This window comes from Orbicella franksi, chromosome 7, assembly GCF_964199315.1.
Source record: "Orbicella franksi chromosome 7, jaOrbFran1.1, whole genome shotgun sequence".
Taxonomy (NCBI): Eukaryota; Metazoa; Cnidaria; class Anthozoa; order Scleractinia; family Merulinidae; genus Orbicella; species Orbicella franksi.
This window is the reverse complement of record NC_138151.1, coordinates 13,517,985-13,662,163: the sequence shown is the minus strand read 5'-3', so window position 1 is coordinate 13,662,163 and position 144,179 is coordinate 13,517,985. Positions and strand designations below refer to the sequence as shown.

General features: G+C 38.9%; 7 protein-coding genes and 2 long non-coding RNA genes across 11 annotated transcripts; 5 read left to right on the top strand and 4 right to left on the bottom strand.

Annotated features, from left to right (window-relative positions):
* Positions 1 to 182: 182 nt before the first annotated feature.
* LOC145493787 (fragile X messenger ribonucleoprotein 1 homolog A-like) lies at positions 183 to 20,274 on the bottom strand. The gene is made up of 15 exons (XM_081473251.1): positions 19,083 to 20,274; positions 18,962 to 19,014; positions 18,760 to 18,853; positions 16,822 to 16,893; positions 13,197 to 13,279; positions 9,857 to 9,922; positions 8,679 to 8,772; positions 7,890 to 8,006; positions 6,700 to 6,867; positions 5,998 to 6,076; positions 5,012 to 5,130; positions 4,582 to 4,668; positions 3,002 to 3,322; positions 2,009 to 2,141; positions 183 to 1,448 (listed from the first exon to the last, which is right to left on the bottom strand). Exons 1-15 carry the CDS (start codon positions 19,131 to 19,133, stop codon positions 862 to 864), a joined length of 2,124 nt encoding a protein of 707 aa, XP_081329377.1. The 5' UTR covers positions 19,134 to 20,274; the 3' UTR covers positions 183 to 861.
* A 5,046-nt stretch (positions 20,275 to 25,320) lies between these two features.
* Positions 25,321 to 27,881, top strand: LOC145493089 (vascular endothelial growth factor A-A-like). The gene is made up of 3 exons (XM_081472495.1): positions 25,321 to 25,454; positions 26,665 to 26,749; positions 27,227 to 27,881. The coding sequence occupies exons 1-3, from the start codon at positions 25,374 to 25,376 to the stop codon at positions 27,637 to 27,639; spliced, it is 579 nt and encodes a 192-aa protein (XP_081328621.1). The 5' UTR covers positions 25,321 to 25,373; the 3' UTR covers positions 27,640 to 27,881.
* A 3,462-nt stretch (positions 27,882 to 31,343) lies between these two features.
* On the bottom strand, positions 31,344 to 35,874 carry LOC145492228 (uncharacterized). The gene is made up of 4 exons (XM_081471581.1): positions 35,795 to 35,874; positions 34,212 to 34,317; positions 33,634 to 33,786; positions 31,344 to 32,682 (listed from the first exon to the last, which is right to left on the bottom strand). Exons 1-4 carry the CDS (start codon positions 35,846 to 35,848, stop codon positions 32,348 to 32,350), a joined length of 648 nt encoding a protein of 215 aa, XP_081327707.1. The 5' UTR covers positions 35,849 to 35,874; the 3' UTR covers positions 31,344 to 32,347.
* A 5,521-nt stretch (positions 35,875 to 41,395) lies between these two features.
* On the top strand, positions 41,396 to 48,493 carry LOC145493235 (uncharacterized). Its single transcript, XM_081472654.1, has 4 exons — positions 41,396 to 41,735; positions 43,731 to 43,811; positions 45,582 to 45,687; positions 47,558 to 48,493. The coding sequence occupies exons 1-4, from the start codon at positions 41,673 to 41,675 to the stop codon at positions 48,214 to 48,216; spliced, it is 909 nt and encodes a 302-aa protein (XP_081328780.1). The 5' UTR covers positions 41,396 to 41,672; the 3' UTR covers positions 48,217 to 48,493.
* A 2,110-nt stretch (positions 48,494 to 50,603) lies between these two features.
* On the bottom strand, positions 50,604 to 56,197 carry LOC145491976 (transmembrane protein 256 homolog). Its single transcript, XM_081471281.1, has 5 exons — positions 56,057 to 56,197; positions 55,072 to 55,112; positions 53,744 to 53,824; positions 52,158 to 52,201; positions 50,604 to 51,218 (listed from the first exon to the last, which is right to left on the bottom strand). Exons 1-5 carry the CDS (start codon positions 56,130 to 56,132, stop codon positions 51,119 to 51,121), a joined length of 342 nt encoding a protein of 113 aa, XP_081327407.1. The 5' UTR covers positions 56,133 to 56,197; the 3' UTR covers positions 50,604 to 51,118.
* A 27-nt stretch (positions 56,198 to 56,224) lies between these two features.
* On the top strand, positions 56,225 to 79,997 carry LOC145491975 (uncharacterized). Of its 2 annotated transcripts, none has more exons than XM_081471279.1 (19): positions 56,225 to 56,313; positions 56,393 to 56,448; positions 56,985 to 57,087; positions 57,578 to 57,617; positions 58,175 to 58,242; positions 59,070 to 59,134; positions 64,303 to 64,454; positions 64,536 to 64,570; positions 64,886 to 65,020; positions 70,555 to 70,633; positions 71,435 to 71,555; positions 72,208 to 72,235; positions 73,877 to 73,925; positions 75,189 to 75,220; positions 75,421 to 75,461; positions 76,770 to 76,810; positions 77,511 to 77,588; positions 78,351 to 78,530; positions 79,382 to 79,997. In XM_081471279.1, the coding sequence occupies exons 1-19, from the start codon at positions 56,248 to 56,250 to the stop codon at positions 79,567 to 79,569; spliced, it is 1,557 nt and encodes a 518-aa protein (XP_081327405.1). In that variant the 5' UTR covers positions 56,225 to 56,247; the 3' UTR covers positions 79,570 to 79,997. The 2 variants fall into 2 exon arrangements, with proteins under 2 accessions (XP_081327405.1, XP_081327406.1); XM_081471280.1 differs by having other exon boundaries at positions 76,773 to 76,810; positions 79,382 to 79,996.
* A 6,363-nt stretch (positions 79,998 to 86,360) lies between these two features.
* On the top strand, positions 86,361 to 113,971 carry LOC145492009 (uncharacterized). Of its 2 annotated transcripts, XM_081471323.1 has the most exons (4): positions 86,361 to 86,925; positions 87,025 to 87,091; positions 110,992 to 111,111; positions 111,532 to 113,971. In XM_081471323.1, the coding sequence occupies exons 1-4, from the start codon at positions 86,914 to 86,916 to the stop codon at positions 111,564 to 111,566; spliced, it is 234 nt and encodes a 77-aa protein (XP_081327449.1). In that variant the 5' UTR covers positions 86,361 to 86,913; the 3' UTR covers positions 111,567 to 113,971. The 2 variants fall into 2 exon arrangements, with proteins under 2 accessions (XP_081327449.1, XP_081327448.1); XM_081471322.1 differs by having other exon boundaries at positions 86,361 to 87,091.
* LOC145493391 (uncharacterized) lies at positions 101,678 to 107,311 on the bottom strand. Its single transcript, XR_014050127.1, has 2 exons — positions 105,222 to 107,311; positions 101,678 to 102,358 (listed from the first exon to the last, which is right to left on the bottom strand). It is a non-coding gene; the product is annotated as an uncharacterized LOC145493391 (long non-coding RNA).
* A 20,426-nt stretch (positions 113,972 to 134,397) lies between the features above and the next one.
* Positions 134,398 to 136,188, top strand: LOC145492950 (uncharacterized). Its single transcript, XR_014050073.1, has 2 exons — positions 134,398 to 134,713; positions 135,533 to 136,188. It is a non-coding gene; the product is annotated as an uncharacterized LOC145492950 (long non-coding RNA).
* Positions 136,189 to 144,179: the final 7,991 nt, after the last annotated feature.

The following is a 144,179-nucleotide window of genomic DNA, read 5'->3' as shown; positions in this document are numbered from 1 at the left end:
ATAGGGTGATAATAGGGTAACAGCTTTAAATGTAATGGTATGTTAGGTTTAATTCGTTTCTCAGATACGTTTCATCTCGCCGAGTATAAGCTCCCCGTTTATAAGCCCACCCAAAACCCCTTATGAAGTTATACAAGCCCAGGACTTTAACTTGGTATTTTACGGTATTTCACGAGGAAATGTTTTCAAAACCTTTAAACTTGAATGTCAATATTTTTAATCCTCTGGAGCATAGACTTAACTTGCTTCAACTTATAAAAATATTAGATCTAAAATCACTTTACAGATCTTACAATTTCAACTTTGCGTCCTTTCCGGCCGCCATTTTCCTTTTCAATTGTACGCGACAGAAGAAACACATGAACTTCAAGCAAAAGAAAGAAAAGTAAAGTATTAACAGCCTTGTGAAGCCCTTAACCAAGACGTTTAAATGACAACCTGTTCGGTTGCCACCGGAAACGGTCATCAATGGAGTGCTTACGTGCCTATTCCTTAGCCAATCGAGAAGCAGAGTTAGTCTGTGAGGCTGAGATGTCAAAGAAACGATACACGTGCAATGGTTTGTGCTTTGATTGGCTGAAAGGTTTGGAAAACCAACAAAAAGTTGTCAATAAATTAATCAATGTAGACGTTAAGGTGCAAAGTGGTTCACTGGAAGATTTCAGAAATGAGATAAAAGACGAGCTTTCTGACAATAACAAAAACACAAGCAGGACACGGCGGTCGGCTTTAGTAGCGCGTAACATTGAATAAACAAGATCTGTTTTCACTTATAAATTAGTTGTTATCATTTAGTAGATAGAATTTCTATCTGTCTGTACAATTTTCTACATCAGCAGAGCTCAATACTTCCGTATGCGTTCAGTTCTCTTGCGCAGATTCCCCTTTTGCCTCCGTACTCTTAGTATGCCCCGCGTTTGTATCAACTGGCTTCTCCTCAGTCACAGGCCTGCTCGGTTTCTCATCCGGGCTCTTCGCATCGCCATTTTCTTTCCCCTTCTCTTCTCCCTTCGTCTCCTTTTGTTCTTCTACTACAGAAACGTTAACCTTCTGTTCCGCATTCCTTTCACTGTCTCTTTTACTCTCGGCCTCCTTGGCTTTGTCTTTGGTCGACGCCTCAGGTTGGGCTTGGGACCGCTCTCTCCAGTTCGCCGATAGACTTCCGCTACTCGGTCGGAATTGGTTGCCGCTGTTTCCGCGGGGCCTGTAACCTGATTGTGATTGTTGTCTTTGTTGTTGATTTTTACTTCCGGTTCGTTGTCTGTGGTCCTGTCGGCCATGTTGTCTATTACCGTTGTTTTGGTTTGTCCTGGCGTCGTTGTGGTCGCTGTTTTTCCGTTGTCCTTCGTTTCTTCTGTCATCTTTTCCTTCGCTGTCCGTTCGTCGATTGCCTCCCGTGAACCAAGGCAAAGGTTTCTTTGTCTTTCCTTCTCTTGGTGGAGAAGAGGCTGGAAAAAACCAAACCACAGTAATGTCATTTACAAAACTTCCTCAAACGAAAATATCAAAACTTCTTACCAAATCTAACTACTGTTAGATGTTACTGAATAAAAGAATTCTTTCTTTTTTTTTGGGGGGGGGGGGGGAGAGGTTCGTTTGCTAAGTTCTGTAATTAATACGAAGTCGTGGAAACTGCTTTTTATCAACGAAAGCTGCCAAGCTATAGAAAACCAGTCACAACTCGTTTTCACGCGTTCTCTTTTCACTGGTCGCTTGTTTTCCCGCGCTTTCTACTGGTTATACGTTTTCCCGCTCTTTTCACCAGCCGCTTGTCTTCCCGCGCTTTGCACCGGTCATACGTTTTCCCGTTCTTTTCACTGGTTGCTGTTTTCCCGCGCTTTAAACCAACAACTTCTTCCCACCGCTTTAAACCGGTTGCACATATGTTCCCGTGCTTGGCACCGTTTACCTGTTTTGCTCCGAGTTCCAATAGGTTCTTTGCGCTAGTTTAATTTGTTACGGTTGAAAGTCTGAAATGTAAACATTAAGGTTGCGTTTTAACCCTTACATGTTACAATCTCCTCTTTCTCATTTACTGTCTCCCCAGGCTTACTCCTGCCTTGCTCACTCTCCTCAGTCTCCTCCTCCACGATCCCTTTCAGCTCTGACGTCGGTGTAGACGCTCGCCGGTTTCCAGAATTCTGATACAAAACACGGCATTCAAAACATTGCAAAACATTGCAAAAAAGATGTTTTACCATCTGCTAGCCCTGACCACCTTGAGAGAACTGGATCTGGTTTAAATCACACGCTCGCACATTTTTCTATTCTTTTCATTCTGTAGGACGAAGAATTGCACTGGTGTTGTCGGTTCACCACTGACCGCTTCCTAGAAGACACGTGCGACAAATGCTTCTCAACGCATCGGAGAAAATGAAAATCAGAAGCTCGTGATGGTAGCAAGAAGCAGATTGAGCCGTTTAATGGGCTAGGTCATTGTATTTGAGATAATTCTGTTTATTTTCGTTAAGTATGAGTTCTAAACGTCAAATTTACAAGGTACCAATCTTTTTTTTGGTAAAATCAAGACAAAGACAGATGATTTCGTAGCGCGATAAATGAATTTTTCAAACAAATTGAGATACACTTGCAGACGTTTTCAAGTTGACTCCATTGCCATTTGTGTTAATCTTCTCTAATATGGTTTTTCAGTGTTTCTTTCAAATTCTTCTACAGTTTTCAGCCGTTACCGAGAGATGTGACCATTCTTGAAATTGGCCAAAAATTGTACCCCTCCTCTTCAGCATCAAGAAATTATGGGAGAATCTTTGTTCACATTAGCATAAGCGATACAGTTTTCGATGGAGCTACAAAAACATTAGTTCTGAATATTGAAAGGGCACAGCACAATTAACAGTCTTCTCTGCGCAAAGTCGTATGAGGAAATTACGTAACCAATGACGTCAGCAACGATTCTACTCTATGCACCAATCACGTTTTCTCCAGTCCATGCTATCGACCATGCTTACTCCACAAGTAAACTTCACTTCAATAAACTCACCTTAGAGGACTGCTGTGAGTTAGATTTGTTTTCGGGGGGTTCGGATTCACTGCTCGATCTTATTCGTATAGTCGGCTTGGTTTTCGGGCCGTCCTTCGTGCTAACGAACATCCCTTCGCTCAAGTCCCCGGCGAAACTCTCCGAAGTCAGCGACCTGTCACGCAGGCTCAACATGTTGTCCTGACCAATAAATGAGAGACTCGGCCCAGGTCGCATCTCGGCCGGTGTGGGTATGTACGCGGGGCCTTGGGGCGGGTTGATGCCCATACTTCGAAGCTGTTGATCAAGGCTTTCTTTCTCTTTTTTCATCAGTTCCACGTCCTGCAACATAATTAGATTATTGTTTAACTAGCGCCTTACATCAGGCTGGCGCGCCTGAAATTTAAATTGACCAATCAAGATTCAGCAGGCGGGAAAAACTGTACTGTCCTGGCGTCAACGTATGCTAAGAAGAAAAGCATGGCATTTAGGCCACTTTTCCCACAGGAGACGGCATTAGATATTCACGAAATGGGATTTGCAATTCCAAAAACCATACCAGGTTGTGCCTCCAAGCTTCTCATTTGGCGCCAAAAATGGGTTGCCGGCGTCCAGCAACTCAGTCGTAAAAGGCGCTTTGCACGATCCGGTCACATGGTACGAAATTAATTAAGCTGGGACGCAAGTTACACCGTGGGATTTCCAAAACAAACGAACTCACATCAGTCCAGCGCGACTTTCCTTTGTTTTGAAAGTCCTACTGTGTAACTTGCGTCCCAGCATAATTAATTCTGTACCATGTGACAGGATCGTGCAAAGGGCCTATTCCTGGCGTGTCGCCAGGTAGGAAAATAGTTATGTTATTCTGAACAAAAGATCTTGTCTCGCGTCGAATTAAACCAAGAATTCCCAAGTTAAGTATTAGAGGAGGCCAAAGAAACTTTAGGATTGTCTCCGAAGAAAAAGACTTTTAACGCGTGGTTTCGGTAGAACAGCACGGTTTTGACTGCCGCCTTACTGCGGACGCAGTCACCGTATGCAAGGCGCGCATTTTACATCACAGTCTTTGCCAATTTTCAGCCGCCATCTACCTGTAGCAGACAGGGCTGTTCGACTCTCGCAAAAGCGTTTGATGACATCACCTTTGAGGCTGCAAAACACAGCGAAGAGACACTCATATAATCTTCACTTTACAAATTTTCATCTGGAAATGACGGAAACATCGGAGTAATAACGAGGTGATAAACGCCACCTCAGAGTGTGGCTACTTGATCGGCCGAGAGGTCTGGAAAACCACTAGAACGGGAGGCACCGGTATAAAGCGGTTTTCATTTGCATGACGAGAGTTACTTGGTTTTGCGTTACCACGCTACACCATTGGCTAAAAAAAATTGCGCCACTTTGCCATCCAATCAGAAGTAAAAGTAAAACCAATCTTGATTCTCTCGTACACGTCCCCCCCCCCCCCCCCCCCTCTTTGCGTCAGCTAAATGTATTTTACTTCGAGTTTTGATTGGTTCATTGGATTGTCTGTGTCCTTGTGATTGGCCTAATGCCCTCCATAAACACATCCAATAGCTCAATCAAAAAGATATATGTACCTTAAGATGTGACAAATGGTAGTCCAACATCATTCGTGCATTAGCGATGCATTCTTTTGTTCCAACGAACAGGAATGAAACTTCTTTCTAAAAACAGAAAAAAATAATAAAAAAGTTTAAATCATGATGATTTTCGCGCTCGTCATCGCACTTCGGTACCAGTTTAGAAGTTTTCCCGCGCTTATCACCCATTGCATGTTTTCTCTCACTTGTCACACACTTCACGTTTGCCCGCGCTTGTCACCCACGCTCAATATCGCAATTTTTGCTTCTTGATTGGTTTGTTCGAATCCATCAGTTTCTTGTGATTGGCTGGATTTGGTTGAAACACGCTCATTGACGAGAGCTGCCACAAGATCTGGATAAGCTCCAGTTTTCGGCCAACATCGCACAAGAAAACAAACAAAACCAAACCAGGGGTTAAAAATACCTTAGAAGCTTTTTCTTCCATGGACGATCTTTCCTCTGGTGGTTCTATCTTGACACGGGTAACGCCTGAGCGATCCACAATATCCTGTATAATACGACCACTCTTTCCTATAACTTTGCCTGTAACATGAAATAATAATCCATGCAAGTCTTTCAAAGTTATTCATGACCGTGACGGTGTTGGGATATCTCTTCTTAATTAGTATAGATTCTTTAAGTTTATCTCTCCGTTTTAGTTTCACTCTAAGTTTCACCCCAGAAGATATATCAAAGATTCCACACAGTGTTAAACCACATTTCCTAACACCTTGAAGTTTGACCAAAGTACTTCCCTACACGTCTTTTTTTCAAATCTCTCCTCATTGTTTGGAAATCTGGAACTGGGTTGCGTTACGTTTCGTATCGTTTGGGTTGTCCTAATGGCCAGAATGCCGGAAACCTAGGAACCTGGTAATCCAAAATCCCAAAAACTGAGAACCGGAATTATCCTAAACCTTGGTTTCTGGCAATCTGAATTTCTGGCATCTAGGACCACAACCCCGTTGCATTGCGTTGCGTTGTGTTGCGTTGTTCCAACTGTTCCAGTGATCATTGATTAATCAAAGACAACAAACCATAAATTGCACATAAATTTCAAGATATTACTATGGTAGTTATAGGCTTTTGATAGTTTTTGTAATGTGCTTTCTTATATTTTTGTTTTTATTTTTGTATATATCTTATTATTGTGTAATCTATGTTAGGTAAAAGCTTCATGGCTCCTATTGACAGCAGAGATGCTTTGTAAGCTCCCTGAAGGGACAACCCTGAAAATTTTAACTTTAGATATTTACTTTTAAGTGAAGGTGTCTATCTATCTAAAGACAATGTAGAAACATTGGCCCTTTTTTATCTGAGGGAAAGATATCTAGATAAAGACTCTCTTGTAAAACACTCAATTTTACTGAACGTTAACGCAAGTCAGGGTTTCGACATTCCCAACCTTACCTACAAGCGGTCTGGGCACATAAACAGTTTCTTCCGCAAACTCCAATAACCTTCTGGCTTCCTTAACAGTTGCTTCACTCTAAACATAAACACAACCAGGTTAACACGAGCTATCAACCTGCCCACTCTACTAGCCCCCCCCCCAACCATTCCCCACCACCTCCTCCCCCCCCAAGAAAAAGAAAGATGGACCTCTTGTAGGGTAGTCATTTCTTTGTTAACAACTGCACAGCTAAATCGAGCTTGGCTGTGTGAAATGTCCAGGAGCGTCCACTACTGTCAGCCATCTCCTAGAGGAAGAATTCTCTTGCGGCCGGCAAATCCTGGCAACCCAGTCCCCACGCAGACAGGGACAACAACAACTTATCACACTGATAAAACAGTGGAACGAGTGAGAGGGAAGTGGAGGACCAGCCTATGAGAAGAGATCCCACGCCCAATAAAATGCTCACTCTGATACAACGCACTTTCGTGAAGAGCACTTGGAATCCTGGTGCATACATGTGCATATCTAAACCCCACTGACTGAAAGATAAGACTGGTGCTCTTTGTTGAAGACTCCTTAAAATCACATTTAAATCCCTATAAACCTTGACTAGAAAGCTTTTCTTTCCAAGATCTTTCACTTATATGTACAAAAAATAAATAACAAAAAAATAATTCGTGAACCTCCACATTCTTCTATGGCATACATGTACTCACATCTCCGCAAATATGGAACGTACAGTTTTCCTCATCAACTTCAATAGAGATAATTCCAGCCAGTCTTCTGGCCTGTTGTATATTGGCACCCTGAGCACCAATGGCAAGACCCATCAGATGATCTGGCAAAGTCAGCATGTCCACCACACCCATCTGTTTCTTTGCCGTCTGGGAAGTGATGAGAAAAAAACAGGCACCACAAAAAATAAGGAACTTCATTCAATACAAAGGCTTCTATCATCTGTCTGATAAATATGGTACAGTACCTGCCTTTGTTAAAAGGATTATCCATTAGTGCAGGAATGATTCAATGGCTAAAGGGTAATTATAGTATGTTCCAGCCAAAACTGGGGAGCTCTGTATCAAACGCCCAAGCTCCCCCCCAATTTTCAGCGTATGTTTAACATTAAGCCAGTTTCCACAAAGAACGATATCAAACTGTTAATCACATAGTAAATGGTTTGAACCCAGGAGTATCAGTAGTTCGTATAGTGTGATCGTCCGGGTGAGTGTAGTTCTGAAAAGAACTGTTGTTGGTGACTGACGTTTCGACAACCTGACCGGAAGTCATCTTCAGAGTCAAGTGAATAGTGTTTGTCAGTCGATGACGTTATAAGTCTGGTCCGTTGAACGTGATTGGTCAGTATAGCCATGATGGTATTGGCTGAAAGACTCGTGTAAAGTTTTTCATCAGTCATTGGTGGGTTTCGATCCGTCTGTTGTTGGTCAAATAGGTCGGTTTTTGGTCCGTGTATTGTTAAGTCGGTCTGTTAGAAGTCCGTTTGTCGGTTTCGTTTCCGTCGTGGATAAGTCGTTTGTAAGGCGCCGGTAGTTGTTGACATCTGTTAAGAGGCGTTTGTTCTAGGTTAGTGTACCAGCTTTCCAGAGTCAGTCGTTGAAAATAGTTTGTACTGTAGGTTAACTTTACACGAGTCTTTCAGCCAATACCGTCATGGCTATACTGACCAATCACGTTCAACGGACCAGACTTAAACATCATCGACTGACAAACGCTATTCACTTGACTCTGAAGATGACTTCCACTCAGGTTGTCGAAACGTCAGTCACTAACAACAGTTCTTTTCAGAACTACACTCACCCGGACGATCACACTATACGAACTGTTGTTAATCACATTTTGCACAGTATTTCTCGACAAAACTGCTCAATTTATGACAGTAAAAGCATACCTCTAGCTGTCTTGCTGTCTCATCTGTCCAGGACTGCAACAACATCTTTGTTCTGAGACTTCTGAAATGGATCTCACTAAGCATGGCTGCACACTTCACTGGACGTTCAGAACGAGACTAAAGAAAACATAGGATGTAAGGATGTGTTCCTATGGGATGATCTGGATCAGGATAAGTGATCCAAGATCACTCAGTTCATGGTGCATCAAAGGAACCAATGAATCCACTCTGGTCACAGAATCATCACTTCCTTTGATGCACTATGATCCGAGTGATCTTGAATTACTGATCCCGACCCAGATCATCCCAAAGGTTTGCACCCTCTGACTTACAGGGCATGCTCTAGCTTTAAAAAAAACACTGGTCGGAAAATTTTTCAACCGCAGAAAAACTTCCAATTTGTGGTCATTAAACCCCGGAAGAACAAACTCATATATACCAAAAATATCATTTCAACCTTATGGAGGCTTCGACAAAGATTTACTGAAGTGGTACTTGTCTGTCTTGTCTCCTTGACTGTTATGACTGGAATTGACTAGCAAGAGTTACAAAGGTTACAACAAAGAGGGTGTGCATGTGAGGGAGAAGGCAACTGTGTCCTTGCAACCATGTGTGCATCTTATACCCCAACATGTTACTCCTGTGATGCAAGGGCTGTACTGTGAGTTGTTTTCAATTTATTACAATCACAAATGAACATCCAGTGACAAGCAGTGAGCCTGATAAGTTCTAGTTTGCAAGGCTGTGCCATCCCTAATTTAAGTCAAATATTGTCAGGAAGTCACTCACCAACACAACAAGAACAGCTAATTCATCATTATAATAAACACAGGATGCACCACATTGTTTCTTGAATTCTCGATGCGTCCCTTCATCTTTACAGCTATGAATAAAAATTACAAGTAATGATGTCATAATCTTCTCCAACCCACATTTAATATTTAGAAAATAGCCAAATGAAAATATACATGCTGATTGGTTTAAAATCATGTTTCGATAAATTGATAGAAACACAGAACTAGCACAAGCTGTTGACGTAGTGATGGCACGAGCAAAGAGAATTTACATTTTGATGATCAAAGTACACAAGTTGTTTTCTTTTTCCGTCACCCAATTTTCTAAAAGAAATAGAAAATATGTTCTCCATGTTTCTACCAAGTTATAAGAACATGCGTGGAAGTTTGGGAGAACTCAAAAAAAAACAGTGGAAATACTTGCTTGTTGGCCCATGTTCCTTCAGCATTTCTCGTTCTCCCAAACTTCCACTAGTGTTTCTATAACTTGATAGAAACATGGTACATGTTTTCCATTTCTTAAACAACTGTTAAGAAACTGTATCTGGCAACAGCCAGAAATCTTACACAGTTCTGAGCCTTCATTTTCCAACCTATGTCTAGAATTCTGCCCAAAATTCCTAAGGACACTTGATAAAATACCAGCCATAATGGCATGTTACATTGTGAGGTGTTAAGTCATTAGTCCAATTTACAATCCCCTCCCCCTCAAGGTTGAATAGATCAGCATTAACATGTTGTTGGGGGTAGGGGATAGTGTGGGGTGGGGGGGGGGGGGGAGTAAAGGCAAAGACCGTTTGTTCCCTTTGGCCTCAGCAAGTATCACCTTTTGGCTAGAATTATACTAGTTCACAAATGCAAATGCTGCGATCTCAATGGCTGAGCAATGGTTCACTATCAACCACTAGTGTACAGATTCTGGAGGTGGTCCACATAATGGCAATGTTAACTCGTTTCTCTTAAGTTTTGGAGAAAGATTTGGAAACATTACTTGATAATTCAATTTTCAAGAGGAGTTAGGAAAGGAAATTGGCAGTAATGCCACTTTAAAACCCCAAAATTGTTGTGATATTACAGTATGTACAGTATCCTAAAGTCCTTGTTGGGTTATGCAACAGTTATTAATTATTACACATATTGATGTAAACTGAATAGAACCAGTATCCTACATACAGTTGTCTCAAATCTTGTGGCACATCAATCATGACCTTGTGGTACATATTCCTGGAAATTGGCCCACTGAAAAAAAAACAACAAATAATTTTATTATCAACAATAATTTATCAATGAATAAAATAACATTACTATTAATAACAGGACATTCCACCTAAATTGGCCATTTTGCAGATGAGTACTCAGTAACCTGGCCTATGAATGAAAGCAAGACTGAAGGTGACCTTGCTTTGACACAGACCTCTCTGCTTTTCTCATTTAAATGCCAACTAGTTAGTATAAGAACAACTTGATTTACGCAACAAATGCAGTGAGGTCTGTATCAAAACAAGGTCACCTGCATCTTCGCTGCCATTTAAAGGTATGGTCACTGAGCAGACAACTATAAAATTGTCTACCGGACACACTGCATTTGCAAAACAAAATAGTATAATCATATAATTGAAGGGGTGAGTGCAAAACCATGCTAAGTGACGATTTGGGTGAAAAAATAAATTTTCGCGAAAGGGCTTGAACTTTTGCATGTGGTCTTCAATGTAATAGAAAAACGTGGCTCTGTATTTTTGTCACTGGTTTTTGCTTTGTTTTCGAGTTATAACGTATGCAAAAATACTTGGCTTTTCCTAGCCGTGTCTTTAGGAGTTTATTTGTTGAACAGCAAACAGGCAGACTGTTTATAGTGTATGAAGTCAAAATCAAATATCACAGCATATATAGAGCGGAAATCTGGGAACAGATTGTTTACATCGGTTATTGTGACGTAAACACAACATGTGAATCGATCAAGCGTCAAACGAAATACATTGAACAAAAAAGAGATGTGCCACATTAGAGCTCTGTCAACTAATATCTTAAGCGTTGTTTTAAAGTACCTTGTATGCCTGCCTGGTGGTGAGAGACATCATAAAGCCTCGATAAACCCGTAAGTCATCAGCACGTTTTAAAGAATCAAAATGTGTTCTGAAACTTCGAAGGCAGCTGATATACTGTAATTGTGTTATCGGTGTTCAAAGTCAGATCGAGCCAGGCAACAAAGTCCAAGAGCAGTTCTTGCCCAAGAAAAATACCCTCTGGTGAGTCGTGGCCCAATTGCCAAGCGTTGCCAGCGTCAAAGTTTGGAAAGCGAGAACTCGTTTTAGACTTATAAAATTTGTCTTGTATCGACCGCCATGTTTTCCCACACATGAGGTGTAAAGACCCTTCCCGCCATGCATTGCGATCACGTTCTGCGGACGTTTCTTGAACTGGTAACTAGATTGTTCAAACATAATAATGGCCAACAAGTAGCGATTGATTGTAACATAGATCTGTGATGCAGGTTGCGTTGATTTTATTTCAAATTGGCATGGTTTGTAGTGTTTTGAGCTTCTGGGATCAGCGGACATGCAGACGTATGAAGACCCGTACGTTGCGCAGAAGGGTTAATCTGTCAATCTGTCAGCCCTATTTATAGAGCGTTTTCACGTGAAGTCATCAAATTCTTAAATCCAAAACTAAACAGCCACCAAAGTTGTTATCCTCATCAGGCATAACAGGTACCAGCCCATTTTGAACTTGGAAGTTATGGCGGTGCATGACATAAAGCTACGATCGCATTTGTCGAAAACTATGTATTTATCTCATGATTTTTTAGCCATTTAAGACGTTGCCGTATTTGGAAAAGTGCTTATTGAAATGTTTATTTGTTTTATTTTATTTTTATTTACACCTTTTTTGGCCTGAAATCAACATTTTTGAGCTTATACATTGCGTGAAATTACCATTTTCAGGAGCCCATCATAGGCTCCTGCCATTTTGCTGTTTTCTAAGTGAAATCAACATCCTTACCGTCACGGGTTAACGTCAAATCAACATTTTAACCTATTTAGACTTGAAATCAACATCATTGAGCTTATAAATTGCGAGAAATTACCATTTTGCTGTTCTCTCAGTGAAATTAACATCCTTGCCGTCAAGCGTTAACGTGAATCAACATTTTAACTTATTTAGACCTGAAATCAACATCATTGGGCTTATGCGCTGCGTGAAATTGACATTTTGCTGGTTTCTAAGTGAAACCAACATCCTTGCCGTCATGCGTTCACCTGAAATCAATATTTTTAACCTATTTAGACCTGAAATCAACATCATTGAGCTTATGCGCTGCGTGAAATTGACATTTTGCTGGTTTCTAAGTGAAACCAACATCCTTGCCGTCACGCATTAACCTGAAATCAACATTTTAACCTATTTAGACCTGAAATCAACATCACTGAGCTTATAAGTTGCGTGAAATTACCATTTTGCTGTTTTCTAAGTGAAATTAACATCCTTGCCGTCAAGCGTTAACGTGAAATCAACATATAAACCTATTTAGACCTAAAATCAACATCATTGACCTTATACGTTGCGTGAAATTGACATTTTGCTGGTTTTTAAGAGAAATCAACCTCCTTGCCGTCATGCGTTAACGTGAAATCAACATTTAAACCTTTTTTGACCTAAAATCAACATTTTTGAGATTATACGTTGCGTGAAATTGACATTTTGCTGCTTTCTAAGTGAAATCAAAGTCCTTGCAGTTGCAGCAGGCCGATCCTTAGTTATGATAAACTGAGGCAAGACTTCGACTTATAACAAAGGCTTGGCTTGGCTATTATAACAAAGGATCGGCTCTGTTTATCATAACAAAGGCCTAGCTTCGTTTATTTGAAGGCCTCGGCGGGAAAAGGGGGTTAGGTATTTTAATCAAAAGTGAACTTTGTTGAAAATGCTCCAAAATTTGCATGCAGTTTTGTTTAGGTATGTTTAGCAATGTCCTGTAGTTTTTCCACTAAGCTTCGCTTCGTTTTCGAGATATTGCATATGAAAAAAAACCACTTGGTTTTCCTAGCGGTGTCTTCATAAACAAAGCAAAAACCAACGGGAAAAATACAGGACCACGTTTTCCTATTACATTGAAGACCACATGCAAAAATTCAAGCCCTTTCGCAAAATTTTTTTTTCACCCAAATCATGGCATGGTTTTGCACTCAACCCTTCAATTATATGAACAAAAAGTTATGAATCACGCACAATAATACATGAAGCACTTACTAAATTTAAGGCCTAATATACAGTCGAACCCCTATTGAACGGCCACCTATTAAACGGCCACCCCTATTAGGCAACCAGTAACCAAAGTCCCGATGAGGGCTTTTCTATTGTTTTTACCTCTGTTAAATGGCCAGCCCCCATTAAGCAGCCAATATCCATTTCTCCAAGGGTGGCCGTTTAATAGCGGTTGAACTGTAGTAACAATAACTTAGAGTGCTAGTTGTTGTTGTTGTTGTTGTTGTTGTTGTTGTTTTGCTTTACTTACTTGCGACTAGCTGGACGAATTCTTTCTCTTGGGACAATCTCATTAAAAGTAGCATCCCATCCAGCATATTGAATAACATAGTACTAAAAGAAACAGAATTTACAGTTCAGGAAATTGTTCAGCTGTTATATAACTAATACATTCCATATTTTCCCAATTAAACACTGGGTGTCCCAGGTAGATTTGTAAATTAGACCCTCAAGGATTTCATCTTTGAGGTATGATAAACTTAGGTATAATTATCAGATATTTAGCTTTCACAAAAATGAATAATAATTCTAATTAACTCCAGCCTAAAAAAAAAAACAACAAAAGTAAAAAAATAAATGCTGGAACAAAGAGGCCAAATTTGAAATAAATGACTGGGGCACTTAAGGTGAATGCTCAGTATCCCTAATGCCCATGATTTTCGCATCATTAGCGCGTGCACATGAGCGCATATGCATAGAAAACGTTAGAGATTTCCCTCAAGCTAAGCTCAACAGCAAAATAAAATAATGCTCGTTTTCTCTTAAACAAGCACGGTAACAACCACTTTTTAATGTATGAATTTAAATTACACAAGGATATCTACATTGTATCTTGATTTGAAGAAAAGTTTAAAATTCTACTTAAAATTATTTTGATTTTAATGCTGTAAAGAACACGCCGTTAGGTAGTGCTGGCTATGTGTAGCATGCAGAAAATTCTTAACTTTGTAGTATAATCATAACTCCTGTATAACTAACATGGTTTAAAATGTGAGTTCAGGGTCTATTTTGTTTAACTTCTCTAATAAATTAATTCAATGAGTGCTTTTCTTAGAATTTCTACTGTCCCTTTCTGCTGACTTAGGTTAAGTAATTAATGACAACCTCATCGGTTGCAAAGTTGCTATAAAGGCCATCCATGTTGTGCAAAAATGAGCATGGTAACCCCTATTGTTAATTGCATTTTTCTGATAAACATAAACATGATTACCAACTGGATGAAGTTTGAGAAATTTTTTATTATAACTCTAGAGACATTATGTTCATTCCTGGACAAGAACTCTGTTAATGAAAGGGCACTCTTCCCAAGGGTTTATGCATCACTGGTTTCCTCCCCAAGGGGCAACAAACAATGATGTCTTGGCTACATATTTGCATTCCGTGACTCTTACAGAGTACATTTCTCTGAAGAAGACTGCAGAAGGCGCTCAAAAATTCAGTTTTAACTTGTTTTAGATCTGTTTCAAACTCCCTTTTTAGAACTTTAATCATGGGGGTAGATTGCTCCAACAATTTTATTGTAGTGTACGGTGGTCTTCAATTGATTATCACAAAACCAAAAACAAATTTTAATCACTATGACTAATTACAAAAGACACAAATAATCCATTAAACCACTCAAAACACCAAGCAAATACATGAAGCTCACTCAAAGTGCAGGAAAACATGTGCAAGCAAGTTACAATTGGTTTTGGTTTTACTTCTGATCAAATGACATTTGGAGTAGCAGAGTCCTTTTTTAAGTTAATCAGAAGGCATAGCAAAGCAAAGCCAAAGCAATTACTTTAGACACTCAAGTGGAAACTGCTCTAAAATGTATTTTAGGTCAAAATGATTTCAAATTAGTTTGATTTCCAACTCTATAAAAGGAATCCTAATTTAACAATAATATGAAAATTTAAGAGAGCGGTTTTCAATAGAGCGTCAAAAAGTAATTTTAGTTTTATATCTCTATGCTACATGATTGGCTTAAAAAACTCGCGCCACTTTTTCATCCAATCAGAAGTAAATCCAAAACCAAAACCAATCATGACTCATTTGAACATGCCTTCCTGTGCTTTGCGTCAGCCACATTTAATTACTTTGAGTTTGGATTGGTTCACTGTATTGTCTGTGCCCTTTGAAATTGGCTAGAGTGTTGACTTTGATTTTGGTTTTATGACACTCAATTGAAAACTGCTCTAATATCACAATTTAATAACAATATAATTATATAATTATATCATGACTATTTTTTTAAATTTATTTGTTGTATGGCCAACTAAATTGTAATTTAGGTGAGGGCCATAGATTTGTCAGTACACGACATTAATGTGTTTTCCCTCAAAATAAGGTTATTACAATGTGTAGTTCCAGAAAATATCCATACCCCCACCACGGAGGGAATTTCATGAAAGCCCCCCCGCCCTCCTCCCCGGAATTTCCATTTTTAAACACAAAAGTAACCCCCCACCCCACCCCTCCGGAATTTCCACAAATATTATGTACACCCCCCATACCCTCTGGAGAAAATAGTTTTGGCAAGAAAGTGTGTTAAAGTTGAAGTAAATACTCCAAGCACTTAGCTGTCTTTGTTAGGGGATTAGACACCAGTCTGGAGTTTTATGGGATGCAGAGAGGGAGCACATGAGATGGAGATTAAACGTTGAGTTAGCTTATGTGTCGTCATCTCTTTCACGCAATAACAGTCTGCATTGCACATCCCTGCTGTTTATTCTCAATCGATCGTAACATCTGAAGATACACACAAAGAAAACTTGCAGAAATTTATTGCTTTAACAGAAAATAGATAAAAAAGGTAACTTGTCAAATTACCTTCCTACACGACTGAGTCCCTTTGTAAATGTGGTACAATTTCCGTTGAAGGACTGATAAGATGAGTGTGGATGAAATGGACACCATACTTTTGTTGTCAACATGATCGCTAACACACCCACCACAAAACCCAATTTTACAGCAAAATTATGTACAAACGGACAGAAATAACCAAGAATAAGAGATTTTTAAGTTTGTGAAATGGTAGCATTATTTTTACCTTTATAAAGAAACTAATTTTTATGATAGAAATTTGCTGCCACTCTACAGCTTTGAAGTCTGATGCGAAAACAAACCAGGCTAGTCACCAATGCTTTACGGTCCACAAGGTGACCTCATTTAGACTGGTAACAAGTAACAGCAGCCATTTCCACGCAACGGCACGTTCTTTGCATTTGTTAGCTTCCAAAGTGCTTTTTGAAGAAGGAAAATATATTTCAAATATAATGCAATTCAAATACAAGTACTCAAGCTACTATTTTTTTCATGTGAAAGATCGGGCTAGATCTACTTCGCAGGTAAGAAAGGATTTTTAAACAGGTAGATCAATACTTGAATCTGTATCGAATCGCAGAGCATCTGGAAACTAAATCAACCATCCAACCCCCGTACCCCCACCATGGAGGGAATTGGAAATACCGGAGGGGTGGGGGTATGGATATTTTCTGGAACCACACAATTGTTATTATTATTAGTAGTAATAATAGAAACTTTAATTTGTTATTTAAAGTGGGATATGGTTCTCTGTGACCTTGCAGGTGTATTCTGACCCCAAACAGAATAAAAGAATAACCAAACACTGATAAATAAATTTGAAAGGCTAAAATTTTAGTTCAAAGCTACAACCTCAGACACAGGGCGAAGCCTTCCACCAGGACAAAGGAATATGGTAAACCTCTGCCCAAAGTTTAATTTGAGGATGGGGGGGGGGGGGGGGGTGGCAATGTGTCATTATCCTTGCTTGATTACATGAACATGTCCCAGGACTTATATTAATTTATAGCCTTGCCAAAATTGTGTTGATTACGTCTACAAATTCAACACAAAATGTTTTCAAATACCTCTCCCTTTTTGTGTACAATTCTTGCCAGCCACCATCCACACGGTTCGCCATCACTGTCTCTTGTGAACACCTTCAGTTGATGAACATACACAACAAATTAACTTTGTGGATGCTGACAAGGGCTAATGAAAAGGCAACAACAGAGTCCATTGTTGTCATAGGTGTCAGAATATCATATGATTCATCAGTACCAGAATTGTATCATGGTGTGACAAGAAGTGTTTCTACTCTCCCGTGATGGGATGCTAGTCCAGTACATTTTTAAGGTTACCTTATTCCAGACCTCAATTTTATTATTAACTACACAATAAAGTTAGTTCAGGGGGGCAGCAACTAAGATCAACCAATCAGATCGATCCAAAGTCAGTGTCTCCAAAGTATTGGACCAGGCACTGTCCCGAATGATCCCACACGTTCGCTCTTAAAGATTTGCGAGGGAAAAGTTCCGGCATAGGTGTTTCACTTAGCAAAACACATCCTGGGACTGGAACTAGGAAATGTTTGAAACACCTTCTGGACATCCTCTAAGATCTCAAAACAGCTTTGTATATGATCAGGTCATCTTCAAATATCCTACATGTGGTACTACCACAATAAACTTTCACACCTTTGACTCAAAGAAAGTTGAAAGGTATATAATCTTGAGTAGATTATTAACTCCCACTACAACAAAGTGGTACCAATCATGCTCAAGAATGAGTACAGATCACTGCTATCACCCTCCACCTCACACAAGGCAAGTATAAGTATCTCTACTCCCCCCTGGATGGGATGCTAAATCAACTCCAAACTAGTAGAGATACTCTTCCCCAAATTGAATTTTTCTTGTACAACATACTGGCATTAGAGGAATAAACAAAGAATTCTCGTTCTGACCCCAACCCATCCCCCTTAGAGCTTTGAAGTTAATCCTGAAATGCAGATCACATTGAAGCAGGGTCCCAAGAGGGGGGACATGTCTAATGTGGCCAGCCTGTCCAAGAGTTGCACATGGTTGCAGTCTAACCCAGGTTATTACTCAGCAATTTCTCAAGTTCCAGTACACCAATACTTATTTATACTACTGGGTGACCAGGCCAAGGGGTGTGTCAATGGTCACCTTCACTAGAACAGGTAATTGTTTTAAATTGCATCAGTATTGTTATTAACGACAGAATTGTAGCCAACCTGTGTTTGACAGTCATTGTACTCATCACAACTGCAGTCAAGCTAATTTCGGTATCATGAAAGTAACATACTCCGAAGATGGCTTGATTGTTAGTGGAGTATAGTACCAATCTAGTCCACAACCCCCTGTAGATAACAACTCCACTAAAAATGCCTTTGCAACAAAAACTAAGCCAAGCGTTGCTTCATAAAGTCGTATAATTTTTGTTTTTAGTCAAACCAAAAGCAAATACATTATCCTCCAGGGGCTGTCTTTATACAGGCCTAGACATCCTATGGGGAATTCATACCTTCCCGTACATGCAGCGATGTTTTAAAATAGTGTAGGAGATATTTAACTTCACTTCCCAATGGTGCTAGCCATTTACTAACATGACAAAAGGATCGACATTCACACAAATAGATTCCCACAGCTGAAAATTCCCCATCTGATCACACGAACCGCAAATCCAATTAACAGTTTGACCCGATATTAAAGTTCGCACGTGGACATCTCGTAGTAAACAGCACCAGAAAGGTGCCAACCTTTACGCAACTTGTTATTGCACAATCCCGCAAAGTTATTGACGAAAACTAGCGAGAAAAATGGCAAAAATATCCCATGTAGGTCATAAGATAATTAAAGATGCTAGCAACCAACGCCACTGATACAAACATTATCTGAATGAAAACAATCAAAGTCTTTCACAGCCGAGTGACCTTTTTCGCCATTCGATCACATGGCCTGGCTCTGCTCGGTAACCAAACAGGTTTTCCCAAATAGCCTCACCTCTACTTCATCGTCCACATATAAATCACATCTTTGGTTCGTAGATGGAGGCAGACGAACTTCTTCATAAGCAACCCTCCTGCAGTTATTCAATCTGTGAGGAACCAATACGTAAAGCATTTGTAAGCGAGCATTGCAACAAGGTAAACAATGTATACAAATGAAAAATCTCGCGCCACAACCAAAATTCTTGCTTACGTACTCGTGTTGAAGAGCGATCGTGACTTGGTCTTGATGAATGTTCCTCACATAACCCTGGGAAATAATTGTTCAATAAGTACCTAAGCATTTCCTGAATTATCTATAAATTTCGTGGTCTTCACCTTGTAATAAGCCCCATTTTTGCCGCAAACTTCTACGGACAAATCCTCCATGTTTTCTTGCTCAACTTACACTGCTGTCCCAGAGGCAGTCTGGGATATCAACAAATTGCGCAATCTGGGCGCGAAACCACTCGACGCCATGTTTGGGTGAAAAACGTCGGTGTAAGTCAGATCAAGTCGAAATATGAATATTTTCCTGCATTATTTTAACATCTGCAAAACAGTTATAATCTAATACGCGAATTTCAAAATAATTTTGGCTTTGATTTGCGTTTGTCACTGTTGATCAAGGGTGGTTACGATGTTAGTTCTCGAGGAATTTGAAACAAAAACAGTGTGAAATTGTTAGTCTTGATTTGTCGCGACTCCGTCACTTAGTGTCACATATCAAATTCAAAGAAAAGACACTCTTGCGTTCGCCTTTCCACAAATATCACGTAAAATCGCCTGGATAGAAATTCTCAATAAATCCCTTCTAAATGTCACAAAAATGTTCTAACTTTCTCGAAAAACCCTCTGAATATCAGTCTTATTTTTGTCATAAAAATACAAGATCTTTTTAAAAAATCATATGGGCCAAAATTTTCAAAATTTTCTTGCAGTAGCGGAACATGTCGAGGAAGAAGGTTCAAGCACTTTGATGGTACCAACGTCCGTCATTTTGGAAATTCAATTGCTGTTTTAGCTGAGCGCTGTTAGTGATATGGAATGCATTTTCGTGTGGAAAATCGCTGAACTTGATTGTTTTTAGAGTGTTGTTTCAGTAAAATAACAAAGAAAACGCAGGACTAAGGCAAAAAAACTATGAAAGCTTATGAATATTTCTAAATATCCCTAAGTTTTCTAAATATCTTAATATTTTCTAGATACTCCGAAACTTCTAAATATCCCAGAAAATATCCCGATATTGGTGGAAAGGCCCACCCTTGCGGCTACAGAACCACACGGTCGAACCTCCACTATACCAGCCACCTCTCCACAACGGCCACCTTTTTCCGTCCCACCCGGACGGTCCATACCTTCACTCTTACTGTAACTTCTCTACGTCGGTCACCTCTCTACAACGGCAACCAAAGGGCACCCCGACTGCCAAAATAACCTCTCGACAACGGCCAGTTAAGAATGGTGTTTACAAAACCCAATGTTATATTGTAAAAGGTCACCAACTTCATCCTTACCACACGTCGTAGGTCTCTGTTGCTGTTTGGTTTCTGTTTTATTGATATATTTTGATTTTGTTAGGTCCTAAAGTACGCATTTTTTTAAATATACAAATTTTGTATCCTCCAAAAAACAGGTGCCATATTACATAGGGGCGTAGCATGGGGGGTGCGGGGAGGGGGAGGACATGACAATCTGGTGAGTACCCTCACTTTGACACAATGTGACCCCCTTTGAAAAATCTTGACTTCGCCCCAATTACAGCCCTTCCTCTCTTTAACGGCCCTTTCTCTACAACGGCCATTTTCCTCTGTCCCCAAGCTGGCCCATTGTGGAGTACTCTGGTAGTATGCGAGACAAATACAGTACGTAGAACAAGTTGATAAATTGCAATTGCATGTTGTGTCTCATTTTTTTTTTTTTAAATCTTTCACCATGATTGCTGTTGATTATGTCACATGGGTGCAAGATCCCTGGGGTGCCCGTCGGAAAATTTGAATTACCCCTCAGGGAGACCCATCTGGGGGTGACTCGAGCTTTATTGACCCTTAAAATATACCAGTTTAAAACAGACAGACAACGTTTTTTAATTATTCCTTCGAGTGCACCCTAAAAGATGCCTGAAAAGCCCGGTTTAGAAGTAAGACTAAACATCATGATTTACACCACTAAATGAGACGACGAGCACACCCAACCTCTTCTACATGAAAGTCTACCCCCCCTCCTCGAGGGGGGTGCAAGATGACGGAGACGCGCAGTTATTTTATTTTATTTTTTCCTATTGTTATTTTTATTATATATATTTTTTGAGGGGCTGGGGGGTGGGAAGTGAAATTCGTCGCGAGGTTTACTCTGGTCTCGCAACGCCTAACTGCCTCTGGACTCGATGGGTGTGGTAGAAAAAACAGACTTAGTTAAAACAAACCAAAAAGGGAAAGAGATGGCTGATTAGACTGGAAAAGATTGGGACGAATTACGAAGGACTGACATGAAAATTTTAAGCCATTTGTTTTTCAAAGCATCATCTGTCGCGTAGCTGAGGTAACTATAGTTGACGAGGTTGAAAGAACTCAGTATTCGATATTCTCCCAACTAGTGCTGATCGCCACGAAGGTAACTAGTAGAGAGAATTTGAATTTTGATGTTAGAGTTTTCCGGGTCGACGGAAAGATCTTTGCATTTTCAATTTGGAGGAGTACGTGAAACTTCTAGCAAAAATTCAAAGTATGAAAAATAATAATGGAGTAAACCACGCCCTGAAAATAACATTGACAATGCAACAGGTTTGAAATATATGGGGAAGATATCTGTTATGGTAAACATTGTTTTCGTTATTAAATATTAATGTGCGGTCGAGCAAGAGAACTCGTTTTTTTTTTCCTGCCAACAGCTAGCTCTCTAATTAGTAAATTAATAACAGCGCCTGATATTACTAATATCTTCGCTTTAACGGCCTTAAAGAAAATTGTCTTCTGTTGTCACTTTTGTCACGAAAACGCACGCTTATTAACAGTTAAACGGTAAAAAAAAATAGTAATAAACCAGCAGGCGAAAATAACAGCTGATGTATAACTATTCAATTAAAAGTTTACCTGTTTGTTTTGGCGTCATGGTTCCTAATGGAACTAATGTTGCGTATAGCATTTCCAAAACAGGAAAATTGAGCTAACAGCCGCCACGCTGTGGATGTTAACGCTAAACGAGCACGCGAACATCGAAGCTTGTTTATTTTCGTTACGACAGTGAAAACAGCCGTGAACTTTGCGTCCAAAACGTTAGTTAGTTAGGGATCTTTTGTGAGTTTATATTGATACGCTACAGTCATACAACAAACTTCCAAACCGCTTCTTTGCGTAGCGTGCGGTCTCTAAGTTTCATAACTAGCTATATATTGATACGTTTATATTAAAAAGGTTTGTCATACCAAATTGAGGCAAACCGTTGCGTGAAATGATTGTTCACTTTAACGGCAAAAACACGCAAAAATGACATGATAATGGAGTTAGTGCCATGTAAAACACCAGCAAAACTCCTGTGCACCTGCGAAGGGTACTTTCGTTTTTTCTTTTCAAATTTTTTTTCAATTTTTTTTTTTTTAGATCTGACTGAGACATAAAGAAGACTACTTTCATACTTTCTTGGCTCTGATCATTATTAGCAACACAGAATTAGACGATGCTAGGCTTAAAAATAATTAGTGCAAATTAAGGGTTGACTTTTGACCCATGGGAGGGATGTGTTAAGAGAGATTAAATTGTATATTCAATCCGTCGATTATTCTTTGAATGTGGAGCGAGCCAGCGAACGTATCTTTGTGACAAGACTTCACCGTATTCGTTACGAGTAAATGGCATTTATACTTAACCACTCTCGTCTCCAGAGCCTTCTACTTCTATCTGTAGCGACATTTTCAAGGGAGTAGCTCTGGGGACGAGAATAAATCATTGATTGAATCTTACTCACTCTCATTCCCAGAGCATCCGTTTCTTTGGTCACGTGGTCGTCAACGAAATTTTAAGACGAGTAGTACTGGGGACGAGAATGAATCTTACTCAGTTCCCTTAGGCGGTGACTATGGACATGCGCAGATATATCCAACTCACACATGAAAGACCTGAGTAGAAGTCCGTTTGGACCATTCCTAATTTGCCCAGTGTGTCAGTTAAAGTTGTATTGAACTTCTCAAATGATTCAGCAAGGCGTTAAATTTTAGTTTGTAGGAGTGAGTGGGCGCGAGATTAAAGTTGTCGACCCGCGGGCGCGAAACTCCAGTAGTTAACAAGTATATCAATTATACAAGTGTCAGAGCGTCGAAGGTGTTCTGTTGTCAGTATTGAGTTTACATCATTTTATTTTAATTATTTTCCGACTTTGATAAAAAAAAATTGCTTTCATGTGGCAATTTTTGAGGTTGATGGAACAATATCCTAAAAGCTTTAAACCTACCGGTAACGGACATTTCACAGAAATATTAATTACCTGGTAAAGAAATAATTATAGATCGATTTGTTCTTACCCAAGTATAAATTTTAAAAGCGTTTATGAAAACTGATCACTCTCTAGTGTCAGCTTCACAAACAATCATTCCTCAATTGTCAAGAAGCAGTTCCTGTTTTTTTGGGGTTTTTTTTTCCTAACTCTTAATATCACAGTCGGAGTAGAATATAAATTCGCTCTCATGTTGGGAGACTAGTATATGTCATGGAAAGGGTAAATGGAATTTTCGAGTGGGTCTGAGTGAAATGCACTTCCTATGAACGTACTTAGACAGCTTGAATTGTGAACCCCAAATATTTCCTTCAAAATTGGCTGTAATCAAAGAACACAATACATGCAGCACTTTAACTATGGTGCCACTGTTCACATGTGTGGTTCATTTCATATGTTCATCGATCACTGAATGTCGAAAAAACATTTCTAGTGGTAGTTACCACAAACAAAACGGTGTTAATCTTTATTTTAAAGTTCTACCAAGGGTACACTCATGAAATGGTTTAATCCTGTTTATATTTCTTGTTAAGCTTATTCCCTAAAACGTTTTTCTAAAAGAAACTTTCGAGGATACAGTAGTTCCAAGATATTGAAATAACAATGAAATGCAAATCGGTCCAACTTGAGCCGAATTGAACGTTTCACGCAGATTTTCTTCACAGCGGAAAGTTCTATGTCGGAAATGTTTGCTGCCTATTAGCATCTTGATGTCTTAACGCAATTTTATTCTTTTTTCACAGTCTTGCCGCCGAACCAACCACATTGTACCACGCAGCCCGCCGCATATCCATTTGAACCACCGATAATTTTAACAGCGCAGCTAATAATGTTGGCTTGACAGAAGCCAAGTGCACCTGTACTCAAGGTCAATTTACTAACAACGGAGTTGGCCAGCTACTCGCGACATAATTCTTGTTTTCTGCACTTTGTGACATAAACAAGACATTTCGAAGCCTTTTACAAGCTTCTTTTCTCCTCTTCCCATGCACTTCTGCCGTAGTTAATACTCCCGTTCAACGGAGAGAAAATACCAAACCGTCGACCCTGCTAATTTCCTCGCGACGGCGAACTAAGAACTTCCTGTTTTCCTTTTTATAGTCTAAGTAATTTGAAAAGGACGCACTCGTTTTGTGTGTTGCATTTAACTATGCATCGGGTTGTTAACAAGTCTAAATAAAAAAAAACAGTTCTCGTTCAAGTGCACAAGTGCACAACGGCAGTCTTTTAGTGTGTTAAATTGTGGGTTACTGGCAACGTTAATATTATTTTTTTGTCTGAACAATGGCCACGCCACTTGAAAAACACGCAGCGAGAAGCGCCGTGAATCAACGGTTTTAATTATTTATAAATGGTATTTAAATTTCCCAGACAAAGAGATAAACAGCTGATAAAATAGTAAAAATCGTTTAGATTAGCATGGGATGAGTCATTTTTCAGATAAAAGCACATTTGAACTTGCTTTGTCTTCGTCCTTTGACTTTCACCTTGTCTTATTTTCTCACTCCTCAAAGTGGCAAGACAAACTTTTTGAACTTTTATTGGTAGATAAATTTGGGTTCATGACGTCTGTCTCCGTGTACTTTGCCAATACGAACTAATGATCGTCTATTTTGTCGTAATATGTGGGTATTTTGTTAAATGTAGAATTCGCGAAGCCATCAAACGTTATTTATAGTGCGCAATTACCTTCCTACGGTGAATACATTTCGACTTCCGCTTGGCTAAGCGACTTTTTATTTCGTGATAAGCGATTTTTGATTTATCCATAGAAACATTTTAGATCAAAAAAACGCACGCGCCACATACATCTAGGTAAGTTATACTCACAAGACAACATTAAAACTGTCGCGCCGTAATTTTGCCAAGGTGTAAAACATAACAAAGGACGTCAGCATAGTGAGTCGCTTTTGTTTGCAGAAGTGCAAGCTTCAACAAAAAAGTAATAAACAGTAAACATGTCTTAATTTGACTTTCAATTCCTGTTTAAAACAATAAGTGACCATTAACACCGCGGCTGTGTATAACCAATGCGAGCAGCTTGACGTATAACTGATTTTTTTATTATTAAAGGCAAGAGCAACGTATTGCTAGCTCATTCATTGAAGAGCTACAGCGCGCGTGATACGCAACTTTACAACCATGTTTAATTCACTCCAACTTGCCATTTGCATCGGGATAATTCTCAGACCAGTGTCTTTCGCAAGAAAGATTTCACTCGAGGTGAGTCCTAAAAAGTGTTTTGTTCTAATGTTTTTTCATGTAGAGCCTCGTGGTAAGATTTCTCTCGAATCTTCTACTAAGAATTATTCATATCATTGTGTTACTGTCTTTTATTTTTATAATATTACTTTCATTTGTAGATGGTTACGAAAAAGAAAAGTTTTGTGGAACCAATTCAAGTCATTTAAAAGCAAATGCAGTCCTTCGATTGGCAATAGACAGAATTATGATTTAGAATTTTTACCTCATAAAACAACCATGAAATTTGCATTTTATTTTTTCTTTTAAACACTCTGTTTGATAACCTGTTGCACGATATTATTCACAAGTAATATTATCCAGCTTTTTATATATTTTTACTGTCACTTTTTATCCTTGTAATGCGCAACTAAAGGAAGATAAATTTTACAGATAAATCTTCTTCAGGCAATAATGTTTTTATAGTCTTCAGTACCAAAGTAAACTGTGGTTTGAACTTGGTTGGGTAAAGTTCGTTCTGAGATAAGAATGACTGTGATCAAACAAGGGGCTATTGTAAACACATGTCACCAATAGCATGTCGTGACTACATTATTCTATAGCTCTTTCAGCGGCATCACGAGGACAGAATTTTCGTATAACCTTGTCACGTTCAAAAGATGTTGCTAAGAAATGCTATGCTACGAGAATTAGCATTCGAAATTCATGTTATGGCGCCATTCTGTCGTCCATGGGCTAATGTCGCTTAGCAACACGAGACTTGTGTCAAAAACTGCTAATTGCTTTCGTCCCAACACCATTCTCATCCCCAGAGCGTTCAACGACATTTTTTAAACGAGTAGCACTGGTAGACTGATAGACAAGAATGTCCCAACACAAGATATCCTCGCCCCAGGACCTTCTGAGGTGTTCGTTCAAATTGAAATGGCTACCAAATCCAAGATGGCTGCCTAGCGAATTCAAGATGGCCTCCCAATGCTAAATCCAAGACGGTGGCCAAATACAAAATGATGGCTAGTCGAAACATACAGACTGTATGAATGGCCGCCATCTTGGATTTACACCCGAATATCTTTCAACTAGGTCATTAGGATTTTTCCTCTGAGCTCTTAAACTCAACGAGTAGCTTTCAGGAAAGATCTCAAAATGACTGAGGAACTATGGGAAAAAAATTGAACATACCGAAGTCTGAGATAAATCTTTTTCCTCACTTGCACATTTCGCTTTGTAGGACGAAACTGCCGTCATCCGGGAATTCAACGAATTTACTCCAAGAAAGATACCCAGGTACAACCTTTTCCAGCAATCCAGGAGAGGTAAGAATCTAGTTTCTTTTCTGTGTGTGGTCACCATGGAAATCTACACTGCACACTTACACAAAGGTCAAACTCACTGTGGGTCAGCAGTTGCCGCCAAAAACTCCACTTATAAACATCTAAATTTCCAAGAGTCCTCCACTCAAAGACCAAAAGTTAAGACAAACTTCCACACGCTACATATTTAATCCACGTAGATTTAATGGCTTGTTATTTGTTTCTCCACAGCCTTTTGTCGCTTAAAACCTTCACAAACTTCGAGCTAGTAAAAACCGGAAGCCCGGCGATGGCGTTTTTCGTTTAGCCGCTTTGAATATGAGACCAAATTTCGTCAAAGTACAGACTACATGGTCAGCGGTATAACGCTGCTGCACAGAGTCTTTTCTGGAAAATATCGCTGACAGAGTAGCCGTGCTTCATCTTTTTTTCTTCCATTTTTAATCAAATTGTGTAATTAATGAGAACTTCCTTTTTCAGATGGAGGACAGTTTCCAGAAGTCGCTTGCCTGCCTCATCCTGAAGTTGTCCAAGTTGAACCCAATGTCATAGACCAAAGAAACACACCACAGTTTGTCACGGTTAACCGCTGCAAAGGGGCGTGTGACCTACCTCTCAACACGGAGACCTGCACACCGATTAAGAAGCGAGATATTTCTGTCGAAGTGTCATTCGCTGATGGCACAAGCCAACCCCGGTACGTTGAAGATCATTTGGAATGCGCGTGCAAATGTCAAAAGGGGTTGGATTGCAAAGCACACCATGAATTTGACGAACAGAACTGTCGATGTATTTGCAAAGAGAGGTGCAGTAAGAATCAAAACCAGGATCCCGTGACATGTGTTTGTACTGACAGAGCAGGAAAACGAAGATACGAGATAATAGAGTACTAGTAGTAATAAATTGATATTTTATAGCTTAAAAGCATGCTGGTTTATAATTAGGAAAAAAAATTGCTGAACACTTTAGTCCGGGATGCAAACTACGTAATAAGCTGATTAAGAGATGGAAATTATGTTCCCGCATTTTTATAATCAAGAATGAAATAAAAAGCCGATATAATTGTAAAAGTAAGTAATAAAAGAACAATAAATGACTGACTTTATATATTGCTCCTAATTCTGCATTATTTTATATACGGCCTGCTAATTATTTAACATGCATGGTAGATAAAAAGTTGTAAGTCATCGCGTAAATGGGTGAAATTTCATGATCATGAATTACTTGACCTCTCTTGTGGTCAAACGTAACAGACAAAGATTGCGATCATCTACTCCGCGAATCGAATTTTAGATGTAACATCTCGGCGTTATCCGACAGCTATATCGAAAATTGTTCTGACAATGTTAAAACGTTTTTGCGAAAATGTTCTAAGATTCGCGGCGTGTAATGGCTAATGCTCCTGTGCTGAATGAACGATAAAAAGATCACAACTGCATTTCCTAGAGGGACAAAATCACAATCGCAAAGCCAGCTCAATGTTGGATTTTAAATGTCTGCTAAGCGCGAGCGTCTAATGTCTAATTTGTGTTTTCAGGTTGTTTTTGTGAATGGTGAAAAATTTTGCCAAACATGTATATGAAGGAAACAGAACTCTAGTTGACGGAAAAATTGCTTCTTCTTGCATATTGTTTTCAAAAGGCGATTCGCCAAAACAAATTCGTCGTATGCTGAAGATTAAATGGTATCCGCGTCGAATTGTCACCATGCGCGCATTGCATCTACAAAACAAAGGGAAATAGTAATGGTTTGCACCTTGTTGTCCTCGCAACGCATCTTTCTGGTCTTTTTTCTCAGATTTTTTGCTAAACTCGAAGAAATTTCTCTCGAACTCAACTTGTATATTTGCAGTACAGTAAAGTCGAGTGTTCCTTAATATACGTCACAGTTACTTGTTAAGCCGAGAAGAACTGAGCCAAAATAGCGGCAAGTTTGAACGTTTTCGAATTGCACTTTAACATTGCTTTTTGCTGAAATCAAAATTTTTTTTGCGCATAAGACTTTTAGATTCAACAAAAACGTAAAAACAAAAATCCGAAGGCAGGCTGGTTAAAAATCAACTTCCCTTGTGGACGCCGCTGAATAATTTATTGTTTATTGGTCTAACCCAGCAAGAAACTTTCTAATTTAAATTAATCAATATTTAACAATGTTTTCTGAGTTTTCCAAGACATTCAACTGAGAGAATTCAAATTCATTATGGGTTAGTGCCTTTGAGTTTTTCTTTAACAGCAACAGGACTATACAAGCTTCTCATCTGACATGATCTGTTGAAATTTTCCGCTTGTCGTATTAAAGCGAACGTAACCCTTTTCCACCTCTTCTGGCAGGTGACTATTCACCTGTTTCCAGTATTACTGGATAAAATTTCCTATGTTTATTGTCAGAATTTCAACTAATGATCTCCCAGCGTGTCGTAACTAATTATAATACATGACCTTCAGTTTTGTTGAAGGCGAATTTTAATAAGCATAACAGACGCCATATGGTAACTCTTTGCAAATAAGGATAGTGACTCAAATTAAAATGTAAACCAAATTCTATGTTGAAGATCAGTGGACCATCCCAGAAGCGTGTGCTTTATCCAGCTCCATTTTCTGTAGCATGAAAAGACAAGGAGATGTTTTTAGTAAGGGGTAGAACCTGCAAGTAGGCTCTCCTTTGAGTCACACACGCTAGCGAAGAGCGAGTCGGCCAACGGAGCGATCCAGCGGGGAGGAGTCTGGTTCCAAAGCACCAAAAAAGTCAGTTCTCGCAGAATAGGAGTATTTCCCCAGCAACGTTAGATTCGCTGTTACCCGTTTAAACAGCTGGATGAGGAGAGACAAAGCAAGAACAGAAATGCAACATTGTGAATTTATTTGTGTGATAGAATCTCTTCGGGTTGAACGTGGCCACTACTGGCTTGGCGGGGTGGCTATTACAATCAATACAAGCAGCCGAACTTTTTTATAATTTACTTGACCTTTTTACTTTTTGCCGCTGGGTAAAAGCTTGTTTATTAATACCTCTTCATTAAAAGGAAAACAGACGCCGATTAAAATCATTCAGCCAAGTAAGACAGCCAAGCGGGAGCTTTGTTTAAGACTTCATTCCAAATCGCATGTTGAATCGTAATAACTTTTAGAACAGAGTCTTTCGCAGAAGAGCTCTTGCTAGGGGGGATTGAAATGGATTTTTTGTCAGGGGGATTCCTTTTCTTAATACAAAGTCTCGCGCGTAGTACGGTTCCTTCCAAACCTTTAACCATACTGTTTCTTGTTTTATTGTTATTTTCTGGGTCGTTACAAGAAAATATTGAAAAAAAAATTCAAGTTAAAGGCGTTAGAGATCTTCGCAGTTGCGTAGGGACCTTTTAAACAGTTCAGAAACTAAACCCTGAATTTTTCAGGCTTTGAAATTAATTTCACAACTGCTTTTAAGTTGCTTACTCAACTGTGAAGATCTGTCAGCTCTCTTTATCGGCTTTCCCTAGCAGTTCAAATAAACGATGTTTCACATATTCACTTGCAAACTAGCAAACCAAAATTTTCAGCTTATTAAACAATTGAAGGAATTTGGAGCAAACCAGTTTGGACAGTTTGAAGAATTGTTATTGGTTTTTCGTTTTAGAAAACTCTGTTTCATGATGTGTGGAATTCAAAATTAGAGTTATTATTCTTTTTTTTTATGATAATTACCTCTTTAATTTTGATGTGTGACTTTATAACCCTAATTTCAATCCAACGTTAACCAAGGACAAACTACCAAGCTGTTAATTCAGGAACTTAAAAAACTGGATGACAAAAGACTGTACAGGCTTATTTGAATGGCCATGAACACATGATAGAAGGGTTATTTACCAAGCGTGAGGTCAAGATAGCCAGATGTTGTCCAATATCCATAAGCACGCAATAAAGAACGAGGCCAATATCCGGCCATCTTGACTGAGCACAAAAAAACAATATTTCCCCGCGGGACACAGTGGGTAATCCCGAACTGGCAAGTCGTTTCAATCCTGCCCACTCAGGTAACCAATCACAATCCAGGGCTTGATTCTAATTATCTGCTGATTCAACCTTTAGGATCCGGAGGAAGTCAACAGTCCGGAATTCAGTGAACTTCCTTCAAGAGGGAGGCCTAGGTACCAATTTTCCCATGAATTCAAGAGAGGTAAGAATCAAGAATCACCTAGCCTATTAGGGCTGTGAATGGTGACCATGAAAACCAGGCGTTATCCGCAGGGACAGACGCCTACGATCAGGTCTGTCAACTACCGTTGACAGGAGAGACTTCTGTTTCAGTTTTCTCTGTATTTTGAAAATAAAGGTGTCTGATAAATCAGACGTTTTTTTCTTTTTTCCTACCATTTTTTTAGTTTTTAAATCAAATTCCCGTCTAATTAGCAAAATGTTTTATCTTCAGAGAAAAGCTTCCAGAAGTCGCTTGCCTGCCTCATCCAGAAGTTGTTCAAGTTGAACCCAGTGTCACAGACGAAAGAAACATACCCCAGTTTGTAACGGTTAACCGCTGCAAAGGGGCGTGTGACCTACCCCTCAACACGGAGGCCTGCACACCGATTAAGACGCGAATCTTTCTAGATCTGTCGAAGTAACATTTGCTGATGGCACAAGCAAACCCCGGTTCGTTGAAGAGCATTTGGAATGCGCGTGCGAATGTAAAACGACATGTATTTATGAACATCATTTACCAGACGAAAAGACTTGTCGCTCTAATTACATGGAGAAGTATGAGGAAGATGAAAACCAGGATCCTATGACAATATGCGCCTGTGCTCCGCGAGCAGGAAGTCGAAGAGAGAAAATAACGGAGTATTGATAAATTAAAAGCGAGGACGATGTAAACTTTCTCAATCCTATGACAATATTGTCCACTTTTGTAGTTAGAACGTACGTAATTAAGTTGCTCAATGATTCCAGCGAATAATAAAAAGAAATGAAATGGATAATTGCTTCCAATTTTGCTTTAATATCACCCTAACTTGGCGTGCTTGATGATTCGAAATACATGTTGTTGGATGAAAAGTTTAAAGAGTGCGTGACATCGACCAAAAAACAAGTAAATTTGCGTGTTATTAGCCCTAGACCAAGGCCAAAACCGTGGAGCACATCTTTATTGATGTTTAATAAGGGTCTATTTTAATCATTTTAAAATTAGTGTCACATATTGCCACAAGCAGAGTCGCCCCTCGTCCACACTAAGCCACATAAATTTTAAAACGCTGCTTTGTTTCTACGGTTGGGCCTGCCGTCCACACTTAGCTGTCACGAAAGCGTAGCCTTTCTAAAACGCTCTTCAAACTGGAAGAACTTGAAAACGCCGGCTTTGCGTTTTAGTGTGGACGGAAAACATTTTGAAAGCGGAGAATTTCGAAAACGATAATCATGTGATTTCCCTTGCAGAGTTCTCCTCAAATACAAATCCAAAATGACCGGTGATTGTTGCGTTTTTAAATTCCTCTGGCGTAGTGTGGACGGAAAACATGTGATGCGTTTTCAGAGTGAAAACGCCGATTTCAAAATTTCTCCGGTGAGCGTGGACGGGGCCTTGAACCACAGTATGTTTCAATTTTTTGTTCTATAGAAATTCTTCTTAATAAAGCTACAATGCCTGATCCACTGCCGACTCGCAGGTACAGGAGTCGTTGTTCCATGTTTTATCAAAATTGCAATCCAAGGATTTAATTGCGCATACACATTGACACAAGTGTCCATCCCATCGCTTGTTTGCCTTCTCATTACATTGGCTTTCACCGTTAACAATACACACGCAGTTGCAAATATCGGCGTCGAAACGTTGCCCGCTTTGACACCTCTTTGGCAAGCACGCGCAATGACAAGCCGTGTGGTTGCTCATTGCCACTTGTTTGGTATTGTGACCTTGCTTTACAGCAATGGTAATTTTCTCTTCTGTCGACAGGGCACAATATACAATCCCTGTGAAGAAATACAAAAAACGCTTTTCAATATTTAAGAAAAGAATCAAACTCTACAAAACTATCCAAAGACTCATAAACTCAGGCTCGTAGACTGGAACAATTATTAGTAAACCTGCGCGTATTTTAGATTTAGAAACGACGTAAGTGTTGTTGGTTCTCCAATTGTTGCCAATGCGCGGAACTAACTTTGCTCCTGAAATGGGTAAATTGTTATTATATTTTTTATTTTTTGGTTCAAAAATACATGGAAAAAATTGTAGATTTTGGACTACTACCCTTCAGAGTGTCCATATCTTGGTTTCCTTCTGACTCTAGTTTCCTGAGTGATAGTTTAGTTTATGGCTCGTGGCTTAAGCTTGAGGCAGTTCGTGGAGAGTCAAACATAGACCCCCTGCATCCGTTGTCTGCTGCAAAATAGAGACACTTAGCACTTAGGTTTTCGTGTTTACCTCGAACAACAAACGGCAGCTTCAAGTACAGTTAAGGTTTTGGTGTTTGACGTTTGGGCCTTCTACCGGTTTAGCTACGAAAACATGACACAATTATTTCACTCGAAGAGAGGACCATATTGAATTTCCGGACAACAGCAGCGTTTAATTTGATTTTCAAAAGACAACAAAAAGTCCTCTTTTAATTTCACTCATTCGCTAAAAATTTCATCTAAAATTATACCAAAAAGACTGGGTTGCATAATTTTTTTATTGGTACGCGGTGTAAACAGAAATTCAGGATAAAAAACGTTCATGTAAATCGCTTGCTTGAAAATCTACTTCTTGGAGTAGAAAGCCCCCGTTGAGAACTCCGAGCCTGGCCGCAGCGTTAGGTCACATGACTTCTATAGCGGTTTGCTGTTTGAGGTTTCCGCTGAAAACCGTGGCATCGAACTGTGCGTTCAGTGGCAACGATGACAAATGTTCAGATTTAGAATTACTAATCACGGTTCACTTACGTGGAGATATAGAACAGCCTCCAGCACAACGATGAAGCTCGACAAAGCTTGGCAAAAAGAACTGCCCCCAGTTTCCAGACTCAGGCACTTGTACAGTGGTCGGGTAAGGCTTGCAATACTTCATCTCCAGACTAAGAACTTCTTTATTTTTCTCTTTACCAAGGGAAATCATTGAATAGACAAAAAAAGTCAAACTTTGCATGTCCAAATTGGCGTGGTTTTCTGTCTCTTACTTAAAGCTCATTTCCGAGTTGCCTATTGCCTCTGGGTCAATTGGTCTTCGTTTCAGTCGCACTTTCATTTTCGTGCAAATCAAACTCCTCTCCATATGAAACGTTTTGCACGAGGACTCGTTTTGAAATAGAGGAAGTGGTCTACTATAGTGTCCGCCACACCCCTCCCCTTTTCTCGTTTGCGGTTTTCGTCACCTCGTTTCTCTCTTACGGCGTTAACTGTAAATTCTTTACGTTATCTGAGAGACACTGAAATCACTGGGATTTTAGCCAAAATAATCTTTGTTTAATGAACAGTGTTTTGTGAAATATTCTCTCGAAAGGTGTAAAATTACTTCTACTTACTTTGTCTTACAGTGCGGTCATTTTCCTGAGTTCGTTCGCTCTTCTGGTTCCATTTCACGGAAACCATCTTCTTGTCTCTTGGAGTTCCTATCTCGTCATCAGTGCGCTAGTTTAAGAAGAAACTATAATTCAGAGCACAAGAATTGCTCCATTTTCAGCTTAAAGAAATAATAAACTTAACCCTTTTCGCAGTAGCTAGTTAATACAAGCCGGTAATTAGAACGACAAGATTGCAAAACTTCCTCTCAGGACTACATCTCAAAGAACACTGCAACCTCAAATGGAAAATTACATTGATTACACACATCGCCAGTCCAGAAAAACTAACTTTAAAATGACTTTAATAGGATCGTAATTGTTGTAACCACGAAATTGAATGTCCTCACAACTGAAAAAGGACTGAAAAGAAAAGCACAAATTAAACAGTATTAATTCAGTGTATACCGGTGAACACGTAGGTTTATTTTATGTTGATTCTTAAACTTTCACTATGGAAAAATATTTTCTCAGGAATTAAACTCACTCCGTTTAGGCTAACATGTGGGCGGCTTTAAACTTTAGATAGCTTTGAAACCAACAGACATTTGAAAATTGTGTTGAATTGACGTGAAGTAAGTTCTGTTACTGCACCCAACCTTTTCTTTTCAGTCGTCCACCCGCCCCCCCCCCTCCCCCCCGTTAACCCCGAGGGAGGCCTTGCATATTTAACTCCTCCCCCGCTTTCTCAGACGGGAAGCCAAACTAATTTACCACCGAAATTGCTTTTCATTTGTGATAAAAGTATTTGTTTTTGGCGTTTCCTCACTCGTCAGTCAATTTTATTGTAATCTTTGTCAGGTTGTTCGATCGCTAGACAGATACAAAAGTTAATGGTTAAACAATTTCACAGTGATCTGATCTCTCTACTTGTGTGCTTTTGTAAAAGACCGTCTGGTGTCGTAAAACGAATATTTCAGTGACTCTTTCACACGCGCTCTTGTTAAACAGAACACCATGCTAATGAATGAATGAATGAATGAATGAATGAATGAATGAATGAATGAATGAATGAATGAATGAATGAATGAATGTAGAACAATTTCGTTGTTGTTTCAAGTATGAATTTGTAGGTGAATGAGTGAAATTAAAATACATAATAACGATAGACTGATTTCGTCCTCCAATAAATTGCTTCTCAGAGGTAAGAAACAAAACTGCGTTGAAAGAACATTAAAAACTGGTCAGAGAAAGGGAAATATCGAATACATCGAGGGTAGAATTTACAGAAGTAACGAAAATAGTCAGGTCCATTTTATCTCATATTTGGTCATCAAGTTTGTTAAACTCTTCGTATCGCTTTGAAGAAATTCTTTTGAGGGTTTAGGTAAATTCCTCAAGCTTTATTGTTTTTTTATCATAGAGATAACATTTCAACGGCGGATGTATTTCCTCTCTTGTTCCACATATTTCTTTTAGCGCGAACCTTGTTGAGAAGGATTAATTGAAATTTAGGAGTAAAGCGTATTCTCGTGAAGTAGGAACAGAGTGGGATCAAAAATGTATTTTACAAATGTTAAATGAACTTCTTTTTGTTTTCCACTTACCTTCAAGTAATCAAACGAAGTCGCTTTTGGTTTGAGTCTCAAAGGGACCGCCATAGAAAACAAGAAAGCGAAACTACATATAATCGTGACGGCCTTCATTGTTGTGTTTTACCGTGGAAAGGAAGCTGAATGTCCAATATATAAGATTATATGAAAAATGATATGAGGTCATTTTAATTAAGACAAATGGCATGGCGGGGCGATCGTAGAGTTAATTATGTCGAACAATTATGCTAAATATTAAGCATATCTTATGTATAATTTATGTACGCGTTAGGACATCTAGGTTTTTTGTGCCTTCAATTATACCTAAAGATATATGTATAAAGCAAAGGATGTACCATTTGGCGGCAAAATAACTTAGTTAAAAACCTGAACGAACGTCGAACAAACACTGAAAAATGAAAAACCGCACGAAAATTAGCCTCCTGCCTTGTGTTTCAGGCATGCGTTGGTCTCAATTAACCAAGCGAAGGTTTAAATTACTTTAAACGTCATCTGCTCAGCAATTAATAACGACGCTGTTTAATAGCTTTTCTTTGGCAAAAAAAAAACTATTCTGATATATCAAAACTGTAACTAAACTCCTGGGATCGAAAACCACAAAGGAAAAATCATACTGAGTGTACGGGCCGAAAGAAAATAGTAGTTGTAAGTTATTGCACAATGTTTTGGTCAGCTATGTTAGAATTTTGATATATTGGTCCGATGTATTGGAAAAGTATCACAAATTAACATCGACAGTTTTTCTCTATCGGAAGTATAATGTAAATTGCTAAGCAGGTATGTAAAAATTAATGCCGTGTGTTCTCCACCCTTTGAAGGGAATTCTTTACCACAACACTGATATGATGATGGTGATGATGAAACTTCATTTATCTTTGAGCAATAAAGGCTTAAACCTTGGCCAAAACATCACAACGTGTCAACGCAACATTGTTGGGCGCAACATGTTGCGCGCGTTTGACCACCCTGTTGCGACATGTTGGGTGTTGTTAGGAAAACAACACCCGACGTGTTGCAACACGTCGCAACAGGTTAGCCAAACGCGCGCAATATGCTGCGCTCAACAACGCTGCGATATGTTGCGTTGAAATGTTGCGATCGTTTATTCGGGGCTTATTTATGAGGCCCCCCAACTTAAACAGCTAATACGCCGAGCTACGAAAAGAAAAAACTTAGAAGTGTGCTAATCAACTCTAGTGAAACATGCATAGTTCTAGATGTAAAGTTACATTCTCAGTAACTCTATCGAGGTTGTATATACCAGCCAATGCTAGCCAAGAGCGGGAATTTTTTAAGAACATTTCCTGAGCTTTAGTTAACCTGTTATTTCATAGATCATGTGTCATTTCATTCACGCCTTTTCCAAAGCTACTTGTTCTAAAAGCAATACCTCTGGACTTAAGTAAAAATTCGAATGTTTTCATTGGCTGCTGGAAAAAAAAAAATGCGCAGTACGAATACAAATAACACAAAACTACGCACAGCGTTCTGCTTCCCGACCGGAGATTAGTTATGGAAGTGACCGCGTCAACTTTGCCCGGCCGAAAGAGCAGAACCTGAATTCAGGACTTGCGCGAAACTGAAACGAGAGTACTGGGAACGAGAATGGAGTCTTAAAATAACGCCGCTGTTTACACTGTCGCGGATGCTCTTCAATGGCGTCCAGGCTGTCCTCGCTCCCTAAAAAATTACAGGTTTCTTCTAACTTTATTTATCACATTTTTGAATATTTAAATATTTATATTAGTTGGTCGCATGACTCACGGTCGCCTAGTTGGATCTAGATCATACTCATGACAAACAAATCAAATTCCTGCTAGTAAACTTTTCAGTGAGAGTTAGGGATTTTTCATGTCACCATGGTTACGTCACTTCTCATCCTTTGCTACGATCGATAAAAAAAATTAAGACACTTTGAACGAAGTGCAAATGTACAATGCACTAGAATTATAATTTATCAATTTTAAACTGATATCATTTAATTGCTCTTTCCTTAATCGTCTTTATGAGATCCTTATTGTAATTTCCCTTTTGTTAATTGAACTCTTTGCCATGCATACTGTGTGAATTTATGATCATGAAAATAAGGCTTAACGTACTGTGTCCTTAAGTCATAGAAGTGATCCTATCAAGTTCCCGGGCTTCACGATGCATAGTTACATTTAAAATTTTAGAAATTTCTTTAATCTGAAGCAATACGCGTCATGACACATGACTAGAATCTAAACGTCCTGTTGTGAAACGCCTCCAGTAATCTGTTACTTGACATCGAGGCAGGACATTCCTCATTCTTCATATCAGGCATAAATAAACGCCTGATATGACGCACATAATTTCTTGCAGAAATGTTATTAGCATGAAACGGCTAGTACAGTGCAGTTTTTGTCACTTTTTGGCTAGTTTAGCCCTTTAGAGAGAGGACAAATATACGGTTTAGTATTTTCAGCCACATTAAAAAACGTATGTTCGTGTTGTATTGTATTAAAAAATTTTCAACACACAAAATTATATTCTTTTCAAAATATCAGTCCCGGTTTATTCTTAAAATGCCCTAAATTTCAGCCTCGATATTCGTATAAAATATATACGTAAATATAAAGAGTGTATCAGAGGCTTAACTACATACAAAGCATATGAAGCTGAGAAACACTCGCGAAAAGAGATCAGGCAATGATCAACAGAAAAAGTTGGGCAGATCATAGAGCAGACGGTGGGAAACGAAACTATATTTTTTATAGGGATAGTCAGACTATATTTCCGTTCATTTCGTCATAAATATCACGATGAACATAATCGGTACAATTGAATTGCATTTCTTAAATAAACCTTGCATCTCAGTACTAGCTGGAGACCTCAAAAGCAAGTTCATTTTGTTGCTCGTTTAATTTTCGTAAATTTGGAGGAGTTCTACGGTCATACCAGGATCGCCTTTCCATTTGTTATTGATACGAGAAACCTCTTCAAAGGAAGGGCCAAAACAATACGACAAAGTCCGATAGGAAATCGAGCAATTTCAGTTTTTAATGGACAAAATTTTAATTTTGAAATTTTTTGAATTTTATGGAGTGATATCGGCCATAAGGAGCGCTATGAAGTCTTTGAAATTGAAGACGCAAGATGAAAAGATCAGGGGTTTTCGGTGCGAAAACTGATTGCAGCAACCAAGCCGATTAAATTAGCTTATAAAATTCCCATAGAAAAAATTCTACTAGCCCCCAAAAGAGTCAAGAAAAATGGGTAAAGGACTATGACCTTGAAGTGGTGGAGGATTTGAGCTGGAGATCGATTTATTTACTACCAAGGTTGTGTACGCTCAGTACTAAGATAAGGAACTTCCAGTTCAAATTTCTCCACAGACGTAAAGCAACGAATTCCTTTCTATCTAAAATAGGAATTTCAGAGACTGCTCGTTGCTATTTGTGCAAAACAGACAAGGAAACATTAATCCATCTTTTCTGAGAATGCCCGGTAACGAAAACCTTCTGGGGAAGGGTTCATCGTTTTTTTGTTTCAGTCCATTTGATACCAGCCTCACACGTTTTGGATATCTATGAATGTTTAGGTTTTAGAGGAGAGAAAGATGATATTTTAGTAAGCCACTGTTTGCTCCTCGCAAGGTATTTTATTTATTGCTGTAAAAATAAGAACATCTCTCCATCTATCAGAATAACTTTAAGTATATTGCAGCCCTTTTTGCATTTTCTAAAAGCTAAAGATATAAACAGTTGTCTGAAATAACACCAAAAACAATTTACTATGGGAACTAGTACTCAAGAAAATGATTTTCAAAGCTCAGAGAAATTGTGGAAATGCAGGTAACATTTCACCATCAGTTTCATTTCACCAGTACTTTCAAGTGTTTCATAGGAACTTCAAATTTTAATTTCGACATTTGGTGCTCTCAGACTGATTTCTTTTGAGACGATATTTAAAACAGTCGCACAGACGTTTGCAATACAATGTAAATCAACTCTGTACAACGTGTTTGTCCACTAGCTAGTCACTCGAACTTGTGGTGGATTCCCTCTCAATCATTTCACTTTTAAAAATGTTCAGGGGCACCCAACGGATCGGTTCGGTAAATTATCTGTTCGGAAGGCCTTTAATCCCCTCTGATTTTCTTGAGAGAATTGGCACCTCGAACTTTCGTGATATGAGAAATTTAATGTCTGTTGTTTTCGGACTGTTGAAAATGTCGTTTTGAGTACCGAAAAAAGGTCAGCTATCATTTTCGGAAAGGCGATAAGACCTAAGGTTTTCGGGAAATGGACAAAAAAGCCCTAATAAATTCGAGAATACTCAAGTTCCCCTAGAATATCCGAACAGATAAAATTTTTTTAGTGCAACCTAAAATTAACCTACAGAGCTTTAAAAGTACTCCAGATAGCCTAAAACAGCATCTAACAGCATTAGAGAGAAAACGGTCGTTGGGTGCCCCTGAATGTTTTGGAAGTGAATTAGTCGTACGGAAATATAGAAGAGATTATTATATTTAGTACTGAAATTTGATAAAAGCAGGAATACATAAGTTTTATATTGTAAACTTGTACCTACATTATAAAGCTATTCTAAAAAGGATGTTTACAGAATGTCTAGAAGAAGTTGATATTGTTGTTTCTTCGGAACTTGTTCATTGTCAAGCTTCACAAGTAAGAAAAAGCAATACGTAATAAAAAATATGTATATAAATTAGGTGGGAAGTTTATTTAAATCACGAGAAACGATTGGAGGCAATGTGATAGATAAAATGTTTACCGAAAACTGGTCAGGATTTATAAAAAGACAGTTGTGTGTTTTGTCGTTAGCCAGGGTGGATTTTGACAACTTTAAACGTGACCTTCTTCCCATTTAATGTTTGTATAATAATTAAGGGACAGAGGGAGTGTTAACTTAGATTTCCCAAAAAAGGCTCTTTGAAACATGCGACGAAGAATAAGTTGTTCCCGGCAACCATTTGATTTGACGTAATGAACTTGTTTAATTATCTCTCAAATAAAACGCCTATTATGTCAAAATCACTTTACATCCTGTTTATGTGACCGCAAAATACCACTATTTGAAAGACAACATTACTTAATATCAATTGCCAGATATTGCTTGTTAAAAATCTCTGTATCCTTAGTTTGGTGGGCTATCCTTTCCTCGTCTTTTCGGGCTTAAAAATTTCCACGACATTACCTCTAGTAGACAGTATGGTTTCCACTTAAGTTCGATTGCATAAATCGTGACGGTGGATCACTTTGATTTCTAAGTTACAGGAACAAGCCGAGAGTAAATAGTTTAATTACTAATAGTTTTCTTAAGTAGTTAAAGTGTTCCGTTCCATTTTGTAGTTGTGTTAAAATAAACAATTTGAGAGGAGATTGTTCCTCTGTTAATGGTATTTTTGTTACAAGTCTTCGTTATCAAAGAGAAATAAAAATTAAACCGCAATGGGTCGGGTGTTGTTGTTGTAGTAGTAGTAGTTGTTGTTTTTTTTTTTCACGCTTATTGCATGAAAACGAACCCTGTTAATTTTATAATTTTATTCCTTACATAAGCATATCTACGTGTTTTGATTCACAGGATGTGGTTCAGCTCGAGATGTGCGACGGCAAACCATTCAGTATTTTTAAAACGGAGGGGTTTCCTTGTATCGAGGATTGGTACAAGCGACATTTTAAATTCAAGTGCCCTTGGAAACGGCCATCACTCATAAAAAAGCCGATGTCATAAGATTTAGTGACGCAATTAGCTTTAAAAGCTACATATATCCTTGTTTAGTATCAATTTCTCTTTGCAAGCATAAAAAGAGCCTCTTATGCTCCCGGGCTTGGACTTACTACCCTGGAAGCTAGCAGCAGTTGGGTGATAATTTCAAAGTCTTGCCAACATGTTAAAATTCGTGTTTATTGCCGCCTTTCTATTCCACGCAGCTACATCAAGTTTACATCAGGTAAGATAGAACAGTTAAAAAATTTCGAATCCGAACTCATTGACCCAGTAGCGCTTTTCATTACTAAAGTCTAGTACTTGTGCTTAACAAAGGCGGTTTGTGACAGAAAATTCTGTTGAGGAAACCCATTAAGCTCGGTCACGTGACAAATAAAATACGTAATTTTGACATTCTGTTATAGATCGATCGAATGAATTCGTGGTTATGTATGTCAAACCAACACATCTTACTCCAAATATAATTTCTGTAAATAGCATAATTTTTGTAGAAATAATTCTATTTCACTAATTTTGTTTTCTTTAACTGAATGTGCGAATTCAAGCAAATGGGAACAGTTGTAAAAGTCAAGTCTTTCCAAAATACTGAGTCCAGAAAATTGAGTAAATTTCGAATAAAATTTAGAACTGGACTAGGGCAGATTTTAACATAAAAATCATTAGAAGAGTAGAGCAGTGCTCCTTTCAAAGAATGCGGTGATTCTGTATAATACAATTTATTCCGTTCTGTCATTGTAATTTTAACATTTTAGTTGTTTTTATGAACGACTGAATGTAAGAATTTTACATCAGTTTTGAAACCTACCATGATTTTTGTTCCAACACTGCGACTGTTTCTTAGCGGAAGAGTGCAAATATCAACTATTTGACATTTAACTACACTTCGTGTATATTTATTTTTCTCTCATCCCGTTGTTTATGATTGTGAATAATGTCATGTCATATAATTCTATGCTATTAAAAACTGCAAAGTGGCAACATGCATCAATGTATCTATACTTACAACAGTTTTAGAGCGTCGTTTGAATGACAAAAGACGTGTTAGACCTTCCTCTCTGCACGGGTACGAAAATACCTTCAAAATAACCACGAAATATGCTCGTCAGGGGGGGGGGGGAATAGCGTTTGGTAGATGGGGGAGTATGTATCTTTGTGACGTTTGCCCAGTCCATCACCGGCCCGCGTGACATTTGAATCAAGTAGTTTGTAATTTGCATAATTTATGAGTTGAGTTCAGCGCGTGTTTAGAACGGCGTTTGCTAAAACGCCAAACCACTGTTGCATTATCCGACTTGGCAAGTCGAACTTATGCTAGAACCGAACCAATTAATATGAGTCGAACTTAATTGCGGCAAACGTCGCACCATTCATGCGCCTATTTCAAAATTTATAGGTTAGACGAATTAAGCTCGACTAAGATTCGACGTTTGCCCCGGCCCAGGCCATAGTTTCTTTTACGCAGACTGACTATGTGCTTGTGCGCGGGCTGTTATAAGGATGATCGAATTAGCACTGCCAAAGAGTTTCACGTTTCCACGACAACACACATAACCACAAGAGCTTCGCAGTTTTAAAATAGCTCCTTGAGAAGTTTTGACAGAGTGCAGGGACTGGTTACAAGGCACACTGAATTTTCTCGGTGTTCAATTTCACAATAATCAATGAATATTGAAAATACGTCCAATACGTGCACATGTGACCACTGCTCCTTAACATCAGTGGTTGTTTATCGATAGCTCAGTGACGTTAAAGACAAACATGTAAAATTCAAGGCCAAGTCAATCCAACCATCTATGTCTGCGTTAGAGAAGGTGCCAGTCTTACAGTGGGTGTCCGCTTTGAAAAAGTTGACTGCATGTGGATAGTTTTCATTGACAATAGGGTTGTGCAATACCATACATTACTGTTCATAAGGTTTCATGTTTAGCACGCGAAAGGTAAATATAGAATTTATTCACATGATCTTTAATAAAAAATGGTAGGGTTTATTTTCATGTAGTTTCTGTGAAAAAAAAAACAACAACACTCGACCCATTGCGGTTTAATTTTTTTTTCTCTTTATAAAAATACCACTAACAGAGGAACAATCTTCCCTCAACTTGTTTATTTTAACACAACTACAAAATGGAAAATGATCCCAAACGAAGGAGGCTGGGCAAGTTTTAACTTATTGTTTATCATCAAGATGCAGATTTAAAATTAAAAATTAAAAATTCAGTCGCAGGAGTCGTGGCTTGATGAAGTCGACGGACCAAAATTCCTGAGAGGAGCCGAGGAAGAAATCCAAGAGGAAGGACGGGTATGAATATTAATTGCAAAACATCTATACATCTACAGTTCAAATGTATATGAAAAATAATCATTAAAAATCAAAATTAATTCAAAGGACATGAATATCTCTATTTACAAGACTATGCTAAGAAATGTTTTTTTTCATGGCCGAGCTAAAGGAACCAATTGTGTCCTTTTCACGTATTTCTAGAGGAATTCCATTCCAGAGCTTTGCCCCATGAACTTGAACTTACGTTTCTCTATTGCACCGAGGACAAACTAAATGGTAATTCGCATAACGACAACCCTACTACGCGAGTCTGAATTTCTAGGTATTAGCTCTGTTATTTAATTCGGACAGTCAGCCTGTGTGAATACGCCTAAATATTGATTTCCACTTTAAGAGATTTATTTCATCTTTCAGCGGCAACCAATTGAGTCCTTCAAATAATACTCTACTTCTCTCTCCCATGTTTGCATACAGGATAACAAGAGCTGGTCGCTTTAGCAATTTGAACACTCTTTTTATATTTTCTTCCGATGCAACACTCCATGCACACGATCTAAACAACATTACTGATAAAAATGCTTGTAAAGCCACTTGGGCTATCCCCAAAAATTTTCTATTTTTAGACGCTCCTGGATTTCAGACCCTGGGAGTGATCTAAAAATAGCTTGATAATAAGGCCTTGATGAGTGATCAACTGTCTCACCCTTCATCTTCTCTTGGCTACTTCTCGTGCAAACAACTTCTATATATTATCTCTTTATAAAATTATTGCATAATTAAGTAGAGTGGCAATGAAAAGAACGAAGTCATATGAAGACTGCAAAACAAGTAAAAGCCGCTACATTTTAGAGTTAGTTTGACGAAACACAACTCCTATCCGAAGAAAATCTGGGACGAGCGCGGGGGAAAAGTTGTGAGCGTGACTGGAGAGAGACGTTGAATGTTGTTTTCTCCTTTCCAGTCCTACACTACTTCGTAATCTCGCTTAATCTTCTATATAATTCCTAGAACGTAAATTAAAAGAAATCTATAGCAGTTGTTTTGAACTTGTGACGTGTCTCATCTCATTCCTCATCATGCCCCGCAGGACACCTAAGGCCATGACGTGTAGTGTTAAAATACTACTGGAACAGGGCTAGAACAAGTGAAACGTGTCTGCTTTGAAATCAGATTGTTCAACTTCAACGAGAGTCTAAGGCGTTTTTCTTTTTGAATTTTGGAATAAGCAAAGTTCGTGTAACTGTTAACTAGTTTATCTTTTTTGATCGTTTGGGTAAGGGTAGGTCTGAAATGACCAGTTTTTGGTCAGTGACTGACATTTTAAGTGAAAAGTTTACATGTTTGTCTCTCGATGGCCTCAAAAGTAGTTCTGGTCCGTTGAAACTGAGGGGTCAGTTTAGCCGTGTTGCGTGATTAATTACTTCATTAGTAAACGTTTACGACGTCACGGCTTAACTCTCTCTCTATCATGCAACGTTACGCTCTCGGGAGAGCGGGTCCTTCTGTCCCGAGAGCGTAGCGTTGGGTACCAGAGAGAGGGGACCAGAACTGGACTACATCACGCCCAAAAGAAGGCCATGGTGAGGGTCGAGCCAATTCAAAAAGCAAGAATAAGTGAGATTACTTCTGGATAAATGCATGCAGTGTATTTTAATTAATGTTTGCACAGAATCATTGCATGTGCACCAAAAGTTGAAACTACCTCATGTAATTTCATATTTTGTTTATTTTTAGCGCTAACACGTTGAAGACAATTTTACAGCATATAACCAATATATTTGTTTCCAGGACTTTCCCGACGATTTGAAAAGAGTCGCGCGAGATGACGTCATTACAGCTACATCTATTATCTGTGACGTGGCTGCGCCTCCTAATGGGACTAATACCACTAAATGTAAGAGAAATGTCTTTAAAGTCACGTAAGCAATTAAGTCTGTATACGAGCCAAGTCGCTCATCAGGCCGGAGCTTAGCCCGATTTCCGTAGCATGAAGTGATTAGAAGTATCCCGTCATACATGAGAGCGCGCGCTAAGTAATAAAATGAACAGTGATAGGGCAGATGGCCATTGCTATAGCTTTGCCTGGATTTAACGATCTTTGTCGTTCAGTGACCCCTACTTTTCTTTCCAGAAACAGATTTTATTTACAATTATCTCCACATTGTCCAAAAATGAACAAAAAATCAATGCGGGAAGTTGAAAAAATTTCAAGATTTCTGTCCAGGGGACATCGAATCCTGCCATCTTGCGGCTGCAAGGCGCGTGAAACTATGGTCGCTAAATGCGAACTTGTTCTTTAAGCAACCTCACCAATTGACTAAATTCACTTAATAGGTCCACTTAAACAATAACGGGCAGAGAACATTTCACTTCAAAGATCTAATTGCAATATCTTTGGGTTTACAGACACTGGCCTTATTTGCTAACGAAGCCCGATTTTTTTTCAGATTTAGGGTGTTCTTCCGGGCATGTTCTCTCCAAAACGAAGTCGGTGACCCCCCATGTTTTACATTTCTGACATAACTAACTCGTCGTCTTACAGTGGTAAAGTCTCAGAAAAAAATCAATGTTGGAAAATTTCGCGCGTATGTCCTTAAGTTCGCCGGTACCCATTTGTACACCTGGGTGGAGAGAGGCACTGTGGGAGTAAAGTGTCCAAGAACACAACACAATGTCCCCGGCCAGGGCTCTAACCCCTCGATCTGGAGATAAGCGCATTAAGCAATGGTTTTTACTTACTTAGAAGTATTTTAATCAATCATTCCAACACAGGGAAAACAATACAGAAGTTATAAGCACTGTGAACCTATTTCCACAAAAATGCAAATTATGAGGACAATGCAATTTGTTCTACTCCTCCATGAACGGTTCTCCCTTGAAGTGTCCATCCCTGATTATGGGTCCAGTTGGCTATTACGAAAATTCTAACGTCTTTTTGTCGGCTTTTCCCTCATGTGTTCATGAACAAGACTTTCAACCGTCTCATACTACCTCTCTGCTAAGCGTAACCTGGGACTGGCTATGCTACTGAGCAATTAGGTCAATGCTAAGACAATTCCATTCAACTCACATAAAATCGTTACAGTGCGGGTACTTCCCCTTAGGCTAACCAAGCAAATTCTGGCAAATTGACCCATGGCATTAAAGTGTTCAACGAATGAACATGACCATAAATTGCCTTTGTAATGTGCAATAATTTGTTGAAAAACTATTAATGTCCAAGGGTTTTTCTCGTTAAATTTGTACAAAAATTTTATCGTGTGGTCTTGGTTGGAGTGTTAGCACTACAAGAAAGAAAAAGACCTGAAGAAAAAGATGGAGAAGAAGAAAAACTAGTTTTATAACAAGTTGCCTCTTTGAGACGTGCCTGCAAGGAATCATGGTAGTTGTATTCATCAAAACAAATATCCAGTCCAAGATGATGAATACAAATACCATGATTCATTGCAGGCGCATGTGGAGTTTGGGACGCCCACATAGTTTGTGAAACTGATCGAGTAGGTGACCCGAAGAAGCTAAGAACTAAACTTCAGCAACGGAATACAACGTTGATTGACAATTAGGATAAAATGTTCCAGAGGAAGGGGAAACTGGAGTGGCAATACTCACAGTAGGTTTTATATGCGAGAACGGCCGGATTATTATTATTATTATTATTATTATTATTATTATTATTGTTGTTGTTATTGTTATTGTTGTTGTTGTTATTGTTATTGTTATTGTTATTATTATTACTTAACCTCTTTTTTTGTTTACATGATCAGGGGATAAGAACAATACCGTACCACTGGCTACACAGCATGCGTGCCCCACCAACCCGCATCCGACTATGGTTGAATTGGACTGGCCAGATGATAGCGTTACACTTTTACCCTCAATAGTGCTGCTTCATCGTTGCGTGGGTGAATGTTTAGGAATGCACAAAATCCAGAGCTGTACAGTCATGGAACAGGAGGAGGTTATGCTGAATGTGATTGTAACAACAAATTCCAGCCATTCAATCAAAACCATCACAGTCTACAATCACACTAAGTGCGGATGCGCATGCAGAACTCGCAAGTCTGATTGCGACACAAAAATCCACGACTACTTCAACGGGACCTGCGAATGCAAATGCAAACAAGCCTTGAGCAAGTCGTGTAACACCAGTTTACAGTGGTTCAACGACAAGACCTGCACGTGCGAGTGCAACGGCGCACCGAAGCATTGTGACGGCCGCAATAATAATGAAGAATGGAACCCAGACACCTGTGACTGCGACTGCAAGAAAAAAATAAAAAATCGTTGCAATCGCAAGGGCAAGGTGCTCAACGAATCCAAATGTGAGTGTGAATGTCCGAAGCCATTACAAGCATGCCCTACTGGCACCTCCTTCCTGAAGTACAACTGCACCTGTGTAGACACTTCCGTGAGTAATAAGTGAAGCGATGGTCGATGTGAAAGCTCCAAAGTGAAAAAATTAAATATATATTTTCGGTGAAGGGAAGTAGGGGCGATTTTTAAGGTAAAGGACACAATATTGATTAATATGTCTTGTGAAAATATGTAACGCGCACGGTTTCCTTTGCAAAACAGCATAAAATAAAAGTGCGATCTTCACTGTCAACGTTGTGTTTTTTAAATTGATAACTCATTATTAACTCTTTCAGGAACATCAGGGACGTTTTTTTTTTTGAGTCCGCCAAACTCTCATTGTACGGACATCCTGTTAACTGTTAACTGTTAACTGTTAACTTTGGAATTGTGTATTTATCCCATATATTTCAGAAGCAATTTTCTGTATCACGGATTTTCACCACCGTAGATTTTCCGAGAGGCACTTTATTTCTACTCCCTCTACTGATTTTTCAACCGATTTCTGTTCACCCAGGTGGTGGCAAAGTCGGGATTCCAATGCTCGTTTGAAATGCTAGATGTACGCGGCTTGAAGAAAATATCTGTATGACAAGTCCCTCTCTCCCACTCACACGAATATCAACAGCAACAACCAAAAAGAACACCCAAAACGCATAAATCGACCATCCGCGAAATGCACTCTTAGCGTACCTACTTTAACCTCTCCTCTTACCCGTAAATAGAACGGTACATAACAACAGCCTGCGCTCATCTGCAGTGGCAAAGAACGCGGTTTAAAAAAACGAAAAAAAAATCCGTTGAAATGAACGTGAAATGCAAAAACGTGAAAATAAATCGAGGAAGGGTATTTGATTTCCCTGAACGTGCTCGAGGAAGGCTTAAAATTAGACACGGTAGTGTAGGACTCCATCGCACTATTCCAGGATTTCGAAAATGGTATCACAAGTGAAGTCTTCAGAAAACGTACCGTTTTGAAAACACTCCGTTTCCAGTGTTGAACGCATTTAAAAACGGTGACGAAAAAATCCCATCAGCATTTTCGGTCGTTTCATTGTGGACGATAGTCAAAAACGCATCAAAAAGTATGCGTTTTTCATACGAAAGTGGATTTGTGTGGACAGGTGAAAACAAAACGAAAACGCTAGTGTGGTCGAAAATATTTTGTTTCGTTTTCGTTTCAACGGGTACTCTTTTAGAGTCTTTTCCGTCATTCTGGCCGTGGGGCAAGTTAAAGCAAAAGCGAAAAAAAATTTTTTTTCTCCCTTTCCAATTTGCCAGAATGCGGAAAGGGCTCAAAGTACGGGATCGCTTGCATGTTACGCAGGCTAGTTTTCACTCCACAGTGTAATATGTGAAACTTACAAGCTGGCAAAGAGCGACACATCTTCTAAAAACATCATAGCTTCCTAAATCTTTCACCACCTTGCATCCGTGTCGCATCACCGTAGTCGAGTCAGGAATAGAGGTAATCTACTTTGTCCATATTGACCATGATTTATTGCAAACTAGTAGTTTCTCATACGGGAGTGAGAAAACCTTCTGCGCGTCTATTAAAGGCCGCGACCAGACTTATGCGTTTCCGTAGAAAATGCATACTTTTAAAGGCGTTTTCGCCTTTCGTAAAACACCGGGAAACCCTGATGAAAACGGAGACTTCCAAAAGCGGTTTCAAAAGTGGAGTCTTTCGAAAAACGCATCGATTTGAAAACGCTCCGTTTCTAGAGTAGATAGGTGAAAATGAAGGCTTCAGAAAATGGTAAGGAAAAAAATCGTTAGATACTGTCGCTTTTATCGGTGTTTTCGGCCGTTTTAGTGCGCAGACGATAGGCAAAGGCATGCGTTTTTGAATGAAAACATATTAGTGTGGAGAGGTGAAAACAAAATGAAAACGCTAGTGCGGGGAACATATATTTTGCGAAAATGAAAACGGATACTTTTAGGCCTCGACCGCACTAATGCGTTATTTAATGTTGTTTCTTCTTCTTCTTCTTCTTTTTTTTTCAATACTAAAGGAATACATCAGCGCGCTGATTTCCCAACTTCTGTGGTCGATGAGGGTATAGACCAAGAAAATGACATAACCTCTAACGCGACGAAAAGAAAGTTTCGGAAAACTTGAGGAACTGTCCCGACTTTTTTTCCTTCTAGGTCGTCGGTGAATTTTCGATGCCACTGGGAAAAGAACTGACAAGTCGAACTTGACGGCTCATTGTTTCATATTAGAATAGTTAGGCAAACCCGAGACGTAGTCGAATTCTCCCAACCCGCCTCGTGTTTAGAAGGGGCCATGTAAACACAGGAAAAATGCTCTATTGCTTAAATACAGATGTTATACTAAATCAAAGGAAAAACGTTACGAGAAGGAACTTTACAAAAGTTCTGTATCTACTAATGTTATTACTTTTAGCTTTGTTTTTCTTTCTAACATTATTATTAGTACCACATATTATAAACTTACTTAACAAATTCGTAATGAATTGGTATCAATAACATTCAAAAATAATATCAAACAAAAGGAGTGCATGATACAAAGTTGCACTCAAACAGAAGCACGAAAGAAAGCTACGCAACAAAATGTTCGGGTTTATGGAAATATTAATATTAATTTTAATTATTGATTTTCAGTTCTACATGTATTCTTGATTTACTTTAATATATTGCGAACAGTTGGGATGTGTTTCAGTGGGTTTCCAAATGAATAAATATTTCTTCGCAAGCTCGTTGTCCACAGAAGCTTTGGTCCAGAGTACAACGTAAGCTATTAGAATTTGTGGTTTAGTAGAGAATATCTGCCAGTTCTAATGGCCTTTTATATTTTCTGTTTTTCTTCCTCATCATTCTGCTGCTCTTGCCAAGTGCAATATCCTCATGCTGTATGTTACATTGGTATTAATCACTTTTAAGAATTGTTTAAACCTAAGTGAGAGTGAAATAACTACCATACAATCATTTCCACGATATGTCCCAAGTTAAAACGCAAATGCTAGCCAACCAGCCATAAGAAGATACCCTCCCACTGGAGCCAGTTTTCCAAACGACTTGTCGTGTTTGAATCCAACTAAATAACAACTGAAATGAAAAAGAATGGCAATCATTATTTACAGTTTCTTGGAGCTATTTTGAAAATTCACAACAGGTGCAAACTGATGATTGACACCATAATGCAAGCAAGTACAGAGATGGATCTAGAGGGAGGGTGCAGGGGGTGTGCACCACCCCCTGAAATGAAGCCTTCTGGCTTGCTGTTAGCTTTTAAAATTTGTTTACTTTACCAGTCAGTTACGCCATTCCTTAGTGGTGGTGCACACCTCCTAAGAAAAATCCTGAATCCGCCCCTGAAGTAATGCCCACAAACAGCTTCACAGATTTAGAACCCCACCCCCGCGCCTCATCCACCCGGCATGTACGGTGTGCCTAATTGACTCTTCACAAAAGAAAGTGCTAGCTGGTGTATTTACCCAACGTCACCGAAAACAAGTTCCAATACTATTTTCATCTTCATGTATAGATCAATCCTTTTTTCCTTTTGTTTTTCATTTGAAAGGTTTTTCACAAGTCATGTTCTGAAGCAGAGCCAAAAGGCAACATGGAGATAGATTACAGAAAAACAGATCATTCAAGTACAGTAATGCATGCAAATGGTTGTTTGGTGCCAACATGTATGATACACAATTATAGTGACTAAGTGTGTATTAGCCTGCAATGCAGGCATATTTTTGCAAGTGAGCACATTTTAATCAAGTGCACAAGAGACTTGGGGAAAGATAACAAGGTGTCCAATGGAGAAGGAGTGAGGCTAAAAGAGGAGCATGGGGGAGAGGGAGAGGAGGGAAAATTTTATTCCCTTCCTTCCCTCCTTCCGCCCCCATCCCCTCCTTGCCCACGTTTCCTATGAAAACATGACAACGAATCTACTCGATCGCGAGCTAACACCAAAAAACTTGTGAGCATACGGAAAATGCTTGCACCGCAGGCTAAGTGTGTATAAATCTACTGAAACAACCTTACCTGCCTGAAAACAGAAGAATTCCACCACAAATCAAACTGCCAACCTGTACAACAAGGACTCAAATTATTATACTTCAGCTATAATATTGTTCAGTCGAACAATTAGACCAGGCAGTATGCATATGGGAAAGACAAGCTTTCTATAGCAAACCAAACAAACAGATACTTGTTCCTGGAAAACATTTCTGTCACTAATAACTATACTCAAAAAAAAAACTGTTGAAGGAAAACAAAATGAACGACAAGTACAAAAATAAATGACCAAGCTGTCATGTATTATAAAAAAACAATGGGCCATTGGAGTAAGCCATTCAAGGTGGACAGCGTCTACACTATAGCTAGGAATTGGAGTTAGGAATTGGACCAGCTTGGTATATGGTAAAACTTCTCAGTGGTGGCTATATTTTACTTTCATGCAATATCTACAGAATTCACTCTGTATGAAAGCGTGCACTGAAAGCTGATCTCCTATTAATTCAATAGAAATGCAGAGCTTAATAGCATGTGATGTTGACGATATGGTGATGTGACCAAAGAATAAAAACCATGTCTGTATCGAGTTAATATAGAAACACCCCAGAAAGTTTGGGAGAACTTGAAAAAGTTGTGGAAACACTCACCTTTGGTTCACATTCCCTCAGAACTTCTAATTCTCCCAAACTTCCACTTGTGTTTCAATAATTAAATAACTCCAGAGAAACACATGATCTTTCTTTCTCTTAGAAATTCATATTAATAATGACTGTGTGGAACGTATCAAGATCAGACTCCTTCTAGCATCACTGCACTTGAGATTGCATCCGTTACCATTCTGTATCCATTCATTTCTATTCAGTATCCGTTCTGTACCTGTTCCGTTCACGTTCTCGCACCCATTCTGTATCCGTTCTATACTCATTTGTAAACGTATTCCCTGTTAGGTTTCTTCTGAGTGGTGCTGTCATCAAGTGCATCCATAATTTATAATTATCAGATGTCTGGCTATTTAGAAATTTGTCCCATGGAGTTTAGATAAATGGACTAGATCAGTGTATTAAGTGTAATCTGCACAATGCATGAGAGTGATCATCGGTTTAGAATAGATTTTGAATTTAAAAATATTTTTAGATATAGGTTTCCCCAATTAGTAGCTGTAATGAAGCTAGAATGAAAGACATTATTATTATTATTATTATTATTATTATTATTATGATGTAAATCGTCAAGTCTTGTTATAATGATGATGATGATGATGATGATGTAAATCCTTAAAGTCTTGCTCTTTTCACTTATGGTGCTCAGTTCAATCCATTAGGGCAGTCATAAGTCCGCTGGATTACTTGATGGATAATAACAATAATAATATAACATATTTATATAATGCTAAAATTATAAAATATTCTAAAGTGCTTTACAATAGACTCCTCCTAAGGATAGAGTCCTCCTAAGTATGTGAGCAGCTCCAAGGAGGACAATCTTCCGTAGCTCTGTTATTCTCATGTTGCCTGGGATCTTGCCTGGGATCTTGCCTGGGATCTTACCCTTACAGGTAAAGTTGCTTAACTGCATTGATAAGAAATTACCACAACATTTGAATGCGTGCTTACCAAGTTTGGTCGTTTGGCAAAGGGGACTGCTAACAATGCCAGATTATTTAAATGATGGTAGAGATTCCCAGTCATGAAGGACTGAAATAAAACATACATGTACACAGCTAGTTTTTTTTTTAATAATTATTGTCTTGTAATTAGTGTACTTGTACTATTTTCTATAGTGTCTGTAACCCAAAGCTGTAAGTTAAAGTCCTTTTTTCTGTAGTAGCATACTGTAAGTTGGTTGTATGTTATGTGTAGATTGTAATGTGTAGATACAGACTGTTTTTGTTTTTGTAACTGTTTTGTAAGTTTAATTGTAATTGCTGTAATTGTTCGAGCAAGTTTAAAAAAAAAAAATACATGTACACATCTGTGGAGAAACGTAGACTAGCAGCTGACCACTAAATCTCTAAATAAGATAATACTCTAGATTAATGACTGATAAAGTTTCTTGCTTACTCCACCCCCACCCCCACTCCCTTCCCCCAATGCAGACTGTACAGTGTTAGGGCAATGCCATATCCACCCAACAAAAGTTATTGGAAACCATGAGAGCATTCAGCAAGACAGATTTTAAAAGCCAAAGATTTAAATGAAAAAAAAATTAATAAAAAATAAAATAAAATAACCATTTCAAAATTGGGGCAAAACAGGCTGTTGTTGCGCTTGATAACTCAAGGAGGCTTCTTTCAAGGAGGGCTAGAATAGATTGCCCTGGTCCATGGCTACCAGCTGATGGCACGCAGGGCCCCAAGGGTCTAACTCCAGGGGGTGGGCTGGGTCACAGAGAGAGGCATTTTTGTCAGTAAAACTGGTCATTTCCTTTGCAGGACAGCCTTAGCTGACCATGCCGTGCAGGCTTAGGGGTCAGTCACACACAAGCAAGGTGGCTGACTGCCTGTGATTGATTGAGTGAAAAATCACGTATTTTCGTGGAAAAGTGGCAGGATGGTTGTGTTTAAATTGACATGGTTTCCATAAATCCAGAAACATAATTATATGTACTGTATGTGTATGTGTGTGAGTGTCCGTGTTGTTGATTACATGTAGATGCAAACAAAGGTACATGTAGGTTAGTTTTATACCACCTAGCCTTGAAGTACTTTGTGAATTAGGCATAGATTTAGTCAATCTTTTATACTTTGCCCCTGGGAAATTAATAAAATATGGACTACTGGTAAAAGTTATGTCTTGTAATACTCTGATTAGGTGTTATGTGATGATAATGTGTTACTGCAGCTTCTCTTCTTCTATATGTACATAAATGTTAATTAACTGGTGAAGGAATCATTTAGAGGGTAATTCCCTACTAACAGTTAGAAAGTGTTTTAATTTCTCACCTCTTTAAATTTTTTGGCATCATCTTGATTAAGCCATGAAGCTAACAAAGAAAGTACACCACAATAAGGAAATCAGAAACAAGCTAAATTAAGACATCAGTGTGTTAACACAACTTTTTGTAAACCATACTCTTCTGGGGGCTTCCATAAGCTACTTGCTACAAACAAAACTTCAGAGACTTAATCCGGGGACTCAATGAAACATTTTGGTAAGAAATAAAAAATTTCCAAGTAGAGGACATAGCAGAGTTTCCCCTAGACCTTCCGTCAACCCCACCCCCTCTCCTCTCCTCATCCCCCGGCTCTTCTTAGAGCCGTTCGGCCGTTCACGCCGATCCATTTTAAACAATCCACAGTCCCTCCCTCCCTCCCCAAAGCAGATGACATTTTCTGAGTCACCCATACACAAGATTTGCTGAGGGGTTATTATCCAGAATGTTCATTTCAGAAGGGGTACAATACTAAGAGTAAATTTCTGTGGGGAAGTAGGAAAGTTGTGTCATATTGTACAGGGATAGTGGGATATCCTTTTTTCTGATGAAAGTATGACAAAACACAAAATTTCTAAAGCCCTTCGGTTAAACGGGATATTTTCTGAGCGGGGAAAAGGGTAACTCCAGGGGAAAAAAAGCATTCTTAAGGGGTCAGGAAAAATTAACACACCTCATCAATTAATGGGGGGGGGGGGGGGGGAGGATATTAAATGGAATGGCCCTTATATCCGACCTTATGTGCATATTCATATCCATGTCGCCGCAGAGCTGATGTAACTTTGGTATAAACAAGATTCAAGACAGGGCAGTGTAAGTGAAACTAAATGACTGACCTAAAAATACCACGTCTGAAACCAAGCTACCAAAGTCCTAACGTAATCTAGACGGGTCCAGAGGAAAGTCCCTATTTTGTCTTACGGACTACCATTAGCTTTAGACGTTCCCACCAAACTGGCTGACTTCAATAAGTAAGGGGGAAAAGATGCAATTACCATGCGCTCCATAAGCTCCTAATGCTATGGCCAAAGCTCCAGAAACACCGGCAATTTTATGAAAAATGGAAGCCATCTTTTACAATCTTTTTGCGATGTTTTTGGAGTTGGTTTGTAACGCCGGCGCAATCGCAGACAGCGGTAATCTATACAAAGGAAGGCGCAAAACTCAGATTTGGCGGGAAATCAAGATGGCGGACGACGAAGAACTTTACCTTGCAAACCTCGATGAATTTGTTAACGACGAGGATAAAATAGTAAGCCCTTTATTGGTATATGGAAAACCAGCGCATTTTAGTTTCGGAATTGTTTATTTTCCTGGTTGATTTATTTCAGGTTACCTACAAATGGTTGAGTCGTACCTTGTCAGTGCCCGTCAACAAAGCTAAACAGTAAGCGAAAATTAAAACTTGTTTTAACGAAACTTTCTGATTTCCGTGAATGGTAGCGTACTATATTTGATTTTTGTTTCGTTTCGTTTCAGACTTTGAGCATAATTTTAACAGTGGTGTGTAGAGTGCTTCCTGGGGCACAAGCAATTTTAGTGACTTTCCATCTTCTCTCTTTACAAAGTCTACAATGTAGTTTCCTTGTTTTTGAACTAAAATATTTGATCAGCAGCAGAAACATGTGTCAAGAACGGATATCATCAGTTAGATATTCAAACTGGCACTGCCACTTATTCATAATGTTCAGGACTGTCATTAAGTTTTGAGTCACCCATTGTCTTCACACCCATAACGAACTTGTTACTTTGTGGGTGAATTCTATTAACAACAGGCAATTTCACCCATAGCATCAAGGGATACTCAGCTGTAACTGGTGTTACAGGTTATGGCTCTTATTGACAGCCCTGGTGAAAAAACATGTATCTTAACAAAAAGAAAACAACTCAAATTATTGATTCCTGCCATACTTATCCCCACAGAATGCTCTATGCCTTTGCACAGAAACAGAAGACATCAAAATCTGCTTCTCATCTCAATATAACATATATTGTTGGAGGAAGATGTTCTTTGGATGGAGAAAAAGTAAGGGTTTGCTTATGGTAACAGACACGTGAACAGTGAACAACCAAAAAAAATCAGTCATCTCTGATCATTTTTCCACTTTTGCTCCTCACTCAGGGCTTGAAATAAAACTTAGCCTTAGTTTGCTCTTTTAATGATTTAGTTGGCAGACAACTTGCCTGATCCCAGTTGCCCATCAGGCAATTGAAAATTTATGAGAAAAGTACTTGCTCGGAAGGAGAATCTACTTATCTCAGATGACTGGATGACACTTTTTTTCGAGCCTTGTCACTCTCTCTCTCTCTTCAAGCAAACCCATGGAAGTGCATTTGTGTAAATGTTAGATGTAAGTAGTTAAATTTTATTGAGTCAATCTGATGTGGTCTGAATACCCTGCCATTTGCGGCAGTTAACAATGACATGTGAACATATTATTCAGAAGTCTTTGTAGGTTGTATTTTATTGGACTGTGAAGACCTGCAATTGAAAGTGTTCCTTCAATTTGTCTTAGGTACATCGGTATGTCATCACCCAGGATGAAAACCTTGAAGGTACAGTAGCTTAAGGAAACAATGTTGTGTGGGCAGTGTAAATGTTGCAGTCTTATTATGTTCATGTATGCTAACTAAACTGGGGAGAAAATAGCAACTTACAACAACGAACTTGTTAAAATTTTTACACAAATTGTTCAGGGAATATACATAGGGTATATGGTTTTCTTTTCACATATATATCTAGAGATTTGCTCATGTATTACATCTCATTTGGACATTTTAATGTTTATATTGAATGCAATGCACGTGTATGTTTTTTCATTCAATTTTTTGTGCAGTTCCAGAAAATATCCATACTCCTCCCACAGAAAGGATTGGAATTTCCTGTGGGTAGGAGGGGTTCTGTAAGGCCAAAAACTTAAAAAAATAAAAAGAAATGTATCAAGCTTAAATTGAAATTTCCAGAGATATTTCCAGAGGGGAAGGGGGGGGGGGGGGGTCTTAGAAAAAAATTCCTTCCATGGGGAAGGTATGGATATTTTCTGGAACTACACATTTTAATCATGAATAGAAGTGTTTGCATTTTTTTAATTTTTGTTTTCTTCCCTTTTCAGAAACAAAGAAGTCTTTCTCTGTAGTGACGTCTTTACACATTTACAGCGTACAGAAATGTCAATTAAAGGTCAGCTTTAAATTTACAAGTGATAAAAATTTAATATCTAACATTATTAAAAACTGAATCATTGGATGATAAATACAAGAGTTCTCATTGGCTTAGATATAGCCATCATGGTATATGAGCCATTCTACCATGCTCTGCAAATATTTTTTTGGGCATTTTTATTTTTATTTTATCCTATTTTAGTTTTCTATATTTTGGGGGCATTTTTAGTAACAATATGATTCCACTCGCTCTTGTTGGATATCAGATGATTATACCCAACTTGCCCCTGCTGTAGTTGGCTATCTACCAGCTTATATCTAACGCACACCCATGGATTAATTGTCAATTAAACTGAATTTATTTTGACTGGGCAATTTTTGATATAGACATATAGTTGGACATATAATAATGTGTAAAGCTAAATATGGGGTCATAGATCTGATGGTCTGATGGTCAGTGAGCATTTCAGGAACTTATGTCCTTGCCAGGGATAATGTGTTGTGTTCTTGGGCAAGGCAGCATCCTGGTGTAAAATCCAAGGATGTGGGGAGTGGAGGCCAGGGTTTAATTAGATTTATATTTACCTTCATGCAAGAGAAACCAGAATAAACCACATATAATTAAGCGCATGCCTGATTTTCTGGCCTGACATGCCACTATATACATGAAGGCATGTATGCAGATTTTACCTTACCTGTGCTTATACTGCAGTGTCTTTGAGTCGGAGATGCTAGCACTTTTGTCTGCTAATCAAAAATCCAAGGTTTAAATAAAGATTTGATGATGATGATGATGATGATGATGATGATGATGTAATCATTACATGCTTGTCTTAATATTTCTAGGATTCCAATTCTTTATACACTGTTGACTACGACATGCAACAGCAGCATAATAATGAGAGTAACAGGTATGTTTTAAGCATGAAAAGTATTTTAACAGGATCTGTAGTGTATTGAGCCAGCGGTTGACATTATGAGCATGCGCACTTATGCGCATTCTGTTCCATGTGCTTCAATTTGCAATAAACCTAATACATGACAGGATCTACATGAATTTATCTTCACATTTCATTTGTTTATGTTTCTTTTTAACCAAATGAGCGGGCTATACATTGCACATTGAGAACAGAACAGCCCAAGGTCTTGATAGTACAGACCAACTGCAGCGAGGTCTGTACAAAAAAGGCAGAGGGCCGATATTCCCCCAATATGGTCCCAACTAGCTTGGTTTATAAGAGATTTATTACATAACTAAAAACGTGTGGGAAAAAATGCCACAATCACAGACTGAAGAAAACAACATTGCAAACTTGAAGCATGCAATTCTGATTGGAAGAGGTGTATAGTCACTTCTGATGTAAAACAAAACAGAAGGGAAAGAGGATTGGAAGAAAAAGAAAAGAAATCTTTTATGTGAAAGAAAGTTCTGTCAGAGATGTCAACCATGAAACTGCCCAGTCCGACACCGCGGAAATACGTGTTTTGACGTCACCGTAACTGGTCAGTGGTCATCACCATCAGGCTGTGCTGTCCTTCGATCGATCAGTTCTCCGAGATCAGTATTTTGGTTCGTTTTAAGGTCGAAAATATCCTTGATACTTCTTGTTATTGGTGAGGTTGACGTCCTTAAATGGGTTTTTAATACTCAAACAATGTTCCGGTAATGAATAGGGGTACAGGGGAGTCATTTTGTGTGGAGTAATGTGTAGTTTGCTGACTCGAGCCTGGATCGTGTTGCTTCAGTCGCCCTCGCCTCAGAATTGTCGAAAACAACGATGGGTATCCAGCAAAGCAGAAGATTGGTTCTGTATGAAGCTTTTGCAAGGATTTTGAAGACTAGCTGGATTAAAAGTGTAATTTGCATGAAGTGGTTAAGGTACATGTAAGTCGGAACCGTTTTATTCACACTCACTTTGCGCCGACATGTGGTGCTTGTTCAGCTAGATTATATTTTGCAGTGCGTCAAAGAAACTTTGATAAGAATTTGTCTTTAAAGACTGGCTTGTTTGGCATTTCTATCACCTTTCTGACTTTCTGCGCCTTTTGGAACAGGTGAAATAATTTTTTTGTACCTGCCGTTTGCTGTCAGAATAAAACATTTGTTCATTTCATTCACAACATATTTCTCTGTCATTAAAGATTGTCTAAGTCTACATTTATATATAATGGTGGCGTTTGCGAAGGGAGTAGAAATCGAAAATATTGTGATTTGTTGGCCGCAGTGAATGCTGGAAGTACTGAAAACATTCAAGACCGCTCAATATGTTTGGTTCATAAACAATTTTTCCTCGCTTGAGGCCTTTTTTGTTTACATCGATTACATGTTGATAGTACATGGAAATTTTCAAGACCGTTTCCTTGTACATGTATGCACAGGTAACTAAATATGTTAAAATGCCCAAACACCTGAATTTGTTTACACGAAACCGCTTCCACTTATGGGATGTGGTCAAGTTTCACATCTTTTGATGCTGAAGAGACATTCAACATTTCAGAGAGGCAGTAATCAACTCTTCAATGAAACCCACTAGTTTATTTTGTTTACTCAGTCATTTGAAGCTTTCGATTTCTATTTCCCTATCTTACATGTGCAGTGTATCAACTGATATAAATAATTGACTGTTGTTGTTTTTCCTTTCATTTAATTTAATTCAGATGAGCTTTGCTCAATCACTACAAAATAATTTTTACATTGTATGTGCTTAATGAATTAGACATGTACATATCACGTGCTTTGAATCAATATGAAATTAATTATGATCCCCTTAGTCATAATATTGTATCATCCTCCCTTCTGTAAGATTGTTACTTAACTTGTAACCACTTTATTACAAGACATTATAACACCTGATGGCAATAAATTATATAATTATGTGGTTTTTTTTTCCTGTGATATTTGGCTAACAAGTGGGTTTGTTTATGCCACTGTGTCTCTGAATTGGCTTACTGTTGTCTACAAACCATTGGTAATATATCTTTGCTACATCCAACTTAGATACTAGACACAAAAGCATGTATTAAAGAACAGATACATTTCTTACAAATTAATATTTATTGCATTTAGTTCATCACTTAAGTTCTACAACATTGCTTTTCTCCAGTGAGAAATTTTGTGCAAAGTCTGAAGTTGTAAGTTGCAAAAACAAGTTCCATCAGTAGTTGCCAATCACTTAAAATCAGGCTTTGGTACTGTAAACTGAATGGCAGAAAGCGAGGAAATTAGAAATTGTCTCAAATACACAAGTGATAAAAGAGATAAACTTGACTGAAATCTACAGACTCCTTTTTTTAGGTTTAGGGTTAAGGTTAGGCCAAAGGGACAAGGTGGGAGGTGCGGTGGCCATGTGGTTAGTGCGCTCAGCAATGGATCGAGCGGTCCGTGTTTGAACCCTTGTCAAGGACATTGTGTTGTGTTTTTGGGCAAGACACTTTTACTCTCACGGTGCCTCTCTCCACAAAGGTGTACATATGGGTACTGGTGAATTTAATGCTGGGGGTAACTCTGTGATCGACTAGCATCCTATCCAGCAGGGGGTAGTAGAAATACTCCTAGTCGGTTCATGCTACAGAACCCAAGATAAGCCTGGCCTGATGGGCCACTTGACTCTATGCAGACTTTACCTTTTACTTAGGGACAAGGTACTGCAGTGGGGGAAGAGACAGCGGAGTCAGAACCTCCCACTTCCCATACCCTGTTCTCCCACTTCCCATACCTCTATCTCTTGACTCCCACCCTTGTTTGTCCTGCTCCTGTCCCCTGTAAATTAAGAGACTCAAAACACATCTTAGTCATTTAGCTGCACACCCCTTGGGCATTTCCTTTTCCTTCGTTTTCAGCCTTGCTACTCTTACCCATGTCTTTCAAGTGAATGACCTATGACATAACCACTCTCAAAGGGTTTCATTTTGGGCCTCATTTTGAGCCCAAGGGTAAATTTTTCTTTGCCCATCGGTCTAGAAGTCTCTAAAGACACTAAATGAAAGTCAAGTAACATTTTCAGTTCTTGTTTTTGAGAGTATTTGAAGCCTTAATGAATGACAAAAATTAGCATTTTGCATTTCTCTCTGGATTCCTGCCCCTATTCTCCCGGGCTCCTGCCCCATATTCTCCCGGGCTCCAGCCCCCTGCCTCTCCCCACCATCAACAGATGGCTGAATTTTCAGGAGAGGAGTTGCCACATGGAGAGCATTGGTCAGTGTTCTCTCAGTTGGTGTTTTTACAGCATTGGTGTTGTGGAAATCATCCATGGACAGTATCAAAAAGGATTTTTGCTGAGCCAAAATAGAAAAAAATGTACAGTAGAAGAAGTTTTCTATTGGGAAATCCAGATAATAGTAATATGTAAACAAATATTAATCTTAGAAAGTTATACAGAGTCTCAGGCTCTAAGGTAATGTGGTCAGAAATTATCTGGGTGGCCTTACAATCAGAAGATTGCTGTGTGAATACAGTGGGGATAACCTATTTATAACTAAAAATGAAATTCATTCATTGAGTTTTAATTGGAAGTTGTTATTACCCAGATTTCATGGTATTTTTATTGTCTTGCAATAACATATGCATGTATTTTTAATTACCCTTTTAACAGCTTTGTATTCCATGTCTTCTGCCATCTTAAGATAATCAGATGTCATGTACTTCTTGTGGTTTTTTCTAATAGCTAAAGAGCTTTTTTTCTAAACTCTAATAGCTGTGCAACTAGTTCAAAATGATTTTCACACTTTAGAGGCGCTAAAAGCAAAATACAGAACTGCAACAATTCGAAATTATGACAAGAAACAAAGAAACAATAATAAACATGAAAATTTAAAATTTTATTTTCGCCAGCCTTAAGCTTACTGAAGTACAGTGTAATTAAAATTGGATATTTTATGATAAAACATACCTCGGTGAATTCCTCCCCGAGTTGAGGCCAGATTTTGAACCCTTTTAGGGATTCAGTCCTACACTTGTTACACCAACGTGTCCAAGATTTATACGAGGCACTGCTTCGATTTCGGCCCACTTGGTCCATAATTCGGTGATACCGAGTGGAGACAGGATGACCATGTTTACTTTCGCGAGTGCCCCCAATCGAACAAGTGGACGAACACGAGCTTGTCTTCCCGACGAATTTGATCGAAATGCCGTTGACATACCGATTCACACGGTTCAAGCCCATCAATTCAACAAACTTGAGAAGTTGATGTCTTCAGAACACCGCTACAGCAACACAAAAGCTGCTTAGTTTTAGCCTTAGCGCACATCGTAACGTAAATTGCCACTGGCTCGCCGCTTGCGAGCATGAACTTTCACGAAACAACAACAATTTCACACCGTGTGCAAGTTCAGTTTGGCTTTGGCACAATATATAATATTAACTGAGAACTATCCACCAAATGAGCGGAGTTTAAAAGCTAAGTTTACAGTGTGCGCTCTAAGTTTTGTATCTTTTTCACTGTCGACAAGACTCGCTGCGATAAGAATGTAAAAGTAGCAGGCATTTTGTAGTTTTGTTAAGGTGTACCGCTGACCAGCAAAATACTGTATCGCGCCCCAAAAAAACGTATTTCCGCGGTGTCGCCCAGTCCAATATTGGGATCATGATGTGTACTAAAGGCACCCGTGGTCAAGTGTCGATGGATACTCTAGATTGATTCCCATTGATCAACATCATGATCAATACTTGGTCAATGTATACATATTCGGCTGCGTGTCAACCGGTTCATATGCATCGATTGAAAAATGGTCAACTTCTGACCCACTGTTTAACCAAGATGTGGATCGAGCATCAATCAAGTATCAACTGAGGTGTCAATGGAATGTTGATTGAGTATTGATCGAGTGTCTATCGAGAGTATCGATTGAGACTATTGATTGACACTCAACCATGGATGCCTTTAGTACACATGATCCTAATATTGGACCATTTGGAGCAATCTGATCGGTGGATTTTACAAATGGGCCCTCTTAATTAACATAGTCTGTAGTGTTTGTAATAGATCGACCTATAGCTATTTCAAGATCCATGTGAAGCTACCACTGGTTCAGTTTGAACTGGACTGATTCTTCAATTGTCTGTTGGCTACATTATAGGTGGAGTCATGTTCATTGTTCAGCTGCTGTTCCTCTGGCAGATAAAGGCGTCAACAGAGGCACCCAGAGAATTAATGGTTTGGCAAATGGCGAGAAATGTCACCCCACTAAAATGGTTAATGGAAGCTGTGAACCTGGTACAACTCAGAAAGGTATAGGCAACCACTGACAGTCACCCTTAATTATTATGAACAGTCAAAATAATGATGTTCTCTTTTTGTTTTATTTGTAAGGTACCTCTAGTTTGACATCTGAGCAAAAACTTAAGGTACTAGTAACCTTGTTTGTGATTAATATATGTAGCACTTGATTTGATTTTAGTAAAACCCAGTAATTGCAGTTATGTTATATTCATTATTTTCTTTAGTTTCTCTTTCCAGTTGCTATTAATTTGCTTGTTTGCTTCTTTTTATTTAGTGATTTATTTTTTGAAATTATTATTTTTTTCATCCAGTCATTAATTCTTGTTTCTGCCCATCCATCTGTCTGTTGTTCCTTCCATCTGTCTGTTGTGAGAACACTTCCTTCACATGCATGTATAAGTTGCATTACAACTTTCCTTACCTGTGCCTCTAAACTACAGATACCGGGCCCAAAATCAAAGAAAGGACAGATGTCAGCCTTGGAGTCCATGTTTACAGCAAAACCATCATCTTCGAAACCAGAGAAAAGCAAGAGTGAAAAACCACAAGAAACAAACAATGCCAGATGTGAAGAGGTGAGCCCTACGTTGAACTGACTGACCATGATTGACATTGATGGATGCATAGCAATCTACAAACTGGGTGAGGGAGTGGGTGGACTCTCATATAAAACTGACATACAGAAATAGTAATCAGAATTTTCAAAAAGAACCCTGGAAAGGTACCAGAGATATGTGATATTGGGCGCAATCCATTCAACCAAAATTTCTGGGCTGAGGTTCAAAAATCGGACCAGTCCAACCAAGGAAAGTGGTCCACCTTGAAAGGTGGACCAATTTTTTCAAAACTTTTCTGGTGTGACCGAACCGATCCATTCAGTTTTAGACCAAACTGTTCAGAAATTTTGGTTGCGTGGATCGTGCCCATTGTGTCATTTTCACATCTAAGGGGAATCAAATTTAAAACAGAACTAGTTCCTGTTTTTATTTCTTGCTGAAATCAGTCATTTCCATTGAAACAGGTGACTCCCTAAACAGCACAAAGTCATACAGTTTACACTTTTGCATATACAACAATCATCCCTCCCACCCCACCGATGCCCCCTTGTCTTGTTCTGTTTATTTTAGACAATTCCTTAAGCATGGACTTGCCCTGAGATCAGGTCTGGGATGAGGGAGGTGAAATGAAATAAAAGGCCTCGCAGTCGGGTTGGGCCATTAGACTGTGCTGTGGGCTTTAGCGGACAAATTGCAATGTTCAGTTATAAACCTCGTTGTCGTGTATGTCACATTTCGTGAATGTATGTCATGAAGTAGACAAGGAGCAGCATGGGAGAGAAGAATAAAGAGAGCACATGGTCGACTTGTTGTGTGCTTCTTTCTGAACTAGTTTCACTTCTTCAGCTAGTTAAGCCTCCTCTAATCTATGTACTAAGAGGACACGACATTGGCGATGAGGACAAGCACGGCACAAGATGTCTTTCAGCAAAAATGGCACTTCAGATGCGATTCCTAAGTTCGATTGTCACTCGGATCCCGCCACGTTGGGACTGCACTGGACGCGTTGGTTGACATCTTTTGAGTTATTTGTGGATGGCAAAGGTCTCATTATCACTGAGACTACAAATGCAAACACGAGGCAACAAAGAAGAGCGATGCTACTCCATTTAGCAGGCCCAGATGTACAAGAAATCTTCTCTACTCTCGCGGATACCGGAGAAGCAACCGATTACTCTGCGGCTGTAACAGCATTGAATGAATATTTTCTTCCCAAAGTCAATACAGCTTTTGCCTGCTAGAAATTTCACTGACTCCAACAAAAGGAAGGTGAGACTGTTTTGCAGTTTGTTACTCTATTAAGAAAAGAAGGAAAGGATTGCAATTTTGGTGCAGACTTTGACAACCAGATAAGAGACGCTGTCCTGTGTAAATGTAGGTCAGACTATGTAAAGCGCAAACTGCTTGAGGAAAGAGTGGAGCTAACGCTCGCTCGCACATTAGAAATCGCAGAACAGTGTGAAAGTGTAGCCCACCAAATGTCTCATCTCATTGTGAGTGAGCCTAGTAAAGAAGATGCAAACAAGGTTTACGAAAGACCCGAGCGACCCGATGGTAACCAAAACCGAAAGAAAAATGGAATTCAGTGCTATCGTTGTGGGTCAAGTGGGCACCTGGGTAGAGATCCAAAATGTCCTGCTAGGGGTCAGACCTGTAGGAAATGTAAAAAGAAAGATCATTTTGCTAGCGTTTGCAAAACCAAACCAAAGAAACCAGGAGTTAATCAAGTGCAAGAAGAGCTAAAAGCTAATGGGGAGCAAGTTGATTATGCCTTCAGAGCTACTAATGAAGCTCACTCAAATCTGCTCAAGTTGTCTGTTGGTGGGGTAAAACTAGAAATGTTGGTGGATTCTGGAGCCACCAATAACATTGTTGATGAAGAAACCTGGCAAGATTTGAAAGTTAAGAAGATCAAATGTAGATCAGAAGCTGCTCCTATTGACAGGAAGCTAGCCTATGCATCCAGCAAACCCCTCCCAGTAAAAGGTCGTTTTATTTGTGAAGTGTTGATTGGTAAAGGGAAAACTCGCGCCGAATTCCTAGTCATCAAAGGAAAAGGAGTGCCACTCCTGTGCAAAGATACTGCAATGAAGTTAGGGGTGCTGAGAATAGGTGTCGACATCGCAACAGTTGCTGGAACCAGGCAGACACTGCAGCAACAATTCCCAGAAGTATTTAGTGGGATTGGAAAGTTGAAGTCTAAGCAAGTGACATTACACATAGACCCAAATGTGAAACCAGTTGCTCAGCTGTTAAGGCGAACCCCCTTCAATTTACAAGAAAAAGTAGAAAAGAAGATTCAAGAACTATTGGACTGTGACATCATAGAAGAAGTTGATGGGCCTACACCATGGGTGAACCCAGTAGTAATTATCCCGAAAGCGGATGGTGACATTCGTCTCTGCATCGATATGAGGCGAGCAAACGAGGCCATTCTACGTGGTCGACACCCCATACCAACTGTCGATGAGCTGCTACACAGCATGAACGGCTCAAGGGTTTTCAGCAAGCTAGATTTAAAGTGAGGTTACCACCAGCTGGAGCTTAGTCAAGAGTCACGCCAGATCACCACCTTATACGGATATAAGCGCCTATTGTTTGGTGTAAGCTCAGCAAGTGAACTGTACCAACATGAGATATCCACCGCTCTGGCTGGAATAGAGGGCATTGACAATATCTCTGATGACATCATTGTACACGGCCCAGACCAGAAAACTCATGACCAACGCCTTCTCAAAACCATGGAGTGCCTCAGACAACATGGTTTGACTCTCAATGCTGACAAAATAATGCTTGTTCAGTGTGGACAGACTGGTTTTTACGGGAATTCTTCTGTCTGAAAAAGGAATCGGCCCGACGGAGGAAAGAGTTAGAGCCCTGCAAGAAACAAGAGAGCCTGAAACCGTCCGTGAAGTTCGAAGCTTCTTAGGATTGGCTAATTGCAGCAGCAGATTTATTCCCCATTTTGCAACCATCACTGAGCCATTGAGGAAACTAACCAGGAAAGATGTTCCGTTCCACTTTGGGCCCGAGCAAAAAGCTTCCTTTGAGTCACTTAAGCAAAGCATGGCTGAAGCAGGTACATTGGCATACTTTGACAAGAGAGCATGAACCAAAGTCGTTGCAGATGCAAGCCCTGTTGGCCTTGGAGCCGTACTAATGCAAAACCAGAATGGGGCATGGGTACCAATCTGCTATGCAAGCCGCAGCCTCACAGAGTGTGAACGGAATACTCCCAGACGGAGAAAGAGGCCCTTGCCCTTGTTTGGGCTTGCGAGAGGTACCACGCATACGTTTATGGAATGCGATTTGATCTAGTGACCGATCACAAGCCGTTGGAAGTGATTTATGGACCTCGTTCCAAACCTTGTGCCCGCATCGAACACTGGGTAATCCGCCTACAGCCCTATGATTTCAGAGTCGTGTATGCTCCACGACAGAGCAGTGTAGCTGATCCCCTCTCACGCTTGCTCAGTCAGAACAAACCAACAAATCATCAACATGCTGCAGAAGAGTATGTTAGATTTGCAGCCATCAGTGCCACACCCACAGCCCTAACCACGAGAGAAGTTGAAGAAGCATCAGCAGTGGATGAAGAGTTGAAAGCCCTAAGAGAAGCAATTAAAACCAGTCGATTTGAGAAATGTAAGGTTTATGTACCAGCTGCAGGGGAACTGTGTGTGATCGGGCAGCTAGTCCTAAGAGGTACTCGTATCATACTGCCAAGCAAGCTAAGGCCCCAAGCAATATCCTTAGCACATGAGGGACACTTGGGAATTGTTGGAACAAAGCAGAATTTGAGAAGCAAGGTATGGTGGCCTGGTATTGATAAGGCAACAGAGAAGTTCTGCAAATCTTGTTATGGATGTCAGCTGGTTGCACGTCCAAATCCACCTGAGCCGTTGATGTCAACGACATTGCCGGAGGGTCCTTGGCAAGACTGGTTGTAGACCTACTAAGACCACCTCCATCCGGACACTCCATACTGGTTGTTGTTGACTATTATAGTCGCTACTATGAGTATGCCATCATGACATCAACCACCACTGTGAAAGTAATTGACAATCTAGAAGAGATTTTTAGCTGCCATGGTCTTCCCATAACTATCAAGTCAGACAATGGACCTCAATTCATCACTGGAGAATTCCAGGAATACTGTGTCCAGAATGGAATCGTCCATCTCAAGACAACACCGAAATGGCCCCAGGCCAATGGGGAAGTTGAACGGCAGAATGCCTCCCTGAGGAAGAGAATTCGCATTGCCCAAGCTGAAGGGGTCGACTGGAAGAAGGAGTTAAGAAGATATGTGACAAAATACCGAAGTATTGATCACACCACCACCGGTAAAAGCCCTGCCGAATTGTTGTTCAATAGAAAGATGAGAGGGAAGCTGCCAGAGCTGCATGCTGATTGCCGTCTAGACCTAGAAACTCGGGATAGAGACGCAGAAGTGAAGGCAAAGACCAAAGCATATGCCGACAAAGCAGCAAATGCGAAACCATCAGACATTACAGTGGGTGATCAAGTACTTGTAAGGCAAGAGAGAAAAGACAAATTCTCGACACCATTCAATCCAACGCCATACAGTGTGGTAAGCAAGACTGGCAACAGTGTCATTGTGGAGGCTCCAGGTGGGACCCAATACTTGAGAAACACCTCACATGTGAAAAGGTTTATAGCGGACGATCCTGTATCGACGCCTGGGACACCATCTGCTAGCCCAGACAAAATTGTCATACCTTCCACAATTCCAAGCCAAGTGTTAAGTGAATTGACACCGGCAGCACCTACCACACCACAGAGTGAACCTCCAACCAGGAGTACATGTACACTGTCAGCACAAACAAGTGCAGAGAATGGAGACGAGTCAGTTATCGCCCATAGTGATATGGCAATTGACCAAGCAACAGTACCTAGCATGTCAGCAACACCAAGGTTGACTCAGAGACCTCAGAGGCAGAGGAGACCACCAGAGAGATACAAAGACTATGTTTTGAAATTATGAACTGATCTCCTGTGAGATGTTTACTGATGGACAAATCAAAGAATTGTGTGATTAAGGTTTCTGTGATTGAGAACTTTGTGATTTTGTTTTTAAAAGTGTTGTTGAGGACGCTCATTCGGAGGCAATTTAAACTTTTAACTTTGTTGACATGTTTATCGCATAAAGGCGTCTACCTTTAAAGTTGAATTTGTTTTCGCTATGTTTACGTTCAAGTTCGAAGGATTGTTAGACTTTGTTTCTTCAGAGAAAAGGAGAGATGTCGTGTATGTCACACTTCGTGAATGTATGTCATGAAGTAGACAAGGAGTAGCATGGGAGAGAAGAATAAAGAGAGTACATGGTCGACTTGTTGTGTGCTTCTTTCTGAACTAGTTTCACTTCTCCAGCTAGTTAAACCTCCTCTAATTTATGTACTAAGAGGACACGACACTCGTGGCCAAAGATGAAGCTCAAAGGATGTATCCAAAATTGTGAAATGGAAAGTGTCGATAAAATTTAATGGTATGCTCTCTAATTAAATTAATACTGTTAACTGGTTGTTATGAAGCCAAAGGTTGGACATGGAAAAACAGACAGCAACAAAGCTGGAAGCATTAAGTCATCATTTTTTGGAAAAGCTACAACTGGTATGTGAAATAATTATATTAGCTTAGCTATACTTTGCAATCATTACTTCAATCCCTTTGCTCTCACTAAACCAAGTGTTATAGCGACATTTTTCTCCAGTTTTAATTTGTACAATGTACCCATACACAAGGGCTGTAAAAGTCCGATAAAAAGGGCATAAACACGTCTAGCCCCCAGACACATATGTACATGTAAGTAAGCATGCAGTCTTAATAGTTGGCTACAAATAAGATGTTTACTCTCATCATGTTACTTAAAAGGCATGTGATACACATTTACATGCTAACAATACATGTTTGGTTTTGCAAGTGGTTTTTACCAGTCAAACTATTCTGTTGTTGTACATAACACATATAGCTTTTTCCAGTGCAGTATTTCAGCAATGTTGATCCTTACTTGTACATGTACATGTATGTCTCTAGAACAACTGTAGTTTATAGTTTTGAAGTTACATATAAATTATAAAGGAATGATTTGATTGAAATTATATGTGTGATTATTTTGATCCTTAGACCCAGTTCAGATGCCGAACTTTTCGTGAGTCAAACTTAATTCGAATTTGGACCAACACAAATTATCAAAAGTACACCTGTTGATTCAGACGTTGAACTTAATTCGCCAAACTTAATTTAGTTTGAACCAAAACAAATCGAAATGTCAGCAGTTTTCAGGCAAGGTGTTTTCAGTTCGGCGTCTGAACTGGGCCTCACATACATTTTAAAGTGTACTATATCGTCAGTATCTTTTTTTTCAATGGTATAAAATTCAATAAAGTCATTGCTGTTTTGTTGCTCTCATAGTCAAAAAAGCTTCAGAAAAGCCAGGCAGTACAGAAAAAGACAAGGAAGTCATTTCAAAGAAAACAGACACAGTACCAAAGAAGCAGAATGACACTGCTGAAAGTCGAAGTGAAAAGAAAAGGTACAAGATTGTGTGACTTGATATGGGCAAGAAAAATAAATTATGGATTGTAACCTAAAAAATCATTCAAGAATTTTATCAGAATCATGTAGGAAGGGGTATAAATTCGTATGTATTTAATTAAAATTTATTTATATTAAGTTAATTTAATTAGAGTAGGGTCCATTAGTATGTGTTGTAGTTAATTGTTTATCTCAGTTTGTACTGAGGTAATTTTTTTATTATTTCAACCATGTGTGGGTTGTTTTCTTGTTATTAGTTAACCATATTCAATAATGATTATTGACTAGGGATAAATTGAAGTAAAGGAACTAACTAAAAGAAATCAAACCACATATAGTTGAAAAATGAAAAATTAACTGAGATCAAAAATTAACTATACAATCTATAAAGAAGTCGGTTAAACTGGCATAATGTTTTGTCAAGTAGGGTACGTGTATGTTGTATATATGTAAAAGTATACTGTGCCTTAAGATAAATGATACTCCTGTGGGTTTGTGAGTGTACTGAAATGCACTCTATCAATAAGGCTTTATATATTATTTAAAACTCACCTTTTGGGTTTTATAAAGCATAATTTTGAAAAATAAACTACACCATTGACAAATAAACTTCACAAATAACAGGCTCATAATTGCTTTTTCTCTTGCAGAGAATTGCCTCCTGAGGATGAAGAGGAAGTAAGGCATTTAATGATCAGTAAAAAATAAATTGATCACAACATAGGAGATCTTTCTTTGCTATTATCCACACAGAAAATTGAGTACTTACTTCTTATCTATTTCAAAATTGTCACTTCAGTGATTCTTGTGAGATAAAGTATTTCCTGTCTTGAGAGGCAGATCAATCAATCAATAAATAAACAAATATTAAATAAATAAATGAATAAATAAATAAATAAGTAAACAAATAAAAAGTTACAATAAAAGTATTAATTAAAAAAAATAATACTACCTCTTGATTCAGTATCTCATATAATGAGAAACTCTCCTTGAAAGTCTAAGAACTCATCTAAGAGAAATGAGATGAGATATAGACAAGGTTAGCTTTAAGTTAGCCTTGTGTAGATATCATCTGATTTCTCTTTAGCTTTGACCAGAACATACTGTAATATATGTTATATCTAGAACTCAAGGCAATGTCAGTTGAGATTCTACATTCTTTGACAAGTTTCCAGAACATGAATTCATACCTCATAAAGTACCGGGAACATCTATTAAGTGGCCTTCTCTTTTATCTCATTGATGTATAAATTTTCTCTGCTGTAGATAACGTAATTTTGTGTATTTATCAACCTGCTAATTTATCAATTTAATTGTTTATTTAGTGTCCACAATTAGCCTTCAAGACTAAATCTCTTAGACGCTGAAATAAAGTTTATGTATGTATGTATGTATGTATGTGGCCACTGCCTGTTAAGTGGCCAGTCGTCAAAATCTTGAAATTGTTGTCTGTATAATACTGTAAATAAAGCCCCCACTAACCGGGCACACCTATTAAGCAGTCGTGGCTACCTTTTGGTTGTCGTCATGAGGGTTTTCTATTGCCTAATGCCCTATTAAGCAGCCACCCAAAATATAATACACATAGTCTGTCTTTGTTTTGGATGAGGCGATGATAGATAAGATTCCAACATAAAAAGTGATCACCGATAAAAACATTCAAACACACATTCATTATAATTGTTTTACATGATTTGATGCTACCCTAAAGCATATTTGTACGTGTTAATGAATAAATTGACATTTCTACTAAGCGTGCTTATTCCTGACAAACCCCTTTTAAGCGGCAACCTCCCATTTCTGAGAGGGTGGCTGATTAAACAGGGGTTCAACGGTACTTTTTATTCCCTGGCAACTGATGAAAGCCTGCACACATGCATAACAATGACAGTTGTAGTTAGCTGATTTTAATTAAACTGGAACATTGACAGCTACTTGCAGTTGACAGAAACTTTCAACCAGAGGTAGATAAGGAGCTGTTGGGATTTGCTGTTCATGCTTGCTAGAGCAAATGTCACATGTTTGTTTGTTTGTTTTATTTTTGCCAGTTATAAATATGATAACAATACATCAATATATATATTATAGGTAAGGGAGCCCAGAGAAGTAAATAAGGCTTATAGAAAGGACTACCTTAAATACTTAAGTCTTAACTTGTACTTCCTTAAGTCTTAAGTCTTAACAATGTGCATGAACATTGTACTTTAGGCTTTGCTTGTCACTCCTCGGTGTCATACACAAAGTTATGAAATGACTTTTTGAAGTGGTAGTCTACATACTTAAGTCTCTTTTCGATAATTCGCTGTTGAATTTTTGCAGGATCCTTTGCCTTCAGAAATTTCAAAAGCTATCAAGTCGGATTCTGCAGGTAAGCCATATCATTTGATGCATTTTTCCTCCCTTTCAATAGGCCGAAATCCTACACCACTACGTGACCGGTAAACAACTGCCTACAAATATAGGTCTGTTCATGAATGCGTAATGCCGTCTAAATGTGTTCTATTGCAAATAATGTTCTGCTCATGCATAGTTGTAACCACGCTCTTGTAAGAAAAATGGCAGATCTCCTCCCTGAGCTGTCAAAGAGTGATTAAAATAATTATGAAAAGAAACTTGGTGATCGAATGATATGTGTAAAAAACAATTATTGAACTCGGTTATCGCAGATTATCGCGATTTGTCAGTGTCTCGAAGATCAATTATTAATTAATTAGTTATTGATGTGTGTGCTTCTGGCAAATCACGATATTTTGCTCAGCCTCTTGCAATAATTGTTAATTATCTGAATACAGTCCCAACTAAAGGAAGGAAGCAGGAAGTAGGGAATGAAAAAATTTTGTCGGTGGTGGTATGCGACAGTTCTGTAGGAACTGAAGTCAGTGAACTTTGTAATGTGGAATACAAGAGGGAACAGTCCATCCCTGGAACCACAAAACACAACAGGGATACAAAAAACATTATCCGAAAAGGCTTGTAAGCTTCAACGTACAGCAAAATGATGATGACAGTAGCCTGAGACAAGTACGTTAGTGCTTCAGATCTCCCCGCTAAGCTTTCGACTAGGTTTTCAAGAATATAGACAACTTAGGGGAGATTATGCAACGGACATTTCAGAAATCTCTATTCTCGCTCGCTTTCCACTCATGTTTCCTTTGACTTCTTTTCAATTTTTCACTTGGTGTAGATCAAACTGAAACGTCCACATCATCCAGCCAATTAGAAAACAAAAATAAATAAATAAATAAATAAATAAATAAAATAATAGAATAAAATACGAAAACAGTTATCCCATTCACCCTTATTTTATTTTAGATGATTGTTAACAAACTCAGCAGTAGGCATCTCATTTAGTCTCCTTTGTTATTTATTACCGCATCCAAGGAGGACTTATATAATTTTTTTTAGGCATTTACATTTTGGGTGCTTGCTTAGAGAGCATTACCTACATTTTGGTGTTTTAGGGTTTCATTTGCATGCCAGAGATTACTGCTGGCCATTTACAATAGCCACCGCAAGTAGCTGAATGATCTCAAACACTTGTGTCCAGAATAAGTTAGGGACGTGAACGTCTTGGATTGTCTGTCTGTCTGTCTGTCTGTCCTTTCAAAGGCATTTCCTTTACTTTTTTCAGAAAGCAAAGTTGTAAAGGGTGACAAGAAAGAGGTACTAAGAGCATTTTGTTACTGTTAGAAAATCTCTGAAATTACATTTACATTTTTTGTAATCTGCTGCAGTGATATACATGTGAGAAGTAATTAATGTTCAGACACTCATTCTGCACTACAAATATGATTTGTATCGTCTTTGACTGTTTGAATTAATAGTTCCCGACTTTATTTATTTATTTTTTTCGTAATACTCAGATACAGAAGAAAGAGGAAAACAAGGCTGAAACCACAAAAAAGTAACTGACATTTGTTAGCTTGCCGGTGCTTACCTATTTGTTGATATTGTTCCGACAAACACAGGGCTCGAAACCCGGCGGGGGGGGGGGGGGGGGGGCACTGCCATATATGGGCTATATAGGTATGTGCCGCTATGAAGGGTATGGTTTTCAAGCAGTTTACTCTAGGATAGGGTATATAAATCAGAGCGTTTGGGTCTGGAATAGGGTATCATTATTCCCAAAACTGACTATTTGGTTGAAGATTTTATTTAGACTAAGGAAACCAGGAATTGCCACTCAAAATATAAAGGAATCAAATCGGCAAGTTTAAATTTACGCAGATCAGCCGCAATAGTGTCGATAGATGAGGGAATTTGGGGAGTTTACTCTAGTATAGGGTAGCAAAATTCGGCTGAACTAGCTCTGGTATGGGCTAAGGGTTCCAGGGTCTCAGCGGCACATCCCCACCCAGAAATTCCCAAAGTACCCCCCCCCCCCCGGGGCTCGAAATTGCGACTCACTGGTCGCCAGCTGGCGACTCGCGTTTTGTCCGATAACTAAAGAAAACCACGACACAACTTTTGTTTTTAAATCTTTATATTAGGAAATCAATTGGATATGGTAGCTAGTATACAACTCACCTTCCGTCCCCAGTCAAGTAATGTCTGAATATTACAAGATAATCGAAAAAATGGAATGAATTTCGACGCGCCGATACTGCGTTCACGGCGCGCCACATTGTTTCAGCGGCTTCCTCTGAAACTGGGATCGCAGGCGCAATTGAACACCATGTGCTTTTCATTTGCCGCGAAAATGGCGGCAGATACTAATCAGTTGAAGGAATTACGTGAGCGAAAGGCGTCGAGGAAAGCAAGTCGAAAATAAAGAACGGCATTTCGAAGAAGTAGCAAATGGAAAATACGTAAGGACCCGTGTTTGTCTCACAATGAAAACCACGGACTTAAAACGTTTTATGCTTCGCTTCATTTAGAATGACTGTGGAGACAACCATCACCTTCGGACCAGAGACATATCACCTGAGAACAATGGTAGCTTTATAACTAAGTGTTACTCGTGTTATTCCTAATTGTTTTCGCTCTTCAATTTTGACTTTTCTCGCATGCGAAGTAACGTATAAAATCGAGTTCTTGTGTAAGTTATATCTAAAATAAGTTGGCGACCAAAATTTACGATCTGGCAACCAAAATTTTTCCGTTAGTCGCCAGCTGGCTCCAGAACGAAAAAGTTAATTTCGAGCCCTGCAAACAGCTAGGTCTTACATGTAATTAAACAGCTTTTTTGCAAACAATCTTCATTTGTTTTCACCAGTGAAGTGGGAAAAAAGAAAGCAGTGAACGACGAGCCAGGTAAGAGGAAACCCACTTAACAAGACAGCACTTATAATGTTAAAAAACGTTATGAAGTTAAATAGATAGTGACAACTGAAATACACGGAAGATTTTTTCATAGCCCATTAATGAAATCTGATGCCACTGGTTATGTCATTTAGTCTCGAAAGGTCAGATAAGTCATTGCACAGTGATAAACAAACAAATAAATAGCAGTATCAGAATCTTCGATTATTAAAGCCACCACAAGAGCGCATGATCGGTTATACCATATTATAAAAGAATCTGTCCGTCGCAAATTAATTCTCATCATGGCGGGGAAAGCTTTTGATCTATATCAACGGGAAATGTGCTGATTTAACCTTTTTTTAAACAGAACATTTTTGTTTTACATTTTTATGTGACTGAGACAGGAGAGTGGCTGTGAAACTGAGCAAGTTTAACAAGAGCAAAAATAGATGCAAAGAGTTAGTTGTATTGGATGTTCCACAACCGTGCATCTTGACATCTTGAAGTTTGTTATACGTAGCCGTAACCCTTATCGATAAGTTGCTTGGGCTCTTCTCAAAACCTAGTGTCATTTGTGCATGGTCAGAAAAGTGGACAAATACAAATATCAAATAATTTTTCCGCATTTCCCTCTATTAACTTCTGTTTCAAATATTAATTTTTAAACATATAAATTTTTTTCTCTAATATGCGTCCTTCCGGGCTGTAGACGAAGAACTAGAAAAGAAGCCAAAGAAGAGAAGAAAACGGACAAAGGAACTTCCAAAAGAAGACAGCAGTGACGATGGTAATATACCACCAGAGATCAACACATGACCTTTCCTTAAAAAAAGAAAGAAAGAAAGAACGAACGAACGAACGAACGAACGAACGAACGAACGAACGAACGAACGAACGAACGAACGAACGAACGAACGAACGAACGAACGAACGAACGAACGAACGAACGAACGAACGAACGAACGTGTGGGAAGGAGTAGGTTTATAAATGAAGGTGGTATAGAAGAAGCCGTTTGAAGATCAATTGACAATAACTTACCAGGATTTCGATGTGCAACCTATTAGCGATAACGATCCGGACCGTAATTTTTTTCTGTGCGAACGAAAACTGTAATCCTAACATTTTAGTTATTGCTCGAACATTACACGGCATGCGCGTGTAAGGGACTATAATATAATGTTCTGGGGCACGAAATTTTTTCTCGCCTTTGGGTTGTGCATGAATGTGTTTCTTGTTTTGTTCTTTTGGTGGGCAGTAGCTTTTACAAGAATTATTTTTAAAGTCAAACACAGAACCTAGTTAGTAGAAAGCACTTGCTCAATTTTTTTTTTCTTATGACTCCCGTTGCACAATTTTGTTGTAATTGCCCAACCCCACTCCCCCCCCCCACCCCCTCAAATAAAAAATAATGGTCTGTTTCTTACCACAGACTTCCTAGGACCCTGATAACTGTTAGTCGAGATAATTTATGAGAATAAAAGGCATGCTTTTCGCAAGCATCGACCCATTGTATCTCACTTGTACTTTTCATTTTCATTCTGTCCACAGAGCAAGCTGTGACGAATGATGAACAAGACAAAAAGGTCGCCTCCGACCAAGGTTCTTCAAGAAGCGACAGTCTGTTGCCGCAACAGCAGTCTCGGCAAACAGAGAACGGCACGGCAAGACGACGAAAGAGAAAAAGACAACTTAAGTCCAAGACCTACATGAATGATGAGGGGTTTATGGGTAAGAGATAGAGTACTACTGTATCTCCTCCATTTGCATTACAGAAAAAAAAAAAGCGACTAGCGACACCCCCTCCCCCTCCCTCCCCGGGAAACGGAGTACTCTACAAAGCTTCATACGGGGAGGCTCCGCCCCGAGGTCCAATCCGTGTCCATTTAGTGTACTATTTTGACAGAAGAGCTATCCCTTTCGTCTACCTTTTATTAAAAAAGGAACCCCTCTCACATATGTTTATGTTCGAAAAATCGCTTTTAAGTCTCTTTTTCGACCCTTTTAAATACCCAAATGACAGATCTCCCTACCCTTTCATATACCTCAACTTGTAAAATCCCTACCTTTTATATACCTGAAGCCAACAAAGAGATTCAAAATAGGCAGTATTATTCAGAGTAGTTTTTCAAACGCGTTCTGTTGAAGATGTGACTTAAAATAACGGATGATAACTTGAGCTCAGATTTTGACCGGTGTCTTTTTGAACGTAATACAATTCCGCTCTACTTTGGTTTTGTGTTTTTTTGTTCTGGTTTACTTCATATCACTTTTGGTTTGTGTTTGTTTCTTTGTTTGCCTGTTTATTGGTCCGTCCGTCCGTCCACCACTCGGCACGTCCACCTGTCAGCCCGTCCGTCTGTCCGTCCATCCGTCCGCCCGTCCGTCTGTCCGTTCATCCGTCCATTTGTCCGTCCGCCCGTCCGTCTGTCCGTCCGTCCGCCCGTCCGTCTGTCCTTCTGCCCGTCCGTCCGTCCACTTTTTTGTCTGTTTCTTTGTGTTCGCTTTTGTAGCAACCTGTTACTATTAATGAGTCATAACTGGAACAAATAAAGTTACCTTTGTCGTTATTTCTTTTGTAGTCACCGAGAAAGTCTGGGAGAGCGACTCGACTGATGCAAGTGATGATAATCTTCAAATAACCAATGATCCGCCAGTGAACGAGAAAAGACCGTCCCCAGCAAAGAAAGCAAACAAGAAGGCATATACAGATACGAAGAGCAAATCCACCAAGCAAGCTTCTTTAACAAGCTTCTTCAAGAAATCGTGAAAGAAATTTTCTGTGAACTAATTGTACTGATATTTAAATACGAAAATGAATATGCAGTTGTACAATGAGAAAACCATACATTCCATTCTTTGGAATCAGATCCTTTCCCATTTCATTTCTTTGACAACGTGCTGTCGGCCTTTTAGCCCAAATATTGGATACTCGTTGATGGCAGGATCTGTGGTTGGTCCCCCCGTGGTGGGGTAACTCCCATATAAACAAAACGGGGGTGCTCGTCGTATCTTTCAGGGGTTAAAGAAGCGGAGTTGTTACCTCTTAGGATGTTCAGCCTCAAAAGGTCCACGACGTGAGAATTCCCGCAACCTTTTAGGGTACTAATCGGAAAATATGACAGCAGATTATGTGGTTTTTTTTAGAATTGGTACCTCTAAGGGGTGAAAAAAATTTCAAGCCACGCCCACAAAACAGGATCTTGGTACCCCCAAGCATAGTTAGTAGAGGAGACTGGTTAGGAAACTCAGCGAACTTCAAAGGACCAAAACAATAGCGGCTCTCTGATGTTGAACTGACCCGTCACGTCATACTGACCCTGCACACTCAAACAAGATGGCGGACATTATGAACGATCTCTACCTCTTCGAGGAAGATTTCGAAGCCATTTTGGATATCCTAGAAGGCGATGAAGACTTGGAGAAACAGTTTGAAAGCTCAGTAAGTGATGTAAGTACAAAATAATCCAGAAAATCTCTGCTTTTGTTTCGGCTGAAGTGGAACGCGAGCTCGTTTGCTATATAAACAACCTCTAGTTTGTCTGTTCAAGATAATCGGTAAGTGTTTCTGCAATGAAAAGGAATAAAAACAACTTATGCTAGCTTATGTACGGGCATTATTGTGAAACTTTGCTCTAAATTACAGCGTTGTAAGTAAAGAATGTGATAGTTGTTGTCTTGATTTACTATCCAAATGCTTCACCTTATCAAAACACTTTATGGATCCGTGTCCTTATTTATTTGTGTTTCCGTGTCCACTGTAGGTTCAATCGACAGTCATTGTATGCAGCGACTGCGGGGAAAAAATACAAGTCTAGTGGAGGCTACCGTAGGCACAGAACTACTAAACACAACGATCAACAACAACAATTGAAAATCGTAAACAAAGACATCTCTCTCTGAAGTTCGCCGAGTTTCCTAACCAGTCTCCTCTACTAACTATGCTCCAAGGGGTTCTTTTCAAAGAGTTCGACGAACATCCCCGTCCTTTTCATATCATTATGGGAATCCTCCCCTCCCTGGTCTGGTGCTTGTGGGAGATGGCTCTTTTACTGGGGCAGAAGGGGCTCAAATGTAGTTGCCTAGAGTTTGTGGGTTTATTTTAATTAGCCCATAAATTCGCTGGGAACGTCACTGAATGGGATTATGGCTTGGGGAAAGGAGAGGATTGGTGCAAAGGGTTGGGTAAGGAAGTGAAACCTGTAACATTAAGCAGCAACTGCACAGTACCACGCAATATTCCAACCGTCAAGGTTAAGAAAAAATAACAAGTGAATAATTTCTTTTTTTTTTTTTATTCCCTTGGCCTCAGAGCCGAGTTAGATTTGTAATATATCGAGCCTGCCGTATTATTGGGGAAAAAAATCTTGCTGGATAGAAAGCAACTGTATCAAGTCACTGACCTGATGTTTTGCGCTTTTATTGACAGAGTGGGAAGTAATTTTTAAAAACACAATGTCTGCTTGATCTTCCTAAACTATACTTTGCATTATGTATTTCCTGCTAGAGAGGCGCTTTTGCTTAGTGGGTGTTGGAAGGTTTTGTCCGCGTGTCTGGTGGCCATCACCATGAGAGAGGGATTTGGGACGAGATTGCGAAGGCTTGAAGTGGGCGAGGAGGAGATAGGAATAACGGCTGCCCGCAAAGCCTGAGAAATAAACAAATGCACACTAATTTGTTTCGCTTGATCGCCTTTTGGGCGAATTTTGTGTAATCGCTTATGGGCCATTCGAAATAAATCTTTGTTCGTCACAAGGGTCAAACAAAAGAGAGCTTGTCAATTTCAAACTTTTATACATCGCACTGCCAATACTTTAGTTAATAACTATTTCAACTGCACAACCTGAAATCCACAGCTCGTTCTGGTCATGACGAGTCCTGACGGTTTCTGAAAGATTACTGTGATTTGTAGCAAAGATCCTACCATGCACTGACAATCGAATTCGATGGAAATTGTTCGTCGTCCTATTGATCCTGCTCAAAACAGGATGAAAGGTAAGGACTGGTTTCACCGGCGCATAAGCCAGCCTCGTTCCTAGCTAGGCTTTTCACTTTTAAAAACGCCCTGGGAAAGAGGCTGCGTAGGAGCATGAACAAAGAACGCAGAGGTAGCGAGGCGCTGTAAAGTTTCAAAACTTTCTCCTGTGGAACACTGACCCGAAAGTTAAAAATAATCTAAGAGTGATGTCGTGTTGGCGGATATTCCCTGAAAGAAATGAACATCCAATACTCCTAAATCGAGTTACACAATTCCCCAGCAAAATACCGTTCTCTTCAACTGATTACTGAACATTGGTTACATGTAACTGAGCTCCTGTGTCTGAGTTTGGGTACGTTGTATTGCAAAGCATCTTTGGCATGCCTAATCTGGCGACCGAAATGCACTCCAGCAAAACCAATGCTCGGCAAAATTCCGTGGCGCCCCTCATGCTTATATTTATAAGAGTTTAGCTGCTGGAGTTGTTTTTCAAAGTTGGTGAAGTTTTATCGTTTGTTTGTTTTGTTTGTCCGGATACAGACTGTGGGTGTGTTGTTTGTTTGATTATTTTCTTTGGATAGCTTCTTCGACGTGGTAGCTAAAGATGAGTAACATCTCTCTCCAGTCCATTGCATGAGATGACTAAATAGCTCAACCAATCAATCAAGCTATATTGCTATTTGTTATTGTAGTGTATTGAGCCAGCGGTTGACATTATGAGCATACGCACTTATGCGCATTTCTGTTCCATGTGCTTCGATCGAAATAAACCAAATACATGACAGTGGCGACGAGGATGAAGTCGTAGGAAAACGTCGAAAATATGACTGCTATCGGGAAGATAGAGAGTTTTGATGAGACACAAGAGAAATGGGAAACTTATGCGGAACGTGTAAAACAGTTTTTCTTAGCAAACAACATCGATGAGGACCGCCAAGTGCCAACCTTGTTAAGCTTGATCGGCAGCAAAACTTATACATTGTTGAGAGACCTTCTTTCACCGGATAAACCAGCCACGAAGAGCTTCCAAGAGATCGTCACGACCCTTCAGCAACACTTAAGTCCTAAACCATTGGAAATAGCAGAACGCTTTCGTTTTTACAAACGAAATCAGCGAGAAGGAGAAACCGTGTTGGCCTACGTAGCAGAACTGAAGAAACTAGCGACTCACTGCAATTTTGGCGGGAACCTTAACGAAGCTTTACGGGATAAATTGGTCTGTGGCCTTCAAAATATGCAGATACAAATGCGTTTGCTTTCAGAAGCAAAACTGAAATATTCCAAGGCTTTGGAGATAGCCGTAGCGATGGAAACTGCCGTTCGTGATGCTTCGGAATTGCACAGTGAGCTGCACGCAGAACCTCGAGTTGACAAGATCTCAGATAACAGCAAACCACCGCCACCGCCACCACCACCGCCACCGCCGCCGCCGCCGCCGCCGCCGCCGCCGAACCTCACGCCTAAGGGTTGCTATCGATGCGGAGGAGACTCGCACGCATCACACAATTGCAGATTCAAGGACCAGACATGTTATCATTGTGGGAAGGTGGGCCATATTTCCAGAGTTTGTAACTCGAGACGACAAGGTAAGCCAAAGCAACCATTCAAAACACCACAAAACACTCAAGTCCATACTGTTCAGTACAGTGAAAGTGATGAATTTGAAGATGTGTTAGGAAGCATGAAGATACACAATGTGAGGAAACCGAGCAGTAATGTAATCTGGGTAGATCTGAAAGTAGAAGGGAAACCGTTGAAAATGGAACTGGACACAGGCTCGGCTGTGTCGATCATTCCACATGATTTGTACGAGGAGAAATTTAACGACAAACCCTTGCATAAAACTGAACTAATGTTGAAAACCTACACGGGGGAAAGCATTGTTCCACTGGGAGTGCTTAAGGCAAATGTTGAGTACAAAAGTCAGCAACCTTTACTGTTGGATCTGTATGTGGTTAACAATAAGGGCCCTGTGTTGATGGGAAGAGATTGGCTCTACAAGATACGCCTGGATTGGCATGCTATTAAATCACTGAAAGCTTCACAAACCCCACCAATTGCTAACGAACGTCTGCAGACCATGCTAGACAAATACTCTGATGTTTTTGAAGATAAACTGGGAACATTCAAATCAGCTAAGGCAAGGCTGACCCTCAAAGAAGATAGCCAAGCTCATTTCTGCAGAGCTCGTGCCGTACCTTACGCCTTGAGGCCCAAGGTTGAAGAAGAACTGAGAAGACTTCAGAATGAAGGTATTCTCACGAAAGTTGAGTGGAGCGACTGGGCAACGCCCATTGTACCTGTCCCAAAGAAAGATGGGTCTGTCAGAATTTGTGGTGATTACAAAGGCACAGTGAACCCAGAACTACAAGCTGAGCAGTATCCTTTACCCCGCATTGAAGATATCTTTGCAAAGCTTAGTGGTGGGCAGAAATTCTCAAAGATTGACCTTCGTCAGGCATACCACCAACTAGAGATGGAAGACGATTCCAAGAAATACCTCACCATCAACACGCACATGGGCATGTTTCAGCACAACAGACTGGTGTTTGGCATTATATCAGCACCTGCAATCTGGCAGCGCACCATTGATCAAGTGCTGTAAGGAACATCTGGCACAAGCTGTATCCTAGATGATATGATCATTACTGGCAAGGATGATGCAGAACACCTGGCTAACTTAGAAGAAGTTCTACGACGGCTTCAGCTTCATGGGTTGAGAGCAAACAAGGCAAAATGTGAGTTTTTCAAGGATAAGATAACTTATTGTGGACATGACATCGACAAAGATGGCCTACACAAGTCAGCAGAGAAAGTAGAAGCAGTATTGAATGCGCCACGTCCAAACGATGTAGTTGAAGTGAGATCTTTTCTCGGGCTAATCAGTTACTATCACAGGTTCTTGCCTAACCTATCGACAGTAGTACATCCCCTGACACAACTTTTGGAGAAGAATCACCAGTGGAAATGGACAGAACAGTGCGAGATAGTATTCCACAAAGTGAAAGAAATGATCACGTCAGAGCAAGTTTTAACGCATTATGACCCCAGCCTACCACTAAGGCTTGCTTGTGATGCATCCCCCGTCGGTATTGGAGCGGTGCTATCTCACGTGATGCACGATGGTACCGAGCGACCCATAGCTTTTGCTTCAAGGACACTCACCAAAACTGAGCAAAAGTATGCACAGATTGACAAAGAAGCCTTGTCAATAATCTGGGGGGGTAAAGAAGTTCCATATGTATTTGTTTGGCCGCTCTTTCACATTGTACACAGATCATCAGCCCTTAACGTCAATCTTTCATCCGCGGAAAAGCATCCCTGTGGTCACTGCAGCTCGACTGCAACGTTATGCCTTGTTCCTGGCGGGCTATGATTACACCATTGAATACAAGAACACTAAAGTTCACAGTAATGCCGATGGTCTTTCCCGCCTTCCACTCGTAAAGGAATCCAGAGATGAAGAAGTTGTCGACCCTGTGGGTGTATTTAATTTGATGCAGTTTGATCCACTGCCAGTCACAGTGGATAACGTTAGACGAGAAACACAGAGAGATCCTGTTTTGGCTCAAGTGTATGAGATGACCAGCAAAGGTTGGCCACACAACACTGCTCCTGCACTCAACCCCTATTTTGCTCGCAAAGATGAGATCACATTACAATCAGGCTGTCTGATGTGGGGAATAAGAGTCGTAGTACCTCCAAAGTTGCGCCCTCAAGTTCTCGAGGAACTGCATCAAGGACATATGGGGGTCGTGAAGATGAAGGCCCTCGCCCGAAGTTACATCTGGTGGCCTGGAATCGACAAGGAAATTGAAATGACGATTAAGTCCTGCTCAGGTTGCCAACTAACACAGAGAGAGCCCAGTACAGTACCGGTACACGCATGGGAGTGGCCTTCGTCCCCCTGGCAACGAATTCAGATTGATTTTGCAGGTCCGTTCCTCAACAGCATGTTCTTGGTGGTAGTGGATGCACATTCAAGATGGCTAGAGATAGAGAGAATGACTAGTACAACCTCAGAGAAGACCATTGAAGTCCTTCAGAAATTATTTGCCAGATATGGAATACCAGCCCAGTTGATAAGCGATAACGGGTCGCAGTTTACATCAGAAGAGTTTCAGCAATTCCTTAAGAGAAACGGAATCAAACACATCACGTCAGCACCTTACCACCCTGCCACCAACGGGCTGGCGGAACGCGGTGTGGGGAGTTTCAAAAGTGCGATGAAGAGCGAAACTGAAGTGAAATCCTTGAATCTTAAGTTGGCAAGATTTTTGCTGGCTTATCGGAACACTCCCCACACAACCACTGGAGAGCCACCATCCCAGTTGTTCTTGGGAAGAAGATTACGCACTCGACTGGACCTTTTAAAACCAGATCTCAGCGTCCAGATAAACAACCGTCAGATAGACCAGTCTGTCGCCAAGGGTGGTTCTGTAACGCGGCATTTTTCCAATGGCCAGAGAGTAATAGCACGAAATTACAATGGAAAATCAAAGTGGGTACCAGGTATTGTGCGTGCGCAACTAGGACCCCTGTCTTATGAAGTGGAGATTGGGCCTAGCTTAGTCTGGCGTCGACACACAGACCAAATCAAAGATTCCAATGTTCCTGTTGCAGACAACCGTACGCCAGTTATCCAGCCGTTGCTGTTCCCGCCCCCAGTCGAATGCCATGGTGACTTAGTAGCTGAGCCGCCTGAGCAGACAGAAGCCGTCCCACGGGAAACGGGTTTTCAGCCATCCAATCCAGCGGCTAAACCTTCAGTTAGCAGCCCGCCGAGCCAGATTGAACATGTTCCTGTTAGAAGATACCCTACCAGAGAGAGGAAGCCCCCAGCCCGACTGGACCTTTGAACATTGAACTGCCCATTTCTAGGGCTCTGACTTTATTTTTAAGAATAGTATGTTGTGTTGAACTTTTGGGGTACGAGACTGGCTTAAGGGGGAGCAGTTGTAGTGTATTGAGCCAGCGGTTGACATTATGAGCATGCGCACTTATGCGCATTTCTGTTCCATGTGCTTCGATCGAAATAAACCAAATACATGACAGTTATCAAAAGCATCTACCATCCTCTAATATACAGCAGACGAAAAATTTGCAAACGTTGAAGCGAAAGAGCAGCTTGCGGTGATGGAGCCTTTGGTATATACCTTGTATTATAATTGCTTTTGTTATTATGGTTTTATTTCTGGTATAATATTCGAGCTTATTCATTTGTGGGTGGGCATTTTATTTTCTCAGAATGCCAAACTGCAGACGCGGCCAGTGCGAATTCCAATAGAACACAATGAACGTGGAAGCACAGAAGGTAAATTGGGATATACACTTCTTGAAACTCTAAAATACTGAAAATACGACTTTCTTGTCGCATGCACAATGGCGACACTTCAGGATTATGAACATAAGCTAAGCGTAAAGAAAGATGGTGACGTTAACTTCGTTTTAGAGCTAGTGACCCATAGGCGTTCCTGTGTGCTTTTTGTACTGGTCAATGTCAAATCATTTATCTACCTACGAATTCCTCACGCTTAAGTCAATATTGAGATCTGCAAATGATTTTGAAAGGGACACAGTGCGTAAAATAGAAATAAATAAATATTACGAGCATTTTGAAAACCGTTAGTGTACTGCAGAGTGCATGGCACGCCAATAGACACACGCTAATCGCCTTCAGTGTAAAAAAATAAGAATTAAATTGTGTAATTTGGAAAACCACCACAGAGTTCTCAATCTTACATTGTTGAATTTAAGCAGTCAAAGGACATACATGTATTTAGTTTCGAACTCCGTTCAACTATCGGTAATTGCCACGATCACTGCATGACCCTACATTGCAGTTTTACAGTGATAATTGTTTTGTTAGCAAACGGTCCAGATGAAACCGATTTAGATATTTCGCACAGCAGGGCCTTACCGAAACCGTTTAGGTACAACAGCCAGGTATAATGTTCCTGAATCGAAAAAATCAAAAATTGTACGCAATTTTTACTTTTGTTGTTGCATATTTCCAGTTAGCTTCCTAAAGTAGGCAAGGTCTTTATATCTAAGATGGCGACTTCTTGGAACTGCTTGAAAAAGAACCGGAGTGCCTTACGTCCTGTTTTACCATTGTTCAAGTGTCTTTAACATCCTAAACTTGAAACAAGTTGTTTTTTATTAAATAAGTTGCTCGATGAATCAGCTTTGTGTGATTAATTTAAACACAGCTGTTCACAGTATAAAGATTATCTAGGGCAATGGCTCGCTTTCGTCATTTCATCTCGTATAACATCCTTCAACACGTTCCTAAGTTAACTTTGTGAGGTTAGGCAATTTATCACTGCTCGTATTTTCTTTAAAATATTATTTCTTCTTATTGCTACATGCCACTCCGCAAGCAGAGTAGTGAGTAAATAAAATACGTAATTGAAAGCATTAACATGTGCCTCTCCCTGAACTTAAGTATGCGGGCGTTAGTCTTTCAGATGAACAATTTAGTCGAGTAAACACGATGACACAAGCAAGCATAAATAAAAAGGCAACGGTATTCGATAATGGTAAGGGCCCATCAGTTCTTTTGTCACCGAATCACTACCGAAGCTTATTTATGATCCCCAAACCTTCGATATATATATATGTATATTTTTTTATATGTATTTTTTGTGAGTCCTAAGAATCGTAATTCACCATTAAGCTCTTAGTGAGTGCAATCCATCTCCCTTACTGACTTCAGGGTATGTTAGAGCAAGGATTGTTACTGTAGATTAACGGCCTCAGTAGCGGAAATAAGTGTAAATCGATGTAGTCGAGGAAAGTATTTCAATCGTTAGCAACTGTGTGTGTAGAATATGCTTCCAAGCAGTTATCATTTTCATAGTCAACTGTATGCAAACTATTGACTACCTACATTGGCATATTGCTATAATTGTTACTTGCAATCAAGAGACTGTGCTGTTATCAAAGTTGAAAGACAATGGTACGTTTCAAAAACAAGCTCTGTTGAGCCAAATTGAAGAAATAGTTGCCACACTTTATTTCGTGACTCGGTTTCGGCCATTACTTTTCATCCCAACAGCAGTGGGACTTTAGCGGTTTACGTTTTCCTCGCTGCTCACATATTCCCCCACGGTAATGATGTACGAAGGTATCAAAGCACTTCATTCATAAAATGCAAGTAGGTTTATCATCGGGGGAAGTTATGATACACATTTTGTGCTGACAAAGAAGTGCGGAATTCGAAACGCTTTTATAAACTGATGCGGTGTCAAACGATTTATTTCATAACTTCTAAGATAGTGAAATTAATGATATACTCAGTCTACTAGAGGACAACACGGTTTGAAGATCTTAAAAGCCTTTGAAAGGCCAAGCTTTTTTAAGTTTAATTGCTTAGCTAGTCAAATCAGAGAGTTAAACCGTTGCCAATGATATTTAAGAAAACTGGCCAACGCGGAATAAAGAATTTCCATCGATTAACCTCGCCGCGGTCAAAATACAAAATCATTCAAGAAATATCAAGTCTACTTACTTTTATTTTCTTTTTACTTGAATACTTTAATAAATATTACTCTGCCTTGCTTTGACTCTCACGATTCAAGCACCAGCTGTAAACCACGAGGCTCATGACCTCTAAAGTCCAAGATTGACACACAAGTGGATGCATAATAAATACTTTGTATGCATGTTAGGGGAACTTGGCAGAGAATAAAAAAGAAATATCAGATGTTGCTCTTTAACTAACAAGCTCTTCTCTGAGGAAATCCATAAATTTATTATTTCACGTTGCCAAGGTTATCCTAACCATTTGGTGACCCCGGATTTTGATGTTGTCAGTCTTCCACGTTGTTATGAGTGTTGTTGTAGAGCAGGGTTGGTCCCAGACAGAACTCAGCGAGTTGCCGGTAACAGCAACAAACTAGTTTATTTCAGTTGACTTCTCGAATTTACAGCACTAAGCTTCTTCTCATTTACATCCCTCTCCTATACAGACGAAACTGTCGCTCTTATATACATGAAGTTTAACTGAGTTCCAGAAACTTCTGTAAAGAGCTAAATTATGTAGTTTAGTACAGTTTCTAACCTTACAGAACCTTGATAATTGCCTAAAAAATTGAACGTTCCGGAATGTTCTAATACAAATAGAGGTGGGTATTGAATGGTCTCGTTCAATTTAAAAGTGCTTGCAAAATTTGGCCTTTGCTCGACTTGTTCGCTAAAATTAGATGAGTGCTCGTTTGCTCGTGCTCGCAAAATTTTTGCCACTGCTCGCACGCTGGGATTCTCGTTAAAATGTGCTCAATTCCTGTATGGCAAAACTGGGATCGGAAACATTGGGGAAGCATGCACGCGCTATGAATGTTTCCAGCGCAGGCTTTCTCGTTTTGCTGACCTGACGCACGGAACAATTCTTCGCGAAAGGCCCCCTCAAAGGTAGAAAGTTATCTAGACACATGAAGACATGTAGAGATTTCTCTTCGACCTTCAGAGCGTGTGAGGGCTGTATGGCTTCAATTGGTTAGATCCTAGAAGCCTCCAAATAAAGCATTCGTTGCGTTGATCTATTTCAGTCAGTCAGCGGGAAACCAGTTTGCCAATCATCGAAACCGAAGTTCGAAATGCTTGTTAGACTAAATGCCACGTTGTTTATATTTCCTAAGAATAATATAACCAAAAAACCTTCCATGTCACAACACTTGAAAGCCTGGTAACTCTTCTTTTTCTTGTGATGTGCTCACAACGTCGGATTAAAAAGCTTTAGATCTCTTTGAGCGTCCACCCTAGTGTACCAAGCTCACGCGAAGCTACCTGACGTAACGGCTGTGAGCTGCTAGGATCAGTGATTGAACGGTGCCAGCCAGATTACTTGGCGCAAACGTTTCCTTTTAATAAAAGAGAGATTCCTCCTAACGCAAAATTTACGAAGTGCTCGCTGCTCACCATCTGCGTTTTCTAAAGTGCTCGCTGCTCGCAAGACAAATTTGATCTCCGCCCTTGCTCGCAAAAATAAACGCACTGCCCGCATGCTCGCAAATGCTCGCAAAGACCATTCGATACCCCTTTAATTGTTAGCAAGTGTGTGTATAAGCATTGCATGATCATTTTCATAGTCAACTGTATGCAAACTATTGACTACCTACATTGCCATATTGCTATAATTGTTACTTGCAATCAAGAGACTGTGCTGTTATCAAAGTTGAAAGACAATGGTACGTTTTAAAAACAAGCTCTGTTGAGCCAAATTGAAGAAATAGTTGCCACACTTTATTTCGTGACTCGGTTTCGACCATTACTTTTCATCCCAACAGCAGTGGGACTTTAGCGGTTTACGTTTTCCTCGCTACTCGCATATTCCCCCACGGTAATGATGTACGAAGGTATCAAAGCACTTCATTCATAAAATGCAAGCAGGTTTACCATCGGGAGACGTTATGATACACATTTTGTGCTGACAAAGAAGTGCGGAATTCGAAACGCTTTTACAAACTGATGCGGTGTCAAACGATTTATTTCATAACCTTCAAAAGAGTGAAATTAATGATATACTCAGTCTACCAGAGGACAACACGGTTTGAAGATCTTAAAAGCCTTTGAAAGGCCAAGCTTTTTTAAGTTTAATTGTTTAGCTAGTCAAATCAGAGAGTTAAACCGTTGCCAATGACTGATTTTGGAAAACTGGCCAACGCGAAATAAAGAATTTCCATCGATTAACCTCGCCGCAGCCAAAACACAAAATTATTCAAGAAATATCAATTCTACTTACTTTAATTTTCCTTTTGCTTTTAGCTCGTCATTGAGGTTGTTATTGCTTGAATAATTCAGGCCGGGCTCAGTAATTGACGGCGGCGTGGTACGTAGTAATCGATGCAAATATAAATGTGGAAATACAAGCCACGAATCCCTTGATGAATTCCCCAAAACTTTCCTCAAAAGCAAGACCAGTGTAAAATAACGACTATTAATTTTTAATGGCATAAGTCCATGCAACGATGCACGTACTCAGACCTTTTACATTTGTAGACAAATAATACTCTACCTGCCTTTGACCCTCACGATTCAAGCTCCAGCTGTGAACCACGAGGCTGACCTCTAAAGTCCGAGATTGACCCAAGTAGTTGCATAATAACAAGAGAAAATGAGGAGACATAGTATATATTATGCCTGCAGGGGAACAAGCGTTTTGGCAAGCTAAGGATACAAAATACAGTAATTTGGAATAATAAGTTTATTTGTATACAAGGGAAGTCTGTTTTCTGCGAGGCACTGTTTAAAAAGAGGAATAATTACACTTGAAGATCTACGACTGAAGAAAATGGGGTTATCACAGGTTTTCAAATTATGGCAAGTGCATCATTTACACCTAAAGAAAAGTTTCAGTTAATGGCGATTATAGACGCAATTCCAACGCAGTGGCGACATCATTTAAATGCGTGCAACAACTATCAAAATAAATCTTCATGTTCCAATGGTGCTCAGGTACAGTCTCGATGGTAATAGTATTTGTCTCGACTGTAAAGCTACCTCTAAAAAAACAGCTACAAGGAAGTCCGTTCAAAGGTCGAGATTATACCAACCGCACAATGTAAAGTATTCAGAAAAATATAATAATCAACTGGATTGGAAAGAGAGATATCGTATTCGTGTTCCCTTCAGAGTGGGTATTGATTCTAGATCACGCGAATTCCAGTTTAAAGTGCTACAAAGGTACATTTAGCGACGAATAATTTTCTCCATAAATTTAAAACGGCCTCGCACCTTCGTTTCTATATGTACATTTTGTAAAAGAGAAAGCGAAGCTATTGAACACCTTTTAATGGAATGCCACTGTTCAAACAAGTTCTGACAGAATTTAATTAATTGGTTTAATATGATGGGTATAAAAGTCGATATTGGTGGGCAACATAATATTTTTGTAAACTCATCTGTGGCGTGTAAAACGTTTTTAAGAGTCCCTGTCCATAAAAATGGGAAATAACTCGGGAAGGGTCGAAAATTCGATTTCGCTCATATTTTTATGGTAGATAGGCTAGGGCATGACAAAAACTACTGGATACGTTTTTTGGCAAAATATCCTTTTATTTCAAAGAAATATGCAAATTACCAAATTCCGTTAAAATCGTCATTTGACGCACCATTTTATTAAACAAGTTTGAGAGCCTCGCATGCAAAACCACAACATTCTTCCGTCTTTAAAACACTCAAATATTTTTGTGCAACGTTTAAATGTATACTGGGTTGATTTTAGGGAATGTTGCGTTGTCTTTTTGGGTGAACAATAATTAAATTTCGAAGTAAAAGTACTTCGTGAATATAATTAATTTTCACCATGTGCGAAACCTTCAAATGGACCAAGCTTCTGGTGGTTGAATTGCAGAAGGATGGTCTACAGATTCCTGTAAAAATTTCTTTGGGCAAATGATTGTGAGCGACGCGAGAGCTTTTCAAAGTACGTCAAAAATGCAAATATTTGACCATCCGTCGTCAAATTTCAATTTACGGGTTAGACGTATATTTCAGCATGCGCCACATGACTTGACCTATGTTAAGTTGAAATAGACACAGAGCTGATAATTTCGAAATGTTCTAACCTCATTTGCTGTAAAAGGCAGGTCCAAAGCCGATTTGACGTGTTTCTCTCACCATTCGTCGCACAAAAAGCAGAAGTTTGCTTTTGTTTACATAACGTCCGATGTACATCGCCAACTGTCAACTTATTTAACGGTCGAATACAATGAATCTGTGACCCTCGTTCGACACATATGATCACCACTGCATCTAAGTCAAAAACGGCTAAGTCATTCGTAGATAGTTGCTTGCTTTGCACTACACCAAAATATTGCGTTTGATCGATTGCTGACCATTGCTGATAAGCGTGTCGGCGCAGCACAATCTTACAGCCGTTATTGTTCGTCACGCAATGCTGTCACGGCATATGCTGCACATTTTGATCTATTTTGTATAGAGTACTCTCAGGATAAGTGAAACAATTTAATCATTGTTCATCTGTTTTTACATATATATAATAATATATGTGTATATTTATATAATTTTATTCTTTTGTGTACGTTGCCTCGGTCCAAATCACGTTTGTTGTACGCATTGTTCTGATGTTTCAGACAACAGCTGATAAAGCTAGTACCTGTACTCACTAGAATTTTAAGAAAATCGCCATAAAAAATTATAGATTAATGAAGCAAGAACAAGCTGAAATAAAAATAGGAAATCACAACGTGTCTAATTCGTGAGAAAAACAGACTAAATTTAATTAGTAATTACGTGAGTAAATAGCCCTGGCCATGCCATTTTATTTGGCGTATTTTGTTTGCTTAGTGGCGAGGCATTGGTATGTAACAGAAAATAGAGGACTGTTGTCAATACAGTCCAAAGTTATCGTCAGTGAAATATTGTAAATAAAACACCTATTGACCGGTTACCCCCGCGGCCATCATTTGGTCATTCCGATAAGGGTTTCATTACTGTCTTTACCCCTATTAAGGGGCCAACCAAAATTTAAGAACTTTGTTTTGGAAAGGGCGATGGCAGATAAGAGTCTGAAATTGAAGGTGCATGACGAGTGATAATTCAAACACACGTCTATCATGATTGTATTGAATTGACTCCATGTTCACCAAGAAATTTATAGCCCGATAGTGAAAAATTAAATATTCAAGGTACACCAACCTCTATTTAGGCGACTAGCCCCATTGCGCGGGCGCCACTCATTTCCCCGAGGGTAGCCCACTGTATTACATGTAAACCAAAAATAATTGCATGGCGCGAAAAGACCTAGGTATGAGTTTAGCGTTACAGTATTACGTAGGGGCATGGTAGATAGCGGTGGTCGAGTAAAAGATAACAACAGGGGCAATGGTAAATTATTCATTCTTTTCATTTCTTAATTTAATCTCTTCCTACTCAACACGATTGTGTGCTCCCAGTGATTCCAAGCCTTACGGAGTCTTACGTATTAGGATAGAAATTGTCCTACCCCTACCCCCTAAAATGGGATGACAGAATTGCGTGACGAACAAGGAACCGCTGCAAGCAAGGATTCAAGCCATCAAACCATGATGATCAAACGTAATATTTTGGTGTAGTGCAAAGCAAGCAACTATCTACGAATGACTTAGCCGTTTTTGACTTAGATGCAGTGGTGATCATATGTGTCGAACGAGGGTCACAGATTCATCGTATTCGACCGTTAAATAAGTTGACAGTTGGCGATGTACAGCGGACGTTATGTAAACAAAAGCAAACTTCTGCTTTTTGTGCGACGAATGGTGAGAGAAACACGTCAAATCGGCTTTGGACCTGCCTTTTACAGCAAATGAGGTTAGAACATTTCGAAATTATCAGCTCTGTGTCTATTTCAACTTAACATAGGTCAAGTCATGTGGCGCATGCTGAAATATACGTCTAACCCGTAAATTGAAATTTGACGACGGATGGTCAAATATTTGCATTTTTGACGTACTTTGAAAAGCTCTCGCGTCGCTCACAATCATTTGCCCAAAGAAATTTTTACAGGAATCTGTAGACCATCCTTCTGCAATTCAACCACCAGAAGCTTGGTCCATTTGAAGGTTTCGCACATGGTGAAAATTAATTATATTCACGAAGTACTTTCAAGTGAATGAAATACATGTCTTCGAAATTTAATTATTGTTCACCCAAAAAGACAACGCAACATTCCCTAAAATCAACCCAGTATACATTTAAACGTTGCACAAAAATATTTGAGTATTTTAAAGACGGATGAATGTTGTGGTTTTGCATGCGAGGCTCTCAAACTTGTTTAATAAAATGGTGCGTCAAATGACGATTTTAACGGAATTTGGTAATTTGCATATTTCTTTGAAATAAAAGGATATTTTGCCAAAAAAACTATCCAGTAGTTTTTGTCATGCCCTAGCCTATCTACCATAAGGATATGAGCGAAATCGAATTTTCAACCCTTGCCGCGAAAATAAGAATTTGTCTGATTTTTTCAGGCAGGCACTCTTAAAGGAGAAGGTCACTCCAAAAACTGTGTATTTTTTTCCATCACCAATAAAAAGTTCACATTGAGTTAAGTTACTCACCGTTGTTTTAGCTTCTGAAGTGGATGCGATCCCAATGAAAAAGAAGTGAAAAGTTCGACACTGGGAGCCGCCATTTTGAAAGGATCTTGAAGGTTAGGCCGCGTATCCGTGACGTCATTCAGTCCGAATTGGCGCAAAGCTCAAAGGCTAAAGCTCTCCTTTTCTGTTCTAAATTCGTTTATTCAGTTGTGAGCTAAAATGTTGGGCCCCGGGCTGTAAAACCCGAACCGAAAAGGATAGGGAAAGAGGAGTGACTTTCCTTAATTTGCCTGCAAGGAACAAAAAATTGCCAAAGAAGTTGCTCGAACAGTTACGTCGGGATGAGAGATTCATGCCAAAAAACTCTAAAAATGTGTATGTGTGCAACGAGCATTTCACAGACGACTGTTTCAAAACTGAATACCGATTTGAGCTTGTGGGTGGAAACAAAAGAAGTAGGTCATTGAAAAATGCTTTCCGACAAATTTTCAACGGAAGGCCCTTGTAAAGGCACGCGTTGCAAGGGAACGGCGCATCGCAGGAACGAAAAGAGGTAGCTATCAGTTATACTTTTCATTTTTTAAAAAATATTTTTGCCCGGCAGAACCGTCGTTGACTTGATTTGGTAAATATTATTTCTGCGCAAGAAATTGAAGCTCCTCGCTGGACGGGGATTCGAATTTCAAGAAAAAACCTTGGGGCCAGCTGGCCCCTAAGTTTTCAGGTTTGGTCACCAGCACAAGTATTTTAGTCGCGAAAAATTTTCAACCCTTCAGGCTTAATATATTTTCAGGAAAAGACGCTAAAACGGCGTGAATGACGGGTTTTGCATGTATATATCAGTCTGCCGCTCTTTTTTTCTATAATAACAGGGAAAATGGCTGAATGAAATTCTATTCTTCATTTACCAGTCTTACCAGTATTTATAAAAAAGATTCCATGTTGCAAGCTTTGATTCATTATTTTTCGTAGACTGGCGCAAGGTTTTTCGTGTTTTCGTGTTCATTTATGCATAGCGACTGCACAGATTTTTTTGGGTGAATTTATTAAATTTCTTAGCCCGTTCCAAACGCCGCTCCATTCATGCGCCGAACCTAACTGATGAGTTAAGTACGGCAGAAGAGCGGCGTTTGAATCAGTTTGGTTCGGCAGGTTAAGTTTGGTGCGGCAAACAACATTAAATTCGGCAGGGTCTGTCGCACTATGCGACGTTGGAGCGGCAGCTGATTCATACGGCGTTCTCCTCACGGCGTCGACAAAATCTGGATCGGACCGGACCGGATCACGGATCGGATCACGGACAGGATCACGGACTGGATCACGGATCGGATTACGGATCGGATCACGGATCGGATCAAGGAAAAAAAATTCAAAATTTTGTTGAGTAAATTGCACTAGAGTGACTACTGTGAGCAGAACGTTTTATTTAATTCAGGTGTGATATTCCTTTATTCTTTTATAATATCAAGCCAACTGGGAGCTGGTCACAGATGAATTTTTTTCAGGCTGTTGGGTTTTGATTGCGATGATCAATCATGTCTTCATATCTTTCTCCGCAGTTCAGATAAATGATATTTCGTGTATTAACTTGCATCAAAGGTAAACTGTCATAAAACGAGTCAGTATGGTAATAATAAGATGAACGTATGAATAGAAATACAAAAACCAAAAACAATAAAAAATTAAACACCTGATGATTTCAAACAATTTCCGTTTTTGAGACAAGTCTATACTTTTACAAGATGTCAGTTTGGAATACGGTATTTCGCACTGGAATAAAACGAAACAAACCATCTGCATTTCAAGGAGATATAGCTGTTTTACAAAAAATTCTAGGAATAACATCGATAGTGTGAACGATAACGTAACCCGAGAATAAACAACATTTTAGGAGTTACGTCACGATTTTTAGAGTTATTTTTAGGGTCGTAAAGAGTTGCCTTTAAATAGAATAAAACATTAAAATGATCGTGTTCTAGGATAGAAAACACTTAAGAGGCAAGAACAAATCAAAACGGAATGAGGATCGTTAAGGATGGCAAAGATTAACGGGGATTGCAAATGACGAACTTGAAAAACTAGGCTAGTTTTTTCAAGATGTGCAAATCGTGACGTAGCTCCTTCAAGCAAGTCATGTCCTTAAGCTTTCGTACGTAAGTTTTCTCATTAACTGTAACGCCAACTGTAACGCTCACATCTGACACGAAAATGTAGCCGAGAATTAGCCACTGATAACAATTTCAAAAACGAGAATGGGAGGTTCACGCAAGCTTCGAGCCAACTAACGTTCAAATATAACTACATCTGCCTGTTCATTACAATTTAAATTCGTCGTAAATTAGGCGCTTATGTGGCTTTTTAAATGACCTCTTGTCATTCTCTGTAATTAACATGTCATTGCGTCAAATTCGGGATTCTTATTTTCATTTAACATATTTTAGTTTTCCACTTTTATTTTTATTTATTATTATCTTATAAACGGTTTGATTTTTGTTTTTGATTTTTTTTCTTTAAAACTTTGTTGTTTTTTTTTCTGTGATCCGATCCGTGATCCGATCCGTGATCCGAACCGTGATCCGATCCGTGATCCGATTCGGTCCGATCCAGGTTCTGTCGACGCCGTTCTGCTCATGTGTCGAACCTAATGCATAAATTAGTGTAATGTATTTTTCATATAACGGGACTCGTGATTGGCTCAAAATTGAGTGGCGTGACCAGTCATCCATGAAGCTCCAAGTCGTCGGTAAAATTAAACATAAAGACAACAAAATACCAGGATGCCTTCGATTTATGAGAAACGTAAACGGGACTGTATAAGCGAGTTTCTTTAGCGCAAATTCATTTTTTGCTTTTTCTTCGTGAAAATAGTCCAGCTTATTAGATTTCCCTTTAACAAGTCGATTTAACCGGGAGAAAACCTGTCTAAATGCAAACACTGAACCCTGAGTTTGAATTTGCTTCCCTAAATATTGCTATAACAGCATGATAACAGCGAAATGTTATTCACAGCTTTTCTATTTGGACAGAGTTCGTGAATTCAGAACGCATATTTTCTCGTCGAAAATTGCTACCACCGGCTTCCCGAAAAAAGTTCGACGCAAGTACGCCGTCTGAACCAACCGTCGCTCCAAAGTCGATCTAAAGTCGAACTTTATCAAGTTTGGTTCGGCACATGAGTGGAGCGGCGTTTGGACCGGGCCTTTTAATTTGATTTGAAATATATCGGAAGAAGTAGTTCATTGTACGGCAGTCCTATCTATATATCGACAATTACCGATAACAAGTCCTGCTATAGCGAAATCCCATATCCGCATGTACATCATATGTTGACTGAAATGTGTTGCAATTTGCTTTCGATTTTATCAACACAATTCATCATTAATTAAGGACGGTTTTTTTTTTTTTTTCATTCACATTATTTTTTGGAATTACAGTTGCTAATGAAAGCAGTGCTACGGTAAAAAATGAAGCTGTAATCTTACTGCATGCTTTGTCAAGTAACGATGCCAGTGAACACGACACATGCGATACGAAAAACACACTTGCAGAGTCAATTTTCCTTCCGCTGGTTTACACATGTAAAAGTTGTATATACTTTTTTATTCTACCCAAAATTTATTACATATGCACTGGAAAAGTTGAAAATTTACAGAGTATGTAAATAACATGTAATTAACATGTAAATAATCCAAAAAAGACTGTAAAGAATAATTTACATGATTTTTCCCCTTTTACATGTTTTGGAGGTTTCATGTAAATAACATGTAAATATTTTAAGTGAAACATGTAAATGATGACGAAAACACTGTAAATGTTTCAAAGCAAAGGGCTAAGATCATGTAAATAACATGTAAACTGTTCCTGCAAATACTGTAAATAGCCTGTAAATTTCTTGTGATTCAACCTGGAAACCCGTAAATAACATGTAAATTTAATACAGGGAGGGTGCCATAATACTGTAAATAACATGTAAATAAAAAAGAGGAGGCTGTAAACAACATGTAAATAAAAAAAGGGAGGCTGTAAATAACATGGAAAATGAAAACAGGAGCCTGTAAATAACATGTAAATCGAAGAAGGGAGCCTGTAAATAACATGTAAATCGAAAAAGGGAGCCTGTAAATAACGTGTAAATCGAAAAAAGGAGTCTGTAAATAACATGGAAATCAAAAAAGGAGCCCATAAAGAACATGTAAATCGAAAAAGGGAGCCTGTTAATAACACGTAAATCAAAAATGGGAGCCTGTAAATAACATGTAAATCGAAAAAGGGAGCCTGTAAACAACATGTAAATCGAAGAAGGGAGCCTGTAAATAACATGTAAATGGAAAAGGGGAGCCTGTAAATAACATGTAAATGGAAAAGGGGAGCCTGTAAATAACATGGAAATCGAAAAAGGGAGCCTGTAAATAACATGTAAATCGAAAAAGGGAGCCTGTAAATAACATGGAAATCGAAAAAGGGAGCCTGTAAATAGCATGTAAATAGAAAAAGGGAGCCTGTAAATAACATGGAAATCGAAAAAGACAGCCTGTAAATAACCTGTAAATTGAAAAAGGGAGCCTGCAAATAACCTGTAAATTGAAAAAGGGAGCCTGTAAATAACCTGGAAATGGAAAAAGGAAGCCTGTAAATAACATGGAAATTGAAAAAGGAGGCAGAAACCCTGTACGATAAATGACTTGTAAATAATAACTTGAAGAAAAATGCATGGAATGTACTGTTTTATTGTAATCAAATCTGTTGACCTTAATCATAATAGTAGAAAATATGCAAATTTATACAGAATCAGAAATTTATTGCAATCAGAACAAACTCAGTAAAATTCAAATAGTTTTTATATGCCATGAATAAGGTGTACAATGTATACATTGCAACAAATAAAACATGTTTTCTTTTCTATCTATCCATAACAAGACGACTTAAATGTAATTTTGTGCATGGCCAAAATATTTTAAAATACCATGACTGAGCTCCTTTAACCAAATTCAAGCACTTTTCAAGAAGACTACTGAAATTCAAGACCTTTTCAAGATTGTGCGAAACCATGTCATATTCAGCTCTATTTAATTCCTAAATAATAAAATGATTAAGAACTATACTGTTGTCAGCTACAACTAGTAAAAATTTTGCAATTTAGGTGTATTATTAAATTAAAATTGTTTGCGAATGGATACCTGTCTTAAATATATACTAAATCCACAAAGTCAAATGTAACATAATGATAATACCTTTGTCATAAAATGAATGAATAAACTGTTTTTTCTTACTAAGTAATTAATGTAGGATTAAATTAGCCTTAATAATGAAAAATGGGGGAGGCACGATGGCCTCGTAGTTACATGTAGTGCGCTCAACTCCTAATCGAGCGATTCGGGTTCAAGCTCTAGGTGGGTACATTCTGTTGTTTTGTTGGGCAACACACTTTACTCTCAGTGCCTCTCCACCCAGGTGTATAAGTGGGTAGCAGCGAATTTAATGGACTTTACCTTTACCTTATTATGAAAATTACTGCAACGTAAGTGTGAAGTATTGATCAACTTTTTTCATAGAGTGAATTGTTCTTTTGAAATAACAGAAAATAGGGAGAAAAAACCTTTACCACAAGATAGAGATTGACATTTTAAATTCATCATAAAAACATTCATGCCAAAGGAATACTACATTGCATAACATAAAACAAGGCTTCTGACATCTTTTAGGCTATGTTTACAAAGTCACAGTTTCCTTCTTTTTCCAAACCTGTACGGAATCCAAACAGTACAAACATTTTGGACCCCTCACAAAACATTCACTGTAAACAATATTCAAAATTTTACTTTTTCTTTTTGTGATAAAAAAAAACTGTAATGTAAAAAAAAAATTCATAGGGGCCTGTTGAAATTGAAAGGCATATCTAGTACCATAGTTCCCATAACACATCATAAGTTAATAAATTATTGTTCTGGTACTACATGTTTGTAAACATAGCCTTTGCTTTTTATGATGAAATCTTATAGCTGCTGTATTGAACAATAAGTATCAACCTAGCAATCTAAGATATTTAAATTTGATGCTAATTCACTAACACAGGTACAGTGTAAGTGATACTTCAAAGCATTAAAAAATAATGTTTAAAGTGGTTGAATTTATGCCAGAAAGCTGCCAGACCATATCAAAGTGTTGAAGATCACCATGTTAGACTGTAATGCACCAGGGGCCCATTTCTCGAAGGTCCCAAAAAGTTTTCGCACCCAGAAAGCCTTACCAAAATCTGAAATCTTATGCTTACAGAGCTGTTTTAATCGCTTATTCTCAATATGAACAGAGGTTTCCTTCACACAAGAAGTTTCAGGCATATAAAACTCTTAGTTTTTAGACACAGCTCAATTAAAGATGGCTTTCTGGGCCCGAAACGTTTCCAGGGCCTTCAAGAAATGGGCCTTGGACCCCTTATAGAGTCATAAGTACTGTAGACTTCTCAGTGGCTGATTTTTTCCTGATCAAGCATCAATGCCAAGGAGTATGCATGTATTGATCGCTCTCAATTTTACTTCATCCTACAAGTAACATAAAACATTTTGTTAAATAAGATAAGTTATGTCTGAGTATGAATCAGCAAATTCTGTGTATGATATCAATCAGTGAATTTTACATTGGAGTTATTATTTTGTTTCTTGTCATTCCAATTTATACTGTGACCTTTGAAATCGGACTGTAGCCGGTCATGTTGACTGGCCACAGTAATTTTAGCTCGGTCACGTCTCGTTTCTGACTGGTCAGGATATTTATGCAAAAATCAAGTACATGTAATGTGAGCCAAATTAAACCCACAAATATAGTTTGTTTGTTCCAGTCACTGCTAGACCGTTTAAAAATTGGCTTAATATTTTTCCGAACGGATTTAACCTCAGTCACTCGAATGGCATTCCTATCGATCTTGAACGCATGACAAACAGCAAGCGAATGGTCTTTAGCAGTTCGAACAGATACATGTATGCATTGGTGTATGTTTTCATTAGAGGTCATAATAAAAAAGAGATTAAAAACTCTCAGATTTACAGTTGGAGATTTGATTGTTTATTCAAGAATGAACAACGTGACCGTCTCAACATGACATGACTGGTCAACATGACCGGCAAGTGAAGTTTTTGGCCAGTCAAGTCACCATTCTGGCCAGACATTGCCTGTTGACCGGCCATTATTTTGAGCCCTGAATATTCATCAATCAAACAGATCTTACACCTACATCTGTAGCTATTGTGTGACAAAAACTTTGCATCTCTGATTGGAAGGCACTGAATGTCAGAGGATGTAGAAGAACTAAACTCAAAATGTGTGGCAGTAAATATTCAATGTTCACTATCTTCTACATTGTAATATTCATGCACAATAAATCAAACTCCTATCAAACAATGTTTAAATAATAAGTCAAGTTATTTGCAGGCACAATTTGATTTTTTCTTACACGCACTTATGCTCTATTGGTGGACAAAGGTACAGCTGATGTCATGTTTGTTTTTGTTTCTTTGTTATGTATTTCGAAGCAGATAGATTCTACGTTGTCGCGCATTTGTTCAGTAATAGATCACAGAAGACATCAAAATGTGGTAAGAACATAGTGACACATGCCTGAAAAATTCACAGATTCTGTGACACACTCTGGTAATGGCTTATGTGAATATTTTTTGTTTTTACCACATTTTGGTGTTATCTGTGATCTACTCAGGGCAGGAAAAAACCAGGTCTGATTTCCTCAGCCAAGTAAATTTTGCTCTTGGGCAAACAAAAATAGAAGTTCAGTGGCCCGGTGGGCAAGTGAAATTACAATGTAGCCTCAGTAGTATTGTGAGTCTGACTAAAAATGCCAGCTTGATAAATGATAATTTCCAGTCATTCCATTTCAAAACTTAAGACCTAAAGATTAGTTAATTATTAGGTTGAAAGCAAGAATTAGTTAGGAATCCGAGCGTACCTCATTCGCATTTGTCCTCTGATTTCCTTACTGGCCACCACACTGGCAACTAATATTTAAATGGGGGCAAGTGAAAACTGAAATTGACTGGCCCACTGGGCAAGTGACTTACAATTTTTTTTCCTGCCCTGCTACAGATGAATGAACAGATGCATGACACATGAAACCTGCATGTATTTGGTAAGAGCCCAATTTCGTACAAGTAAAATGTACAGCTGTAACAGGTCTCTAAAATGCTGTCTGGTCATCCCAGGGTAAGGCAATCGATTGAAATTGATCCATAAATTGATATAAATCAATAAATTGAAATTAATGTAAGTGTCATCAGTGCTATCAATCAATTGAAAGAAATTCATACTCACATGCTAGAGAAGTTTCAAGTTATCAATTTGATTTTACCAAATTTATCAGTCATTAGAGAATCAATTGAAAGTTGGCCTCTCTTTGTTAGTTCACATAAACTGTAGAAAAATTGTGTCCCTCAACACAATGTTTGATTGTAACTTTTTTATGTAGATTTCAAAGGCACTACCAAAGATCCCCAAAACATAGTCCCCGATACATGTATGCCAGCAAAATATTCTTTTTACAACATACAATGTTATGTTTTTATGCAATTGTATTCATGATTTCATATTTCACTTCATATCTTTTGTTCATTTCTTTCTTAAATGTTGCTTAGAAGATACGCTAATATCAGCAAAATTGATAATGTTTATTGAAAATTTGATCACAATCGATTACTCATGACGAATCCTTTTATTGATTTGTGATATCATTGACTAATTCCTATTGATTGTTATGAAATAATCGATTGACTATACTGTGTCGTCCAAGACAAGTAGATTTTCCTGCCTGGGCAAGTTACTCTTCCTTTTTTTCAAGTCCTGTGTAGTTTTCATGACAGTTTGAGGTACATGTATACCTCTTTATAAAGTATCGAAGTGTTTTTTTTGTGAAAGAAAATTTCACAACATTTAACTTACTATCAGCACCAGTGGGTGCAATGTCCACATTTACAGTTGTGTAGCATATTGTAACTTGCATGTAGGTACAACTGTAGACAATTAAGTAACTTCAGAATACTTACACTAGCATAAGAGAAATTTCTCTACTGAAGATGGCACATTACATTTTAGCTTACTAGCATTCACATCAGAGGGCAACATAACCTTACAAGAGCATGCATCAGAAGGAATCATAAGGTGCATATAAGCCAATAACAAATGTCGCATGGTCTTACTCGGTTATCGAGAACAGATAATAACAGATAATAACAGATAATAAAGCCCTTTATGCACAGCAGGTACACCTCAACAAAGTCGATTCCACAAGCAATGTAACTTCTCCTTGATAATGACACATTCACAACCAAAGGCAAAACGAAATGTATACGTATCTTGACGTTACTTTACTCTACTCGTTCAATTTATGCAAAACTTGCTTACCTGTTGTTGTTGTTGCCTGTAATCGCTATCTTCAGCTTCTGCGTAACGGAAAACTTTGCCTTGAAACCGTGCACGATGACGAAGCGAAGGTAGAGTGGAGTTTGGCCCGCTAAAACAGAGCTCGAGTTCGATTCAAGTTCCAACGAACTGCCAAACATGGCGGGAGAACCGAGAGGACCTGGTACCTAACATGAAGACCGCTGATTCCTGTTTGTTGGTGATCGGGCACTCACAAGGCTGGTATGCTCTTATAAAGGGACTGGGATAACAGTGATGGCAATGAAAGCACAAAACGGTAGAAATCACCAAAAAACAAACAAACAAAAAAACAAAATGTCATTTTGGGTACCGAAAAAAAGTCAGCTATCATTTTCGGAAAGGCGATAAGTCCTAACGTTTTCGGGAAATGGACAAAAAAGCCCTAATAAGTACGAGATACACAAGCTCCCCTAGAATAACCGAACAGATAATTTTTTTTTTTTTTGCGCAACCTAAAATTAACCTACAGAGCTTTGAAAGTACACCAGATAGCCTAAAACAGCGTTTCAAAGCATTCGAGAGAAAACGGTCGTTGGGCCGGCCGTGTCCCTTATGGTTCCCTGCCTAACCTAAATCGCGTCAGTTCAAACTCGGTCACCGGGGCTCTTTCCGTCTTGAACTCATACAACACGTGACGCTTTCATGGTCCTTCATGAATAAATACGTACGTGTCCGAGAATTAATTTTTCTCTTTTCTAGAGACGTAAGCTTGGGACGCCTGCATGTGCAGTAACAATTCTAGTTTTATTTTGTCGTTGTGGATGCGCGGAAAGTTCACAAGAAGACATCTTAGTGCGGTGTCGATCAATGCAGCGATTTAGTTTGGTGCATACCTTCTAACCCAAATTCAATTTAAAGCACACTATAGCACACACTTGGATTTTAGAGAGGTTCAAATGCTTCAACGTAAAAGGCACCTTAATGGAGGCTTCACGGAGGTTTACGGAGCTTTAGGGCGGTGTTACATTTTAACTTTACACGCCTTTAAAAGGTCCCATTTATATGTTCTCGGTTACCCGAGACAACCCTTCCTCTCTCTCCCCCCCGTCCCCCCAAGTTTAACCTGGCCGGGGTAACTTTTCATTTATTTCCTTGCAAAATCCAACCAACCGTTTACAAGAGGATAGCGAACCTGTCGGTAACTTGGAATTTACATCATTTCAACAGTCTTCGTTGGTTGAACCGTTACACCAGAGTTATATTAAATAAGCCCACTTTTCGGTTACATGGTTTTTGCAAAGTTTAGGCAGGCCTTCTCTTAAATTTAGATTTTTTTTCTAAGAGTCTCCATTTTACATTAACGTGGTCTTAACAGTTTTTCGAAAAGCCCCCATTATCTCATTTAAATTGTTTTCACAGCCTTTGCAAGGTCCCCCTTTTTAATTTACATGTTTTTAACAGGCTATTTACAGCCCCCCACTGCACCCGTGCAACTTCTAGGTTTTCCATTTACATGGTTTTTACATGTTTCTTACAGGCTCCCTTTCTTTCATTTATATTGTTTTTACATGTTTCTTACAGGCCCCCTTTTTTTCATTTACATGGTTTTTATATGTTTCTTACAGGCCCCCTTTTTTCATTTACATGGTTTTTACATGTTTCTTACAGCCCCCCTTTTTTCATTGACATGGTTTTTAATGTTTCTTACAGGCCCCCTTTTTTCATTTACATGGTTTTTACATGTTTCTTACAGGCCCCCTTTTTTCATTTACATGGTTTTTACATGTTTCTTACAAGCCCCCTTTTTTCATTTACATGGTTTTTACATGTTTCTTACAGGCCCCCTTTTTTCATTTACATGGTTTTTACAGGGTTACAAACATAACATTTCCAGACTTTTTACAGCATTCGCTTGAATTATTTACACGTTTCTTACATGGTTTAGCAAAGCAATTTACATGTTTTTTACAAAGGCAGATACTGTAAAAGTGCGTAAAATATTTTACAGGTTTTTACATGTTCTTCAAATGATCATTGTCGACAAAGACAATGTAAATCACTATTTACAGAACATTTACATGCTGTACTAAAAGCTGTAAATTTCCTGTAAATTTATTTTACAAAAGCCTAACATGTAAATTGTAATTTACAAAGAATGTAAATCAATATTTACATGCTGTAAATTAAAATTGACATATCCATGTAAATTTTCAACTTTTCCAGTGATGCTTAGGCCCAGTTCAGACATCGTGCTTCTGCCGTGCCGAACTAAATTCAGGAATTAAGTTCGACAAAAGCACGGCAGAAGCACGGCGTCTGAATCAAACTTTTGAATTAAGTTCGGCAAGCAATTAAGTTCGACAAGCTCTGCCGTGCTACACGACTCTGAAACGGCAGCGATTCAAACGTCGTGCTTCTGTCGCGCCAAACTAAATTCATAAATTATGTCAATGTGTTTTGGCGAGATTTCGTTCCCTCGGGGAGTTAGGAGGAGAATTGTTACGAGGCTTCAGTAAACCCTGGATTTGATTCGACTCTGGCACGACGTCTGAATCAGAGTTGATTTCCTGCCGTGCTACAGTCGAACCAAATTGCAATTTAGTTCGGCACGGCAGAAGCACGACGTCTGAACTGGGCCTTAGCTTTCCAACAATACAAATTGCAATTCTCACAAAAAATCTTAGGTACTGATAAGGAATGTCGTCAATTTTACATTTCACGTCAAAGACGTCGATTTCACTTCACATCTTACATGTAAAGTCATTACGTATTTCACAAGAGTCCACGTAGTCCATCAGTGTAAAGAAACCTAGGCAAACACGTACGAGCACGAGCAAAAAGTATCCAAATCCTATAAGTAAAAACACAGACATGTGAGGTGGAAAGCATCCGCCCGATTTAAACACACCTTTGAAAACTCCTCAGTTTCTGTGATACCAGAACTCCCTCCCCATTGAACCGCCAGTAACATAAAAATGAAGACAAATCAGATCAAAAGCACTAAACTGAGGATTTATTTAAGCCATCAGTTCAATTCTGAGAGCAATTTACAATTAAAAATAAACCTGCTCTTCCACTAACTGCGTCCATTGTAATTGTACTGCAAAATGTACCTTCCATCTTGGTGACCTACTCCGGCTGTTTTCGGCAACAAACACATTCTCTTTGCGTCGGTATGGTTGTACATCTCTCACAAGTACACCACAGAGCATTTTCCAACCGATCATTCAATTCAACTTGATTATTATCTCCCGCGGAATCACTAGCACCTTCTGGCTTCAAGAGCAGCCATACTAAAGCTCAAAAGAACAAACACACTCTCGGACGGAATGACGACAAGGATATGCGGCCTGGCCTTCAAGATCCTTTCAAAATGGCGGCTCCCCGTATCGACCTTTTTACTTCTTTTTCATTGGGATCGCATCCACTTCACAAGCTAAAACAACAGTAAGTAACTCAACTCAATGTGAACTTTTTATTGGTGATGGAAAAAAACACACGGTTGTTGGAGTGACCTTCTCCTTTAACAACCAGTTTCCGTCTTCAGTACAACAGGGATCAACAGGGAATTCAAGCTCCTAATTGAAGTTGCTTTGTGGTACGTGAGTCTTGGAAAGCAGTACGTCAAATAAATTTGTATTTGGTTGTTTCGGCCGTTATTGCGTTAAATTGCAAAATATTTTCATCGGCATAGATCTAATTTTATTTTCTGAGTTCCCTTGCGAAATGAGTTCCCAGCTTTCTGGAAATTTCTAGGATTTCTAGCAACTCCTTGCTTTAATTCGCAAGGGTTTAGCACATGTCGGTTAAACAACTTTTATTTCACCACTTAGACAAGTCACGTAACTTTGAGAGCTTAAAAGTACGATTGCATCATTTCCCCCTTGCAAGTCACGCTTAGAGTCGAGGAGTAAGGTTCGTAAGCACGAGGCTAAATTGAATAGAGCTTTTGCTGTCGACAAGTCTTTTTTGACGTTGCTCAGTTATTTTGCCAGCCTGGTTTAGTATAATTATACAGAACAAAATATCAAAAGGAACTCCATTCAAAACATGCACGCTAGATTTTCAACGGTTGTAATGTCTTGCCACACGGACTCAGTATTTCCGCTCCTGTCATTGAATCAGTGGCTAGTTCCGTTCCTGAATTTCAGATGCCCTTATCAGCTTTAATTTGTATATTATAGAGCTGCATCAAAATCCAATATTGCCGACAAATCTATTTTTTATTAATTTTGCCTAAACTGTCTAAATTTAAAACAAATTGGATAGTTTTTGTTCGAACGTTTAGTTTAGCTTTGAACAAACTGTCCAATTTGAGAAAAATCTGGATACTTTCCGTCGACCAATCAAATGTCAAGATAAAAAAAGAACCGAGTATTGGCCAATCAGGTTGCAGCTATCATCACTGCCATCAAACGTCAGCTAGCGATTGTAGCTCGCTAAGTCTTATTATGGTTTCATAATGGCGGAATTTCCCGACTTGTTCGGTCTCCACCTTTTGGAAGTCTCAAATTTTCAGATGGAGTCTTTAGCTAGGTTTCCAGAGATAAATGCTACTGATTTACTCGAGATGAGGGAGAACAATCAGAACAAGAACACTCAAAGAAGCACAAAAACCTGGGTCAAAGTGTTTGACCTGTGGCGTGCTGATCGAAGCGAAGTGAGGAAGCTTGAGGAGATTCCCGAAGATGAGCTTGACGATGTTCTTTGCCGATTTTATGCAGAGATAAGGAAGCAAAACGGACATAAATACGAGCCAGATAGCCTTGCTGTTATGCAAAGCTCCTTAGATCGTGAGTGTGATCTGCGATAAACACATCAGATATTCAAAGAAATGTGTACTTCAAATTTTACTGTACTTTAGAGGGTCAGATATTTTCCTTATTCATCTATTTTTGGATGCTATAGTATTAAGGACTACATTATTATTAGGACTACATGCTTGTCCAATTTGGAAACGATTAGATGAGAAAAATTCCGAGGACTGCCAAATTGTGGCGGAAGTCTTCGGCATTTTTCTCATCAAATTATTTCCAAATTGGACAGCATGTAATCCTATTACGTATTGGTTTAACTAAGTACGTCCGCCACAAGGCAACCGGGATTGAAGATCTTGAAAGCCTTTGAAAGCTCAAGGTTTTTAAGTTAAATATGTTAGGATAGTTAATTGAGGGGATGTTAGCTAGTCAGACAAGAGAGCTTAACTGTTGCTAACAAAAATTCACATTCAGGAAAACCCCTTTTCCCACAGAACCAGGCTCACAAATTACTCATTTTAAAGGAAAGTCAATTTACCTACGTACAATCGAATTCATTTCCGCTCTTGTCACTGAATTTGCTGGTTCCTTTCCAAAATTTCAGTTCCCCTCATATCGCAGAAAAAATGTTTTAAGTTGAAGTATACACTTTTAGATAAGTCCATCGTCTTGTTTATTTATTCATACACTGAAACATCATGAGGTCGACTTGTAGCAAATCTCTCTTTTGCTCGAAAATCCGTGGGAAACAACGCAAAGAAGAGCTCTGAACCCACGCGAGAGGTGGGCGAGCGTGATAGGCGAAGCGTGCTATACACGACCAGCGGCTTCTCCGCTCGCCACTTGCATGTCACACTCGCATGCAGTCAGACTTGTTTTGCTCGTTGACATTGGATAGCCAATCGATCACTCTGTACTTTCTTTTAATTATAATTATTTCTTATAACTATTAAATTATCTTCTATGCTATAACTGAGTCACTGATCATGAAAGACACTATTCAGTCTTTTTCTTTACATGTGTTTGCCCCTCAGGTCTCAACGTGAAATATGGTATTCAGTGCTCAGAGGATATCGACTGCTCTTCAAGGCCAGCTGCTTTTCCTCAGCATCGACGTATTGCAAGCGAAAACGATGACACTACTAACATAATAGGTAACAGCTTAGAACTAGTTTTAAAAACCTGAAGACATTTATTTCTACTTGTTGTCGCCTAAGAAGTTCTAAGAGTAACAAACCTACCTTCCATTCTGACTCCAGTCCCAAACGTTGGATGAATCTTTTCAGTAAGTGCCGAGACACTAACCGCACAGCCTGGTGAGATATAGTGTATGTGTAAATTTATAACGGCGAACACGCAAGGCATATGCTTCATACAACCCAAATTTTATTTCGTGACTGTTTTGGCTGTACTTTTATTTCAAAAACCTTTATTTCCGTCTACATATCCCTGATCAGTTTCTTCTTCTTCTCACCTTGCCCACGGACCTTGCCACAGAAATCATGTGAATAAGTACAACATATATACTTCAATACTTTTCCTAACTGATCCCATCATTAAATTGTTTCTCACAGAAGTGAAGCATTCTGTACAGTGCACAGAACACTGAAGCTGACCGGATCTGGCGGCCAACACGACGACAAGTTCCTCAGAGAATACAGTGATGGGTTAAGGGCCCATTAACCGATCTTTTCGAGCCGTTGCTAGGAAAAATTTATTCTCATATAACCTCGTCATTTTTAGTTACTTCAGAGTTATTTCATGTGTTTTAACTTTTTCATGATCAGCAACACTAGTGATGACGTCATCAGGCCACGTCCATGGTCATGTGACTAATACTGAAAAAACGCAAAGGCTCCCAGGCAAATTACTTTATCGGAATTTTTTTCATTGATTTAATATTTTAATTTAAATTCTCATTACGTTATGCATAAATTTTGTTTCATTTCTAAAAGGTCAGATTTTGAGAGAATTTCAAAATATTAAAAAGCTGGTAATTTTCTGGAAAACGCATGATTTTGAAAAAAGAATGCATAGCTGTGTTTCCAACGTTGGTTTTCATCGAAATCCGTCAAAAAAAGGCTAGATTTAAGGAAAAACTGCGTTTCCTTTAGCATTTCAAGAAACCGGAAGTGCGCCCGATATATACTGGAAGTTACCCTATCAGCGCGTGCGCAATTTACACTACCAGCACACTTCGGTAAGATCAAACAAAGCCACACTGAGTTGGTTTTTCTCTTTCTATTGCTCTTGTTTTTCTGTCTTTCTCTTACTTCGTCTTTGCTTGTACTTTTTTTACTTTGCATTTTGTGAAACACAAAGAAAAACATCTAAAATGTGAGCGAATTTGGAAGTTATTGAGTTATTTTCATTTTCTACGCTCAGGCTGACGTAAGTAACCGGAAGTGAAATTTTACCTCCTTAGCAACGCGCGCGCATAAATCGGTTAATGGGCCCTAACTTGAGAAACAAAAGACTGAACTTATTTTGCTATAAATTCGCAGTTTCCTTTGAATTGCTTTATAAATGCACATAGACTTCTAGCATTGAGACGAACTGAATAAACCATGCAGCTGGACTGAATCTTCGATATGCAAAAATTCAGGTGCTATTTCAACTACCTTTATCTACATTGTAGCTATAGTAGCCATCAAGTTTCATAATCCTTCTTTATATGCTATTGCCAATTCATGAGGCTGGTTGCCTCAATATTGGAGGGCAATAGGTTTTTTTGTAATCTCATCTGTGGCGTGAAAAAGGTTTTCAACAACCAGTTTCCGTCTTCAATACGACAGAGAATTCAAGCTCCTAATTGAATGTTGTTTTGTAGTACGTGAGACTGGGAAAGCAGACGAGTACGTCAAATAAATTTGTATTAGGTTGTTTCGGCCGTTAGTTTATCCGTTAAATTGCCGTAAATATTTTCATCGGCATAGGCCCAAATTTTATTTTCTGAGTTTCCTTGCGAAATGAATTCCCTGCGTTTTGGGATCCTAGCTTTTATTTTATTCGCAAGGGTTTAGCATATGTCGGGTAGACAACTTAATTTTACCACGTAGACATGTCACTGAACACTGAGAGTTTAAAAATACAATTGCATCATTTTACCCCTTGCAAGTCACGATTAGAGAAGTAAGGTTTATTAGCACGAGGCTATACTGAATAGAGGTTTTACTGTCGACACGTTTTTATACGCTGCTTAGTTATTTTCCCAGCCTGGTTTAGTATAATTATACAGAACAAAATATCAAAAGGAATTCAATTCAAAACATGCACGCCAGGTTTCCTACAGTTGTAATAACATGTCTTGCCGCACGGACTCAGTATTTCCGCTCTTGTCATTGAATCAGTGGCTCCGTTCCCGAATTTCAGATGTCGTTATTTGGTTTGATTCTGGTTTCAATCTAAGTACGTCTGCCACAAGGCAACTGGGTTTGAAGATCTTGAAAGCCTTTGAAAGCTCAAGGTTTTTAAGTTAAATATGTTAGCATAGTTAATTGAGGGGATGTTAGTTAGTCAGATAAGAGAGCTTAACTGTTGCTAACAATAATTCACATTCATGAAAAACCCCTTCTCCCACCGAACCAGGCTCACAAATTATTCATTATCAAGGAAAGTCAATTTACTTACGATCAAATTCATTTCCGTCCTTGCCATTAAATCTTCTCAGTGGTTCCTTTCCGAACGACGCAAATCAAGCACACAAAGCCTCTGGGTAACGATTGCGGAATTTGTCCATTTTGCGACGTGGGAGACAGAACGCTACCCATTTTTATGACTGGATTGCCAGTAATGAACCATTAGAGATGAACGCTTTTTCCGTAATCCGACTAGCCTGCAAACAGGCTCCCGGTGATACCTCACGCTGGTCAGCAATTATTGCGTTAAGCGCCACGACAATTGACAGCTGTGCAACGCAGCAGTCGAAAGAGAGTATGGAGCAATCACACTTCATTTCAAAATGGAAACCTCGATCAAAACAGTTTTACTCAGTAAATCAGCTTTAAAGTGAAAATGATCCGTTTGAAGATGAACTGATAATAAATTACCAGGATTCGGATGAGTGACCTGTTAGCGATAACGATCCGGACCCGAAAGGATGTCCTCAACTTCTTTCTGTACGAAGAAAAACTGTAATCCGAACATTTTAGTTCCTATCCGAACATTCTAGAGCATGTGTTTGTAGGGGAATATAATATAATGTCCTGGGTCACGAATTTTTTTCTCACCTTTATGTTATGCACGACTTTTTATTTATTTATTTATTTATTTTATTATTATTTTTTTTTTGGGTGAGCAATAGCTCGTGTAATTTAAGTCAAACACGGGACCTGGATAGTAGAAAGCACCTGCTTTTTTTCTCATGGCTCCCCTTGCACGTTATTTTAGTAATTGCCCAACCCCCCTACCTCCCTCGAAAAAATAATGGCTGGTATAACTCGAGGTAACTTAGCCTGCAGAGCAGGCGAGATTTTTTCGAGCGAGCGCTCACATCGTAAAAAGTTTAGCCGCCATCTTGAATTTTTCATGCAGTGGAAGACTGGGGAGAGAAAGAAAGTTTTACCAAGGGGGTGAATGATAGGGAAGAGGAAGGATAGGGGAGGGGTGGATCATGAAGAAGGTTAAGTTATCGCTTCTTCAAACTCTAACCTAAGCCTTTCTTGTTACAAACGTTGCAGTTGTTATCCCCAATTAGTTTTTAAAGCTAAATACTCTTTGACACCAAGTCTTTCATTTCATTCATTTCATTTCTATTCGACGGATGTTTCAGGATTATAAATACACGCATACTGCGAAGAAAACACGCATAAAAGTAAACTACACGTGTCTCTTATAAGGATTCTAGCGTACTCATTGCCAAAAGTGACAACTAATTAAAGCTTGCTATAGAGTCATTTGTGAGAACTGCAAATGATCTTGAAAAGTATCCAGTGTGGGAAATAGAATTTCTCTACTGAAATAGTGAGGAACATTATTAACCTATGCGATCAGTTGTGCACGCCAATAGACACACACTAAGTGAAGCTGTCAAAATAATTACGAATAAAATTGTTAAATATCATATGCCACTCGTAAGTTCAGCTTAAAAGTCCGTTAAGTCATCGGTAGTAATTGCAGTGACTTGCCCAAGTTTGGGTTAATATTGTGGTTGTCCATATTCCCGATTGGCCTTCCTAAAGGATACAATAGTTTGTTTCACTACCCGTATGTTGTGAAAACTTGCTGTCTCTGGAAGGTTACCACTTTAAGAGGTTATCCAGATAGCCTCCGTCTGCGATGAGCTCCAGTGATGATGGCTTGGCCAGTTTACTATAGCTAATGATGTGAATTCGAATTGTTTTTTTGTAATGATATTCCTTCCATTTTAATTTCCTGCCTGCATGGTGTAAAAAGGTGCTGTCTCTGAAAAATTATCCCTTTAAAAGGTTATCCAGATATGCTATGGTCTTTGAAATGTTGCAGCGATGGCTTGGCTAGTTTATTGATGATGCCGTAAATTAGAATTGTTTCTTTGTAGTGATTCTCTTTCGATTTTAATTAACTACATGAATCTTGTACAAACGGTGCTGTCTCTGATAAGTTAATCCTTTAAAAGGTTATCTAAATAGCCTTCGTTTGAGAAGAGTTTCCGTGATGGCTTGCTAGTTTACCTATGATGTGAATTGGATTCCATTTTTCATTTAAGTCCTTCATAAAATGGTGCTGACTTTACAAAGTTTTAACTTTAAAAGATTATCTAGATAGTCTTCCTCTATGAAGAGGACCAGTGATGCCAGCTTGGCTAGTTTACTGATCGTGTGAATTCGACTTGTTTGCTTTAACAGTGATGCCGTCCTTGTTATTTGCTTTTACTGATGCACTGTGCTAAATAAAGCAAAGTCCCGTCATTTCCAGGATATTCTCTGAAACTCTTCCACTCTTTCAACTCCCCCAAAGGCTCCTATCTAAACAACGCAAGTTACCTTCTTTCTGCTATTTATCTAAGCAACACAACTTTCTCTCGCAGGAACAGCTTGAGAAATTATATTAGTGAGTCGATAAGTTGTTCTTAACTGCATTCAAAATATTACCATGCTATGCGGTTTATTTGATAACTTTATTTTTGCCATTATTGCTCAACTGTTCAGGAGAAATCATTTTAATCATCTTAGTCTTTGTAATGGTCAATGTTCCTTCTGATTTGCTTGTACTAATGCACTGTGCGAAATAGAACACAATCCCGCAGTCATTTCCGATACTCTTCAAATGTTATTCCCTCAATTATCCCAATTTAAGGCTCTCATCTAAACAACATAAGTTACTAAATACTCATAAATAACACGTTTTTCCATGTTCTAGTTAATGAAATTGAAACTGCTCGCCGGAAAGCGTACGTGGGAAATGGCATTTCCGAGCCCCTAAAAATAAAATAATAATTTTTCGAACACTCCGTCATGAATTTTTTCTTAGATATATTAATTTACTTCTTATAACGATAAGCCATTAAAAACATGATTTGGTTTTTAATTTACATGAATTTTTCTCACTGTTCAGTGCTCAGAAGATCACGCCAACTGGTCCTCGAGGGCAACTGGGCTTTCTCAGCGTCGACGTATTCCAAGCGAAAACGACGATACAAGCATGAAAGGTAACGAAAAATTGGCCCCCAAGGCTTGGATTGACTAATTAATTTTTTGAAAACTGCAAAAAGACACGCACGCAACCTGCTTCCTGACAGGGAATAATTATGTTGACCTTCGGTCGTTGCTTTAATCTTGGGGAAGAAAATCCAATAGTTACGAAATCAGTTAAAAACAATCACAGTGAATACTGATTCAAAATAATGACACGTTGCTATTTATTACTTACAAATAAAATTACGAGAACTTAATTGATGAGAAACCTGCAGGGAGGAATGTTGCATACTAGGTGAAATGTGGATGAAAGAGCATTTCGTAAAAAATATGTAGAAAAAAATTATTATCTAGCTGAAACATTCGGCATGAATGAAATGTTGTTTATGTTTATGGTTATGTGATGATATGTGTCAAACAAATTATGTTGAGTGAGAAAGAGTTGTTGAGTTCTATATGTTGAGTGTGAAACAACAGTTATTCGTTAGCGTTGTTACTTTTCCAAACAGAATCCTAAATTTCCGGCTGTCCCATCATGAAAACGGCCATATTAATTTTTTTTCCTTTAGACTACAAAAAGGTTGTCGAAATGAGGCACCATTTCCTTCAAACTCGTCCCAGTAGTAGATAAACAATCGCTATATCTTCTACATGTAGAATGAACGTTTCAAAACGAACAGGTTGACGCAGTTGAAGTAGGTGCCTCGCCACTTATCCTACAATTGAACGCGTGGAGCATTCAGTCAATTATTTCAGTTCGGAGAAGTTCGCTCGCTCTAGCTTTTATAGAAGAGCATTAGGATAAACTATAATCTATAGTTATGCGGTGTGCTTGTTCGTAAAGTCCGCTAATAATTATTGTGTTGTTTCACACAGAAGTGAAGTATCCTGTACAGTGTACAGAATACTGAGGATGACCGGATCAGGCGGACATGCACTGTGGCCAATGCAACACGACGACAAGTTCCTCAGAGAATGCTGACGGTTTAACTTGGGAAATAATAGAGTAGAACTAATTTTGCTATAAATTCGCATTCAAATTTCACTTTTACTGCTTTAAAAATGCTCATAGATGTCTACCATTAGGGGAAAACTGAATAAACCTGCTAGATTGAATCTTCGATATGCAAAATTCAAGGCATTTATCCACAAACATCAACGATGTTTATGTAGTTATACTCTATCGGCCCACTTTAGTTTTAGATTATATTGCTCAGAAACGTTTTTTTCTGTTATGAGCAATTTATGCGGCCGGTTGCCTCAATGTTCATGGACAATAATTTTTGTGTTCATAAATCCGAAGTAAATGGTCATAATAGTTTTAAATCAAAGAGTAAACTTTTACCCTTGGGAGATGCACAAGCATGCATGCCATACATGTAATCAAGCTTTTCTTAAGCATTTGGCATCGAAATAAAACTGTTATAACACCAAAACTTCTCTTGTGATGTAAAAGCTTTTCGGGGAAAAAATTTCCGAGAAAATTTAAAGCCCTAATTTAATTTTGTTTTGTAGAGAGTAGGCGAAAGCAGTCCTTGAAAAAAGTTTTCATTTTAAGGAAGGAATTAAGGAAGTGAAAATTCTAAATATTTTCTTTCGACGAGCTAGGCATCCTTATCCCGTCATCCAGTTAACGGCTGCATTTCCTCCAGCTCCAATTCAAGCTTAATTATAACTACTTTAAAAATTGATCATTTCACTTCGACGGTTTTTCTTCTAATTAAATTCTTCCATTTCCTCGGTTTCTCCTTGGATAATTGGCAGCTCATCAGGATCACTTGTGGCTCATTTTCTGGATCATTTCCGGTCTGGGAATAATTTTGTCGTCAGGAATAATTACTTTGGAATCTCGGGATTACCCCTGATGACAATTGTTAAAGACGCTATTTAAATGGAATATTGATTTTCTCCCACTGTGTGGGCGGGTTAGAGGAGGATTCCAACAGAATTCGACGAGATGGCGAAGGGTATACTCACATGAACAACTAAATATGTCTCAGCAAAAGCCAAAGACATTCTCAAACAAAGTAAGTTAGATTCTACACCGTGAAATAATTTTGGATAAAAATTTGTGCAAGAACTTCCAGGTCAGTGTTGACTTCCCGGGGATTGACTTTCAGACCCTCAAAATGTCTACAACTGAGAAACATGTGTTGCCCCAAGAAAGGAGATATCTCGAATGTGAGATGCCTTTACTCCAAGAGTGCTCTAAAACCAGGGTACATATATCAAAGATGAGTTTAATTGGTGCTTTGATAAGCAATAGGAAATGCAAGGTCTAGTTTCTTCCAATCCGGCTAGAACGAGAGGTAAATGGTAAATGAGACAAAAGCAAATAGCAATTGCCCCAATGTTTCTGGAAGATTGAAATGGTTGAATTTTTTTCTTCTCCACTGAGGCGGAATGGAATTTAATTTCATGGGTTTGGCAATAACCTATGGTGAGTAACTGAAAGTGTATTCGCGTCTTAAAATTACGTTCTATCCACAACTAACGCTAACGCTGGTCTACCGTAAACTTCCGATAGGAACAAACCCTTGAAAGTAACGTAAAAAAAAAAATGGCCGCCCATAAATCCCGAAAGTAGCGACTTCCCCCCTCCCCCCAAAAAAAACCGAGTCCACCCCTACACCCGCCCCTTTGATTCAAATTAATATCATTTTCAACAGGAGGGTATTAAAAGGAATGCACTGAGATATTAAGAAGGAATCCGCCAGAAGTTCGAGTAATTAGTGGACAAAAACTTTGTACCAACATTGTTTAACTTGTATTGCAAATTTCTATGCGACTGTTTTAACTTTCTTCTTAAAAGAAATCATTTCTAACAACACCAAATGCTGAAAACAAATGTTGAAGGTCATATGAAACATATGAAGATACTGGTGGAATGAAGCTGATGATGGAATTTTACCTGCGTTTGTCAATTTTTCTGCACTTTGAATTTTATTTCCATGACCTCCCATGGGAAATTGTTTTTGGAGTCATTTCAGGCAAATATTTATATCTTTAGCTTCTAGAAAATGCAAAAAGGACTGTAATATACATAGAATTTTTCTGGTGCAAGGTTTTTGTCCACTGAAAGTTGAAATTGCTCGATTTCCTATCGGATTTCCTCTTAATGATTCGGGGGAATAACATAGCAGTGCGTCATGAAGTTCAAACAGTTGAAGATATCTGACTTGCTTTCCTGCCAACCAACAACATGATTTAGATGTGAATAGCCTACTCATGTGGCAGCAACTAAGCATAGATTTAAAGTGGAGCAAGGAATCAATCTTGCGAATTTCCGTCTTATATTTCGTCAAAAGAGCTTAGTCGTAACGATTTTATGTAAAGTTTTTTGCTCCCCGAAAGTAACGACCACTCGAAAGTAACGACCTCTCAAAAGTAACGCGCCCAAAAGCTGCTAATTCCAAAAGTAACGATCCTCGTTACTTTGGGAAGTTTACGGTAGTTTGAAATGTCACGTCAGCGACTCACAAAACAATAGAGGTTTCAATAAATAGTAATCAGGAGCCATAATCGGGGACGGAGACCGTAAGCGCGCGCCATTTCTAGTATTGGTGTTGTCCCCATGATATGGGACAATAATTCTATTTTTAGAACAAATTGCGCCATCGCCTCAGGCACACGCGCGTACATGCTGCGAGGATTTTTGTGGATGTCGCGCGGGGGAAATGGCGTCCGAAATTCCCGAAATTTTTCCTGTTTTTCAGTTGGCCCACAACTCAACGCGTTTACGTGTGTAGGAATTTTGCTTAAGTATTTTCGTCGTAAGCTGCTCCAGTTTGAGTGAAGTAAGACAGTGTCGAATTTAGGTATGTTCCGCTGTAAGCTTATATATATCGCTGATCAAGTTGTGTTCCGACGGGTGCTTCTTTTACGTGAACTGTACATCATTCCACTTTAAATTTCACATATGTTGAAGATTAACAGCTTTTCCATTACACAGCAAAAAACTAGCTGGATATATTTAGATATAGCAGAGCTTCAGGACTTCATAGTTTCCTGGGTCCTCTTGCCACACGCTTGCGAGGAATTTGCCAGTCTATCGCGACCGAAAAGTAAAACAAAATAATTGCTAGTTTGAGTTTCGCTTGAATTGTAAGCAACACTTGATGTTTCACTGGCATCAAGGCCCAATAACTTTACGTCCGTAGATACTGCTAAGTTTTACTCGTGTAAAAATCCAGTAAATTCTCTGTTGTCGATGAATGAGAGCGCCCGCCGATGCGTGTTTTGTACAGTCAGTAAACATGACAAATTGTACTTCCGCCGCACTTTCGTGTGAAAGCGTACATCGAACTCAAACAATAACTGTATAGTTTTTAAATATGTTTAAGATTGATAAATGTTTGAGAACATATTAAAAGCTAAGCTGAAAATATGTGAATAAAGCAGAAATAATCAGCGAAGTTTCGATGACGCTTTCTTTAATCAACTTCGAATAACGATTTCGATTTTATTGATCGAGTTATCAAAACTCGTTGTCTATTTTCATTTTTCGCAGTGTAAAACTTCACTATGCTTATGTTGAAGAAACACACATGATGTTAGTAGCCTTTTTTGCGTTCGTGAAATTTGTCGAAGCATCTCAGCACAAAAGATAACGAAAGAAATCTTTGTCAAGATTTGTTGACAACTGAAAACACCGACTCGGACTTGAAAGTGCACGAGCTGCACTATGCAAATGAGCTAATTGTACGCGTCAGACTTTCCTTTCAAAAACTTTTGCAAACTCACCAAACAAGCAGAAGTTAAACAATAAGAAACCATCAAAACAGGTTTTGGTTATGATTAACCGTTGTCTGAAAAACTCACAAATTAACTCGATACCAGAGTAGAGAGTTTTCTTGCTATATTCTTGAGTCAAAACAAACGCAAAAGCATACGCGTAAGCTTACAACTAGCAAATAACTAGCAGATCTTATTATTCATTCCCAGCGCGAGATTGAAGTCTTGTTTTCGACCCTGAAAAACCCACCTTTTCCGTTAGCTCAGAGCATAAAACTACATACAAGCGCCCTGGTTCGTATTCGCTGCCTTATCCCCTGCCATCGCTGTGAAAAATACGCAAGATAATCTCTCAAGGTCTCTCAACTCTCACCATTTGATCACGCAACGTGACAGCATCCCACACGAGAGCCCCCGACATGTGCGTGGATCCGCGCGGATATATGACGTCAGGATGGCGCAATTTGTTCTAAAAATAGAAAAATTGTCCCGTATCATAGGTGCGCGCGAATCCCGAGACTTACGGTCTCCGTCCCCGATTATGCCTCCTGATAGTAACATAAAAAAAAAAAAATTAAAAGGTTGAGCGACAGAGCTTGACAACGATGCAGTCAGATAACAGCACGTCTCATTTGTTTTTGAAAAATTATTTAAGCATAACAGCACTTTTATTTTTACCGTGTTTAGATAGCCTCATCTAAACACTAGGAGGGTTGGGAGAATTCGAAACAGTTATGCAAACCCCAGACTTTGTCGAGGGTTTGCATAAGTTTTGAGAATTCTCCCAGCCCCCCGAGTGTTAAGATGAGACTAGGTAAGAATGAAAAAAGCTCTATTGCTTTTATAAAATAATTCTCAAAAATACGCGCGAATCTGAAACGTCACAACCGTGTTTACATACTCTGATCTAAACACACCTATCGACCAATGAGAGCGCGCGTAGTAACTCAGTTCTTTTACAAAATGTAATAAATATAAACTAAATATAAACTAAAAACTGCTCCCATTGTCTGGAACACGACACTGATACAAAACTGTTCCGAGATATCCTTTTGGAAAAGTCACCATATATGGAGTTCAGAGCTTTTATAGATGCAAGCGTTTAGAATTGTCTTGGGCCTCTAAAGCAACCCCCTTAACCCACCCCCCACCCCCCACCACATCAAATCACCCTAACCACCCTCTCAGAGATCCTGGCGCCTCCCTGACACTACTATGAACGGCACTTCGCCCAATTCTTAGTTTCAAATCGCCTTTCTCCAGAAGATAGAAAGAGACGATCTAGAACACGCGCAAACTTAACAGATATGGCCTGGTCACTACGCAAGTGTTTCCGACGCTGTCTTCACGCAATATTATGGCTTTTTCGTCTGTGGGTGGTCTTGTTTTATTCTTTAGGATTAAATGCGCTCGCACAGCATGGGCGCTGTCCAACTGAAATTCATGAAGCCATTGAAGGTACAAAACTCCTAAAACTAAGTTCTAATCACGAACTAGATCAGATAAGTGTTTATAGCTATTATCACTAGAAGCTTATAACCTAAAGAAAGCAAGTTAATCCTTGAAATCAAAGATTGATCTAATGAAATCTTCCTTAGGCAAGGCATGACACCCCGTTTTGACGTAGAATCACTAATAGATTTTGAGTTTCACCTTGATCTATACACCTCCATATGTGCGAATGCATGCAAGAAACGGGTTGTATGGTCTAGCTGTTCCTTTGCGGTGGGACATGTAATGTTTATTTTTGTGTGGATCGGAATTTCATTTCAATACATGATTACAATAGTCTCACGACTGAACTTCTACATCGATACAGCCTGTTATAATACCTTGTAACATGTAGTCATAAGCACAACTGACGCATAGTGTCTCGATCCAAAGATTTGTCGTTTATTTCTCTCGTCATTTGATGCTTCTGGTCTTATCATGTTGCGAACACGAATTAAAAGAAAATTTGAAATCAAGTTCTTCGAGGTCTCAAGTCAGTAAAATTTGTAATTGAAATTTAAACCTGTCTCTCACAGATGTGGAGCTGGGATATCCCGTTCAATGTTCTGAGGACCTTAACTGGCGTATTCCAACACAAAATGATGACAGAACCGATGCAGAAGGTAGCTTCATTTCAATGTTTCTACTTGTTGTCATATTAAGCCCATACCTGACTCAGTCGCAACAAAATAGATAAGTTTCTGTGGTCCTCAGGCCATGGTTGATTTGTCGAAGTTCTAAAGCAAGAAGCTTAACCTACAGTACATTGTGCGCTGCCGATACATAAGGGTATAATGGAGCAGTGGCGGTAAAGATCTGTCTTTAAGCATTGCAGATTACAGCTCTAGAGACAGCCACAGAGGAAAATCAGTCTAAGTTAGAGAGTGTATTAGGTCTAGAATCATTTGCACGTGTTGACTTAACAGTGAAAACACGATGAATATACAAATAATCATACTATAACTGCATCCTGCTATCGTTTATTGCAACGAACGGTTATGAGACACATATTGAAGATACACCTAAAGTTTAGAATGATGAGACTGACCCTTTAATAAAAAAGTACCATGTAAAAATTTGATATTATTCTTCGACTAACACATCTTTATGGCCTATGTTGTGTTGTGCGACTGCATGGTTATGCAAGAAGTACATCTCATAAACTTAGGTATATTTTTCCAACTTATTTCACCATTACTAAGTAAAGAGATACTCAAAATGAGCAAATGAAATTATGTCTCACTATTTGCAGTTAGGTAGTATAACGCCCATAATCGACGGGAGAGGAATCATCAAAATATAAAAGTATATAAAAAAGAAAAATATTCATCTGAGGGATTCAAGTAGTGAAAACATTATGCAAAACAACTTCAAGCTCGCTGTTGCTATTTACAATCATCGGTTCCTTACTTTCCACGAAGATACAGCGATTCTCTAGATATATATCATTTGAAAGGAATTATAGTGTTGTACGGGCGTTTTGTTTTACCAGCTGTGCTAATCTTGCTGAATTTTGGAAATAGGTTTACGCAGTGTCGGTTGGTTGTTGTGTTATGAGATCAAGTTCTATATAAGTAACTTTGGAGTTAAAACCTGTTGTTCGAGTAGAAGGAAATATCTTGAATCAGCAGGAGTGTAAAGAGTCACTGTGCAGCCACTCTTATGTGTTTTCGAGTTTTATGGTTAATGATTTCTTCGATCTGTTTGAGCTTGTTGTAAGGTGAATTCATATGTAGAAGTTAAGAAAGAACTAACCATGAGTTTCGATGAAAACAAACCAAACTCACTCGTTTCGTCCAGTCGCTATTTGATAATGCTCGTTAACTCACGACTCTGACTAACAGAAAAAAATAACAAACTACCGTCATTGCTAGGTTAAAATATTTGAAACCAAAAGCAGACTGATGACACTCTTGAGTTCCACTGGAATCATTTTATGAACCGCTCGCTATTTCTAGTATTACTACTGCGCGCCACATGGCTTGCTTGCAAGAACTAGGAACTCCTCGATTTCTCATTTTAAGCAATGAATTTTTATTGAAGAACAAGTTACTTTAGTTGTATTATTAAAGAACATTTTTCATTCTTAATACTCATCAGATAAGGCACGCCGCCCCTGAAACACGAAGTGAAAATCCAAGTATTTAACAATGATTTACAACGTTTGAAATCAAAGATGTCCGCTACTAGATCTACTATACTTGTAAACAAACTGCGTATATACGCCCGTAACGTGACATATTTAAAACATATTAGGTCCACAATCGAGTTTTCTTCTGCACGAAATGTTTACTATCATCATGCATGAAAGTTAAGCATTTTCTGTTGAAGTTACATGTTCTGTCTCGCTGATTAAAAAGCCCGGGCTGTACCGGCTCGCACATTCAATTTAAGTAATTCACTCGCTGTAGCTTGCATGGTTTCTTTTCAAGTCGAGTAGATTCCTCTGGATTCTTAGTCTTTGTTCTTAATAACCGGTGAATAACATTCTTTAAAGTTCACAATTTAAATGTATTTTTATCTATATTTTCTCTCACAGAGCTGCACTATCCCTTGCGGTGTACAGATCAAGGCGACTAACTTGCACAGCACTGACACAAAAGGAGAGACGTTTCACAGAGCCTGAGGAGAAAACAAGTTTGAAATAAATCACACTTTTGTTCATGGATATTTACACGGATGCTCAGTAAGAAGATAAACTGAACAGACTAGACTGGCTGAATACAGCTGTCCATTTTCAAACAATCAGTTTTTTCAACTCGATGATATTTTAACAATGTTTATTTCTAGCCAAGGGCTTCGATATAACCCCATTCGACATGCTTGTCTTGTAATAAAGGTACTGACAACGTATTTGAGCTCGAAAAAAGCTGTAATTTATTACGATTTATAAACATCTTCCCTTCTGGAGTATCAATACTTTGGAGGTCAGTTTATTTCTTCTCTTTAATTCGACAGAGAATTTAAAACTCTTAAATTATTTTGTCTTTGTTCTGTAAACAGAACGAAAGCGAAAACGAAAGAAAAAGCAGATGAATTTTGAATTGATTTTGTTCCCTGTTCCCTGTGATGAAATTATTCTCTTTCTTTTGGTAAATTAAAGTGGATGTGGACTCCAGATTTTACTCGGGTTAGGGCATTGCAGATGGCGAGCGTTTAAAAGTGCAGTCACATTCAAAAATATTAAATATGCACAGACTTCACGTTGCTTGAGTATGACATAACAACAAGAGGTTAGATTAGATGAAACTTTTAAGCGGTTATGTTTTCCAACATATTCAATGTTAAAAGCTACAAAGCTGAACCCGTGTAATACAGCGAATTGAATTGGAAGATTGCGTTCAGAACAAGCACGATTTTTGTTTACATGCTTGTAAAAACCGTATCCCGTTTTCAAAATGCCGGACTGGTTCAAACTGATACGCAGCGGAAACATGGACAAAGTGTAAAGAAAAAAAAAACATCGAGGCTAGATCTAACTTCATTTAAAAGTCCACGCTTTAGGGAAATTAAAAGATATATTAAAACGGTTGCAAACTGATTTAGGAAAGAAAGAGGAAAACCTTTGTCGACGAAAGTATTTGCATTAAGCCCATCAGCGTCGAAAGATGGTCGATAAATTATTCAAACAGTGATAAATCTACTTACGTTAAAATTCCTTTCCACTATCGTTGTTGAATGTACTGGTTCTATTTCAGATACCTCTTTCTTCACAACATAATGGATATCTCTTAAACTCTCAAGTTCTATCCGAGTTCTTAGGTCGTTGTAATGAGGTTAAACTTCGAGTGTTCCTTCTGCTTGAAATTCAAATTAATTGTGGAAATACAAGCCATCCATCCTGTGAACAAATGTATTAGACCTTTCCTCGAAGTATAGATCAAGGGAAAGAAAACAGAACGAACTCGTTGCCATTTAAAATTTTTTAGTAACATACGTTCATGAACATCTGAACATTAGCGCAACAGAAGTGATTTATTTGTATTCTTATATTGCCTTGCTCCTTGGGAGCTCAAGCTCCAACTGTGAACCACGAGGTACTGTCTGAAGTTAAAGATGCATAATGAATGTTGTGGAAGGGAAGGGGAGGAAAAAAAAAAAAACGAGATCAAATGTTGCTCTCTGAGACTAAAAGCTATTCACTGAAACATCCTTGCATGCCTTATTTCGGTTGTAAGATGCTTTATTTTGCCGTCACAAAATTTGTCCTTAATGCTTTTCAGACTGGGCCTTTACAGACAAACGAATTGTTTCACTTTCAAAACCATGTTGTCATAGCCAGCTGAACGTAGTGCCATCTGAACACAGCTCAGAAATTCAAGCGCGATTTTGAAACCTACAATTGTTTAACTTCATCTTCCCCGCGAGAAACGTGGGAAATGCGGAAAACCTAATTCAAAATTGCAATGGAATGTAAAAGCAGTACTAATTGAATTCTGTCGAAAGAGAAAGGATTTTACTCAGAAGTTCATGTCAAATCGCGCTTGCTATGGCAGGTCAAATGAAGTGGAGAAACAGCCGACGTATTGGAGTTTTGGCGGAGGATGAATCAACTGCTTTTGAGAATTTCAGCAAATTCTGAATACGCCGGCTAATCGTTATTGTCGGGGAACATAACGACCATAACGAATTGGGCTCAGGAAAGGTGGAGAGAAGTGGGATTTATATATGAATTATGTATTTTACCGTGTAAACTGAGGGTGACATTTTGTTAAACTTTTCATTAACGTTTGCAGAAATTTCCTTAGTCGGTCAGAATCAATCACCTAAAATTGAAATTAGTTTTGAATAACCCGAGGGCAGCATGAAATTTAGCCTATCCTATTCACTTCAGTAAGCAAGTGGACGTTCTTTAGGACGGTGCCTACTAAATACAAAGGTCTTCAGGCGCAATTAGGACCATATGGAACAAGTAGATCTTAGCAAGGGGCTATTGGAATCCCAATAAAATGGGAGATAGCCACCCATTTTCCCAATATAATTAGCCTCGAGTCTCGAAAAAACTGCTGACGTCAGTATTTTTCTAAAAAAAAAAGAAGGAAAAGATATTTTTTAAAACACAGATTTCCTTAGAATTCGACTTAACACATGGAAATGCAAACATGTCTATAAAGATCTTTAAACCACATGGTAAATGGTAACACAAAAACCACTTCTGTTATTTTATTAGTAATGGTGTAAGTAATAGTAATTGGACCGAGTGGATTACAATAGACCAATTTCGATGTATTAAAATTCAGCCATAAACAATAGACCTCAGCACGAGGTACTGGCTACAAAGTTGGTGGGGTTTTTCCCCCACAGCCTAGTGCTGAGGTCTATTGTTTTAGGCTGAATTTTAGTATATCGAAATTGGTCTTTTCAGAGAGTAATCGGGCGAGTAATTTCAAAATCGGACGAGGCCGATTTGAAACTATGAGCACTATTACTGCCTAAATTGTACGACACGAGGTTCAATTACTAATTAATCGAATCTACAACAAATTTCGAAATTAAAAACAGGCTTTTGAGAACTTCCCTTGACCGAAAACGTGAGTAGCACCTTCCATAGCTGTAGGAAATATTAAAAGAAAAGCCATTAAAGTGCGCGTAATTGACGTGCGAATCACGTGGTATTCAATTACAGGTATTCAATTACAACTTGTGAAATGTGGATACCTGTAATTGGACACCAACGTGATCAGGCGCCGATTACGTGACTAATTATAGCAATTACAATTTCCTCAAATGTGATTGGTGCACACATTGCTGTATTTTGCTTTAATTAATCTGAAAAGTTGTAATCGGACAGTGTAATCGGACAGTTGGCTGTAATCGGACACCTGTAATCGGACAGCTGAATGAGCCAATCATTTTAAGTTCTCCCCACTAAATCCACCAATCACAACATTGATTACAATCACTATAGTAAGTACATGTACATGTACGCTAGTACTTCGAATCTCCCCGCTAGCCTTTCGACTTGGTTTTATAGAATATAGACAACTTAGGGAGATTGTGCGACGGACATTTCAGAAGAAATCTCCATTCTTGCTCGCTTTCCACTCATGTTTCCTGTGACTCCTTCTCAATCTTTCACTTGGTGTAGATCAAACTGAAATGTCCACATCATCCAACCAATTAGAAAACAACAAACACAACAAATAAAATAAAATAACAAAACAGTTATCCCATTCACCCTTATTTTGTTTTAGATGATTGTTAACAAACTCAGCAGTACGCATCTCGTCCAGTCTCCTTTGTCATTCATCACTGCATCAGAAAAGGACTCATATCATTTTTTAGGCATTAACATTTTGGGTGCTTGCCCAGAGAGCATTGCCTAGTATATTTTAGTTTCGGGATTGCATTTGCATGCTCGCAACTACTCTTGGCTATTTACAATAGCCACTGCACATAGCTGAATGATCTCAAACACTTGTGTCCAGAATAAGTTAGGAGGTGAACCTCTTGGAGTGTCTGTCTGTCTGTCTGTCTGTCTGTCTGTCTGTCGGTCTGTCTGTCCTTTCTTCCATCCTCCCAGTTTTCAAAGGCATTTCCTTTACTTTTTTAAGAAAGCAAAGTTGTAAAGGGTGACAAGAATGAGGTACTAAGAGCATTTTGTTACTAATAGAAAATCTCTGAAATTACATTTACATTTTTTGTAATCTGCTGCAGTGATATGCATGTGAGAAGTAACTAATGTTCAGACACTCATTCTGCATTACAAATAAGATTTGTATCGTCTTTGACTGTTTGAATGAATAGTTCCCGACCTTAATTATTTTGTTCCATATTACCCAGATACAGAAGAAAGAGGAACAGGAGGCTGAAACCACACAAAAGTAACTGACATGACATACATTTACATACATACATTTTACTGTGTTTTAAAATTAAAAGTACAATTGTAACACGCCCGCGGGTGGCTGAGCTAATCTAGGCGGGTCAGGAGTTATCTACAACTAAGTACAACTAAATATACAACTAAAGGCAACAAGAGAACTAAAGAAACTAAAATTGACAACAATGACATTTGTTAGCTTGCCGGTGCTTACTGCCTATTTAACAATTATTCCATGAAACCGCGTTGGATATGAAGTGATAAATAACCAACGAGCGCGTAGCGCGAGTTGGTTATGATCACTTCATATCCAACAAGGTCGAATGGAATAATTGTTTTAGTATATTCTTAATCGGGTTTTTGCCGCCGATTTTTATTTCAACAATTTTACAGAGCGGAAAATTTTTAAACTTGGCGCACTGTTTTCCATATAAGGTAAAACTCCGACTAATGGCTCATAGTCGGAGTTTTTGAGCCAATCAGAGAGCTAGAAATGCAATAGTCGGAGCTGAGAATATACTAATTGTTGATATTGTTCTGACAAACAGCTGGATCTTAATTAAACAACTCTTTTGCGAACAATCTTCATTTGTTTTCAGCAGTAAAGTGGGAAAGAATAAAGCTGTGATCAACGAGCCAGGTACATGTAAAAGGAAACCCACTTGACAAGATAGAACTTATGATGTTAAAAAATGTTGAGATGTTAGATAAATTTGTAGCTGAAAAACATGTACATTGAAAGATGTGTTCATAGACTATACCCATTAATAAAATGTTAGTCTTGAAGGTTCAGATAAGCAAATCAACAATTGGGTAGTATGGATGATAAACAAACCAATGGGTAGCAGCTCTATCAGAATCTTTTATTGTTAAGCATGATCGGTTACACTTGGTTACAGAAGATAATCAGTCCGGAATATTCCGATAAATTAGGACAGTCATGACGTCAAGAAGCTATTGTTAGCAGGGAAAATGGCGGACCTTTTATGCGGACGAAGAAAATATGTTGTTTCCAGTCTCGCATAGAGTCTGGCCAGCATTATCCAGGACTTTTTCCGACCAAACGTTGAGAAGGAGAATAAGTGGCCATTTTGGTAGTGGGAGAACGTTGACTGTCCTCTAATCATTGAGTTTTTTTGGTGTCAAGCGACGATGTAGACGCGATTGTGTGTCCAAATATTAAGGTTAGTAAAGTGTACGCGTTATTTTCTAGTATTCACGTATTTTTCATTGAGCTGTGTATATTTTTTACTGGTTCTTGTGTTGTTAAAGTTTCATCATGCCAAATTACACGGTTGTAAACAACGTCGATATTTTGTAAACTCTCTTTGAATTTGAGGCGTTACAAGTGTACCTGAACCGCTGTTGTTATAAGGCTTGAGTAATGCATCGTTCCTTCATTTTTATGACAGTTGTTTTCAGTTTCTCTCTCTTAAGTACATGGAAGAGCATACTCGACTGCTCGAGGCACTTTGCCAAATTTTTGGGGAAAAAACAAAGGGAAAAGAGAGGAAATAAGACGTCGCTAAGTACGCGGACGAAATTAAACAAATTTAGGAGGTCTCTGTTTTGGTGGATTCACCGAATGTGCACCCCAGTTTATCACTGGAGAGCCAGCAGCCTGTTGAAAACCACCTACAGCACAGAAGTGGCAGCGAAACAGACAGGCCAGGGGTACTGCAGTGATTCCCTGTAAATGGATGCTATCAGTATCCCAAGGAATGGCACAAAGGGTAGAGAGATTGTTTGTGCTCATTTACGAGACGTCGAGGGCCATGCAAACATATAAGTTAAGGTTTGTAGGGTGCATTGCACTCTTTTTTTTTGGCATTTTTTAAAAACTATACACACTGCAGCTGATCCTTGTAGATGATGATTCTTTTCACCTCCCCATGAAGTTTGAATGTACCAGAAAGTAATGTTTTTGCAAAATAATTTTTATGAAGGCAAAGACTAAAAAGGTACGAGAGTTTAGAATGTAGTGCCGAGTGTTGAACATTACTAATTGTGAAACCAATGCAAAACATTAATTGGTTGTGAACAGGAAACATATCAGTTTGGTTAAGAATATGTAATAAAAAATAGAAAACATAAGAGTTATCAGACCACTTGAGGACAATCTCTTATTTAGTTAGACTAATGTGGTAACTACATTCAAAATAAATTCATATGTTAAAACGAAAAATACATTTGTAATAATATTGACATCTGTAAGCAATGTAATAATCTTCTAAGTGCTTGTGATTTGTATCAGGTCCTGCATTCTGTTGAGAGGCAAATTCAAGGTCGAGAGTACCTGAAGAGTGAATAAAATAAAATGGATTTCACTTTCAAGACTGAATTTGTTTTGTATACTTTAAATAAATATATAATAAAATCTTGGGACATGTGGATGGATTGTGAATGCTCCCTTGTCAACCTGTCCAGGAATTATATTTTGATATTTTTGGGTAAATAACTTGTGAAAGTCAGCAATTATATGTAAGTTTTCATAATTTAAATGTGGAAATCAGACATGATATCTTTTAGCACAGTAACAAAGAGATACAAGAAATATTTGAAATAAATACCAAAATGGAGAAATTTCAGATTTACAAAGAATATATTAACAGAATTTTTGGCTATCCCTGCATCTGATAACACTAAAATTTTGGATACATTTTTTTCTAGCTCAGTTTATTTTGTATAAAAGAACAAGAATTTCTCACTCGTATGCGTTATTGAAAATTCTGTTTTAATGATGATTTCATTTCCTCGATTTAGCCAAAACGTATAACATTTTGGACATCTACAATTTATCTTTGCTGGCATTTAAGAACATGCGCGTGCTGTCGATTTCGGCCCGATAATCCCTAGATAGGAGGAAAGCCTCAATTCTCATATCGATCATTTCTGTGCTTAGAAAAAGGCAGAGTAAAGATGATTACCGATTGTACGGTCTCTTTCCAAAGAATGATAACAGCAGCTCGTCAAACGTGGCCCGCATTACGTTCTGTGGTGCTGCCTTCGGTCCGAGGATAATCGTCATCTGGGCAGAATTGTCTGTGACATGGAACGCGAACACAAACTTTCCTTTTATTTAATTTGGACAGTATTTAACTCAATTCGAGATAAATATATATCTCCTGAAGGCCCGCATTCATGGCGTTGGAAAGTATTCGTGACTCTCTTTGTCCGCCATCTTGAATCTCTTGGTTTGTTGTGAAACACAACACTCCAATCAAAACACGCATTCTCATTGGTTGAAACGTGAGTTTCGTGACATCACAGACGTCCTAATTTATCGGGATATTCCGGACTGATAATGAAACAGGCTCTCGGTCACAAAACGATGGGGAAAGCTTTTAATCTATATCAACGGGTAGATGTAGTGTCGGTGCTGATTGAACTTTTTTTAAACTCAACATTTTTGTTTTACATTTTTATGTAACTGAGATAGGGGAATGGTTGTGAAACCGAGCAAGTTTCACAAGAGCAACAACAGATACAAAAGTTAAATGTGTTGGATGGTCGATCCACAACCAACGTGCGTTTTGATATCTCAAAGTTTGTTCGAAATATGTAACCGTAACCTTTGTATCGGTTACTTGCTAGGACTCTTCTCAAAACCTGGTGTGATTTGTGCCTGGCGAGGCCAGAAAAGTGAACAAATACAAATACAAATATCGACGAGTTTTTCCGAATTTCTCTCTATTAACGTCTGTTTCAAATATTTTTTAAACATGTTGTTTTGTAATACCCTTTCCTCCGGGCTGTAGATGAAGAACTAGAAATGAAGCCGAAGAAGAAAAGAAAACGGACGAGGGAACTTCCAAAACAAGACAGCAGTGATGATGGTAATATGCCACCAGAGATCGACACGTGACTTCTCCTTAAAAAACAAAAACAAAAACAAAACAAAAACACCAATACAATGCCAGTCACTTAACTTATGAGTTTAAAGCAAGTGATCACAGACTTGGATAGAGAAGTTTTCAGTTGAGTGTTGTCAAACCAAAACCAAAGTAATCACCCAAGCCAATTACATAAGGACTCTGACAATACAGAGAACCAATCAAAACTCGAAGCAATTACATGTAGCTGACGCAAACCGCGGAAAAACGCGTGCGAGGGAGCCACGACTTCTGATTGGATGAAAAAGTGACGCGAGTTTTTTAAGCCAATCGTGTAGCGTAGTTGATACAAAACCAATTACTTTTCGACACTCAGATGAAAACCGCTCTATACCGTAAAATGCTGGTTAGAACGTCCTAAGCTAATACAACTTCATAAGGGGATTTTCGTACCCTTTGTAACTGGGGGAGTTAATAATTGGGAAGGAGAGGTGTTATAAATGGAGGTAGTATAAAAGAAACCGTTTGAAGAAGAACGGATAGTAAACTACCAAAATTCGGATGAGCGACCTGTTAGCGATAACTTGCTGGTAACAGCTCCATGTTGATCAAATAAACAAAGCCACTTATCGACTGTTAGAATCAAACCTTGATAAAAGTAGGCTTGATATTATATATCCCAAGGTTGTACATCGCTGTACATCGCAACCAAACAAAACCTGTTGGATTAACCTTATCGTAACTGTTAAAAAGAGTCCACTGAGTGCTGCTCTTTAGGGGCTTGTAATTGCAACCAAAAAACTCTTGCACGCCTTGCGTGCCTATGTCTTCCCATGCCTGTCCATGTACGATATTATTTCAGCAGTTTTTGCTGTGCAGAAATGTTTTTTTTTTGGTAATTGCCCAAAACTCCCTCCCTCCCTATCCCCTCAAAAAAAATAATGGTCCGTCACATACCACAGACTTTGCAGGACCCTGGTAACTGTTAGTCGAGATAATTTATGAGAGTAAAAAGCGTACTTTTCGTAAGCATTGACCCACTGTGTCTCGCTTGTACTTGTGATTTTCTTTCTGTCTACAGAGCAAGTTGTCACGAATGATGAACCGGACAAGAAGGTCCCCTCCGACCAAGGTTCTTCAAGAAGTGACAGTCCATTGCCGCAACAGCAGTCTCGGCAAACAGAGAACGGCACGGCAAGACGACGAAAGAGAAAAAGACAACTTAAGTCCAAGACCTACATGAATGATGAAGGGTTTATGGGTAAGAGATAAAGTACTCCTGTATCTCTTCCATTTGCAGAGTTGCATTACAGAAAAAAGCGTCAAACGACCCCTTCCTGGGGGTGGGGGGAAGGGGGGGTACTCTTCAAAGTTTCATACGGGGAGGCTCCACCCCGAGGTCCAACCTCTCACCCTTTTGGATACCATTTTGACAGAAAAAGGTACTCCTTTCGCATACCTTGTTAGAAGCATTGCATCTCTTCTCTAAATCCTTGAAACGAAGTTATGTTCGAAAAGTCCATTAAAGTGCCTTTTAAATACCAAAATGATAGATTTCCATACCCTTTCATATACCTCAACTGTAAAATACCTACCCTTCTATATACCTGAAGCCAACAAAGAGATTCAAAATAGGCTCTTACATTTGTATTATTCACAGTAGTTTTTCAAACGCGCTCTGTTTAAGATGTAACTTAAAATAACGGATGATAACGTGAGCTCAGATTTTGACGGGTGTTTTTTTAAACGTATTAAAATTCCGCTCTACTTCTTAAAAAGTGCTGTGTTTTGATTTGTTTCTTGTGCTTTATTTCGTATCACTTTTGGTTTGTATTTGTTTCTTTGTTTGTCTGTTTATTCGTCCTTCCGTCCGTGCGCCCGCCCACCAGCCGGCCCGGCCGCCCTCCGTCCGTCCATTCGTCCGCCCATCCGTCCGTCCGCATATCCGTCTGTCCGTCTACCCGTCCGTCCGTTCGATCCTTTGTCTGTTTCTTTGTGTTCGCTTTTGTAGTAACCTGTTACTATTAATGAGTCATAACTGGAACAGATAAAGTTACCTTTGTCATTCTTTCTTTTGTAGTTGCCGAGAAAGTTTGGGAGAGCGACTCTACTGATGTAAGTGATGATGATCTTCAAATAACTAATGAACCGCCAGTGAACGAAAAAAGACCATCTCCAGCAAAGAAAGCAAACAAGAAGGCATATACAGATACGAAGAACAAATCAACCAAGCAAGCTTCTTTAAAAGGCTTCTTCAAAAAATCGTGAAAGAAACTTACTGTAAACTTATTGTACTGATAGCGCAATACGAGAATGAATATCCCAGTTATACGCTTATAACAAAAACATGCATTCCAAGGTCCTTTCCCATTTCATTACTGTGAGAAAATTATGTCGGCCTTTTAGTCCAAATATTCTATACTCTTTGATTGCAGAGACTGTGGGAGATGGTTGCTTTATTGGGGTGAGCCTTAATTGAATAGTACATGTAGCCATTCATTAGTTGGGTAAGAAACTTATGCCGTGTTGGGTTTCGCCTGGTTTGCATGAACATGTTCGACGGATTTAGAAGCGCAAGAAGAGCAATTACGTGAAGAACACGTCTCGCTAGCACAATTTTGGCTTTGCAATTGCAAACCAAAAAACACAAAACAGATGTTGGCCTGAGTTTCACAGCGGAAAAACGTAATAAGCATGCGCGAGGTCTGACCCCGCGCCAGTCTCCAAGTTTGGAAAAATGGCGGGAATTTCGTCGATAGTGTAAATAAAAAAGGTTATGAACTTTATTTGCTCTCCCAATTTTCCTGGGTAAGCAGTAACATTTTAACCTCACTAATGGAAAGCTGGTGTATTGTTTTCGTGGGGAATCAATTTTTTTTGGGACAAAATTAAACTAAAGCAGGTTTCTGAACCTTTTATTTCCCCTCGGTATACAATAAATTTCGGTGCGAAGACACATTTTTTCCACAGACACTCCTTACATATTGCATCCATCTAAGCATATAAGTACACCACTGAATATCTAAGGAAGAGAGCCTCCCAGCAGGCAGGGGAGCCTTTTTTTTAAAACAGTGTAATGCCGCAAAAAATTCATGCTTGCCTAAATCAGCTGAACGGCATCCTCAGTGGCGAATCAAGACCGTGAGCTAGGGGGCGGGTGTTTTGCTTGCCCTGCCGGCTTTACTTCCTTCTGTGATTTTTTCTTTTTTTACCCAAAATAGGCGGGAAGCCCTAGATTCGCCACTGATCCTGGCCTGCCTTATTAGCAGTCCACTGTTCTCTCCACCATTGCAGCCTGCATTATTACATAAACCTGCAAGTGGTATGGACTCGCAGAAAGCTGCGCAGTATGTTTATGTCGCAGGCCTGTCGTAAGCTTGTCGCATTCGGCAAAGTCGTACCGTGTAAATCGGCCCTTAAGTATTTGGCATCGAAATAAAACTTATAAAACCAAAACTTCTCTTGTGATGTATAAAAGCTTTTCGTGGAAAAATTTGCGAGAGAATTTAAAGCCCTAATTTATTTTTGTTTGGTAGAGAGTAGGCGAAAGCAGTCCGTGATAAAGATTTGCATTTTAAGGAAGGAATTAAGGAAGTGAAAATTCTAAGTATTTTTTTTCGACGCGGTGGGCATATGTGGCGGAGGGTTATCAAAGCTGAGTGAGAAAAAAGAAGGAATCGTATTCAACGCGAGAGAAAACAATTGTGAAAATTTTGAAATCAAGATTAAGGTCCGTTTTCTTTTGGATCGCCACTCAACTGACTCTGGAACCAGTTATCAGGGAGAGAAATTGTGCAGATGGTCTTACACAGGTCAGTCCAAGAGCAAATCCTTTTCAGCAGAATATTCAATACACGAGTGATTACAAAAATGCACAAATAGAGTAACGTATGTCAAATAAAGACGATGTGTTTGGCTTTCAAATTGACCCGTGGTCTTGCGGTGGTCTTTATTTTTCCTGAATGAAACAGGACTTTTCAAGTTTCTTTTTATGCTGTTTTGTAGAAGATGCAGTTTTCAGAATTTATAGGGGAAATTAGTTTGTTATCTCAAATGTTCATTCTCCCTTTATTTTGTTTTGTTTCTTTTTACAATGGAAAACGCGTATACGAATGGCCGGAACGTAATTATTGGAACCGTAAGTTGTACAATACCGCAAATTATCTCTGACCGCAAAATGATCCCCAGACTCGAACTTATCTTGAAAATGAGCCGCAAGTGATCCTGAAGCGCCAATATTATAATCCTGAAGCCTTCTACGCAGACGTTTTAACAGCTCGCCGCGTTGGAGGCTAATCATCCCACAGAAAAGCAACGCGGAAATAGAAGGAGTTTGGCAGTTGGATTTCGTGACCCAAGAATGTGACCACAGCGCGAATGTTTTCCGATATAAAATGTGCATGCGAATGGCCGTAACGTGATTACTATGAACAACATTGTACAACACTGCAAATTCACCTTGCTCTTATTGTTTGCTGCTTTTGATGATGATGATGATGATGATGATGATGATGAGACTTAATTGAACACTCCTCTGAGGGGCTTCTGGGTCATCAATACAAATTATGTTAAAAACCTAAAATAAATTAATATATACATATACAGAAACGACGTATGAAAGGGAGAAAATTAGTAACTAAATGTTTAATAATATTTGCTTTTCATAATAATCATGTTACGGCCATTCGTAAGCGCATTTTTTTTCCCAAAAAGAAAAACAGCTGCAAACGCAAACCATCTCTGCAACTTTATTCGGGATCAAAGAGATTCTTTTAAGAGATTGGAAAATTGATTGAAACCTGATTGAGGTGCATGAACGTGGCTTGGACCTATAAATTCGCGCCCTGGACACATTCTTGAATCCCGTCATCCAGTTAACGGCTACATTTCTTCCAGCTCCAATTCAAGCTTTATCATAACTACTTACATTGTAAAAAATTGCTCATTTCACTACGACGGTTTTTCTTCTAATTAAATTCATCCATTTCCTCGGTTTCTCTTTCTATGCAAGAACGTCCAGGTTAGTTTTGACTTCCCGGGAGTTGACTATTACCCTCAAAATGTCTACAACTGAGAAACGTGTTACCCCAAGAAGGGAGATATCTCGAATGTGAGACGCCTTTACTCCAAGAGTGCTCTTTGAATTGGACCGAAGCACATGATTGATAACAATGCATGTAATATAGGAACGCCTCTTGGCAAAGTACGCGAGCGCTTTGAGAGTTCTGACCTAGCTTAAAATAGGGTACATATATCAAAGATGTGTTTAATTGGTACTTTGATAAGCAATAGGAAATGCAAGCTCCATTTTCTACCAATCTCTAGAACGATTGGTGAATGACAAATGAGACAAAAGCAACAAGAAATTGCCCCAATGTTTCTGGAAGATTGAGATGGCTGAATCTTTTTCTTCTCCACCGAAGAATTCCTGTAGAATTTTTATCAAGAAACTGGATCGTTCCATCGGAAACTTTGATTCAAAGTAATATCATTTTCACCAGGAGCGTATTAAAAGGAATGCACTGAGATATTGTAACAGAGGACTAACAGCAGTGCGTCATGAAGTACAAACAGTTAACGGTATCTGACTTGCTTTCCTGCCGACCAACAACATGATCTAGAAATGAAGAGCCCACTCATGTGATAGCAACTGAACATAGATTTGAAGTGGAATGATGAGTTGTCTTGTTTTAAGAATTGTTTTTTACGAATTTTCGTCTTTTATTTCTTAAAAAGAGCTCAGTTGTACCAATTTTATATAACGTTTTGTGCTCCCCGAAGTAACGACCCCTCGAAAGTAACGACCCCCGAAAGTAACGAGCCCCAAAGGCTGCTAATTCCGAAAGTAACGACCCTCGTTACTTCCTGAAGTTTACGGTAGTTTGAAATGTCACTTCAGACACTCACAAAACAATAGAGGTCTAAATAAATAGTAATAATATAAAAAATGATAGCATTACGGAACTCGGCAACGATGCAGTCAGATGACAACCTATCTCATTTGTTTTTGAAAAACTATGTAGTTTAATTCAATATAAACTAAAAACTACTCATAACGTCTGGAACTATTTTTGGATAATCTTTTTGAAAAGTCACCAAAAATGGCGGTTCACCCCTCCCCTCCCCCTTCCTCTGCTGAAAATAAAAGACAAAGGAGGCCAGATCCTACCACTGGGTACCAGAGGTTTTTTCTCGCGCGTAGCAGGCGGAAATACTTCGCTTCGCTTCGGCGGCCTTCCGACACCGGAAGCCGCGCAAGAAAAATCTCTGGCCCCTAGGGTAACCAGATCCACGAGGAGTGTGAAAACGATTTTTCTATCCTTACAAGCGTTTTTTTTTTTTTTTTTAGTTTGTATCTGAAACAAAACTTTCACGAATGTCTTAGGGGTGTCATCAGCGTTCTTTTTTTCGTTAACCCTTAACATAAAATCATGCTATTCCACCCTCTCAGAAATCGTGGCTCCCCCCTGACACTGCCATGAGCGGCACTTTGCCCAATTCTATAAGTTTCAAATCGCCTTTCTCCAGAAGATATAAAGAGAAGATCTCGAACACGCGCAAACTTAACAGATATGGCCTGGTCACTACACAAGTGTTTTAGACGCTGTTGTTACGCAGTATTATGGCTTTTTCGTCTGTGGGTGGTCTTGTTTTCTTCTTTGGGATTAATTTCGTTCGCACAGCATGGGCGCTGTCCCACGGAAGATTATGAAGCCATTGAAGGTACAAAAACTCCTAAAACTAAGATAAACGTTTACAGCTATTATCACTAGAAGCTTATAACCTATACAAAGCAAGTTAATTTTTGAAATCAGCGGCCCTAATGGTTGCTATTTGAAGACGGGAGAAATTCGTAAGTCAGCTAGCCTCCGAGACACTCCTGCTTTTTCTTTATGTCAGATAAAAGCGTCATCCCTGCAAATAAGGCACTGCCTGTTTTTCGCTGAGATTGATCAAATGAAATCTTCTCTAGGAATGGCATGACACACCGTTTTGGTGTAGAATCATTGACGGATTTTGACTTTCACCTTGATACATATCCATGTGTGCGAATGCATGCAAGAAACGGGCTGCATGGTCCAGCTGTTGCTCCGCGGTGGGAAATGTAATGCTTACTTTTGTGTGGATCGGAATTTCATTTCAATACATGATTAAAATGGTCTCACGACTGAACTTCTACATCGATATAGCCTGTTATAATACCTTGTAACATGTAGTCATAAGCACACCTGAGGCATAATGTCTCGATCCAAAGATTTGTCGTTTATTTCTCTCGTCATTTGATGCCTCTGGTCTCATCATGTTACGAACACGAATTAAAAGAAAATTTGAAATCAAGTTCTTCGAGGTCTCAAGTCAGTGAATTTGTAACTGAAATTTAAACCTGTCTCTCACAGATGTAGAGCTGGAATATCCCGTTCAATGTTCTGAAGACGTTAACTGGCGTATTCCAACGCAGAATGATGACAGAACCGTCGATGCAGAAGGTAGCGGCTTCATTTCAATGTTTCTACTTGTTGTCATGTTAAGCCCACACCTGACTCAGTCGCAACAAAATAGATAAGTTTCTGTGGTCCTCAGGCCATGGTTGATTTGTCGAAGTTCTAAAGCAAGAAGCTTAACCGACAGTACATTGTGCGCTGCCGATACATAAGGGTATAATGGAGCAGTGACCGTAAAAATCTGTGTCTTTAAGCATTGCACATTACAGCTCTAGAGACAGCAACAAAGGAAAATCAGTCTAAGTTAGAGAGTGTATTAGGTCTAGAAGCATTTGCATCTGTGGACTTAACAGTGAAAACACAATGAATATACGAAATAATCATACTATAACTGCTTCCTGCTATCGTTTATTGCAACGAACGGTCATGAGACACGTATTGAAGATACACCTAAAGTTTAGAATGATGAGACTGACCCTTTAATAAAAAAGTACCATGTAAAAATTTGATATTATTCTTCGACTAACACATCTTTATGGCCTATGTTGTGTTGTGCGACTGCATTGTTATGCGAAGAAGTACGTCCCATAAACTTAGGTATATTTTTCTAACTTATTTCACCATTACTAAAAAAAAAGATACTCAAAATAAGCAAATGAAATTATGTCTCACTATTTGCAGTTGAGGCAGTATAACGCCCATAATCGACGGGAGAGGAATCACCAAAATATAAGAGTATATAAAAAAGAAAAATATTCATCTGAAGGATTCAAGTAGTGAAATCATTATGCAAAACGACTTCAAGCTCACTGTTGCTATTTATAATCATCGGTTCCTCACTTTCTACGAAGATACAGTGATTCTCTAGATAAATATCATTTGAAAGGATTTATAGTGTTGTACGGACTTTTTATTTTACCAGCTGTGCTAATCTTGCTGAATTTTGGAAATAGGTTTACGCAGTGTCGGTTGGTTGTTGTGTTATGAGATCAAGTCCTATATAAGTAACTTTGGAGTTAAAACCTGTTGTTCGAGTAGAAGGAAATACCTTGAATCAGCTGGAGTGTAAAGAGTCACTGTACAGCCACTCTTATGTGTTTTCGAGTTTTATAGTTACTTAATTCTTCGATCTGTTTGAGGTTGTTCTAAGGTGAATTCATATGCATAAGTGAAGAAAGAACTAACTACGAGCTTCGATGAAAACAAACCAAACTCACTCGTTTCGTCCAGTCGCTATTTGATAATGCTCGTTAACTCACGACTCTGACTAACAGAAAAAAATAACAAACTACTGTCCTTGCTAGGTTAAAATATTTGAAACCAAAAGCAGACTGATGACACTCTTGAGTTCCACTGGAATCTTTTTATGAACCGCTTGCTATTTCTAGTATTACCACTGCGCGTCACATGGCTCGCTTGGAGGAACTCGGAACTCGTCGATTTCTCTTTTTAAGAAATGAATTTTTATGGAAGAAAAAGTTACTTTAGTTGTATTATTAAACAACATTTTCCATTCTTAATACTCATCAGATAAGGCACGCCGCCCCTGAAACACGAAGTGAAAATCCAAGTATTTAAAACTGATTTACAACGTTTGAAATCAAAGATGTCCGCTACTAGATCTACCATACTTGTAAACAAACTGCGTATATACGCCCGTAACGTGACATATTTGAATCATATTAGGTCCACAATCGAGGTTTCTTCTGCACGGAATGTTTTATTTTCATCAGGCATGAAAGTTAAGCATTTTCAGTTGAAGTTACATGTACTGTCTCGCTGATTAAAAAGCCCGGCCTGTACCGGCTCGAACAAACAATTTAAGCAATTCACTCGCTGTTGCTTGCATGGTTTCTTTTCAAGTCAAGTAGATTCCTCATATTTCTCAGTCTTTGTTATCAATAACTAGCGAATAACATTCTTTAAAGTTCACAATTTAAATGTATTTTTATTTATATTGTTTCTCACAGAGCTGCACTATCCCTTGCGGTTTACAGATCAAGGCGACTAACTTGCGTAGTACCATCACATTAAAAGGAGACGAGTTTCACAGCGCCTGAGGAGAAAACAAGTTTGAAATAAATCACACTTTTGTTCATGAATATTTACACGGATGCTCAGTAAGAAGATAAACTGAACAGACTAGACTGGCTGAATACAACTGTCCATATTCAAACAATCAGTTTTTTTCAACTCGATGATATTTTAACAATGTTTATTTCTAGCCAAGGGCTTCGATATAACCCCATTCGACATGCTTGTCTTGTAATAAAGGTACTGACAACGTATTTGAGCTCGAAAAAAGCTGTAATTTATTACGATTTATAAACATCTTCCCTTCTGGAGTATCAATACTTTGGAGGTCAGTTTATTTCTTGTCTTTAATTCGACAGAGAATTTAAAACTCCTAAATTATTTTGTTTTTGTTCTGTAAACAGAACGAAAACGAAAACGAAAGAGAAAGCAGATGAATTTTCAATTGATTTTGTTCCCTGTTCCCTGTGATGAAATTATTCTCTTTCTTTTGGTAAATTAAAGTGGATATGGACTCCAGATTTTACTCGGGTTAGGGCATTGCAGATGGCGAGCATTCAAAAGTGCTTTCACATTTAAAAATATTAAATATGCACAGACTTCACGTTGCTTGAGTATACCATAACAACAAGAGGTTAGATTAGATGAAACTTTTAAGCGGTTACGTTTTCCAGTATATCCAATGTTAAAAGCTACAAAGCTGAACCCGTGTAATACAGCGAATTGAATTGGAAGATTGCGTTCAGAACAAGCACGATTTTTGTTTACATGCTTGTAAAAACCGTATTCCGTTTTCAAAATGCCGGACTGGTTCAAACTGTTACGCAGCGGAAACATGGACAAAGTGTAAAGAAAAAAAAAAACATCGAGGCTAGATCTAACTTCATTTAAAAGTCCACGCTTTAGGCAAATTAAAAGAAATATTAAAACGGTTGCAAACTGATTCAGGAAAGAAAGAGGAAAACCTTTGTCGACGAAAGTATTTGCATTAAGCCCATCACCGTCGAAAGATGGTCGATAAATTATTCAAACAGTGATAAATCTACTTACGTTAAAATTCCTTTCCACTATCGTTGTTGAATGTACTGGTTCTATTTCAGATACCTCTTTCTTCCCAACATAATGGATATCTCTCGAACTCTCAAGTTCAATCCGAGTTCTTATGTCGTTGTAATGAGGTTAGACTTCGAGTCTTCCTTCTGCTTGAAATTCAAATTAATTGTGGAAATGCAAGCCATCCATCCTGTGTAC

Coding starts and splice junctions, on each gene's coding strand:
- LOC145493787 (XM_081473251.1), bottom strand. CDS start 19,133: ATGGAGGATTTGTCCGTAGAAGTTTGCGGCAAAAATGGGGCTTATTAC. Junction 13,280..16,821: donor TTGTACACAAAAAGGGAGAG/GTATTTGAAAAC, acceptor TGTTTCTTTTAG/TACTATGTTATTCAATATGC. Junction 8,773..9,856: donor CCACAAGATTTGAGACAACT/GTATGTAGGATA, acceptor TTTTATTCATAG/CTGTAAAGATGAAGGGACGC.
- LOC145493089 (XM_081472495.1), top strand. CDS start 25,374: ATGTTTAATTCACTCCAACTTGCCATTTGCATCGGGATAATTCTCAGA. Junction 25,455..26,664: donor CAAGAAAGATTTCACTCGAG/GTGAGTCCTAAA, acceptor TTCGCTTTGTAG/GACGAAACTGCCGTCATCCG. Junction 26,750..27,226: donor TTTCCAGCAATCCAGGAGAG/GTAAGAATCTAG, acceptor TTCCTTTTTCAG/ATGGAGGACAGTTTCCAGAA.
- LOC145492228 (XM_081471581.1), bottom strand. CDS start 35,848: ATGGCGGTCCCTTTGAGACTCAAACCAAAAGCGACTTCGTTTGATTAC. Junction 34,318..35,794: donor CTTCGTTTGATTACTTGAAG/GTAAGTGGAAAA, acceptor TTCTTAAACTAG/CGCACTGATGACGAGATAGG. Junction 33,787..34,211: donor TGACCGCACTGTAAGACAAA/GTAAGTAGAAGT, acceptor CCCTTGGTAAAG/AGAAAAATAAAGAAGTTCTT.
- LOC145493235 (XM_081472654.1), top strand. CDS start 41,673: ATGTTAAAATTCGTGTTTATTGCCGCCTTTCTATTCCACGCAGCTACA. Junction 41,736..43,730: donor CTACATCAAGTTTACATCAG/GTAAGATAGAAC, acceptor TTAAAAATTCAG/TCGCAGGAGTCGTGGCTTGA. Junction 43,812..45,581: donor AAATCCAAGAGGAAGGACGG/GTATGAATATTA, acceptor ATTTGTTTCCAG/GACTTTCCCGACGATTTGAA.
- LOC145491976 (XM_081471281.1), bottom strand. CDS start 56,132: ATGGCTTCCATTTTTCATAAAATTGCCGGTGTTTCTGGAGCTTTGGCC. Junction 55,113..56,056: donor AGGAGCTTATGGAGCGCATG/GTAATTGCATCT, acceptor TTTCTTTGTTAG/CTTCATGGCTTAATCAAGAT. Junction 52,202..53,743: donor TTGCCAAACGACCAAACTTG/GTAAGCACGCAT, acceptor CTTGTTGTACAG/GTTGGCAGTTTGATTTGTGG.
- LOC145491975 (XM_081471279.1), top strand. CDS start 56,248: ATGGCGGACGACGAAGAACTTTACCTTGCAAACCTCGATGAATTTGTT. Junction 70,634..71,434: donor TTTTGGAAAAGCTACAACTG/GTATGTGAAATA, acceptor TTGCTCTCATAG/TCAAAAAAGCTTCAGAAAAG. Junction 78,531..79,381: donor GAATGATGAGGGGTTTATGG/GTAAGAGATAGA, acceptor TTTCTTTTGTAG/TCACCGAGAAAGTCTGGGAG.
- LOC145492009 (XM_081471322.1), top strand. CDS start 86,914: ATGGAGCCTTTGGTATATACCTTGTATTATAATTGCTTTTGTTATTAT. Junction 87,092..110,991: donor TGAACGTGGAAGCACAGAAG/GTAAATTGGGAT, acceptor TTTGCCCCTCAG/GTCTCAACGTGAAATATGGT. Junction 111,112..111,531: donor TGACACTACTAACATAATAG/GTAACAGCTTAG, acceptor TGTTTCTCACAG/AAGTGAAGCATTCTGTACAG.